This window comes from Sander lucioperca, chromosome 6 (genome assembly GCF_008315115.2).
Source record: "Sander lucioperca isolate FBNREF2018 chromosome 6, SLUC_FBN_1.2, whole genome shotgun sequence".
NCBI lineage: Eukaryota > Metazoa > Chordata > Actinopteri > Perciformes > Percidae > Sander > Sander lucioperca.
In genome coordinates this window covers 15,883,935-16,024,835 of record NC_050178.1, presented here as the reverse complement: position 1 = coordinate 16,024,835, position 140,901 = coordinate 15,883,935, and the positions used below count along the sequence as shown (strand labels likewise).

The 140,901-nt window shown below is 40.1% G+C and overlaps 6 protein-coding genes and 1 long non-coding RNA gene across 13 annotated transcripts; all 7 read left to right on the top strand.

The window, feature by feature from the left end:
* Nucleotides 1-923: 923 nt before the first annotated feature.
* chia.1 (chitinase, acidic.1) lies at nt 924-11,678 on the top strand. Of its 2 annotated transcripts, none has more exons than XM_031277243.2 (12): nt 924-988; nt 1,392-1,445; nt 4,172-4,201; nt 4,339-4,543; nt 6,098-6,154; nt 6,254-6,419; nt 8,670-8,794; nt 8,918-9,041; nt 10,025-10,207; nt 10,660-10,776; nt 10,993-11,119; nt 11,349-11,678. In XM_031277243.2, the coding sequence occupies exons 2-12, from the start codon at nt 1,427-1,429 to the stop codon at nt 11,555-11,557; spliced, it is 1,362 nt and encodes a 453-aa protein (XP_031133103.1). In that variant the 5' UTR covers nt 924-988; nt 1,392-1,426; the 3' UTR covers nt 11,558-11,678. The 2 variants fall into 2 exon arrangements, with proteins under 2 accessions (XP_031133103.1, XP_035858095.1); XM_036002202.1 differs by having other exon boundaries at nt 10,025-10,210; nt 10,663-10,776.
* An 11,288-nt stretch (nt 11,679-22,966) lies between these two features.
* On the top strand, nt 22,967-27,136 carry LOC116034600 (acidic mammalian chitinase-like). 4 transcript variants are annotated; one of them, XM_031277314.1, is made up of 12 exons: nt 22,967-22,991; nt 23,084-23,110; nt 23,255-23,459; nt 23,640-23,696; nt 23,900-24,065; nt 24,155-24,279; nt 24,384-24,507; nt 25,898-26,080; nt 26,171-26,287; nt 26,409-26,541; nt 26,729-26,814; nt 26,887-27,136. In XM_031277314.1, exons 1-12 carry the CDS (start codon nt 22,967-22,969, stop codon nt 27,058-27,060), a joined length of 1,422 nt encoding a protein of 473 aa, XP_031133174.1. In that variant the 3' UTR covers nt 27,061-27,136. The 4 variants fall into 4 exon arrangements, with proteins under 4 accessions (XP_031133174.1, XP_031133171.1, XP_031133170.1 ...); XM_031277311.1 differs by having other exon boundaries at nt 26,729-26,826; XM_031277310.1 differs by having other exon boundaries at nt 26,729-27,136.
* Nucleotides 27,137-32,293: 5,157 nt separating this feature from the next.
* Nucleotides 32,294-37,947, top strand: LOC116034599 (acidic mammalian chitinase-like). The gene is made up of 12 exons (XM_031277308.2): nt 32,294-32,349; nt 32,470-32,527; nt 33,027-33,053; nt 33,145-33,349; nt 33,663-33,719; nt 35,161-35,326; nt 35,420-35,544; nt 35,638-35,761; nt 35,850-36,032; nt 36,507-36,623; nt 36,723-36,855; nt 37,628-37,947. Exons 2-12 carry the CDS (start codon nt 32,503-32,505, stop codon nt 37,876-37,878), a joined length of 1,413 nt encoding a protein of 470 aa, XP_031133168.1. The 5' UTR covers nt 32,294-32,349; nt 32,470-32,502; the 3' UTR covers nt 37,879-37,947.
* Nucleotides 37,948-46,004: 8,057 nt separating this feature from the next.
* On the top strand, nt 46,005-58,949 carry arfrp1 (ADP-ribosylation factor related protein 1). Of its 2 annotated transcripts, XM_031277290.2 has the most exons (8): nt 46,005-46,115; nt 46,393-46,440; nt 46,769-46,856; nt 54,511-54,593; nt 55,971-56,052; nt 56,772-56,842; nt 57,275-57,375; nt 58,405-58,949. In XM_031277290.2, exons 3-8 carry the CDS (start codon nt 46,817-46,819, stop codon nt 58,490-58,492), a joined length of 465 nt encoding a protein of 154 aa, XP_031133150.1. In that variant the 5' UTR covers nt 46,005-46,115; nt 46,393-46,440; nt 46,769-46,816; the 3' UTR covers nt 58,493-58,949. The 2 variants fall into 2 exon arrangements, with proteins under 2 accessions (XP_031133150.1, XP_031133149.1); XM_031277289.2 differs by having other exon boundaries at nt 46,036-46,440.
* A 6,803-nt stretch (nt 58,950-65,752) lies between these two features.
* Nucleotides 65,753-100,720, top strand: stmn3 (stathmin-like 3). The gene is made up of 5 exons (XM_031277291.2): nt 65,753-66,006; nt 92,612-92,707; nt 94,070-94,248; nt 96,866-97,057; nt 100,405-100,720. Exons 1-5 carry the CDS (start codon nt 65,976-65,978, stop codon nt 100,462-100,464), a joined length of 558 nt encoding a protein of 185 aa, XP_031133151.1. The 5' UTR covers nt 65,753-65,975; the 3' UTR covers nt 100,465-100,720.
* Nucleotides 100,721-102,394: 1,674 nt separating this feature from the next.
* On the top strand, nt 102,395-125,715 carry LOC116034580 (helicase with zinc finger domain 2). 2 transcript variants are annotated; one of them, XM_031277286.2, is made up of 20 exons: nt 102,395-102,556; nt 104,833-106,377; nt 109,499-109,682; nt 110,348-110,455; nt 112,024-112,538; nt 112,633-113,271; nt 115,514-116,312; nt 116,452-116,527; nt 116,699-120,071; nt 120,545-120,630; nt 120,791-120,928; nt 121,010-121,165; nt 121,248-121,392; nt 121,472-121,603; nt 122,276-122,468; nt 123,188-123,334; nt 123,552-123,761; nt 123,878-124,034; nt 124,556-124,723; nt 124,812-125,715. In XM_031277286.2, exons 2-20 carry the CDS (start codon nt 105,026-105,028, stop codon nt 124,922-124,924), a joined length of 8,691 nt encoding a protein of 2,896 aa, XP_031133146.1. In that variant the 5' UTR covers nt 102,395-102,556; nt 104,833-105,025; the 3' UTR covers nt 124,925-125,715. The 2 variants fall into 2 exon arrangements, with proteins under 2 accessions (XP_031133146.1, XP_031133147.1); XM_031277287.2 differs by lacking the exon at nt 102,395-102,556 and adding an exon at nt 102,762-102,968.
* LOC116034584 lies at nt 121,610-122,257 on the top strand. Its single transcript, XR_004101141.1, has 2 exons — nt 121,610-122,134; nt 122,199-122,257. It is a non-coding gene; the product is annotated as an uncharacterized LOC116034584 (long non-coding RNA).
* Nucleotides 125,716-140,901: the final 15,186 nt, after the last annotated feature.

The window sequence follows — 140,901 nt, the reverse complement described above, 5'->3', positions numbered from 1 at the left end:
GCCCACAAAGACCCTGGGTCTGTCCGAGGTTTCTGCCTAAAGGAAGTTTTTCCTCGCCATTGTTGCACCAAATGCTTGCTCCTGGAAAAAATTGTTGGGTCTAGACCTACTCTATCTCTAAAGTGTCTTGAGATAACTAGTTATGATTTGATACTATAAATAAAATCTGATTAAATATATTACACATTTCTCCTTTAAATGGAGTAAATATAATTAGGATTTTATTGACATGGCATACTAATGTCACACTTAGACTCACGTCTGAAGGTGTTAACATTTCCTGTCAGTCAGTTTTTGATGGCCCTCCAGCAGTTCAATGGGTTTTGTTTTGGCATGTGTTGCACTGGAGCTAATTGTTAAACTACAACAGCTGCATTGATTGCACACTAGCCAAGAAATCCTGCCAACATAGTGAGGTTACCTTCGTCCAAATAATGAACAAAACACAGATAACCCTTGTTTAGATAGGTGACTAGTTTGATGCAACATAAACAGTAAAAGACAGCTTTGGAATTGGCAGGCAATGTGTTTTGTTTTTTGTTTTTTTTTGGCAGGGCAAGCAGTTTCCCCCTGCTTCCAGTCTGTGTACTAAACTAGGCTGAATACATGTGTTTTTGTGCTAGATACATTGATGAATTATAAGACAATGGGTCCGTGGGGGTCATTTTCAGTTTCTTATATTTCATTATTACTAATCATTATTTCCTATTACTAAGTTTTACAGATGCACACTGATGACATTTATCACTACAGTAGATGTGATGTAAAAAGTGAACTGATACCTCATTTCCCAGCAAGTGTAATTCTTACATGGCTTCGCCTATCTTACCTGGAAGTGGGGTCATTAAGCACGTCAGGCAGACTCCTACCACCCTGACCCCTTATCAGCTGCACTTTGCTTTCAGCTATTAGTCATTAATGAGAAAAATATAAATCTGACCCAACTCCACTAAGCTTTGGACTCTGCTTCTGTTGCTCTTGAAGAAAGGTAATGAAATCATCACCATGTTTGGATTTGTGTCGTATACAGCTAGCATTTAGCTGCAAGGTGCTTCATGTGCAAACTATATATGCTAATTTTAAAGAGGGGAAGAATAGTTACAATTCTTTGCATTATTAAATACCTCTTAAGAATTATTTTTGAATATTCAATAAGTTGTTTAGCATATAAAGAATAGTGCCAAATATCCATCAAAATACATTTGACTAAATTGATGTATTTGCTTATTCTGTCTGAGAAAAAAACCCTTAAACCATGTAATTCATACTCATATGAAATGTAGAAGAAAAAAAAACTACGAGTTAACATACTAATTGTTTCAGCAGCATGATATGTGCTTTGGTTTTTCATGTGTTTTATTATCATGTCGTGAATGTTTTATGATCATCAGGTTCACTACTGCAGCAGATCATTGTTTGGATCACAATGGCAAGACTCCTCACAGGTAAATTCCATTCAAATTCAATTTTTAAAAATTCAATATTCCAGTTATTTACACACAAAGACACACACAGGATGCCAATAACGTCTTATATCATTAGTCAATCATTCACTCAGACATTGACTAGCTGACCCGAGGCATAAGTGAAGTGAGCGGTTTAAATTAAGCATGAAATCACTATTTTAACAATTTTGGACATTTAGCGCCATTGTACTCATTTTTGAAGAAAATATATCAACGTATGCCTACCATACACTAGAAGACTTTGAAAAGACCAAAGTTGACACCATCTCACATCTAAAGACAATCTGTCATAATGTCACGAGTTTTTAGTCTCAGACTTGAAGATTTTACAACCAAGACTTCAAACTTACAATAACATCAAACACGTTTGATTTTGTCTGAACATCAAGACGGGGAAAAAGACTGACTCAAAACAGCTGGAGCTGAGTTTTATGACCACCTTACACCAAATTCTAGCAAGACTGTCATGATTTCATTCCCAGACTGGAAATGTGTCTGCGACAGTGTATCGCCTGAAAAGTCATAGTAGTATTTTATTTTTGAACCATTATGAATATTATTTATCTCATTTCACAAACTTCAAATGTGTCCGTGCCATTGTGTTATAAAATGCTATAATATCCTGCATAAAAATCTTGCAGATATATTACAAAATAAAATAGCTTAAATGGCTAATATAACATCATTAGTGTAGTTTTTAGTAAAGAAATTATCTATTGTTTAAAATTAGCAGGTGAATATATTTATTCTTTCTTGCACTTTAATTGTAGTTGGTTGTTGTTTTGCACACCAGGGCCTGTCTTACACAAACTTGCAGATCGTATCTGAACTAGAGATGGCCCGATACCATTTTTTGCTTCCCAATACCGATTATAATACCTGGAAAAAAAAACCTTACAGATGAACAGTTCCTAAGTCAATGTTCCTATTCTTACTTAAGATAGGAAAAGTTTATCACACGAGTACAGAATAATGCATTCACTTAAAAAAAATTGCCCTTTTTTTCTAAATTAATGAGATAATTATGTCAGAAATCAATCTATCTATCGATCTATCGCACTGTACTCCATGCAGATGAGAGCTTCTCGCAGGATTTTGAGGTATCTCATTAAACTCTCCTGACATTAGGATTACCGTTGAGCTGTCTTAACTCTTGCTTTTCCACCAGGTAGTGTTAGCTAACTGGCCGTTCTTTTATTGCTTTTACACAAATGTCAACAGGCAGAACTTCTACACTTAGAGACTTATGGAAGACCCTAACAATGTGTTGCGGTTTGATGACAAAACGCTCATTAGTAGATACAGGATAGTTAGCCGAGTATCTGCAACCAGCTTAGGATAGACCGACCCAGCGACATGGGGTTCTCCTGTTTGTGGTGGAACTGACAAATGCCCGTTGTTGTTTTTACTCCATTTCTTGTATGTTTCAATGTGTGTTTCAGTATCTTTCAAAGCAAAAAAAACAAGGTGTTTTGCTCTGCAAGATGAGTATATTTCACGGCGTGGTGGGACTCTAGCCAAGCTAGCCATTGTTAGCAATATCGGTTGATATCAATGCATCATGTGGTATTTTGTGTGTACTGTGTGTACGACTAATTTAATTGTAAGACACAAATAATACATAAGTGCTAAAACAGAATATTCATACAGCGTTTACTACTGTAGCACACTGGTTTATTATGTCCAGGGCTGCAAACTTGAATTTCGTCGGATGGCTATAGCGAAGACATAGTGACAGAGCGCATTGCGGTGTACACCCCCCAGAAGAAAAAACAATCTGTGCCACAATATGCAATTTAGGGCTAAAATGCTAACAAAGTGCCTGTAGCTAGCTAAAAACATTAGATTTAGGCATGTCAAAGGATTATTTTAGCACCCTTTGTCTACCAGAGACAAGTTAGCTGTTAGCCAAGTATTAGCAAGCTAAGCCACTTGCAAACATGCATAGATTTCTGATTTATCCACATACCACTATAAACAAGTTGCATACTGTCAAAATGCTTTAGCTTAACTTACAGATAGGAAGCCTAAAATTGACATTTGGATATTTGACTTGGTGACAAAAGGCTTGCTGCACACGTAACGGGCATTACGTTAGCTAAGTGTCTTCCCATTTTCCATGCTGATTCCTCACATCTCTATCCACTTTTTTCTTCATAAAAGCTCAGTTTTTCGGTTTGGCAGCTTATGAAAACTTAGTTTTGGGTTCTTTACCATGTTGTTAGTGCATCCACCACACAGCAGCTTTTAGGCATTTTTCTGTTGTTTGCTAGACAGAATTGGTGATAAGGACCCTTTACACAATACAAAGTTAATGGAGAGGGTTGGGGGTGGGGCTTCAATGTGCTCTGTCTCTATGACCCGCCCACGTCTGATCGGCTAGTACTCGTTGCCTCTGTTGCTTGGATTAGTTAGGTATAGGCATGAGGAGTGAGATTGGTCCATCCTAGGAAAAGAAATATCGCGTCAGAGTTGGTAAGGTTCTTCCGACTTTTTGAGTAGCAAATCTGACTTTAGGGAAACTGGGAAAAATCCTACCTTAGACACTTAATTTAAGACTTAAAATAGGTAATACGGCCTCTCATCCCTGTTCATTCTATTATTTTTTGTCTTTCTTGGACATTTAGATCTACTGTATACATCACATGTCTACAATGCCAAAGTCTCAAATTTTCTCTGTTCCTGTTTTCTCTGTTTTCTTTTAGCTCTGGGCGTTTTGCTCGTTTTGCACATCGGTAAGCATTAGTTTTTTACAATAAAGCATTAAGCATTAGTTTAGGCATTCACTCTTTTTCACACTAAGATCAAATTTTCAGAACAAACACATGTGCACTTAAAGGCTCATTGCTGCTGTCCTACTGTCGTCCCTCAGCCTCATCCAATAAACTGGTGTGCCACATGACCAACTGGGCCCAGTACAGGCCCAGCAGTGCCAAATTTACCGCAGACAACATCGACCCCTTCCTGTGCACACACGTCATTTACGCTCTGGCCACCATCAACAGCTTCAACCAGATCAGCCCCATCGAGTGGAACGATGAGGAGCAATTCATCAAGCTCAGCAACCTCAAGAATGTGTGAGTTAATGTCTTAAATATCCATTTTCAAGTTAAAACAAGATCAACATTCAATGTCTCCTCAAAGGGGTACTCTTTTTTTGGGTGGAATGAAGTATAAGACATTTTAATGTACACTCTATATAGAAAGGTGTTGAGTTGTCAAGTAAAATTTGGCATACATGTATGTTCTATTTTTAAAAGCATAAAAGGATTTTCGATTTGATTATATAGAAATAATGATGCATTTCCAACCTCATAAATGCATTTTCATAACAAAAGTATATCAAAGAAAAACCTAATGTGACCATTTTGCTTAATCGTTTCCTCATCTTCAGAACTGGGAGCCCAAAGTCCTGTCATTTAGACCATCATGAGGCCAAGCCTAACATTAACATTACATTATTTTGGTAGTACATTTTCTGTTAAGTAGAGTAAACTTCATCTATGCAGTTGACAGACATTTGCAAAAGATCTGCATCTAGGAACCTTCAGTCTCAAAGTGTTGCTGATTTGATGTTGCACAGGTCTGACCTGTTTGAAGTTTATGTTCAAATGTATTTATGGTCACATTTCAAAGCTTTGCCCACACGAGCAGGTAGACTGTTTTTCAAGGACAAACACTGAAAGCTGACTGTGTATCCAACAGGAGCTGGATCATAATTTAGCCCTGCACCAAATAATCTGAGTGCTCTAACAGGCTAACAAGTATATCAGATTTAAACCTGCAGCATGGTCATTTTTTAACCTTGTATAGTGTGACAGGCAGCCAGCAGAGACACTTTCCAACTGCAAAACGCAGATCTTTAAGTGTGAGTTTTAACACAGACTGCAGCATTCTTGGTCAGATCAGTTATAACAAAGGTAAATACTTGTAGATGTATACTGCATAACGATGAATGAATTGAATAAACAGTAAACCAATAGGTAGTATGGTAAGAAGGGATGTAACTGTGACATGTACCAAATTAACTGTGAACTAATACCCAAAATGTACAGTACTAAATAATTCAGCTCTAGGTTTTACAGTTGTTACTGTAATTATGATGTGAACAGTAGGGCAGAACTGATAAATAGTTAGGCAAATGAGTGAACATATGTTATGTACAGAATAAACAAGCAGGTATGTAATATATCGTGGCTGTCGGGTGAAACCTGTATGTCCAAAAAAATAGTTTTTTTAGGAAATAAAAAAAGGCTCATTTGAAAACTTAATAGTATTGAGCTATTTACCTCAGACAAAGTCATATAAAATCGCCTAGTACCTGTTTAAATATTTGGCAGACGTAAAGGGTGACCAATAGCATTGATTTCTGAAAGAAAAAAATTACGATCAGAGTAAAATACCATGTGAAGGTAAGGTTTGTCAGAATCACAATGTTTGCAACAGAGAAAAGTCTGAACTAAATCCTATAACTATTAACTAAAAAAAAAAAAAAAATCAGCCAATAACCGTTTTAGCAAGTTAAGTGTTGAAGTACAGAGTTATGTCATCAATATAACTTTGACCAGAAACGTGTTTAATGATGTGATGGTTACATTTAACATCGGGTTTCTCTCTCTCTCTGCTATTAGTAATCCTGCACTGAAGACTCTGCTGTCTGTCGGAGGCACAGTCAATGGAATAAGCCCGTAAATTTAAATATTACACACATTTCCTCAGACACCTTCCTCTGCTGCTGTATCACCAGAATGGAGGTTGCAGGATTTTTCTTTTATACATCCCACCAGATTCATCTCCATGGTAGCCAGGCCTGAGGGTCGTGCTGCCTTCATCAGGTCAGCCATCAGCTACCTGCGCACCCATAACTTTGACGGGCTGAACTTGGCCTGGGAATATCCTGGACACAACGGCAGCCCAGCGCAGGACAAGGAGAGGTTCACTCTGCTGGTCACGGTTAGCATGGACTTTAAATTATAAAAATTAGTAAAATAAATTAGTGGTGTATCCCAGTGTTTCAATAGGTGTGGTGCATTAGTGTTGGACCTGTATGTGATTATAGTATTTATACAATTATTTTCATGGCAAATAAGGCAATGCTGTTGAGAAATTGTGCATTCCATGCAGCTTTCAGACTATTCATCTCAGTGTGTTAGTGCTGGATTCATGGGAGCATATGCATTGCTGTATACCACACAATGGCTTTAAAGACCACCAAATCTCAAAACCTCCAGCTCACTGAGGCTACAGCATTATTTTTAATTTAAAAAATCGACTCTGTTGTATTTTTTTGATACTGTGGGACAAACTAATGAACAAGTTAACAAGACTAAAAGGCTACAACCAGGCGAGCAGCTCTGTGAAGCTGTATTATGCATAGTGGTGCTTAGAGCTAAATACTAATGTCAGGATGTTAGCATGCTCACAATGACAATGCTAACCAGCTGATGCTAAGCGGGTATAATGTGTACCATGTTCACCATCATAGTTTAGCATGTTAGCATTGTAACATTTCCTAATTAGCTCTAAACACAAATCACACTTGACTAAGTACTGGACAAATCGAAATTTTAAACCTGATGGTGGCGCTAGATGAAGAGTGAAGAGCTCACCAAATGATTACAACTGATTTTGAGGAAGACATGAATGTGTTACTAAACCTCATGGTGGCACGAGAGGAAAAGTTGTACAGGATCAGCAAAGTCAGGAGGCTTTATCCTCTGGGGAACATAAATGTCCTCACTCCCATCACGTCAAAAAGCGACACTTGGTCAGGTGCCTTTGGAAGGTCGCTTGGCGTCACTTTTTGACCCTCTGGGTTGGGACCCTTAGCGTCACTATTTGACAAACCCCACAGAAGCGCACTTGACATCATTAGCCTGTTTCAGTATATAGCTAAGGTAAATTACTTTTCTGATTGTCAAAACCACACCAGAGATGTTTGGCTTGAAAATAATGCCAATAATCAAGCTGCAATGACCTCACCAACAATTTCTGAATACCCTAACTTTTGCCTTCTCCAAAGCAAATGTGTCCTATCCACGTCACAGCAGTTTCTGTTACACAAAACATATGCAATGAAAACAATCCTACTTACAGGCATTGCCCTCACAGGGAACGGAATTATCTTTAAAGCAACTTAGTCTTTTTGCAGAATAACCAAAGTTTCAGGAGACACTGAACCAGGTTGTAAACGGCAGTTCTTTTCCACACGTGAACAGGAAGTAAGCTGAACATATTCCCGTATTTCATAATGACCAATTGTGCCCAGTAGATGGCACTCTAACACAACAAATGACACAAGAAACGGCTTATCATTCATTCTCATCTCAGCTGAAAAGACCGTTGAAAAGTTTCTGTCCCGATCCTCCTTCCAGTATAACTGAAGTTGCTTGGCTGACAGGGCTTTTCAAATCCTTCTGTAAAGTTATCATTAGATGCTATGATGGTGCTGCTAACGTTAGCTGAGTTGCTTGCTCGTTATTTCAGACTCTGGCTCTTCAGCAAACAGAGTTTGCCTCGGCGGTGGACGAGGAAACATCAACTGTAACGTCTACAGATGAAATCTTGCTAATTTTAGCCGCATAACTATGCCGGAAGAAAGAATCTTGTATCCTTTTCTGCAACATGTTCTTCTCTACAACTAACGTTCCAGTCAACTAGCCTCAGCGTGCTCGCTTCTCAGCGAGTCACGTCACTTGACTCACTTTCACTTTGACATCTATAGCAGCTATAGCAGTTAATTTTTAGTAGGGTATATTCGAACCTATCCATAACCCTTTTTTGCTATTTGCCTCATTATTTGATATACAAAAATAGAAATAATGTCAGACAGCGAATTAGTAATTATTTAAAAAATATAAAATCCAGCTCCTGCCAGCAGGGGGTGCTGCAGCACCCTCAGCACCCCCCTTCCCACGCCCTTGCTGCCCGGTGCGTTCCATACAAACGTTAAAGGGTGATTTTTGCATCGGTATCTAACGCTGAGAGCCACTGGCCAAGCATCAGTATTTGACGAGTTGGGTTGCTCCTGTACAAAATTTCATGTCAGTTTTTGCGACATTTTAGTGCGGACACAGAAGCCTGACCAACCGACCAACTGCAAGTGCATCACGTCTTCATCACATCTTGTGTTGCTATAGTAGGAGATAGACAGAAACAATCCAAAGCGGAGGATCTGAGGTGTTTTGTTGGCTCTGCCTACAGGAGCTATCCAAGGCCTTTGAGGACGATGCCAAGGACAACAGGAAGACTCAGCTGCTGCTGTCAGCCAACGTTGCTGCTATCCGTCCCAACATCGACAGAGCATACGAGGTCAAAAAGATTGCATCGTAAGTTTCATTTCAATGGACTCAATGGATTTGTTTTTTCAATATCAGCTGAGAAACACGTTATGTACATGGTGAAACTTGTTCTACTGCCAGTCTAAAAAGAAACCCTTTTAAAATAAACAGTCACCTGGACTTCATCAATGTAATGACCTATGACTATCATGGACACTGGGAGGCAGCCACTGGACACAACAGCCCTCTGTACCCCAGCCCTGTGGACTCCGGATCACACGTTCATCACAATATCGTAAGGCGCACACAAAGACAGACAACTGTAAACTATGCACACTCTTTGACATTCTTCTGTGTGTTAGTTTGACTGTATATTTATTGTTAAAGTGTCCAAAATGCAGTTTAGAGGCTGTATCTCACTTTTGAAAACAACATTTAGGGTTAATGCGTTAACTGATTTTTTTACCACTAGGGGGCAGAGTGTGACAATGAGCCTTGATATAATATTGAATATACAAATAGAGATCAAGTATCTAAAAGACACAAAGTGACATAAGCATTCATTTAAAGTCATACTATTTTCCACCATTTGAGTGTGAGCCCAATGTGCACTCCCCTTTTAGCCCCGGTTTGTTCTCCATAAAACTCCTGAGGGAAATATCTGCCTTTTTAGCTGCTTGACCTATAAACCTAAACAATGAGCTGACAGCTGCAGAGCTGGCTGTTGGCAATACTGGCAAACCTTTTACATTACCGGGAGACATCTGATCCAATGTTAGCAAGTCATTCCTGCTTGTGGCCATCAAACTTCATAGACTGGGACTCATTTGACACCTGTCAGCAGCTATAAACCCATATTTATTTATTTATAATACATAGCTTTTAACTGTGCAATGCTGACTAATTACTAATAATTCACCTGGGTAATACTCCGATTACCTATGGCATTAATAATGAACATTTCTACTTCACAATAGATCTCATTTTCAGCACTATTATTACTTACACTGTTATATATTGTAGTATGCATACTTTTAATTATTTCTTCTGTCTATTTTTTCCATATATCAAATTGCTATACATTGTAGTAGATTGTACAGATGTTTACACATTTCTTTGTTCTTATCATTCCTCTGTATATTTCTATAATGGGAGAACAAATCCCGATTTCTCCCCAGAAATCAAAAAAAAGTATCATTGATACTTATTCTGGACAGTATAAAAAATATTTAGCTGATTTAATGCTGTAGTATTTATCTCCTTTGTCCTTTTTCTAAGAACTCTACTGTGTCTCACTGGCTGGCTCTGGAAGCCCCAGCTGAGAAGCTGCTACTGGGTTTCCCCACCTACGGACGAACCTACCGCCTTAGCAGTGCTGCGACCGGCCTGGGAGCACCGGCTAATGGCCCTGCAGACGCCGGACCCTACACTCGCACTGCCGGCTTCTGGGCCTACTATGAGGTACTTACTTTACAAATTAATTTAATGTTTCATTGACTTTATGCTGAAAGTCAGTATTTCCCCCAATAATGCACTACATAAGTGTACACTGATATTCAAATGTAAAATATCACCTATTACTGGTCCACCTAAGCCTTATTTCCACATATCTGTAATCAAAGAAAAACCTAAATTCATAACATAATAAGTGTTGTGGTTACTGTGGTTACCTAAACATATCTAAAGTTTAACTCTACTGTAACAACGTGATCCAACATCAACACGACTTACAGTCTTTTAAATTTGGTCAAGAAGAAAATACACCTGGACAACTAAACAGCTCCAAAATTATAATAGTAAAAATAAGGGTTGACTTTTCCTTTATGTATATTCATTAGTAAAATTGTAAACCTAACTCTAGAGTATCTCCAGGCCTTGTTTGTGTGTGATCTAACTCTGTGTATGTCTACTAGATCTGTGACTTTGCCTCCAGTGCAACTGCTGAATGGATCCCTGAACAGCAGGTTCCATATGCCACCTATGGAAGTGCCTGGGTGGGCTATGATGACATGCGTAGCTATTCTTCCAAGGTAAAAAGGAGTTCCATTATTACCTGCAGTTATAATAATGGCATTAGGTAAATTCCCACTTATGCGCTCTGTGATCAAATGTTCTTGTAAAGTTCCTTACATTATGATCTCAAGTGTTTGTGGAGAATTAATAACAAGGCCTCAGTATTTCTCCAATGATAGGCCTGTAGCTGCTGCTGTTTAATCATCTCTGTTACTGATGTGGTCGTCCTGTAGGTCCAGTGGATGACTGCCAACAACCTGGGAGGGGCTCATGTGTGGACTCTGGACATGGATGACTTTGGTGGATCCCTCTGCTCATCTGGAGCTTATCCTCTTGTCAACCACCTCAGGATGTCAATGGGTAAATACTGTAGCTCAGCTATTTCACAAAGCCTTCTCCGCTCACTGTGATGGCTTTTACTTTTTTATTCAATCAACTGATCGATAAATAGCGATCCCAGAAAACTGAAAACAATTAAAATTGTTGTCCTGTATTTGGAAAGTTACATTAAAAAATAGGTTTGTTTTTCAGTTTTGTTGCCATTTGTATTCATTTATAACCTTACTTACTTGCATGTCTGATTCTGCAGGCTTCCCCCCAAAGCCCACCACCACCCCAGGACCCACCACCACCAGGGACCCCATTGCAGATTTCTGCCGTGGGCGCCCTGATGGCCTGTATGAGAACGTGGCCGATAAGACCACCTACTTCCAGTGCTTCAAGGGAAACACATACCTGCACCGCTGCCAGCCCGGCCTCATCTACTGGGACTCCTGCAAGTGCTGCGACTGGCCCTGAGCCACAGACTGGACTGTGTGCTGGCTTACAACAGGAACCAAATGTAAACCAATGAGAAGATTGCTCTTTGCAGCTAGCTTACTGCTTTCTTCAAAAAAATAAAGAAGAACCTTCATTACATGACCTGATGAATGATATGCCTGATTTACTTTAGAACTATCATTCTTGTGTTTTACAAGAACAGTCAACATTTTGTCTTTATTTCATAAATATTTTGACATTGTAATTGCATTATTAAATGAATGTTATACTCAGCGTCCTAATATTAATTCTTAATTCAATTACTCCAGTTTCAAGTAAAGGTTACAAATCCATTATCTATGTCCACTTCAAAATGATATACTCAACTGTATTATATTCTTCTATTTGTCTCTCCATAGACTTTCTAACAATGGGTCAGCTATGAATAAAGTGAGTGGGCTGGGATGAAAACCACAAATGAAATCCATCATTGTGAAGGGCTGTGTTAAGCCATTCATATGTGGGACCCCTTTGCACGTATCAGCAGGGAATCTTTGTTTCAAGAAAGCAAAACCCAGCATCAATACTCATGGTGCCTTTTTCCGCGAGAAGAGTCTTCTTACATGTTCCATTGATGTGGTTGTCACAACTTTGTAAGTGAAAGGTGTGAGTTCATGACCTGTGACGTATGCGGATTTTTGTTTTAAACATTTTGGGACCTACAGAAGTTACCTTGTTATAATGGCACTAAGAAGAGGAAAACAAATAGCCGCATTTCTCATATGTCCCAGATACAGTTTAAGAAACAGTGCCCCAACCTGACATTCATCTTTCACCCATTTGAATCAATCTCAGACCAAACCCTCTTAAAGATTGTCACTCATGTAAAAACCTTTTTTTTTTATTTCACCTTTTTTTTTACTGGCAAGTCATTAAGAACAGGTTCTTATTTACAATGGCGGCCTGACAAGTGACACAGCTACTTAGGAGAAGGGAAGGAGGGCTATAGAAATACAATACATTAGACATACATAAAGTTTAAAAGGACATAAAATACAATTCAAAATCTAACACAGCATAGCAAGAGGACATGTACATGGGTAAATAAGAAAAAGGATATAGTCCGACCAATACTCACTTATATAATTACAATTTGGCATATCTAAACAAAATCAACAATTACCAGTCACAAGCCTTAAGACTTTACCTAATGTTAGCAATTAATTGCCCTTAAACAAAGAAACTGCAATTATGTAAAAAAAAAAAAAAAAAACTGAACTGAAAAGTGTCCATCTCACAGACGAGGCAGGTGTAGAAGATGATGAATTTGATCCCCTGTCACAGTGTTACTGTCATGAACAGTGAAGAACACACACACACACACACACACACACACACACTATTGTCATTGAAAAACTTTACTGATCATTCCAAAATATTCTAATTAAAATATTATACAACAAGCTATAGGTCATGTCATAATTTCCAAACTCATTATTTTTCAAATAATATCAACGTACAACAGACCATATGCCAAAACCAAAGGCTACACAACACATCTCTATAGCGTCTGCCAGCAACAGCTCCAGTCTCCAGCAAATGTTGATGGTGGACACTTGTTTATGACCTGTGTTTGGCTCTCAAGGATGGTTACTTAATATCAGAATAGGTTCCCAATAGTTACCTCGAAACCTCCAAAACTCCAGACTGTCGTTATAGGTCATACTCCACCCCTTAATATTAGCAAAGGCTAGCCGGTAGTTAAAAGCTTTAAGTCAAAATAAAGCATAGTTCATTTATAAGGACCAGCTAGCACACTTAGCTGCATTTCACTGCATTAGTTGCTCCTATTTGGTAAGACTTGTCCTCTCCCAAAAAACGACTTTTGTACAATCAGCTATTACAACCCATATTTGCATTTTATTGTTAGGCGGTTCCGCCCTCTAGTGGCTGTAGTAATTATGACAGGCGCTAGACAGGAAGCATAAGAGCAAACAAACAGGACATTCACCCAGGAGACTGTGGTCTAGGAATTTCTAATAAGGGAAGAAGTTGCACTCTCTCGTTACTTCTGGCTTCTGAACTGTTTGCAGTTCCAACAGAGTTCCATATAGGGGGCGCTCACAGGCCAGTGCAGAATGAATGGGACTCTATGGAGCTATACCCCTCAAAATCCACTTTTCTCAGGATATTATTTTTTGTCTAGTAATTTGAATGTTGCATTCAAAAGGAGAGGCTAAGAAAATGCACACTGCTGAGTGTTAGATTTTTTTAAAGTGGCTTTTTTGTTCTAAAAAGCCTTGTAAAATGTCAATGACGTCACACACATATATGTCCAGAGATACTGCTTTACGGCAAGCTCTGAGTCACTTCCTTTTTTCTCTCGAGGCATCGACAACACAGCTAACAAGTAAGGCTCTCCCTGTTAATACACATGCTAGAAAGAGGTTTACTAATGTTTTAAAGACCACGCCGAAATATTCACTCTGACATTCTGGTTCTGCTACGGATGCCGTCAAGCGGGATCTCCGATCGTAATCAGTCCTTCACTGACCAATCAACATTCATTAGCAGAATGCTAGCGTGTTATAGGCAACAACGACTCAACCTGTAAGAAATCAAAAGGACATAAGTTCATTCAATTTTCGACCTATAATCCATGTTGAACTTGCAAAAACTACAATGAAATCTGAGATTTCTCAATGACAATCAGGCGAATGAGACAAATTTAGCCATCTAGCTCCATAGAGTCCCATTCATTTTGCACTGGACCGCGATCACCCCCAGTGGAACTTTGGTGGAACTGCAACCAAATTCGGTACAATGGGGCTCAATAGGGAGTGGAACGGCATTCCGTAGACCGGCTTTGCTGGGGTTCAGGTCCTGTTTGAAAATAACAGTAAACAGGGATTTTTTTGTATAACTTTACAAAACAAATCAAACTGTGATAGCTTCTGCGTCACTTGCGTAACCAGAAGTTAAGTAAGGTATCAAATGTACTGATTTTAACCCTAACCACAATCTTCTACTAAATGTAGGTAGTTTTTGAGACCAAACTGCGAATGTTTCACAACCTTAAGATGTGGTTTCAAACTGTGACTGATACATTTAGAAAACACTCCTGTGGCTATTATTCCTGCCACCGCTAGTGGTGCTAATTTATGAAACACTCCTATTAGAGAGTAGTAAAAAACAACCTATATCGTCGTATGGTTTGGAGGACTTTTTGGCGTAGAACTGCGGTAACACAAGCATCGCAGGGGTTACCGAATTTGGGAGAGCACATTTGTTGGTGACATTTAGCAGCAGCCATCTTAATGTGTTGAACAAAAAAACAAATGACATTAATAAAACATTGAACAGATGACATTGTATATAATTAAAATCTATAAAACAGCGCTCTATTTGATACATATTAAAATTATTATCCTAATGCATTAGTCATTTAGGATGGGACTGCAGGATAGCTATGGCCAACACAACTGAGAGATGTCCACCAAGTCATAAAGTCTACAGTAAAGTTGGAAGATATCAGAGAACAACCCTCATTCTACTTATGTAAAAAAAAAAGGTTGCTTGGCGAACCAAAGATTTTGAAAGAAATGCTTAGCCTGAAAACCAGCTGAATCTGCCAGCTCGTGTTTCATTTGCTCTGCTCTTTTTACCATTACAAAAAAGAAAGTGAAATATTTATTAATGACAGAAATTCAAACACATTAATAACAATTACTTTCTCACATAATGATCATTATGAAATAAAATAAAAAAACAACAACCTACTGTCTGTACTGGATGCTGGACAGTTGGAAACAGTGAGTAGCTTACCTGAGCCTCAGATTCAGATTCAGATTCAGATAACTTTATTAATCCCCAAAGGGGCAATTCAGTTTTACAGCCAACCCATCCATTAAGGGTTAACTAACTTAAAAAGTGCATTAAAAAGTGCATTAGCATGCTATCTATATAATGTAATGTTATAAAATAATACATTAAAAAATAAACAACAAACAATAGACAATAAATAAATAGTACTGCAGCAGTCATACATCCCCCTGTATACAGAAGCTTCTCTCTTCCGTAACATCCACACGTTTACACATGACCCAATCATTACACACAACCACCCACCCACCCACACACACACACACACACACACACACACACACACCCACACACACACACACACACACACACACACACACACACACACACACACACACACACACACACACACACACACCTGCCAGTGACGGAACAGAGCAACAGAGTGCAAGAAAAAGTTTTGTTATAGTTATGTGGTTTCATTTAACAGTCTTGTATGTTGTTCATTTAACAGTCTTATAGCAGAGGGAATGAATGAGTTGGCATAGCGGTTAGTTTTCCGTATTGGCACATAGTACCACCGACCTGACTGCACAGGTAGGCTGGCACAGTATTCTGTCTGCTTTCTGGACAACTCATGTTTTCCAGAGAGAACAGAGATCTTTTAACTGGGTACCAGTAATTTTTGAGCATACCATAACAATGTCGTTCAAGCTCTTTTTGTCTTTTACGGTTAGTCCATTAAACCAACATATAAAAGAAAATGTTAATAGGCTCTCAATGAAAGCTTGATAAAATGTGCATAAAATTCTTTTACAGACCCCAAAAGAGTTAAGCTTCCTCAGTAGATATATTCTTTGGTCAGACAATATTAACTGTATTGAACTACAAGAAGCAAGACAGTTGCAACCCTTTAATTAGAGTTATGTAAAGCTTTTGATGGGACAGTTAGGTCCTAGAGATGTGGTGACAACAGCTGCGCAGAGGGGGCCCAATTTGATTTTTTGTCATGGGGCCCAAAATTCCTGGCGGCGCCCCTGTACGCATATGTGAGTTAAAGTTTAACTATGTTATCAATAGAAACATTAATCATTTATTTGTGCTCCAACGTGTTAGCCAATGTGCAATATTAACTAATAACAAGGCTTCTTAATGGTCATGTTCAATGTTCTTCAGCTTTTGACTACGAAAGAGAAATTAAGTAATCTAAATGTTACAGTTCAAGACTTTGCACAGTAATTTGTATGTGTCATGCAAGGACAGCCAGTGACAGTTCAAATGATCTACATGTCCTTGGACAGTTCAGTGTCCATTAATGTCCTGGGGAGAAGGAGAGGAGGAGCCAGTGGAAAGCTGCATCAAAGTAATAGCACACATTTTGGGAAATGTGCTTATTCACTTTATTTTTTTTCTTAATAATTAAGGAAGCAGGGGTTAACAGCTGGCCTAGCTCCATCCTACACAAATGGCGCTTTTCCATTACATGGTACCTGCTCGACACGCCTCGACTCTACTCGCCTTTTTTGGTTTTCCATTACGAAAAAAAGTACCTGGTACCTGCTAACAGGTACTTTTTTTAGTACCTCCTCAGTCGAGGTTCCAAGCGAGCTGAGGCGAGCCGAAAAGGTGACGTGAAAGCAACAGACGGGGGTGTCCTGAACAAACCCACTATTTTTAAACAGTTTAGCCAGCTGTTTTTTTTTTTGCTGCCTCCAGCTTCTTTAGAAAGAAAATGTGTCTTCTGGCAACAACACACACCTTCAACGTTCGTGTCGCGTTAGGTCACGGCAGTTTACTATGGCGCAGCTTGTTTACAGTTCTGCGGAGGAGGCTCCAGGCAGAGCTTTCACCGCATCCTACGTACACACACACATGCTGGCTCGACGCACACACCAGCTGACAAATGTATACATCAGGCCACATATTACATAGGCTACGGTGAAGCTCTGCGTGGAGCCTCCACAGAACTGTAAAACAAGCTCAAGTGGCCTGATGTTATACTTGTGCGCTGGTGTGTGCGTTGAGCCGGCAAGACGACCAGCCATGCTGAGGCAGTACTAAAATATGCAATGGAAAACGGACGCACAGTGTGTTGAGTCGAGGCGAGTAGAGTCGAGGCGAGTCGAGCAGGTACCATGTAATGGAAAAACGCCAATAGACTGTAAAAATAATGGATGAAGCTTCCAGGTCTAAAAAGTGAAGTCTTAAACCTTACTTAAACCTGCATTCTATCTAATTTCCAGAAGGGGGCGACTCTACTAGTTGCAAAAAGAAGACTTTAGAAGTCTGTGGGAAAATGCCGCTACTTCTCACTTGATTTATTACCTAGGGAACATTTTCATAATGAGTTTATGATGTTCATTTTGTAAATTATTGTGAAATAATTGAAGATAAAGCAGAGGATGCTTTAATGGCATGGCTACACACCGACCCTCTATCAGGACAGAGGCTTAGCAATGTGGCAATGCTAAACATGAGCCTGTGTACATTAAAATACACCTGAACTTGTTTTTGGATATTATCCATGTTTCCATCTTAAACTTTGACCCTCTCACTGTGTGTTTTCACTTCATCAAAGTTAACTCGAACATTTGGTGACCAGACTAGCTAGCTACTTCTAGAGTTAGCTGGCAACTTAAGGGAAAGTTTGCAGATTTTCACTGGATCCACTGGATGACTTGCCTCAGATGGGTTGAAAATGGGCTTAGCACATTGCCATATACAACACTGGCTTGGCCGCATCATTCTCCCCAGCTCCAGCCCCTCATCAAAAATTGTCACATTGTTTTGCAAAAAACCCAAGATGGCGACGCCCATTTCGCCAAACTTGAGGCTTCAAATCGGCAGTCCACAAACCAATGGGTGATGTCACAGATGCTACCTCCACTATTTTTACAGTCTATGGTCCTACAGAATGTGAAGAAAATACAATAAGTTACCGAAAAAAGCTCACTAATGAATATGTTGCATCTGGTTTGGTAATCAGTACCTGAACAGACATGTATGTACAGATACCTTTGCAAAACTATTGCACCAACATGTTACTCCATCCAAAATTACAGTTGTTAATATTTTTGGCTAGCTGATGCCTAGCCAAAGCCAGGCTAAACACATCCTGACTCCAATAACAAATGTCTTTGTCAATGCACAAACATGAGGTTGATATCAATCTGCTCATCTCACTCTAGAAGAAGAAGAAAGAGAGCCAGTAAGCACATTACCTTTAAAGCTGCACTATGAACCATGGACCAAATGGTCACACTTCATTTTACAATATATTAAAAAAGAAGTAATAAGCCGTACTTTGTGTCAAATTAGACCAAAATTGTCACGTCTCGTCCAGTGTCAAGTTTCTGTGTTTAGTTGGTTTCATGTTTTCTGTTGGTTTTCCATTTCCTGTTTTATTTTGTAGTCTCTCTGTTCTCTTATGTGTTGTCTTGTTTTACTTCCTGTTGTATATTTTCCCGCCATTGTGATTGTCTGCTCCACCCTGATGTCTTTCACCTATTCCCCAGTCTTGTGTCATCTGTCCCTTGTTACCTCGTTATCCTGTTCATTTAGTCTCTGTGTTTTTCTTTGTTTGTTGTCGGATTATTGTTTCTGTGTGTTAGTTTTTTCAGTCGTGTTCTGTGCTGTATTGTCTTTGGATTTATTCATCTCTGGTTCCCTGTGGTTTGTTTCCTGCCTGGATTACTTTTGTTGTTAGTTTTGCCTGCCTACCTCTGGACACTTTTTGTTATAGTTTTGTTAAATAAATCCTCTACTCTGCATTTTTCGGTCCTAGCCTTGTTTTCTCATGACAGAATAATCCGACCTCAACATGGACCCAGCAGAGATATCCGATGAACTGTGTGATCTGGTGTGTGATCTTAAGGACATGTGGAGGAGGGCTAACGGAGATTGCCAGAAGGAGGCAATTTTGGCAGTAGCTCAGGAGAAGGTTTCAGAAAAACCTTAGTTAAAGGACTCTGTTCCATACTGGGTTATCAGCTTCATTTTCGCTCCAGCTCCTCCACCTGATAATGGATTGTGTTCATCCAAGCCTGTTAGCTCCACAACTGCCTTTTACAGTCAGCTACCAGCTCCTCATCGGACCCCTGGCCTAACTCAATGCAAGCTAGCACCCACCAACCTGCCTGTTTCTTGGCCTGCTAGCATCCTGGCTACAGGTGCTGTGTTCCTTACCCAGCCTGCCTCCTTGCCTGCTTCTCCAGAACTGCCTTTCACAGTCAGCTACCAGCTCCTCATCGGATCCCTGGCCTAACTCAATGCAAGCTAGCACCCATCAACCTGCCTGTTTCTCAGCCTGCTAGCATCCTGGCTACAGGTGCTGTGTTACTTACCCAGCCTGCCTCCTTGCCTGCTTCTTCAGAACTTTTGTCTGCATGCCCTACTGCTACCTGGTCAGTAAACCCTCCCATCCACCAGCAGTCCTTTGAGGGTACTCGCCTGGCTATTTTCCCTGGGAACCGTGGTGGCCGCAAGAGAGGACGTGGTCGATATGGGTTCCGACGCCATTCCTTCAACCTCTCTTCAGCCCAGAGTCCCAGCTGACGTGCAGCTTTCCAGAGTCCCAGCTGACGTGCAGCTTTCCAGAGTCCCAGCTGATGTGCAGCTTTCCAGAGTCCCAGCTGACGTGCAGCGGTCCCGAGCCCCAGCTGACGTGCAGCAGTCCCGAACCCCAGCTGACGCACAGCGGTCCTGAACCCCAGCTGACATGCAGCGGTCTTGAACCCCAGCTGACGTGCAGCGGCCTAGAACCCCAGCTGACGTGCAGCGGTTTAGAACCCCAGCTGACGTGCAGCTTTCCAGAACTCCAGAGCTGTCCAGTGCTGTCCAGTGTTCCAGAGCTTTCCAGTGTTCCAGAGTCTCAGCTGACGTCCAGCTGTCCAGAGTCTCAGCTGACGTCCAGCCGTCCAGAGTCTCAGCTGACGTCCAGCCGAGTCTTCGATGCCCAAGAGACTGTGCCATTCCCCGGTGTCCCAGAGACTTTGCCGGTGCCCGGCTTCCCAGAGACTCCTGTCCCCAGTGTTTTGGCGGCTGTCCGGCCGACTCCTGGCCCCAGTGTTTTGGCGGCGGTCCAGCCGACTCCTGCTCCCCATGTTTTGTCGGTGGTCCGACCGACTCCTGCTCCTGTTGCCTTGTGCGCTCTACTCCCATACCAGGTTGGTATATATATATATATAATCATGACCGAAAGAACAAGATCCAGGGTACAAGCGGCCGAAATGGGTTTCCTCAGAAGGGTGGCTGGCGTCTCCCTTAGAGATAGGGTGAGAAGCTCAGTCATCCGTGAGGAGCTCGGAGTAGAGCCGCTGCTCCTTCGCATCGAAAGGAGCCAGTTGAGGTGGTTCAGGCATCTGGTAAGGATGCCCCCTGGGCGCCTCCCTAGGGAGGTGTTCCAGGCACGTCCAGCTGGGAGGAGGCCTCGGGGAAGACCCAGGACTAGGTGGAGGGATTATATCTCCAACCTGGCCTGGGAACGCCTCGGGATCCCCCAGTCGGAGTTGGTTAATGTGGCTCGGGAAAGGGAAGTTTGGGGTCCCCTGCTGGAGCTGCTACCCCCGCGACCCGATACCGGATAAGCGGACGAAGATGGATGGATGGATGGATATATATATAATACACAAAAAATACAAATACATGAATATCTGTGAGTTGTCACAGCATTAATAAAATCATTTAATGACTGTAAATGGGATCTGCATTCTCCCTGGATTAAATGTTCACAGTTCACAGCAATAATAAAATACAGAGCAAGGTAGTAGGCTACCCAGCGAGGCTAGTTTCCAGCATTTCCTAATATCACAAATGAGTCTTTACCAGCATTTGCCGCGGCACAATAGATTCACTAAACATCGACTAAACATTGCAACGTCACGAAATACAGATAAACTAGTTATTGTGCTACGTGAAGGTTTAGCAGTGGTATAACTTCACTTACTGTGAGTTTCAGTAACATTATGACTTCTCCCGGACAGCATTATGCATAGACAGCTGAAATCCACAATTTAAAAAGAAAAGTCTCTGAACATTAAGTTAATTCTTCATAATTAATAATTACATATGATAGTGTCAATGTATAGTATATTTTGTCATAATATGGAATTACGTGTGGTTTACAATTAGCATAATGTAGGAAAATGCTGTCTAATTATGGTATAACAGTGTTTGTTTACTGTCTAGTTTTGGTCTAATTTAATACAGAGTATGTTTTATTATGTCTTATTTGTGTCTAATACGGCATTATATGCAGTTTCTCATTCCAGCATAATTTAGGAATACTGTATATTGTCTAATTAGGGTATAACTGTGTTTGTTTACTGTTAAATAAAGACTATATTATTAGATTGGTCTTATTTAAATAAATTAATTTTTTTGAATAAAAAAGGTACTCTTATTACGCCTTATTAGTGTACCATGAAATAAAGTGTGACCAATCAAATGACTATTTAAGAGGCGCTCGTCGTGATAATATGCCGTAACAGTTGCCTCAGCTTCAGCTTAATGGTTTGGTGTTACGGTCCTCCAACTTTACTGTTTTTTTAAACGAACTTCTATTTCAACTGAAATCCTCACACAGCATACTGAAATCCTCTCATACAACATACTAAAATGCTTTCATACCAAAAAGCATTTCATAAGAAGGCCTATATGTAAGAACTTTTCAGTTGTGTATGTGAGCCTAAAATGTTCAGTTGTTTGTGGGAGTGTTTCAGTTGTGTATGTAAAAGCATTTCATTTGTAGGTGTTTTCATTTGTAAGGTTTTCAGTATAGTATGTCAATAAATTCGGTTTCATATGTGTATGAGAGGAAAAATACATGGAAATGGATGGTAATTCTGATTAATGTCCCTAACGTCCCCTCATATATATTCTCCAGTTGCAGTCTTTGCTAATAAACAACTCCTTCACTCTTCATGACCAGCATTGAAAAGCAGACATGTTCAACATGACTTACTCCTTGATCAATTGATCAATGTGAGGCGACAATGTCCTTAAACAGCTCAAGGGCATAGTTGAGCTGTGTTCCCCTGGTAACAAACAATTGCACCTGCTGACAGTACTAAAAGAACGCAAGCTTTCATGTCATGACCTAATTTGAGTCATATCTTGTACAGAAATGCTGCTTTTGTACACTGTCTCCATGCCATATACTAAAGCTTATCACCATATGTCAGTTCAAGTCTGATGTTACTTATCTTATCCCTTTTTGTACCTACAGTAGACATATTGCTCAACTCCCTTTCATGGTATGTGAGGAGGACTGATATACTCCACAGTGGTGTAAGCTATAAAAGAAGATTCAACACTCATACACTTTGGTTCCTTCTGAAGATCCCAAGGTAAGCTTATACTTGGTCAATCAAAGGGTAACTAACTTTGATTGATATTTGTTTATTCAATAAATACACAAAAAGTTCTAAAGATTCAAGAGAAATTATGATGGTTCACATGCTTTGAGTTCATACTAGTTAAAGTCAAGTTGTACATAAGAATCATCTTAATAGTTCCAGAATATGCAATCATATTCATTTTGTTTGTCTTTGTTTTGTCCTCGACAAATCTGTTTACTGTATTTATTCTAGAAAAAAAGAAGTTAAAGTGGTGAGCTTTCAAATCAAGATGACCAAGTTCACTCTTCTGGCAGGTAAACAGCTATCAGGCCTCAATGCTTTTATCACCACAATGCCTTATATTATGTATGTATGCAATCATTCTCTTATGTGTACCTCTCTTTAGGCTTGTGCCTGGTGATGTGCCAGCTGGGTAAGTTACTCTTACTCTTAACAATGACATGGTCATACAACTACACTTTATATTGGCACTGACTGAGCAATATGTCTTAAAGTGTCTGAAACTTACATGGTAATGTGCAATGCTGACCAAAGATTTGCTTTCACTGCTCTCCAGCAACTGCCTCCAAGATGGCGTGCTATTTCACCAACTGGTCCCAGTACAGACCTGGGACTGGGAAATACACGCCCCAGAATGTGGATCCCTTCCTGTGCACCCATCTGATTTATGCTTTCTCCATCATTAACAACAAAAACGAGTTGGTTACATATGAATGGAATGACGAGACCCTGTACATGACCTTTAATGGCCTGAAGAGCAAGTAAGAACTGTCTTTCCACGATGTGAAATATTACCTCAGCTTGCGCTTTAATCTGTGTGGATGACCAAAATTCAAACGTGAATTTTGAAAATCACAGTTTAGCAGGCCTTTGTCAACTCAAATATTCTGCATTAAACAAATCATATTTCATATCATATTATACTACATATATTTTTAAAGGAACCCCAGTCTGAAGACCTTACTGGCTGTTGGTGGATGGAACTTTGGCTCAACCCAGTGAGTGTTTCTGCTTTGTTTATCAAAGTTGTCGATCAAAACCATCTCAAACGTTGAACATGGAATGAAAGCTTAATTTACATCAGACAAGGAAGATATGGCATGAATTTAGACAAAACATAGTAGCATCAGATATGTCAAACTCATGATCAATAGTTCTGATGCATTTTAGGATAATGTTGCTATTTACTTTTACTCCTCAGGTTCTCCATCATGGTGTCCACTCCTGCCAACCGTCAGAAGTTCATCCAGTCTTCTATCAAATTCCTGAGGACTCATGGATTTGATGGTCTGGATCTGGACTGGGAGTACCCTGGATCTCGTGGAAGTCCCCCAGTGGACAAACAGCGGTTCAGTCTGCTCTGCAAGGTAGGTCATGAACTCTTGAACCATTGGGAACAAATGTATTGCATTGATGACACTATATTTTTAAAGTCTCTTATTGTCTTTATTTGCAGGAACTTGTTGAAGCCTATGCAGCTGAGGCCAAGGCCACTGGCAATCCTCAGCTCATGCTGACTGCAGCAGTGTCTGCTGGGAAAGGAACCATCGATGCTGGATATGAGATTTCTGAGATTGCCAAGTACTGCAGATTGTTTTGGAATACTGTTATTTTAAACCAATCATTGTTTTTGATAAATAAGGGCTCAGTAGCTCATGTTAATCAGTATTTCATATGCGTTTCAGGCATCTGGACTTTATCAATGTGATGACCTATGACTTCCATGGAGCTTGGGAGAGATCGACTGGACACAACAGCCCACTGTACCGCGGCTCACATGACAGTGGTGACCTCATCTACTTCAACACTGTAAGAGATGTAGTGGTGCTCTTTGGAGCCCCGAACATTCTGAAATTCTTATGGCACGAATGATGCAGGAATACATAAATCACGTTGGTCCAATACCCTTTATTTAACCATTTTCACACTTTAGCTATTTATGGGGAGGACTACTCAGCTACTACTACAACTGAGACTTTGTCAAGTCTGAGATAATAACCCAGATGATGTCATAGTTATGTCATCAGGGTATCTTTGCTTGGGCTTGGAGTCGTTACAAAAGACTTGTAGAGTTTGAAAAATCTGGTAATTTACCGGGCACAATTTGGGAAAAGTAGGGTCCAGCATTTTTTAGGCTTGACACTATATCTAGGCCTCTGCTGTTCTCATTTAACCCTTATTTACACTCGAGAGATCATTAAGGGGTGGCCCTCATTTACATGACATCAGGTCAATTACAAAGATAAAAAAAACAAGAATAAAAAACACAGAAGAAGCAACACCATCATAAAAACAATAGATATCTACAAAACATTATGAACTGAAAAATATATTTTATAAATAAATTGGGATAATTAGGATGTAAAAGAAAATACAAATATGTAAAGCAATTACAAGTAGAAGTTTGGAGAATCTCTAAATTGTCCAAAAGGTACAAGTGAATTGATTTTAAGGATTGTGAGAAGTTCATAATACAGCACTGTTTCATTCACGTACAGGTGGGCATGACAAAAATTAAATAATATTGTAGCTTCCCAATTTAAAAGACTGTTGTCTCTTTGATAGGTAGTTCCTGAACCATTTACATGCATTCATATCAAATACAATATTATGTAGCCTCTGCAAGAGCAGGCAAACAGCAGTTATAGTACTGTGCCCTGCTCTAAAACCGACTCAAAATGGACTCAAAATGGAAGCTCTAGACAGTACCACCTTCAATTGATCATTTATCAGAGATTACAGGATCTTTGACAAGCAAGGCAGATTGGATATTTGTCTAAAGTTGTTAAGATTGTTCTTGTCACCTCCCTTATGTAGGGATATAACATGATCCATTTTCCAAACTACACCAGAGAAAATTGATAGATTGAAAATATGAGATATTGCTGAGACAATATGGGCTGAGAGCCTAAGAAAAAAGAGATCCAAATTGTCCTCTCCAGTACGATTCCTGGGATTGATGTAAGGAGAGCATCTTTAACTACACTTGAGGAGACAGGATCTAGGGTTGTGAGAAACAGATAATACATGCTGCTTCATCTCTCACATGCCCCCTAACTTTATGGAAGTACAATAACAAATACTTAAGTAGAATATCCTTTTTATTCCTGACAAGCACTGTCAGTTGCTACTGTGTCCATAAAGAAATCCAGGCCTTGTGTCTTCGTCAACCATCCCTTCTATTCCATTTCTATTTCAGGAATATGCCATGAAATACTGGAGAGACCAAGGCACCCCAGTTGAGAAGCTGATGATGGGATTTGCTGCTTATGGTCGTACCTTCCGTTTGACATCATCAAACACTGGCGTTGGAGCCCCAGCTAGTGGCGCTGCATCAGCCGGACCATTCACACGTGAAGCTGGATTCTGGTCCTACTATGAGGTAAAGTCTGAATAAAATGAAATGCATACTAACACAAGTAGAATGGATAGACCATGTAACAATCTATTGTCATTTAATGTGGTATTTCAGGTCTGCACCTTCCTGAAGGGCACCACCATTCAGTGGATTGACGACCAGAAAGTTCCCTATGCCGTCAAGAACAACGAGTGGGTAGGATTCGACACCAGGGAGAGCTATGAGATTAAGGTATGTAGAACATCAATAGACAGGGGTTACAGATTTAGGGTTGGTCTGCAGGGTGGAATTCAAGAGATAGATGAATTATTCCTTACTTTGTGGTTGACTCGTCTTGTTGTTCAATCCACAGGTCCAGTACATGAGGGACATGAAGTATGGCGGTGCCTTTGTGTGGGCCTTGGATCTGGATGACTTTAAAGGAGAGTTCTGTGGACAGGGAAGCCATCCTCTGCTGTCCCATCTGCGCAAACTCATTGATGTTGGTAAGTCTTCCGTCTCTTTTTTTATGAGCCAATATGTTTGAGATAAGACAAGAAAAGTTAAGTTATCCCGCAAGAGTTAAGTTCTTGTAATGTTTTTGGAAAACAAAATGGTACCATTTAGTTTATACAAGCCATATTTTTACAAAATGGACCTTTTTGTATAATTTAGTCTTACTTTTTCTCACAGATATGCCTCCCCTTCCATCAACCACAACCAAGAACCCTGCTTTTACTACCACAGCATCACCGACTAGCACAACCAAGAAACCTGCTGTTACTACCACAGCACCAGCCACAAGAACAACCCCTAAACCCAGTGGTACCACCAATGCTCCATCCACCAAGACCACCATCCCTATTCCAGGACGTGGCTTCTGCAAAGACAAGCCCGACGGCACATACCCCAACCCTGCTGACAACAGCAGCTTCTACGTGTGTGCAGGCGGCCGAACCTATCTGAGGCAGTGTGCAGTCGGGACTGTCTATGACGACAGTTGCAAGTGCTGCGTGTGGGCTTAATTCTTAACTAGTGGAGGACTGTTACTGAGTGACATCTCAGAACTGACTCTAACCCCAGGGAAAACATTTGTTTTTATCCTTTTTGAAAATAAAAAGCTGTCATATAGTCATGTTTAGAAAACAGCTTGTTAATTAGAAGTGAAAAGAAGTGGGAATAAAAGAAGATACATTTTAAATGTAGATGTATGTTCCATCAGAATATGAATTATGTCAGAACAAAAATTTGTTTGACAATTAATTAAAAACAAAAGCTACATTCTGACCTTACCCTACATATCCTATCAATAGTAATATTGAAGGTAATTCAGATAAAAACTCAAAATGCAGTTAGGGGGGGTTCAAATTGATAATAAAGAGTTAGACACCCTCTCCTGGTTCAATTCTTCTGTTTTCATGAACCATTCCTACATACAGTTTTGAAGTATTTGTATGTATTCCACGTATTTATTACTGTATACACCACAATGACTACTGCTGTATAAGAGCGTGACAATCCTCGTAGGGAGGAGGTTGGGGTGGATGGGTTGTGCATAAAACACAGGGCTTCAAGCCAGGGAGTGGAGTTTGTGTCCCAGGGAAACATAAGACTTTCACCCAGGAAACGTGTGTCTTGTCCTGTGAGTGTTTTAATCCAAACCACAATCTTTTTATAAGTATATATTAGTCATTTTCATGCCTTAAATCAACTGCCGTCGCCACATGACGTTCATATTTGTCAGCTAAACTCAACTGCAACAGACGCTATAGGACCGTCACCTCGAGGTGCCTTGTATCCGGCTCAAAGACACTTTGTCGCCTAAACACAACTGCCACAGCCTCTGAAAAAAGGCTGACAGTTACTTTTCCCCATTTAGCAACAACTGGCCGTTTACCAGCTGGCGGTCGCCTAATTTCGTAGCATATCATACGAATTGTTGTGTATACATTTTTGTACAATATCATACTAGTGTTAATTTCGTCAGACGAGACCAGACTAAATATGTTTGTCAACAACCTTTTTTTCCATGACTAAGACGAGATGATGACGAGACTGCAGCAATGTCCAAAAACGCTGACTAAGACTAAATTAAAATGCATTATTGTTGACGAAAAAAGACGAGACTGAAATGTTTTCCATAAAATAAAAACTAAGATAAAATCTCTCTTCATTTTCGTCTTCAATCGTCTCTACTTTTTCATCATGAAATAGAATATTCAGCTATTACTAGTGTTGGGTACCGAGACCCGGTGCAAATACGACACCGGTGCCTTAACGACCGTTATCTACCGGACTGAATAGCAACGCGGATTTCGGTGCCACTTAAATGCCTGCGCTGCTCTCTGATGCTCCAAAACGGACGTTAGAGGCAACTAAAAAATCGCCGCATGTCACACTTGTTAACACTACATTTGGCAGCAGGTAACGTTAGCCTACCGTTAGCTAGCAGCTGGAATAAACACGGTTAAAATGCTGACAGCTAAACGTTGTAAACATTTGTCTGTATTTCACTGTGTAGGACTCCAATACTGGGACATACGACAGTCTGTAGCTGCCGTTGTCTGAAAAACAACACAGATGTTGCGTTCACTTGAAACTCGCCTCGCCAGCCTTGTGCTGCATTCAAAGTTATTGTAAAATACCATTTTCCCATCCAGCGGTTGTTTTTGTCGTTTAACAGGAATTTACTGGTGAAATAAGGAAGAGGCTCAATATTTGGTCGCATTTTACGTACAATGATATTGACAAAAAATCTGAATGTCTCATTATAACTATTTGAGTGAAATGGTTATCAGAAATAATCTCAGAAATAATTTGGAGTTTGGAGCATTTGGTAAAAACGTTAAGGTAGTCTGACTTTGGGAATAGAATGTTTACTCCCCACCGATGAAGCCTGTGCAGTTGTGTACTCTCTCTTACATGGTGTGATGAATAAGGTACAATCCGGGACTGTTTTGTCCCAATCAGCTGTTTATTTTGGTAGGAATGCTATTAGGTCCCTCAGAGTCAACTTTGTGGAGACAAAATTCACAGATAATGCGGTGAGCTCAACAAATGACACTACAACCAATGATCAACCAATATCATCACAAAAGCATTTACTGTTCGAACTTCTGATTTTTTCTTTTTAACAATAACAAAAAAAACAAGGTTACTAAAGTAATTTATAAGAGCTTATTACAGATCAACCTAACACAGTGACAGAATACAGCAGACTGGTAACATAGTTTGGGGTGCATCCCTCATCAGTGCCTGGCAGTCGATGGATCCTTCAGGGCCTTGTAAAGTTCATCTCCTGGGCTGGAATTAGCTTTAAACCGACTAAATCCAGGTTCCAAGTTCCACTTCTTTGTGGATGGCGCTGCAATACCATCTATTGCTGAGAAGCCAGTCACCAGCCAGTCGGAATGAAATTATGAGAGTCTTGCTAGAGTTGGAGGAATGCTGAACCCTCTGTGTAGAGCCTTTGCACAAGCATTAATCCACCTTAATGGACTACAGCGTAGATTCAATGCAGAACCATAAATCAAGCTTAACTCAACTACCACAGCCCCTGAAAGGAATGTCACCTCTATTGTTATGAAAGTCAGTCGACTAGTCGCTGATGACATAATTTTTTCGGTCGTCTAGCACTTTCTGCGCTTTATGGCTGGTCCGCGTGGCGTAGATAGAGGCTACAGATGGGATGACATGTCCTATAATTATGAGAGATAATCAGCAAAAATCTGCGTTAATCAACCACCAGAACCGGACCGAGTAGCCTACAGAGACAATCTCACATTTAGCCGGGCTCCAGAATGTGAGTGTGTGTGTGTGTGTGTGTGCAAGCAGAAAGAGATAGGGGGGGGGGGAGAAAAGGTGCAAGGCAATGCAAATAAAGAGTGTTTTTTAGTGTTTTCTTTTTTATCAATGATATTGCATGTTGATATCACAGTCAGCGTTTAATGATGGCGGTGCTGTGTTGTCTCGTCATTATTATCTTTAAAGAATGTAACACTTCAGTAGAGGTGTTCATTTCCAAACAGTTTAGTGGCTTGATGGTTAACGTTGAAGTATGGATTTGATTCGCGGGGGTATTTTGCCGACGGTGATGTTATTATCCACTTGAAGCTCAAAACATTGTCTGTACCTGGCTCAAAGTCCTCTTTTTCCGGCTAAACTCAACTAGCAACAGCCTCTAAAACAACTGACAGCTCACAGGGCCCTGTAGCCCGCTCCCAGTAACCTTTTCTCTGCTAAATTTAACTGTGAAGACCGCTAAACTTCATGATTTTTTCTGATAATGTGTAATAGCAAATGTCAAGCAAGGTTGAAATATGTTCTTTTGGGGCTGTGTCTCCCGGGGCTAGTGTGGTCCATAATTTCTCATTTCTGTTTGCGTCCGGATCTCAGCTTTCTAATAATAGATGGGTCCATCTGACAGGCGTCTAAAAGAAATGGCGTAATGTAGGCTAAACATGAATGCATTACAGTGTAACACCGGCTCGGTTCTGGGTAGCCTACTGTATCGGGTCATTTAGGGTGCAGATATCATGTTGTTATATCTGAAATGGCTTTAAAGAGACTGATGCAATGGATGAAAATGAGGATATGTGTAAGCGTGTGCAGTGGGTGCACATTTAGGCTGCAGCGCCCCCCAGCGAAAGTATGTTCCCGCACACATGGGTGTCATTGTTTCATGTGACCAGTTGTCACGTGACCAGCCACCAGACCAGACCAAATCATACAAATTGGTGTACAAACGTTCTTGTACAATATCAAAGAAACCCGTTCATGAGACTGCGTTAATCCTTCAGCTCTAGCAAATGTTTTAAATACATTTCCTTCCTCATACAACATTTTTAAAGCTGATTATGTAAGTAATTTAACTCCAGCATTTAGATCCATCTTTACTAGCTTGCAGTCTAGTTCTTCCCCGGTCTTTGTTAGTGCATTGCAGCAAATCTCTGCATGTTATCACTACCATAAACTGTTTGAAACAGGACACTACCGGTAGAACTGTGTGTGGTGTCAAAGGTGTGATAAATAATGTGGACCTATTCATAGAAAAACTAATTATTAAATTAATAGGCTAAATAATTAATGGGGTATACTTAAAAGTAATTTGTCAAATTTGTAAATTAGTAAGTAAACAAAATGTCGGTGCCCTTATATTATCAAACACAAAATAACAACATTTCTCATTTGATTATTATTGTTTAATTCATCAAAACATAGTCTAAAACATTTTAATATTGTGGTCAATATTTTATATTTTATTTCACTAGGTTACAATAATTTAAATAGTTACTAGTTTGTCACTGGCTGCTGCTTTTACTCATTGTGCACTAATTGCTTGCTCTTGGGGGAATTGTTGGGTCTTTGTAAATGATAGTGAGTTAGAGTGTGGTCTGAATGTAAAATTTGCTTATGCAGATGTTGTTGTGTCTACTTCCTGTGTTTGTTTTCTTCTTCTTCATTTGTGACTACCACAGCACCCAGAATGCCCTAGCCAGCGCCACACTTATCTCCAAGTCAGCTGCTGATTCCTGTGGAGTGGAAAAATAAGCTGCTGGCTGTGGAACATCTCGCTGGTCAATGATCATGGCCAGTGTTCAATGAATGAAAGAGATAACATAATCAAAGCTGTTAATCTGAAGCTGTACTGACCTCTTTCATAACGCATCTCCGTTTATGCGCATCTTTTTTGGTAAATATTGTGTAGTCAGTCAAAACATATTCACATGGTGAATATTTTTTATTTTAAGTTCATCACGAGTATTTAAAGGAGACTATATGCACTTTACGCTGATTATGAATTTTATACCTTAAAATGATTTATTCAGTGCAAAATGTTGAATTTTAGAGTGAGGGTTTTAAAAACTTAAAATAAATAAAGTACATTTAATTGAACTACAATATAGTCAATTGAAGGATGATTGAGTGATTTATTAATCAATTTTAAGTCATATTTCAACCTATAGTCATGTTAACTTGACAAGAGTAACAAGAAAACGCTTATCCAAAACGAAGGTGAAATATCAGGACTATGCTCCACGGTCATGTTGGCTCAATGATAATGAGTGATCTTTATTGACCTCAATTACAACCCACTCATGCGTTGCGTGCAGAGTGCTGCACAGAGTAAATTATTGTCTACACATCTTATTGTTCAGACTTTGCAGCATCTTATCAAACATCTTCTAATAATCATGACATTTATTGCCTCCATTTATCAAAGGCTGCGCCACCACCTCTTTTCTCTATGCAAAATCCCCTGTATAAAAGGCCAAACTCTGTTGTCGTTTTCTCGTCTCTCATCAAGTCCCAAGGTGAGTTCACAAGGGAACACAATGCCTCTAAGTTATCATTTTTAAATGGGTTTATCTTGAGAATGGTAGCTTACTTTTGTTGTTTCAATCATAGACCCTGGGTCACGTTTTGTCTTGTAGTAATCAAGTGAAGTTGTGAGAAGTGAAGTCAAGATGACGAGACTCACTATTCTAGCAGGTATTTATCTTCAGTTGGTGCTGTATTTACATATTAATCTTCACTAACACACACAACATCAATTGCATGTCTGTCCTTCGAAACAGATCCCTCCGCCTGGTGCTCTTCCTGATGTTTCTTCCATTTTTTCCCATCAAAGAGTTTTTTGGCGCGTTTTTCATTTTCTAGCTAGAGATTCTAAGGACAGAGGGTGTCTTATGCATGACAAACTGTAAAAGCCCTTGAGGCAAATTTGTGACTTGTGAAATTGGGCTATATCAATAAAATTGTATCTACTGAATATATTTTGAACTTAATTCAATACATTTTTTTAAATTGTATTTAGAGTGTCAAATCATAACATAAGTTATCTTGGGACACTTTACAGACATTGTAGGTCTAGACCACACTTACACACAGATATAAGCATATAGAAAAATACAGAAATATAACTCATAATAATAACAAATTTCAAAATGTTCTTTTATTTGTCTAACTGTTTCTTTTCTATATTCCTTAGGCGTATGTCTGATGATATGCCAGCTGGGTAGGTCGTAATACCTGTTGATCATTTAATTTAGATTTTAACTTGTATACAATGACTGAAATTAATGTAATGTTCCTTTACTCCAACACAGGATCTGCCACACAGTTGGTCTGTTACTTCACCAACTGGTCCCAGTACAGACCTGGTGAGGGAAAGTACTTGCCACAAGATGTGGACCCCTTCCTGTGCACCACCCTGATCTACGCCTTTTCCATTATCAACCATAACAATGAGCTGGTTACCTACGAGTGGAATGATGACGTCCTCTACAAGTCTTTTAATGCCCTAAAGAACAAGTAAGTGGCCAGAGTTGAGAGAACCTTGTATCACATACAGGAGAGGTCAGGCTGGGCTGCAGTACCTCTGGAGCTCGCATACATTCAGTGCCTTGCATAAGAAGCCTCCAGCAGGGTAATGCTTGCTGAAATGGATGACTTTGCTGAAACAATGATTTAAGATCCAGAGACGTTCCCTACTGTAAAATGTAAATGCACAACTTGAACCTAAACGATACAATGTTCTAGTAAGCTGTTACAAGCACTTACAAGCTTGAACAAAGTGTGGTGAGAATGTTTTATAGTCTTAACGTATCCTCTGTGTTGTTTACAGAAATCCTCATCTGAAGACCCTGCTGGCTGTTGGTGGATGGAACTTTGGTTCAAGACAGTGAGTAACATTTTAGACCATAATCACATGCTGGCAAGTGCACACATAGACATCAAAGCTGCTTGGACAATATATATATATATATATATATATATATATATATATATATATATATATATATATATATATATTAATATACATCTGAAATTAATTGAATAAAAATCTAAATATCAGAGATTAGACTTTGTCAAGTTCCGATGCCCCCCCCCCCCCCCTCCTTTGTGTGTAATGACTGTTAAATGATGTATGTATACCCATAACTAATTAAAGATACAGAGAGCTGTGTGCATTCCATGTGAATGTTTATTTGAACTTGTGCGTCTCACAAAACAGGTCCGTGTCACACTATAGTCAAACTATAGTTCCCTTTACAGAACAAATACATCACCACAAGCACCAAATTGATATGCAAAATAGGCGTTAACTAATTAAATGCGTTAATTTGCATACATTGGACAAGGCAATGTAGGCGAAAAGTAAAACATATCACCACACAACTACCCCAGTTAATGACTTACATCCTGTAAAAGAGACAAAATAGCAGAAACAGCCTTTTTTTGTTTAGTGTGAAGATTTTAGTTGATTTTAAAGTGTTTATGAGTTAGTGAGTTTATTACAATAACACCAAATGATTTTTTGCCATGTGCAAACAATAAATTAAACCTCTGTCCTTGGTGCAATCAGTTTTTTCTAAATATATACTTGAAACTTGAAACATTGTGACAGTTTCCTTTGCTGTTGCCTGCTCTTGTGATAAACCTAGAGAACCTGTGTGAACTGATAATTTTGTAATCTGTTGAAATTAAATAATTCTGTGAGTGTGTGGGAATTAAAGTCAATTGGTAAGGCAGCCAGAGTTGTGTTAATATCTTTAACGTTTTGTTTAAAAAAAGAATTTAAATAAATAATTATGAAAAGTGCCCTTTTTTTCACTTGAGCCCCTGCCATCTGAAATGTCTGTGTACATCCCTGATCGCATGCTTGTATACAAATACAGAGTGCTTGGAGTTATGTTACCAATGATCTCACCACTCCATTCTTAAAACATGCTGAAAGTCCAATGGAGTCTTAAATGAAGGCAAAATATAGGCTATATAAATGTACATAGTTTTTTTGTAGATAGCTAACTGACCAGTAGGCAGATTTAGTTGATGTGATCTGATCTGATCTTTGACTTACAGCACTACACCACTTAATACTAGTTTATCCTTGCATTACTGAGTGTTTAGAACAAATCAACAATAGATAGCTAACCAGATAGTGTGGTTTGCTAGTTGTAAAGCCCATATGTTAAAATACAAAAGTATTAATGATAAAACATATTTCCAATCAAAATTCAGTCAGTTGTTGCCATAAAGCTAAGGGCTGCTAAAGGCCAAAGGCTGTTAACCTACTTTCTGATCGTACCAAGTAAGATAACAGAACTCAATCTTCCCTGCAGGTTCTCCATCATGGTGTCCTCTCCAGCCAACAGACAACAGTTCATCCAGTCTTCTATCAAATTCCTGAGGACTCATGGATTTGATGGTCTGGATCTGGACTGGGAGTACCCTGGATCTCGTGGAAGTCCCCCAGAGGACAAACAGCGGTTCACTCTGCTCTGCAAGGTGGGTACAGATTTCTCGGTTTCTAGCTGCACTTCACAGCTACTGTTCTACGGTTAACATCACGTTGACTTCTTCTTTGGTCTGTGTTTGCAGGAACTTGTTGAAGCCTACACAGCTGAGGCCAAGGCCACTGGCAATCCTCAGCTCATGGTGACTGCTGCAGTGGCTGCTGGAAAGGGAACCATCGATGCTGGATATGAGATTGCTGAGATTGCCAAGTGAGTGTGCTGTCATGAATACCTCGAGAGAGAAAACTGGGAGTTTAACAAAGGTTTATCAATGACTATTTATTTTTTAACCCCTATTTCTAGGTATCTGGAATTCATAAATGTGATGACCTATGACTTCCATGGGACTTGGGAGCAGTTCACTGGACATAACAGCCCACTGTTCCGTGGTTCCAAGGACTTTGGTGACCTTATCTACTTTAACACTGTAAGTGGACATTGGGAAATGAAGAAAAATAAACTTGAGGGGTACATTTTTAGAAGGTTTTACTTCACCTCTTCCATTTACTTTGTAGGACTATGCCATGAAATACTGGAGAGACCAAGGCACCCCAGTGGAGAAGTTGAGGATGGGATTTGCTTCTTATGGTCGTACCTTCCGTCTGACATCATCAGACACTGGCGTTGGAGCCCCAGCTAGTGGCCCTGCATCAGCCGGACCATTCACACGTGAAGCTGGATTCTGGTCCCACTATGAGGTACAGTTCAGATTAAAGTAAAGCCATTACGATATGATGTTTTGTCTCAATTACACTAGCATTTAATGGCCTGTGTGAAACGTACACATTGCTAATGTTACCGGCACCAGACCTAGGGAGAATCTGGACCGGCAGCAATGGCTACACAGGCTAGGAAGCACTGCGCAGCTTAAGGAAAACTGTGAATCAACAGAGAGCACGTTAGCGTGTTGCTCACGGCAAAACTTGTTTATTTCTGAGCTGCGCATGAGCAGAGCTAAGAGCTACGGTCTCCCTAATGGATCCACAGCAGCGCCATAGCGCCATCTACTGACGTGGAAGCGTAATAGCTTCAATAAGTCTGTAAGGATTAGTTACAATGGTTCAAATATTAAACAAAAATTGGGGGGTTGTCTGTTTAAACAAAAACTAAACATACAGCCTTTTCAACCTACTACACTAAGCTACACAAACCTGATGATGTCTATGGTCTAGATCTGCACCTTCCTGAAGGACACTACCATTCAGTGGATTGATGACCAGAAAGTTCCCTATGCCGTCAAGAACAACGAGTGGGTGGGATTTGACAACAGGGAGAGCTATGAGACCAAGGTAGGTGGCACATCAGCGCTCTTTCATTTATTTTATATAACACATTCACAGCATATGCAAAGTATTTTAACCAATTTGTATTTATTTTCACCCCAATAGGTGCGCTACCTGCAGGAGCAGAAGTTCGGAGGTGCCTTTGTCTGGGCCCTTGATTTGGATGACTTTGCGGGGCGATTCTGTGGACAGGGCAACCACCCTCTAATGGGTCATCTCCGCAAACTTCTTAATATTGGTAAGTCCAAAGCATTTTCATGCAGATGTTTTCCTTTACAGACAAAGACAAGACAAATAGTAATGTCTGCTATCTTTAGTGGTCTGGTGATTGATAATTATTATCCCTACTATTATCCTGTTAGGACTAATTCTTTTTGGCTACCATGTTAAACATTCCTGTTATGTTTAATGGTATATTCTTAAAATTGAAGTCTTATTGAAATGGGCACCAGGTATTTAAGTTATTAAGTTGGACACCAGGTATCTCTGTAGTAAGGGCCTATAAAGTGTAAATGACATGTCATATTTTGAACCCCAATGTAGACACAATTATCGTTTAGATCTTGACATTTTCTACCACACTTGAAGGCAGCTTCATTTCACAAAGAAAGAGAGAAAGAAAAGAGACATGCTCTGCAAGGTTAAGACGTATGGTTCACTATAAGGGGGTCTGAAATCGTTGGGAAAGCTATATTTACCGGTGAGAAGGATATATAAATGGTTTGAGCCCCTTGAACGAAATTTCTACCTCTTTTGGGGAATGGGTTGTCTTTCATATTTTTTAAGGGGAGGGTGAAATCTACCTCTTCTAAATATTGGAGGGGACATATCCCCTGCCCCCCCCCCCCCCCACACCCCCACCCCTCACCCAATATCTACATCTATGGGGTTGAGCAATTGAGTAATGTACTGTGCTGTCTGGATTAAAGTTTTAGTCAAGTTATAGATAAACAATAATTATTATTTATTATTATTAATTCAAACCCCTTTCTTTTCCTTCGACCATTCAGTGCTGCCCCCACTGCCCTCTACAACCACCCCCAAACCTGGTGCTAGCACCACCTCCCCTGCAACCACCACCACCACTACCACCACCCACGCCCCAGGATCCGGCTTCTGCAACGGCAAACCTGACGGCCTCTACCCTCACCCAGATGACAGGAGCAGCTTCTACATGTGCGCTGGTGGCGTCACCCACGTCCGCCAATGCGGAGCTGGATCTGTCTTTGATGACAGCTGCAAGTGCTGTGTCTGGCCCTGAGCCATGAGTGGACACACTATGTATTACACCTGATGCAAAAGTCAACCATTAAACAGAGTGTTTAAGTTCTCTTGTATCCACTGTGTCATTTACCTGAATTAATCAATTGTTAGTGGTGTATAAATACAATGTATTGTCTTTTTTATATATGTAACATAGATTGCAGATTGCATTGCAGTACTTTGGTACAAATTGTTGGCTGCTGGCTTTTCATTTTAATCTGTGTATTCATATAAATCTTCTACTTTCTCCTTAATTTGTTCCACAAACCTACATGTTAATACACATTTTAACTGCAGAGCTGAGTGTCATTGTTTCAGCACTGGTGACAGAGTAAGTATCCTTGTTTTTGTACCAATACCAAAAAATAAATGTTTTTAAACTTTATTTTGCCAAGTGTAAACATATATTTCTATATATAAATATATCTAACAATCAAAGTAAGCTTCTCAAATGCACTGTTGAGTTTGAACTTACAAATAATGACACAAGAGACTGTAGAAGTAAATTTTAAATGTCCGCAGCCCAAGGCCAGATAAAGGCGCGGACTCCAACGCTTGCTGTAACTTCGCGATTGCTCTTCTTTTGGTTTAAAATACAACAAGATAAAAAGTCGTAGAAGGATATACACAGAAGTTGACGGAGTCAGATGAGAAAAAGAGCTTTAATGTGCACGAAAGTAAATCAACACACAGGAAAGCCTGAGCAAGGTCCGGACATATCTTGCTAAAGATTTCTTTGTTCTGCAGCGTCTTATATTATGCCAAGACAGACTATCCCCCAGAAAAACCTTCCAATGACCACCTTCAGGACATGCGGTGTAACAATTCAATTGGCTACCTTTGAGTCTAAGACCCTCCTATTTTGGGGAATTTCCACTTGTTGAAGTCATAGTGCTGATTTAGCTTATTTTTAGCTGAGGTTGATGTCTCTGAAGTTCATGATTAAGGCATGGGCAGGGGCTCCGCACCAGTCTTCCTGTCTGTGGCTGTGTAGCCTCTACTGAGAGGAGCTGCACAAGGGGGGAGAGTCTATGTGTAGCCGGCAGCCGTGGGAAGCACCGGGAGAGAGAAAGTCTGTGACTCCCACCAGGCAGACACATTGACGTCTCCTATCTTTATGACATTGATACATGTTGTATTTGTCCCCATAATTCAATTAAAAACCAGATTTATCATATTTTGCCACAACAAGACCATCTTGCGATTGGAACACTTCAGCCAGATACAGCTGGGGGGATGGCTTAAAGCAAATGTCAGCCAGGGGCTTAAAGTGTGGGGGGGGGGCATCTCTACTTCCTGCCCCCCTACTTCGGACTACGCCCTTCTTCAAACTCAGCCTTTATTTTCATCTGAACTACACATCTGTAAAGTTTCAGGACTGCATCTTACACGGTTGTTACGTTACAGCAGAGACAAAATCTATCCACAGACAGACAGACAGACAGAAATACACCTTGCAAAGTACTCAAATCTGCTGTGGTAGTTCCCACTACAATAGGTGTCTCCAGGACCACGTTTTGCTATAATGGCTGACACACACACACACACACACACACACACACACGCACACACACACACACGCACACACACACACACGCACACACACACACACACACACACGCACACACACACACGCACACACACACACACACACACACACACACACACACACACACACACACACACACACACACACACACACACAGACTCACAAGTTTAAAACTATACCAGCCATTGCAACATTGTAGCGACAGGTAATTAATCAAGAATAAGTAAATATGTGTCCCAAATTTGTGTACCCACAAAGTACAGAGGTTCCATAGCAAAATAAACAATACATGTAGCCTGCATTACAGGTTTTATCACTGACGCCAGGGCCACACCGCCTACCTGAGCAGCGTGTGTGCATTGTGTTGTAGAAAATTCTCCTTCTTGTTCCCTTAAAAAGTGCAGTTGCTCGGTGTGATGAATAAAAACCTTTATTACGTGCTCACGGGAGAAGTAGAGCGTTCTCTCCCGTCCCTCCAGTGTATCTGTCCTATAACAATAGTTCCTGTCCTCAGACAGGAGACGTTTGAGCCATGCATTACAAACATACATTTCCTGAAAATCACCAGTTAATGTTAATGTTAATGTACTTCACACTTTGTTGTGTGGAAAAATATTTCCCCCCTGGTGCTGTCTCCTGACCATTTGTATGGAAAACATGACCCTTTGATGATATGGCAGTTTGATCTTTCAAAATCACTCAGATCAATGTAATAAGCTTTAAATCTACAATCTAAAAAAATATTTCCCACAGTTGCAAAACCTCTTGCTTTTCATCCGGTGCCCATGGTAACAGCTTAAACCAGCCACACAGCCCATCTCGAGATTTGGTGTGTCACCTGTGGTTCTTAGCAAGTTTCTGTTTCAAATTAAACGTGTTCTTATTTCTGTTGACAGAATTAGCAGTTTCTGTATCTTGGGGGATACAGTCATTTGACAGACTGTGGGGGGAAGAGCTATGGGGGGAGGGACATTAAGTGGTTGCAGTTGATGAGAAACACTAGGCTTTTTTCGAGATGAACTGAGCCTCGCCTGTAAAGTGGATGAGAGCAGGCGGCAGCAGCCAGGGGCGGTGACAAAAATCTGCTGTCAAGTCGGACGGTTTCAAGCCGTTTCCTGCAGCCTTCAGGCTGAACAGGACGTCACATAAACACTCACATCCTGTGAAGTCCGATTCCAATTTATTAAAATGTTATCAGACCCAAATATCAGCTTGTACACAGTCTCCAGTTGTTTTTATTATGACAGAGTGCACAAATGCACCACATGCTATCTGTTGCTGATTTTAATTAACAACACACTGTAGATGATCTGTAATCCATCCATCCATCTTCGTCCGCATATCCGGTCTCGGGTCACGGGGGTAGCAGCTCCAGCAGGGGAGGGAACCTTGCATAGTCATTTACAGTATGGAAGCAATTTCACAGACTTTGTTCAGTGAACTTCCCCGAGCGCACAGATAGCAACGACTGTTAGTGATAAGTGTTATCGTTGAAATTAATTATTTGTGTGAAAAGGGTCACTTAATCACTGACCACAAGATGACGAAGCTGTTTGTTCCAGCTAGAGTGTAAGACTTCTATCTGCATGGCAGGCAATGTCAAAACCTAGCTTTTGGGCCATGACAAATATGAAAGATGCACAAGTTTAAAGGATTAAACAAAGGGATTTATTTAACAAAAGTAATTTGTAATTTGCAAAGTATAACTAAAGGAACACATTAGGGGGGATTTGAATGTCAGTATGATCAGTAATGTAAGATGAACATATATGACTATGTGGCCAGTGTGCATGTTGTAGAGTGTACAAAATAAGCAGATGAGAACCAAGCATAAACTAAAGATGTCACATCACCAGGGAGGCTGAGAGAGACACACACACTGTATCAACTGTGATAGTGCTCATTTCCATTAGATTAAATCAGAATTAAATTAAACACATTATTTTTTGGGGTCCCTCTGGAATCCTCTTTGTGACTTGCAGGGTTGGACCCAGACCACATATTAAAAAAAACCCTGACCTAATGTATTTTATTTGAGGTGTTTTGCTCGTGCTTGAGAGGTAGACCAATCACTTACACTACAATGATGTCACCCTGGCAACACCCATTGGGAGCATGACTTGGTTTTATTTCAGGTTTATAAGTAAGGCACACACACACACACACACACACACACACACACACACACACACACACGCACACACGCACGCACGCACGCACGCACGCACGCACGCACGCGCGCGCGCGCGCACACACGCACACACACTCCAAAATCCAAACCCCAAGTTCACTGGGTATCCAGGAAACCAAATGTGAAGTAGATTGGATGAACAGTTCATAAGATATTTCAAAGACAGACGCACAGACATACATACACACACACAGAGGAGTCCCGCTTTATTAGATAGATTGAGAGAGAGAGAGAGAGAGAGAGAGAGAGAGAGAGAGAGAGAAAGAGAGAGAGAGTGAGAGAGGCTGCAGCTAGACCCTCGTAACACTTCCAAGGTCAGGACCTGGCCTACACCATGAAACACCACTGAGGTGAAAGTGTTTTTGGGGTTCTGTTACGTTACTATAGACGTTTTGTTAAGGGCTTTGCTCAACATGCAGCACCCCTGCACCACCTAACATGCAAAGACACACCTTTCCACTGGACGTCTGATTGTGATGCAGCCTTTGAGTACCTGAAAGGGGTGCTCTCATCTGCCCCAGTTGTCACCATGCCTGACTTCAATGTCCCCTTTAAAGTTTATACTGACGCCTCCTTGGATGCAGTGGGGGCTGTGCTGGCTCAAGACAGAGAAGGACTGGAGAGAGTGGTGGTTTATGCCAGTCAGTCTCTCTCAGCTGCATAACAGATCATAAACCTCTTCTTGGCCTTCGTAGTATGTCTATTGACAAAGACCCCACAGGAAAAAGAGCAAGGTGGATACTGGAACTGGATCTGTTTAACTGGGTCATAAAACACAAAGATGGACACTAATGCCGATGCGCTCTCACGGCAGCCTCCAGACCCCAATACAGAGTTTTGTATGACAAACAACACCTTTCCAGCAGCTGCCAGTCAGATGAATGCCATAGGCTCGGACGGAGAGCTAAGTGTGCCGGACACGGACTCCATGTCCTCAACTGTCCTGGTTCCCGCTGATCTCACAGGGGAGCAGTCTGTGGGAATTGACGGTGACGCAGATGACCTGTCTTTCATGCATGCTCTATCACATGATGGGATTGGCATGAGAGAACTGCAGTGTTGGACTGGATTACTGAGGGGTGAGCTCAACCGCATCAGGGGCACCTGAGAGGCAGCTCGCGATGGCTCCGGAAATTATGGACTGAATATCCCTGCCTCTCAGTTGTAAGTGGACTGCTCTGCAGAACTGTAACTTCATCCCTCACAGGGGGTTCTCAGTGTCAAGTGGTTGTGCCTCCCCTACTCAACCCTGAGGTGCTGCAACACCTTCATGGGGGTCCTGCTGCAGCACATTTCTCTGCAGAATGAGTGTGGGAGTGGGTGAGGCAAACCTGTTACTGGCCTTCCATGCTGAAAGACATTCAACAGTGGTGTGAACAGTGCGTTCCATGCCAGACCCGCAGGGCCCCTGTGCCTAAGCACCGAGCACCAATGGGGGGTCTCCAGGTGACTCGATCATTCCAAAGAGTGGCGACTGACATTCTTGAACTACCAGTGACTGCCAAGGGCAACAGGTATTACTTATGGCCGTTTTACGGTTGTTCGCAAACTCCACGCCGTAGCTACGCCGTCGCTCTTACGGCGTTGTGACCCTTTCGGAGTTCTGCGTCGGGGTTGAACGTCTTTCTTTGCATCGCAGGGCATTTCACCGCCAGAACGCTAGGGGCTGTGTGGTTTCCGGTGCCTCGAGCCGGCATGTGAGTGTGTGTGGGGAGTGGGTGATAGAGCGAGGGAGAAAGTGAGAGAGTGACGGCAATTGTCTTCGGAGCAAGTTGTGACTCTAGAGGCATAGTGAGAGAAACAATGTGTCTCCCCTGTGCTTTTTGACCATGGTGGGAAATCTGTAGCAGGAAAAGTTAACCCTCTCCTTGATTTAATGTTGTTTATGGAGAAAAAGAACCATGAAATGAGTCGGGGGAAATGCAATGCTACCAAGCCATGGCCGAGCGACATGCGTGGCTGCGATGTGTAGTAACATTTTTCGAGAGGTGCACGTCAGGCTACGGCGTAGGGTCTGCGGTGGTCCGCCGTCGATTCTACGCAGGACTATAAAACGGCCTTTAGTAGTGGACGACTACTTTACAAAGTTTGTGAACCTGTGCAGCGGTGGCCTTAAAGGTTAAAAAGCGAGCTTTTGACCGGGAGGTCGTCGGTTCAATCCCCAGACCGACAGGATAAAATCTGGGTGGGATTTGTAAGTGTAAGAGCAGCGACTGTGTTTTGCATACTGTTGTTAAAGTTGGGATTTATTTTTATTTTTTATTTTATTTTTCTATTGTTATGGCATTTTGCTGTTGTTTATCTTTGTTCTTCATATTCTGGAGGTTACTATTTAGAAATGGGGACATTTCTTTTTGGAGGAGGGGAGGTATGTAAGGTATTTTATTGCGTAACCTCTCAGTTGAAGGTTACGAGGAAGTTACAGTAAACATAGAGCTTTTATTGTGACGGGAAAAACAGAAGTGGATAAAGTGTTGTATTTTCTGACGGATGACTAAAGTTAACTGGGCTGAGCCCTCGGTTGTGTTTTGACCAAGGTTATTGTAGAGGGTTTCTTATATTGTCTAGACTCAGGTTTGGCTGTAAAATAAAGACACAGGCTTCCTATGCTGGAACCAAGACGGCACTGCACGTCTCACTTCATTCAACCACTACACAAAGTGCTCATATTATGCTTTTTGGTTTTTTCCTTTTCCTTTATTGTGTTATATATCTTTTAGTGAATGGGAGAAGGTCAGGACCTGACCTTCTAAACGCCCTAACAAAACTAATCTCCATGATGCTAAATACGTATTTTAGCTGTGTAAATATCTAACGTTAGCAAAAGAACATATTAATAAATTATTTAAATATAACTTTTCATTCATCCACATGACGTTTACTACACGTTGAAACGAGGCCCTCACACGGTAGCTAAAACAGAGAGCTCAACACACAGGGTGAAAAGAGGAGCTGCAGCAATGTGCAGCACAACAAAAATATGTTTTTTGAAAATTAAACCATATGAACCTATTCTGGTAAATGAGCATAATATGAGCTCTATAAAAGAAACCATGAAAGTTAGATCTATACCTTGGAGTGAACTGTGCCTAATTATATACACAGCATATGCTATATAAATATACTATAAACATAGCATATCGCCTAAAAAGACAAATCAAACAAACAAAACAAAATGACCAAAATAAACAAAACAAAAACACCAGCAACAAAAAAAATTAGCATGTCATTTTTTTATTTTCTTTTGTCCCCTTCCCCCTCCTAACCCCTCCCCATGGGTCTACATTTCACAATGATAAAAACATTTTCAGATGTACTTTATAAGGTAAAAAATAAGAAAACAAAATACACATACAAAATCAAACCATTTTCATTGCTAAATTGAGTGCCTCCTTCCTAGGCCTGCCCCATTCTAGCAACAGCTCCACAGATAGAATTTCTATTAACAAGTAATTCCACTGTTGAATAGGAAGAGTGTGCAACGACTGCCTCCTAACTGCCAACATCTTTTTAGCAACAGTGCATGCTGATAGCCATAGCGGAGGATAATTAAAGTTCTGCCCTGAATCATAGCTAAGCAGCAAACATGCTGGGGAGCAGTTAATCTTTAAACCCAACATTTCTAATAGACTTTTAGTTTTTTTTTTCCCAAAATTGCTTTACTGGTGGACACTCCAACATAACATGTAAGAAAGTCCCCAGTTGATTCAATTCACATACAGTTTGGAGAAGTAGATAGCTTCATCATATAGGCTAACAATAATGAAAGTCAATGGAGGTTTTGATGGCTTTTATTGCTGTGATTCTGGGTCTGCACTGGAATCTATCTGTGGAACGAAAACTGATTAAGAAGGAAACTTGTAAGACCTGCAAATGATGTCCAGACCAATTTTAGAAGGCAGTGACAGATCCTTGGCCCTTAAGCATTACTTTATACTTGGTGGAAGGGGTACTGGGAAGAGTGGAACTCTTGAAAAATCAAACCGTGTATTGAAAAATAGGCTAATTGCAGAGATTATGGGAATGAGACCAAAGGGATACAACATGTTAAAAAAGTCAGGTATTGTTATGAATCCTGAAGAGATTCTGTTCAAATGTGTAGGCTGAATCAGTCCTTATACATTAAAGGAAGTAACTTCATAGGAAATTATAGTGTGGGATTTTCGAAACTGTTAAGCATTTGCCAAAATGTAACAAATAGGCCTATAAAATAGAAACAAACGTTCTATATCTAGAGATTGTCAGACTTAGGAGTTAGGTCATTTTAAATTAAATCTTCATTGGGCTAAAACGAGAACCATCACTTGATGGCAAAAGTAGTTTTACAGAATGACACTGGGTTATTATGAAAAACTGAATGTTAGAGTGATTTCCTGAGGAGGGCAGTAATACGCCTAATGGCGTCTAAACTGCCATAATTTACATGAAGAAGAAGAAGAAAGTCGTACTTCCTGTTAGATTACACGTAGCGTCCGTACTATTATAGAGCTTCAAGGTAGGAAAATAGCAACAAACGACGACTTTTACTGAATTATTATTTGATACATGTACGATTGTCGGTCACTTGCGTTTATAGACGTGTTTATTAATCTGGTGATAATGAAGCCACAGTGGCGCGTGGCGCTGTGTTTGGCCTCGTATGTAGGCTAAGCTATGATATCAAGCTAATATAGACAAGACTAGTTAGCAAATAACATTACTTTTGTTGTTTACATATTTGTTTCAAGATGTATACTTTATTATCTGGATTATATAAGTACATGTTTCAAAAGGACGAGTTCTGTGTTTTGATCCTGGGACTGGACAACGCTGGGAAAACGGTAAGTTACAGTTACATTGTCATTTAAATTATAATTGGGTCAACGTTAACTCGTTCGTATTGTCGATTGTGTTATTTTCTGTGTTGTGCTGCATTCATCCCTATGTGGCTTTGTCGTCTGGCAGTCTGGGCCACAAATGACCACATTATTTTAAGTGAAATTTAATAAATAATAAATATTTGTCACTGATAATATACCTTCATGCAAACTCACATACCTACTATTTGTGTAGCTATATATTCATGGTAGCCTAACGTTATATGTCATGAATCATTGAATATAAATGTGTTTAGCTGTCTGTTGATTTAACTGTTGTCTCCCTTTGCAGACCTTTCTGGAACAAACCAAAACAAAGTTCAGTAAGAACTATAAGGGAATGAATTTATCAAAGATCACAACCACGGTTGGCCTGAACAGTAAGTGGATGTTCCAGTATGTCTTTAGGCTGACTGCCCTGGGTGGATCCCCTTCTGTTACAGCTGTTGTCAGCTGAGATAGGGCTAAACGATATGAGGAAAATACCTAATTGCGATTATTTCTGACTGATATTGCGATATGATTCACGATATTGGAGGGAATGATCATTTTTGTATCATTATTCTCATAACCCCTCTGCGATTTGGAAATTGCACTAGTCCATATTGTGATTTCGATAAAATTGGATTAATCATGCAGCCCAAAGCTGAGTGCACAATGACTACTTGTGGCCAAACTCAATGGAATTGTAATATTTAAACCGGTTTATTTACAATGGCTAACTACAATAATTCTAATTTGCTACGAATCATTTCTAGGGAGCATCATATTACTGTGTAGCTGCTTTCTGAAAGACAAACTCAATCTCAATCTTTTTCATTTCACTTCACTTCTTCAGTCTATAATCACTTAATACTGCTTGTCTTATAATTTACAGTAGGTGTTTGATTCCTCCCTAGGGCTGGGCGATATGGAGAAAATCAAATAACACAATATATGTGGCCAAATACCTCTAACGATATTGCGACGATATGTAGGGTTGACAATTGGTGCTTTAACAAAATATTTACACAATGAGATTTGTGATAAATAATCATCAATAATGTGGATATAATGACTAAGTGGGTTAATGCAAATAGCAGGGCTCCAGACTAACTTTTTGCCTTGGTTGCACTGGTGCGCCTAACTTTTTTATTTAGGTTCACCAGCACAAAATTTAGGAGCACCCAAATTTTTCCTCGTGTCGCCGTTAACGCTGAATGGGGATACACAATATATAGCTCTGTATTTTTTTTACCAAGTGGGCTAAATGTTCAGTTTTAAGTCAAAGCCACTTTTCACAAGCTCTTTTATTAAAACAGATTGTGATTAAAATAAAATGGAGGGGCGCTGTCGAGCACCGCATGGAGTAGACGCTTTTTCGAGTGGCTCCACTACCCTCGCTCAAATTACATTTAAAATCTACACTTGCACGGAAAATATTTAACCATGAGCAGCTCTGCTAGAAATGCTGCAAAGGGGAAATCCGCCATCCAAAAACCAGCCCCAAAGAAAGACGGTAAAGCTGCCTCTACTATGGAAGAAGGTGTCAGTGTTAGCAACTCCGAGCTAACTAGCATTACCGAGCTAACTTCCAACCCCTCCGCCAGCATTAGCTCTGAGGACTACCCAAGCCCACAACCTACACTGACCGTTATCTTGGCGGCCATCCAAAAGCTTGAAGAGGACATGAACTCTAGATTCAACGCACTGGACTCGAAACTAGAACAAGTACAAACTTCCCTGACTGACCATGCAGCTCGCATTGCTGACCTGGAAGGTTGCGCCACTGACCACGAGTCCCGCATTACAGTCCTGGAGAAACAATGCGAGGAACTGACTGATCAACAAGGCCACGAAGCACAAGCTAATTGACCTAGAAAGCAGATCGAGGCGCTCAAACATTAAAATATCAGGCTTACCAGAAAAGGCGGAGAAGGGCAACCCGACGCAGTTCATGGCGGAGTTCCTGCCACAGCTTCTTGGGATAAACAACTTTCCCAGCGGACTCAAAGTGGATCGGGCGCATCGTATAGGAGCGCAACCCTCATCTGCACGCCCGTGCACTATGATCGCCAAAATCCACCATTTCCCGGAAAAAGAGAAAATCTTGAAACTTGCCCGGTTACAAACTCCCCTGTCGTTCAATGGAACCCGCATCAGCATCTACCCTGATTTCTCCCCTGAAATAATGGAGCAACGCCGTGCTTTTGACGGAGTTAAGAAAAAGCTTAGAGATGCTGGGATTAAACATGGTCTCATCTTCCCTGCGCGCCTGATCTTCACGTTTGGATCGGAACAGAAAACATTCCAGGACCCGGCAGACGCTGAAACGTACATAGACAGGTTTATCAATGTTGTGGCTGCCACTGCCTCGCAGCGCACTTGAGCCCGAACACCTCGCAGATGCCATCTGCGCTAGAGGAGCCTGTGGTTCTCCGGCTTTTTGTTAAGAAGTTTGTGCTGCTCAAATTAATCTTAAGAGCAATTGTTACGGACACGAGGGTAGATGGGACAGGACCTCTGATAAGGTATGCTATTTTTATTAGCCTACGCAGTCAGTATGTTTAGGCATGTAGTGCCCAGCTGTCTCTCAATGTCCATGAGGGAATTTGTACTCCACTTCGTTTGGGGAAGTGGGAAAATGAGGGGGGAGGGTTTCCTGTTGTGTGTTTTTTTTTATTTATTGTTGTTTAGTCTGTTTGTGTTTACCTAGGTTACTCCTGCTCTTCCCATTCTGCACCGTCGCCAGTGTAACTGTTCATATATTAAAACAGCTTTGCTTAACTATCCTTAATTATGGCCACTAAAAGTCCTCATCTTTCGCCACAATGTGGCACCCTATCATTAATCAGCTGGAATGTCAGAGGTTTAAGGTCCACTCTGAAAAGAGGCAAGGTCTTCTCTCATTTAAGATCTTTATCTGGGGATATTATTTTTATGCAAGAAACGCACATAAAGCATGGGGAACTATGGAGGTTAAAATGTAGTTGGATATCACAAATATTTCAGTCCACCTTTTCATCCAAAGCCAGAGGTGTAGCCATATTAATTTGTCGAAACATCCCATTTGAACATGTCTCAACCATCTCTGACCCAAATGGACGTTATCTCATTGTAACAGGCCATATATTATCATGACATGTAACTTTCTTAAACTTGTATGCACCAAACTTCGACAATCCTGGTTTTTTTAGGAGAGTTTTTAAATCTCATCCCAGACCTATCTACTACTCACTTAATCGCAGGTGGAGATTACAACGCCATTTTGGACTGCTTCACTGATAGACTCTCCACGCGTCCTGTTTCCCCCTCTAGATCCTCCGTCGCATTAAATAATTTAATTGGAAATATGAATCTCGTTGATATCTGGAGACTACAACACCCAGCTGACAGAGATTATTCTTTTTTTTCACCTGTACATAAATCATACACAAGAATTGACTATTTCCTCACAGACGCTAGACTGACTGCGGACATAACCTTTACTAAATACCACAATATAATAATTTCTGATCACAGTCCTGTCGAATTAAAAATCACGTTTGGCAGTGCAAAGCCCACATTCACTTGGTGATTCAATCCACTGCTTTTAAATGACGCACAATTTCTCCAAAACACATCCAGCTTAATCACAGATTATCTTTCTCACAACGACACCGCTGAAGTGACGGACTCAACTATATGGGAAGCCTTCAAGGCTGTTATGCGCGGAAATATTATTGCCTACGAGGCCAAACTGAATAAAGACAAAAAGAAGAAGCTAACTGAAATTACAGGATTATAGAATCACTCCTTCGCCAACCAAACTAAATGATATTATGAAACTGAAATTTAAATAAAATTCTATCCTTTCCAATCAGGTAAGCCTGATGCTTTTAAAGATAAAACAAAAACATTTTGAGATCGCTGACAAACCAGATAAACTACTGGCTCGCCAGCTCAAAGGTCTACAGGCTAGGAGGATGATTCACAAAATAAAAACTAAAGCGGGAACCGTTTCCACGTGCCCAAAAGAAATAAATGAAACCTTCCGTAAGTTTTATGAAGCCCTTTACACCTCCAAAACCTCAGCTGACACTGCTCAAATATCCGACTTCCTTCAAGCCCTTCACCTACCTAAAATAAGCTCTTCTGCACAGAAAGAGCTGAATGCAAATATAACACTAGAGGAAGTCCATCCATCTTCTTCCGCTTATCCGGTAACGGGTCGCGGGGGTAGCAGCTCCAGCAGGGGACCCCAAACTTCCCTTTCCCGAGCCACATTAACCAGCTCCGACTGGGGGATCCCGAGGCATTCCCAGGCCAGGTTGGAGATATAATCCCTCCACCTAGTCCTGGGTCTTCCCTGAGGCCACTAGAGGAAGTCAAAGAAGCAATACAGTCCTTCCCCAATGGGAAAACCCCTGGCCCAGACGGATTTAGCATTGAGTTTTATAAAGCATACTCAGACAAAGTTGCTCCAATTATGTTAAGGATGTTTAATCACTCTATTGTAACTCGTCATCTACCTGAATCTTTATATTCTGCTAATATCTCCCTGATACTGAAAAAAGATAAAGATGAGACTGATCCCGCCTCATATCGCCCCATCGCCTTACTAGGCTGCGATCTTAAGGTGTTCACTAAAATACTCGCACAGACTCAATAAACATATCGCAAACATAATCCACCATGACCAAACAGGATTTATTCCAGGAAGATTTTCTTTTTTTAATGTCAGACGGCTCATGAATATTATGTACTCCAGATACGACAAAGATTCTAAAATTGCTATTTTAACGCTGGACGCCCAGAAAGCCTTTGACCAGATAGAATGGCGATACGTCCTAACAGTAATAAAGGAGTTTGGTCTAGGTGATGGCTTTGCTTCCTGGGTCGAAATGTTATATGCTGCTCCAACGGCCTCTGTCATCACTAACTATAATAGGTCCCCCATTTTCCCACTACAACGTTCCTGTCGTCAAGGCTGCCCTCTGAGCCCATTATTGTTTGCGATTGCGATAGAACCCCTTGCCATCAGTATAAGAAATCATCTCTCATCACCCCATTAATCTTAGGCAGAGTAGACCACCGCATCTCACTATATGCGGATGATGTGGTTTTGTTCCTGTCCCACCCCGAAAATTCCCTACCCCCGCTGCTAGAACTTAATAAAACATTTGGTGGATTTTCTGGTTACACCATAAACTGGGAGAAAAGTGAACTCATGCCTCTTGTTGGAGACATGGATCCTGATTTTCTTAACAACTTGCCCTTCCATATCACTGAAGACAAGATTAAATATCTAGGAGTCGTCATTCCCAAAAATCCTACTCTTCTTTATAAATTGAATTATTTGAACTTGCTAGAAAAACTTAAGAGCAACATTGAGACCTGGAGACTACTACCTCTGTCAATGATAGGTCGTGTTAATGCAATTAAAATGGTTGCACTCCCCAGGTGCCTTTACCTCTTCCAAAACCTGCCTATATTTTTACCTAAGCATTCTTCAAGCAATTAGATTCAATTATCTTACCATTTGTTTAGGGATTTAAAGCTCACCGTATTTCTAAAAAGCATATAACTAAGTCCAAATCTGCCAGGGGCCTCAGCTTACCTGTTTTAAGACACTACTACTGGGCTGCAAATGCTAGAGCACTAATGTACTGGCAAGACGCATACCCAGGTAACATTACAGCCTCTACTCCACCATGGCTTGCCATTGAGCAGGATATTTCTAAGAGCTCTCTTCCTGCTCTTCTCTTCTCATCAGCCAAACCTCTCTCAACCATATCAGGTAATAACTTCATGGTAAAAAGTTCTTTAAGAATCTGGTATCAAATAAGGAAATCATTTAATTCACCTGAAACTGCCACGCCTGTTTTCTATAATCACGCCTTCCCCCCTTCGCTCACTGATGCTGCTTTTAAGATCTGGAAAAATAGAGGCATCGTCACTGTAGCAGACTTATACGTCAATAACACGTTTGCGACCTTCATTCAGCTAAAGGAGAAGTTCACTCTCCCACCTACACACTTTTTTCGCTACCTCCAGATTAGAAATTACATCCGGACGAATTTACCACATTTTGAATTAATGCCAGCCCCTATTGAACTTTATACTTTAATGAATCAGCCCCCTGACTCCAAAAAATGTCGATTTGTTGACCTGTTTACAGCATTTAACCCAACTCTCACACAGAATTTGAAGGAAGCATGGGAAAGGGACCTGGGTGTGATAATTACTGATGAAAACTGGTTTTCTTATCTTAAAGACATCCACAAATGCTCTATAAATTCCAGACACCAGCTAATCCAATTCAAAGTGCTCCATAGACTTCACTACTCCTGTACTAAACTACATTCTTTCTATCCTTCTGTCTCCCCATACTGTCCGAAATGTAAGTCTGCTGAGGACACCCTGGGTCACCTCTTTTGGTCCTGCCCTAAGCTGAACAAATATTGGTCAGATATCTCTACCTGCCTCTCCATTGTTTATGACTGTGACATTGTACTAGACCCATGTGCTGCGGTTTTCGGCAGGACCAGTCATCTAAAAATGTTGCACCACCTACATCGCAAGACTGTTCAATATGGCATGATTATTGCCAAACGGAACATTTTGACATTGTGGAAAAGCGAGGATGTCCCCTCTTTTAAGACCTGGCTAGCAGAGATGTCCAACTTGCTACATTTGGAGAAAGTATGATACAATGTCTCCCTCAACTCGGTAACCTTTGACGAAATTTGGCAACCATTTTTATCTTATCTATCAAGAGTGTCTTAAAATGCCTGATTTTCACTTGGTGACTGTGTCAACTGGTTTTACTGTTTCTCAGAAGAGCATCATTTCTTTCTCTTACTTTATTTCTTTCATTTGATCCTGTGTTTGTACATGTATAATGTATACTTACTTTGTTACAATATTTTCTTTTTCATTTAGCTACCTAATTGTTAGTTTATTGTTATTGTCTGTTTTTTGCTTGTCTATGGGCGGGTTGCTTTATGTTCTACTCTGCTTTTTCTTGTTTGTTAAACAGAAAAGCTATAAAGAAAATATATTAAAAAAAATAAAAATAAAAATAAAATGCAAATATATATATATATATATATATATATATATATATATCTATCTCTGAGAAAGCTCCTTCACTTGTTTTCAACAACATACATACTGATTAAAAGAGAGCGAGGACGCCCGGATAGCTCAGTTGGTATATAGAGGTTTGACTCCGACCTGCGGCCCTCTCCTGCATGTCATTCCCCCCTCTCTCTCCCCTTTCATGTCTTCAGCTTTCCTATCAAAATAAAGGCCGAAATCTTAAAAAAAAAAAACAATAAAAAAAAAAAACAGAGGGAGAGGGAAGTGCAATGGACTAAAGCGTATGCTACTCACAGAGTGACGGCTGACTGGGTCCAGCACGGGTCGAATTCGCTTTGGCGGGTCAGCGGTGTTACACGTCTTGTGTAGGCTATGAAATGTCTGTATCCTACACGTCTTGTGTAGGCTATGAAATGTCTTTATCCTCACTGCGCTGCATTTTTATGAACTATGATATTCTGGCCATGGGTCACATCTCTCGCCCAGGTCCAGCAGGCTCCATCTCACGCTATTACTCAACGAACTGAAGTTAGTTGCATTTAATAACTTCTAATGTGTTTTTCGCCGTGGCGGCCGCAATAACAGAGAGTTACCAGTGTAATCACTGGCTATTTACCATATCGATATAAACGACATCGCTTCGTTCGTGGAGAGGCAGCGGATGCGAGGACGTTAGGTGTGATCTAGGAAAAATCTTAGTCGCACCCTTACAAATTTTGGTCGCACTCTAGAGCCCTGAAATAGTAGAACTGCGATACAGTAAGTAAGTTTAGAAAATGACATCACTTTACTGTAATGCAGCCTGTAAAACCAGGAAAAGCAACACTTATGTCATTTTACGATATCCAAAATCTAAGATTATATCTAGTTTCCTATCACGATATCGATTTATATTGATATATTGCCCAGCCCTATTCCTTCCACTGCTCTGCAGTTTAACATTTCTCATTAATGTCTCCCTTTCCTTCACAGTTGGTACAATTGATGTGGGCAAGGCTCGTCTAATGTTCTGGGATCTGGGAGGTCAGGAGGAGCTACAGTCACTGTGGGACAAAGTGAGTAAAGAATTCAACACCAGTAATATCCTGAGGGGGAATCTTCACCAGCCTCATACTGACACACACACTTCATGTCTGGGCTGAAGCCTCTCTGTCTTCACCAGAGTGAAAAAATATTCTCAAATATTTATTTTTTTAAATACCCTGTTCTACCTTTTTTTTTTTTGTCCAACTGTCCAAAGTCAAATTAAACCAAAGGCCTTATGTCCAGTAATCGTCAGAATTTTTAAAAAGAACACAATATTTTGAAACTCAAATGAGTTTCATGCAATGTATAAATTATATATTAATGCTAAAAAGCCACAGTTGGGTGAAAATAATAATCAGATATCGAGAATAAATTGGAAGTATTGCGAGAAAAAAGCCCAATATTTTGAGAACAAAGTCCTAATATTCTGAGAATTTAACCAGGTGAGAGCAGGCTGTCAGCTTTCATGTGTCAAACGAGGAATGGGGATGAAGTTTCACCAGTAAGATAGATGGATAGATATTAATTGTCCCGTGGGGGAAATTTGTTTGTACAGTCTGTTTCACGCACATGGCAATATACACGGACAAATACATCAACATATAAGCACCTCATCATTAGGGTTGGGCATCGTTTGGATTTTAACAATTCTGATTCCAATTCCGATTCTTCCTTTCGATTCCGTTTCTTATCGATTCTTGATTCCGATTCTTTGAGGGGTGAAGTTGAAACGGGTCACATACCTATTTTCACAAATAAGAGGAAAGTTTTATTTTGATTCAGTGGTGGTTTGTAGTACCGGGCTTTTTCAATATAAAATAAAGCCACATTAGAATGCTGCTTACTGTGCTTCAAGGCTGCAACACAACAAGCGCCTGGCTGCTATGGAAACCAAAACTTGCGCATTTTAAATTGGGAAGCGATGATCGGATTTGAAACCAAATCCTCCATTCCAAACGATTCCAATAAAGAAACGATTCTACTGGAATCGTAATTTTTGAAACAATTCCAAGTAGGAATCTGTTGTCGATGCCCAATCCTACTCATCATCATAGACTTTTAGGATATTGAATCAGAGAGTTCAGTGAACCTTTTAAGGGGGACGTGAGCGATGCTTTGCTATCGGGATGATTCGCCCTACTACGAGTTTGTTTACTATCGAAATGACTTGACTGTTATATTAAGGTACAAATCTTGGATAGTGTGCCTTTAAAGTGTTTTGGTACATTTCATTTTAACACCCGATAAGAGCCATTTGGGAGTAGCCAACGCATGACTGATGGCTCTAATACTACTGAGTCACTTGTAGTTCCTCTTTCAGCGATCGTACCATGAGGGTATCATTGTTGTGCTGTTGTTATTTCAGCCCCGGAGTCTGCTCTGATATTCTTCATGTTTATATTTAGTACTATGCTGAGTCCCATGGAGTCATCTATGTGATAGATTCAACTGATGAAGAGCGCCTGTCAGAATCAAAGGAGGCCTTCGGTAAGTAACTTTTTTCTACTTAAAGTCCTCATATTATGCTTTTTGTCTTTTTCCCTTTCCTTTATTGTGTTATATATCTTTTTTGTGCATGTTATAGGTTTACAAAGTGAAAAAGCCCAAAGTACACCCCAAAGGGACTTACCATCTTCCAGAGAAAACACTGTTCACAAACTGCTCCAAACAGATGTATTGTAGTCCAGCCTTTACTTCCGTGATGAACGTGCGTCACTTTGTAACACACGTTATAATGCTCGCCCAGCTGTTCGCATGGTATGCCCTCATACTCTGCAACTGACAAGCTAGCAGTGCTTACCTAGGTACTGCGCATGTGCGACTCCCAACAAAGCTGGTACAGAAGTGAGATGTCTCACTCTGTAGCTAAAACAGAGAGCTCAACACACAGGGTGAAAAGAGGAGCTGCAGCAATGTGTAGTACAACAAAAATATGGTGTTTTTTGAAAATTAAACCATGTAAACCTATTCTGGTACAACCTCTAAATACAATTATGAACCTGAAAATGAGCACTTTAAATAATGACATTGTAGTTGACAGGCTACTTTGATAGTTCAACCTTCAGAGAAAACTAGCACCAGTGTTTTAGTGCAGAACACTTGCTCGCCGTATTAAAACCAACACTTGACGTCACAACACGAACCGCTTTATTGTGTGTTATGTTTGCTGAATGATAAATCAATAATGTAACTCTCGTCCCCTCCAGAGAAAATGATCAGCAGTGAGGTGTTAGAAGGTGTCCCACTCCTCGTGCTGGCCAACAAGCAGGACGTACCGGTACTGTATGATCTCTTTGACTCACTGAGACGTGTTCAGGTTAATGCAGATTTATTAAAAACAAAAAACAAAAACTGATTATTCTCTATGTTTTGACCTTCCATCCACACTAAGCCAGTGTGTTATTTAGGGGTGCCCCGATTGATCGCCCGCAGAGCGTCATCGGCCAATACTCAGTAAAATCTCTAGTTTAATTTATAACTTGTTTTAGTTATATATCAGCAAAAATGCCAAACATTAATTCTCTGGTTCCAGCTTGTCCAATGTAAACATATGCTGCTTCTTGCTTTTTTATTTAATTGTAAATCTAAAATCTTTAGGTTTATTAAGATACAAAACTATTATTAGAGATTATGATTAGCATGGTTGTTGTTGAGTTTTGTCTTTGCTGTTGCAGCATTCAGTCATGTCTTGTTTCTGCTCTATCCTCAGGACTGTTTGTCAGTGGCGGACATTAAAACAGCCTTCAGTGACTCTGCCCCAAAGATCGGCAAGAGGGATTGTTTAGTCCAGCCTTGTACGGCCCTAACAGGGTAAGACTGCTACGGTGTTCAACTGTCAGTCCCTCAAGGATTTCTTTTTTTGAGATTGTTGCTTTTGGAATATCTATTTTTATGTACAACAAGAGACATGCATAACTACTTGTGTAGGCATATTTATTTCAACATAAACATGTCTTTTAAATTATCTACATAAATACATATGACAAAATAAAGTCGTATACCGTAAACCTTAATATACTGCACCATGGTTGGTGCTAGACTGACAACTGAGCCCCCTAGCAAGCAAGCAAGCAAACTAGCCAACTGGCCAGTCAGCTACTAAATGAGTAAAATGTAGCAACTTAATTTTTCGTTCACATGCTCTTGTCACATCGTTGAAAAGCAGTTTGCTATCGCCAGATGAGTATCAATTATTATTACTTCGGCTCATTTTTTTGTTTTCTCATTTTTCTGTAGCATAAAGGCATGTTGGGTGGAATTAGCAAGCTAATGTTAGCTAACTAGCCAGCAGCCACAGCAGGCCGTTCAGTCCCTATGCTCCGCTCCCACCGCAGGGAGACTTCTTTGCAGAGAAAACGGATGACAGCCCGGGAGACTGGTTAATCATCTCCCGGTGTCCGCTGTCTTCCCGACAGGAAGTGTGGCAGGGGGACCGTAGACTTGTTTGTATATCCCATTTCCCATTTTTCCATGTTCAAGTGCAAATGTTTGGCCTAATTTTTAGTCTTCGTCGTCACTAGTTCTGTGCTGTCAGCTTGGTGTGTCAGCCCCTTAATATAACACACCTCCTGTTGACTTCCTGAAATATATCCTGCAAAATCAATACCAAAATTATTTTTGGCTTAACTATTGGCCTAACCTCTCAATAGAATATGGCACTAAGGGGACAGTGTAGTGGACACATTTCCTTGTTTTACAGATGAAAATGATTTGTGTTAAATATGAGTTTGTCTGGAGGCTGATGGATCTCAGTGGTGAACTCAAATTTCACCACTGAGCCCCCCCCCACGACAGAAGAAATGAAAAATGCCACTAAATTACATATTTGTTTTGATTCAGGGATGGAGTGAACGAAGGCATTGAGTGGATGGTGAAGTGTGTGGTCCGAAACATTCACAGGCCACCCAGACAGAAGGACATCACGTAAGAAGTCACCAGCAGTCATCACGCTTATGTTGGACTGTGAGTTTCTCCTGGAGGACATTCCATGTAAGCCCTGGAGTTGATGACTCTCCTCTCTCCTCGTGTTTGCTGCGACATTGAACAGTTTGGATATCCGTTTGTAGGAGTTCATTACAGACAGTGTGACAGTATTTTTATCACCAAGCATAATTTCCAATGTGCTTTGAATGGACTCTGTTTCCCGTGTTCCACTTTTTGAAGCGGTGTTATGATTTCTTCTGCTTCATGTGTGAACAGCAGTCTCTGGTGCTGGCTGGGCTCGCTGTGACTGTGTCTGCATGGAGCTTCACTGACTGACAGCCCTGGAGCATCACTTCTCACATGACATACAGTATATATATATATAGGGTGGCTCTCTATTTCTTCACAGTATCAGATTTACTAAACAATGTTTAGCACACATTTTTTAAGTTGAAACTAAAATCTGAACACTTTAAGAGAATTTCTTAACAAGTTAAAAATATAAAGCAACAATGATACTGCAAGCTTTTGGGCATATTTTCAAGAGGATAGAATCTTTTTTGAACATATTTGTGGAAACAGAATACACTTCAGGCCTCTGGTTGGGCAGATTCCTTGACAGATTCCTTGACAGCGGATAGCTGTTTGATAGCGATAGCTATCAAACATTAGCAATTGTCTGCCTGTCCTTTTTTGAAAACATGCCACATTTGGTAGGGCCCATGGTACTGTTAAGTTTGTATTTAACTCTTTAACTGGGAGCTAGTTAGCCTAGTTTGCTAACATTAGCAACGATTCCAACTATAACTTTCTTTCGATCATCTGCTGAGTCACTGTCAAACTCCTGCATCGTCACTGCTGTTTGTTCCACAAAGGATCCAGTGTAGCTAGTATTAGAGCATGTTGAGACCAAAAAACAAGCGACCCAGAGATTCGTCGCAGGGTTGTGCGACAGTGGGAGTGTCACTTAAATGGCCCATTTGTGTGCGTTTCTCCAAAAGTTGAATCTGTCTCAACTTTCCGCTGCAGGCCGCTGCGTTAGCAGCACTTAGCTGTCCCTCTTACTGATGTAGCGATGGCAATGTTTCAGATTTAGTGACATTTCTTATGACGTTTACTTACTTACTTACTTTACTTACTGACTTGACTCCTGTGGCAGCTGTGTAGTGTTGAGAGTTCAAAACATTGGAGTCAAACTTTTAGTGAAAAGGAGAATAACTACTCTAGCAGTTATATACTTTCCGGTGTTTTTTCATTGATTGTTTTGCATCATTTTGCTCCTAGGCCTCCGTGGAGCTCCCTACAGACTGTTGCAGCAGCCCAAACAGCAACAGGCTTTACACACTTGTGTGTGTGGTACACATATGATCCAATGGCCACTAGATAGTTATTTTTTAGGTTTCTTTTATGTTATCTGTATATTCTTTGACTTCTGTAAAACATTTATAGTTTGTTTAAAGCAAACTTTTTTTATTGACTTTGGAAATGTTAATGTTCATAATTGGCAGAGACACTAGAGCTGGGTAATTGGACACGATATCTGTAACAACTACATGCACATAGTTTGCTGAAAACACTGAGAAATCTTGCTGACCTCTGCTGAATCACTTTATACCAGTAGGTCGACTTTGGATGTATGAAGTGGTTAACAAAACGTAGCTGACGTCCTCTTGTCAGTCACATATATGGAAGATGATCAAAATAAATCTCTGATTTCAAAGAAACAAACTGTCATGTTTCAATTTGTTTCTTATGTGTCCTGCTGTCACAACCCGATCAGGACTGTATATATCAGGCTGTGACAGCTGATAATATTATTATTGTTTACATAGACTTTTTTTACCGGTTGAGTTTAAATGTAAGATGTCATTATATTGGACTCCCCATTGGACATTATTTTGTACTTTGTAGAGGTCGACCGATTCATCGGTTTTGCCGAGTAATCGGCACCGATAGTTGATTGGTGGAACTATCGTTATCGGCAAAAATCCATACCGATAGTTTTTCCTGGTTGCGTCCGTTGCTGGAGCGGCTGAGAAGCGCGCGCTGTCATTCATTACACAGTACGCGAGAGCTGAGAAGGGTCTGCTGGCATCATACATTACAATAGCGGCCTCTAGAGGCGAAATAAAATCTATCACTGATGCCTCGTGTTTATTTTCGACACGTGTTACTGCGCGCTGCACGGAGAGCACATTCTGTGCGGAGAAGGCTGACATCAGATGCGCGTTTAAAGCATCGACAGCAAAAAGGTATGTATACAGTACATTGTGTCATATCATTATAAAGTTATTAATTTGTTGAATAGATGCTGCATTAGTAGAGAAAGAACAGCACAACAGTATGTTTGTTTGCTTTCGAGGCTGAGATGACGCTAAACATTAGTAGTAGGCTAACTTACCTCAAGCGGTTAAAACACTGACAAAAATAAACGCAAGTCCGACCCAAATGTCAGAATCAGAACCCTAAAGGATCATCCACGATCCCAAAGGGCACCTCTGATTCATATTTAGATAATTTAATAACAGTTAAACGTAGAGACTTACTGATTGCTGCAGCTAAAAGCTAACGAGTAAGCCGTCACGGGGGTGTCTTTGCTGTCTTTCTAGCCTTTACAGGTGATTTTCTATCCAGCCTGGAACTTGGGCCTTTTTTGGGGTTGTTGAGCATTAAATCCAAACTGTTACATCCAAGATTTATCCACTTGATGTCCATAATTCATCATGTTTTCGGTCATTTCTGCCGCTAACTCCATGCTACCCATAAACAGTAGGTGCTACCGACAAGGGAATCTCCCATGATGCCTTTGTTTATGTTTTCAACCAATGGGAAGGCAGGTCCGTCACACATTACGCCTTATATGGGCATCCAAGCGAGAACAAAGAGTATAGTGGGAAAGATAGATCTCTCCAGGTCAGAGATCGTCTGTTACTGTTCTAAACCGTTCTACAGAGAAGAATGGCGTCACCGTTTGAGATTTGGCATACATTTGGGCCTTTTTTGAAGAAATGTAAATAGTTTGTCCTTTATATGAATTATAATGCTCATTATGTTTATTTTTGCACTGGATGACTCCAAATATGTAGGAGGACTGTTTTAGACAACACACATGCTTGTGTAGCATTGCTGTGGGTGTAATATCAATAAATATGACATTATTTTGATTATTGGCAAAAGCGTCTGGACTTTTTTTGAAACAATGTATGTATTTTGTCAACTGTATAAGTTATAAATACTATCGGTCGATTAATCGGTTATCGGCAAATATGGCCCAACCTAGCTATCGATATCGGTAAAATCCACTATCGGTCGACCTCTAGTACTTTGGTTTTAATGCTTGAATTATTGAAGCTAATTGTCGATTATATAAAGGAACGAATAATTATCTTCAAATCAATTAAGTCGAGGGTACAAAAGACATGGATGGATGAAAAATTAAGAATACAAAAGGACTCTGAAACATTTCTGTGGTATAGATGATCATTTTCTGACATAACTATATAGTTGCTAGACATTGCCTGTAAACCGTATAAACAATATGCAGCTATAGGGCTGGGCGATATGGAGAAAATCAAATATCACAATATTTTTGACCAAATACTTTGATACCGATATTGTGGCGATATTGTATGGTTGACAATTGCTGCTTTCCCAAAATATTTACACAATGAGATTGTGATAAATAATCAACAGAAATGTGGATATAGTGATTAAATGGGTAAAGGTAAATAATAGAACAGCTAGATCTGGTAGGTTCAGAAAATGACCACTTTACTGAAATGCAGCCTTTAAAACCAGGAAAAGACGACACTTATGTCATTTTACGATATTATAATATCCAAAGTTTAAGACGATATCTAGTCACATATCACAATATCGATATAATATAGATATATTGCCCAGCCCTATGCAGATAGTATTTATTGGAAGGCAAGATTTCTGGTAATATATTATCTGTGTGCCTTAGTCACCATTTACACTCTGGCTGGCCTTGGGTCTACAAGTCTTAGCAGAACTTAGACTTAATATGCATTAATAAAGCACTTTATTCATTCACATCCACACTCTAGGGGTGACCGCGAATAGTTGAATATTCGAAGCTTTGATCAAAGGAGTCTGATTCAACTGCCAATCTCTCAGTCGAATGTTCACAGAGGTGTTCTGAAGTAAGGATCATGGATTTTACATACAGTATAACTACCTGTTTTCTCCCAATAAGTTTAAAGGTGCTCTAAGCGATGTTGGGTGACGTTACTTCTTGTTGACGTTCGAAGTATTGTCAAACAAAACTGAGGCTAGCTCGCCCCTCCCTCCTCCTCATCCCATCCCCTCCCCCTCCCTGCCGTGCTTCCACGCACTAACCCCCACCCCAAAATCCTTCTTGTCGGTGGAACGCTGGAACACTGTTTGATATGTTTCGTGGTTCAGGTTGGCGCATGTTTGTTTTTGTTGCCGTTTGTGGAGCCTGGGCTGTCTACAGAGACCGCGTTTTTTACAGTGTGTTCAGGGGACAGGCAGCTAGTGGATAGGGAGATGTTTGCTGTATTTGAACAAAAAATGTTGCCTAAAAAATGCGTGACATCGTCTAGAGCACCTTTTAATATACAGCATATTATGATATATATATATATATATATATATATATATATATATAATGGTGTAAATAAAAATGTGAAAAGAAAGAAGCTTTTAATAAATCTTTTTAAAGTGTGTGAATAAATCCAACGAAAGATTTAAGTTTCACTTTCCATGATCCATGACAGATGGAGGATCAACGATAGGAATCTGATTTGACTATGTAGTGTAAATTCCTAGTCGGGGACACCCCTACCACACACCAATGTGTAGCTACCAAGCCAGGAGCAATTTGGGGTCCCTTCAACATGTGGAAAGGAGCGGCCGGGGATCAAACTCCCAACCCTGTGATTAGTGGATGATCCCCTCTACCTTCACCTGACTTCACATTCCAGCTCCTTTTAGGTCATCTCACAATGAGAGTTTGAATTATGTTTGTCTTCTTAAAAGTATTTAAGAGACACCTCACATATACAAATGATATAGAGCTGCAGGTATGTGCAGTTCGTCAGATGTGACTTGTTTTAATAATTTTAAAACTCAATAACCTGAGTTAATGTCAAACAAGGTGCCATAATTTTTTGAATTCTTTTCTGAGAATAGGAGAATTAAATAGAAATGTGTGTTCAGTCTCCTGTCATAATTTTATTCTATGGTCATGTCAACCCCTAACAGAAATAGATATTGTTACTTTTTACTTACTTATGTTTGGTTTAAGCCAGCAACAAACCAGGTAATTGGCCATTTATCATAAAATGATACTCTCCTAAAGATTTGGCAATTTTAATTGTTTTTAGCAATTGTTAGCATTATGTGAATGATCAAGGTTCATAAATGGGAGCAACAGTTAATGCATGTCTGTGTCAGCGGTGGGAAAATGTTGAAGAGCTAAAGACTTTTGCCATCTTTTCAGCCACTGAACCTGTTTGTTTTATTTAGTCTTAATTTTAGAAGGATGGTCATGTGAGGTGGAAATTGGGCATTATACCGTACTAATGTTACATAGTCCATCACAAAACCAGCACACACACACTTAAAACTCACAAAAGGAGTAAAGACAATTTAAAACAACAAAAGAAAGGCATTACAATAACAGACATAGCTACACATAAAGACAAGTGCACTTTCTCTTACAATCCCCATGACTTTACAGTATGTTAAAGATAATTTGAGTAGTGACTGGTCCAATTAAACAGATGAGAGCAGGGTGAGAGTGCAGGCTGGAATGTGACTTTAGTTAATGTGAAGAAGCATGATGAAAGACACCCATACAAATCTTCAATCAAGACAAATATTTGTGACATCCAGAAATAAGTCATCGGAAAAACCTGTGTTGTAAAAAAACATTCGGAAATAAAAAAAAAAAAAAAAAACCTTCAATGAAATAAAATGACCTGCATTGAATTCTGTGAAAAGAAACAGGAGGACATATTTTATAAAAATGAGCTAACGCCTTATTGATTCACAGTAATATTAAATATATTTTAAGACTTTTTGTTTTAAAATTTTGTCTCCATAGCTACGATCCTTTATCTAGCAAATTTGGCACAAAATGTCCTTTCAACAGTCAGCACAATTGCGATTTTAGACCCTTTTTAGGGGGGCTCAAGTTCAATTTCAGAGCTTCAAGTTAGAGTTTGCGAACTTGTCTGTTAGTGACAGAGGACAAACAATTACAGGTTCAAAGGGTTTGAAACAGGTTAATATCCTGTGTGTCTGTCGCCAATGCTATGCACCTGTAACCCAGTCAAGGAAAGGGTTAACAGAAATGTAGTGTTGGCCAATCGGAGGTGGTTGTGCCAGACTCCCGCCTTTGGCTGAGCAGGAGATGGTAGTAAAGTTTAACATTGGTATTCACCGGAGAAGAAGTTGGTAATTTCATGGTGCAGAAAGAACCCAAATTGAAACGTATGCAACTAAAATTGGTGAATGTTAGAACATTGTGTCAAATTGGTCATTATTACTGTGACTTATAAGGTGTCAGGTTTAGTTCCATCATAGTGTTAATAGTGTCAAAAAAAGTTGACGTTGTTCAATAGCTAGCTCAGAGATTATCGGCTAATGAAAATACTGATTTAGCAGGGCCCCCCCCCCTGCTAAATCAGTTTGCCAGGTCAGGTTAACACTTTTGCAAGGCACTGTATCCGTGTCACATTCTAATTAGGAGCTGAGCCCACCTAAAGGTCTGATCCTAGAATCGCCCTGAGGCAGCTTGTTGTCTTTTGGGTCATTGCATTTGGAAAAACATCACTGTAGCTACTTACTGAGATATACAGTATACATAGTGTGACTAAAACAGTTATGGAATTTAAAATAGGACATGAAAAAACAGCAGATATTATTTATGCTCACATAACAGCCTTTTACTGAAATAAACAATACATTATGTGTATTACTCTTTAGACTCCAATGTTTTCTCAGTTTGTACTACATTATTCATTTTTCACCATTGTCAACATGGTGCATTAAATATAAAAATAAAGATATTGCGTAGAGGAATCTACAAATGTTTTACTCTTCCTCTGTGGTGTCACAAATCACACACTAATACAGTATATTGTAGTGGCTATACTGTATATACACAGCCAAAGTTAGGACAATTTTGAGTATTCATTTGCCTATTAAGTTGCCTTCATAAAAGTTTGACTGTCACAAACACACACACACACACACACACACACACACACATCCCACTGGCTGCCCATTGTTCACATAGACTTGTGCACTGCACCATATAGGTTACAGACACAAGCCCATCTGCGCTCTCTCTCTCTCTCTCTCTCTCTCTCTCTCTCTCTCTCTCTCACCCCCTCCTCCTCCTCCTTCTTGATCCTCCCTCTCTGAATCCTTCACATTCTCTCCTCTCCTCCCTCCAGCAGCATCCTCCGACTCTCTCCTCTTTCTCGACTGTCATGTCAGCAACAATGGCCAGCACAGTATCAGGTAAGAGGACGTGCTCCACATCAGCTCGATGGTTAGTTGAAATTGTGTGGATATTATGTGGGTGTGGCAGGTGGAGGGGACGAGGGGGGAGGGGGATGTTCTGTCTATTTATTTCTGTAAGTCTATTTGATAATGCAGAGAGCCGAGCGGGTCTATGTATCTGTGTAATTGTCATGGCAACTTGGGTTTTCTTTTCTCATTGTACTGGGGCTCTGATGTAGATAATGGACCCTCCCATAGTCTCATACGGACATGTAGGCGCAGTCAGATTCTTCCAGAAACAGCAGGTTATCTATCATTCCTCTCCAGTAGTATGCAACCACAGCTGACTGACCGCCAGCTTGCTGATAAAGATCGAAAACACAAAAAACTAAACACAGATTCACACTGAGACTGGCGATGCACCGAGCATTTTTATCAGTACCATTCTAGTGACTTTATGCAGCACGTTTCAGTGATATTATATCATTTGGTAAAATATTTTAATTTATAAAAGCAGTCTATGGGAGTAATGTTTAAATACTGAAATCTCAACAACTACAAGTGCCACCGTACAAGTATTCATACTTTATGGACAGCTGCCCCATCTGGGAATGTTTAACGTATTAAAACATGGTAGCAATAGCGCTATCATATGGTGAGTTATTACGTGTTTTACCTTTTGGCTACAGCCTTATGAATGGTGAGGCGTATCAAACTCTTTGAACAGTGTGTTCATTGGATGATGCTGATTCCACTGATATAGGCCACGCCCATTACGCTTATACATTTTTTCCGCCATTTTGGATTTTAAACACATCTTTTGCTTCTTTTGGCACATATTCCATCTGATCTTCACCAATACATACCATATTTAGATGATCCTGACAGAACATGAGTTTGTTTTGGGGTATTTCTTTCTGTTTGTCTGTAATGATTACTATACTTTTTAAGGTGTGGCATGATGCATTTACCAGGCCATAACTCTTCAATTATAAATTGGATTGCAACGGACTTTGGGAATGTTGTGCATACAACCACATTCCATCTCCACAGTGCTGACAAATACAATAACAGCAATAAGGCCATGAGGGGGAGGCAGAAACAAGTTGTGAACACAACATTAAAATATCACCCTTTTAAAGATATTCATCTTTCCGCTGGAAAGATGAATATGTATTAAATTGGGTCATTTATGTAATAGAAATGTGTAGGGCTGCCACCTCTTAGTCGATTAGTCGACTAATCGGTCGTTTTGGTCTTAGTCGACTAAGATTTCTTTAGTTGATGAGTCATTTTTTATGCTTATTCATGCTTAATTACTCATTTCCAAGAAACTTATGAGCACATTTCTGGTAAGCACAAGATTTAAATTGTGGAGAAACTCAGTTTTACAGATGGTTCATTAACTACATTTATATTGTGCTTTTCTAGTCTTAATCACCTCTCAAAGAGCACAGCTCTGTCGATTACATCAACTAATCGATTAATCGACAAAATCATATAAGTGTTAGTCGACTAAGAATTTCTTTATTCGAGGACAGCCCTAGAAATGTGAAATTTGTTTAGAAGTTGGTGCCTTCTAGACCGAGAAAAGCCAGAAAATGTATTTTTGGCTCATGTGGATGAAAGACAACAACTCCCAGAATGCACTTGCTTCGCTTCCCTACGAGGCCACTCCCAAGCCACGCCTACCGGATACAGACATAGACAGTGAAATTGGTTACAAAGAGGCAGTCAAGTCAAGTGTGTTTTATTGTCATTTCAACCATATACACGAAACAACGTTTCACCGTGGCTCAAGTGGTGTTACACATTTAAAATATATAAAAACGACATATGAAACAGACTACATTTAGTGCACACACATTATAGGCTCCGTAAAGTTCAGCTAAGGGACCGTTCGGTATTTATGGAATGGACCATCGGAGGAAAATAGGGGAGGGTCATGTCTTTTTATTCTTTGTTGAGGGGAGGGTCATCCATTTTTTTTTTGTCTAGGGGGGAAGGTCACCCAACTTTTGTATGCATGAGAACAGCAACATTTCAAAGTGTCTTGTTTGGTGCATATTTATCCATGTAGCTCTCTCAGTCTCAGCCCCTATCGCTAGCAGATGGTATATATATATATATATATATATATATATATATATATATATATATATATATATATATATATATATATAAACAACAGCCTTTTCAGGGCATTTGAGAAGGAAGGAGTGGTAGCATGCAAGCTCCCAAATTGACGCTCGTCTGAGAAATGGAGTTTTGGATCATGTTCAGCTTTGACAGCTTTACCTATATGCTAAAATATACAATGACTGAGGAAGCTTAGTGACGAGTCCATAGCAACCAGTGTTGAATTACCCAGTGTGCTTTGCTGAATGGTCTCAATGTTTTATGGTTTTATGTCATGTGAATACTAGTTTACTAGATGAGTAAGTTAGTATTTGCAGTAATGCAGGAAGTGTGCATTTAGTGTCCATGCTTATTGTGTTTCCACAACAATGTTAGTGAGTAAATCTACTGAAATGGCCACCACACCATAATAGAGGAGTGTGATGCGTAAGATGAGAATGCAGAGGTTTATGCAGAGGTGTCATGGCTGTAAAAAAACAATGTCTTTGCCAAGCACAAACCAGTACAGAAGGTAGAAATAAATTGTTGGGGAGTATCATCCTTTTTTTCCATATCATTTTTGAGGGTCATCCAAAATGTATTGCTGGGGAAGGTCAGGTCTATTTAGACTAAATGTCCCAAAACTCCTCCGGTGGCCCCTGAAATAAATAATGAACAGTCCCTAACGCATTGGTAGCATTGGCGCTTGGTGGGATGTAAACACGGCGTTTAACAAGCACCCCATTTCTGCACCAGTCCGTATTAACACAGCCCACCTCCACAAGTCTTACCCGACAGAGCATCTATCTGCTCGGAAGGCTAGCAGGCCTGTTAGCTGGATAGCAGAGTCCGGTACACTGTTGTTCAGCCATGTTTCCACAAAAACAAAAACACAGCAGTCTCTGAACTTGCGTTGGGAGTTTCGTTGAAGTTGGATGTAGTCCAGTTTGTTGTCTAATGAGCGCACTCATTAGACAATGGGACACTTGCAAGCAGGATGGATGGGACAGGTGGCCGACTAGCATTAGCTTTCCGGCTAGCTCTTACTCCTGCCCTTGTTCCGCGTTTCCACTTTCTCGCACATCGCTTTCGATGTCCCCTTTCCCGGCTAGAGGCATCAAGCGACACCGCAGGCTGAGGTGCTGGTCTCCGTAGCAGGCGAAGCTCGCATAGTGTGTCGAGTATTCCGTCTGTAATAAAGTTTCCTGCATATTCTGCGATCTGTACCAATGTATCCCGGTGGTAGGCCACACATGTGCAGTAGTTTGAATGCACATAATAGCAAGTTTGCTGCTGTAGTTCGTAAACTACAGAGTGTGGTCTAGACCTACTCTACCTGTAAAGTGTCTTGAGATAACTCTTGTTATGATTTGATACTATAAATAAAATTGAATTGAATTGAATTGAATTGAAAAGAGAGAGCCTGTTGTTAGCTTAGCTTCAAGATGGCTGACACTCGACTCGCATCGAGTAGTAACAGTCCCACCCCCTGATCAAAGCGGTTAGCGCAGCGGTTAAAAGCGGCTCCAAGAACGGACTTCTTCTCTTCTGTAGCCAATCATTGCAATGAGGAGTCCGCAGTGTTGCACGGCTCAGTGCAAGAAACATGAACAAGTTTAACTAAATGTAAAAGACATAGCAAACATTCTCCATCAGAAAGTATCATGGATCCGTAAGTAAAACTAAAAATTATTTTTTGGTTATATTATTTTTTGGTTATATTATTATATATATATTATTATGAACAATAAACAAATTTGAGTTGTTTGATTGTTAGATTGATTTACATGTGCATGCATTTGTATAGGACATTATATATCCATTTATTATATTATCTATATGTACTGTATATCTTCTATTGATGCGCTCAGTAAGGGAGTGTCCAGTATTGTGTATCAACATACTGATTGTTTGCTTGCACTTCTGTGACCATTTTAAAGCCTCCAGATAATAGTGGGCTCACTATTATCTGGAGGCTTTAAAATGGTCACAGAAGTTTTTCCAACTTCTCATTGGCGAGCAGGAAGATCTTAAGTCTGACAAGATGCTTATGATATTTGTTGTTTTTAACTTTGAGGTGTGTTGAACCCATAGACTGTATAATATTAATGGACAGAGCATGTGTGACGTCACCCATTGGTTTGTGGAGATCTGCTATGAGTCATCGAGTTTGCCGTTACAGGCGCAGCCATCCTGGTTGCGGATATGACGATTGTAGACGAGATGGAGGAGTGAGGGAGGAGCCCTTACACTCTATGTTACGTTACACACTTTCACTGGCAATCACATTATAGCCATGCCCTAAAACCCCCCCTGCTTTATCGCCGTTTTTAAAATCAACAACATTAATTAAAAAAATGAACATCATTCTGTATTGCAGAAGACTTAAAACTAGCGATTGAGACTAAACTCATTATGAAAATGCTTACTGAGGTAATAAATCAAGTGAGAAGTGGGTCACTTTCTCATAGATATCTACAGAAACCGACCTCCTTTTTGCAACCGCACGCGTCGCCCCCTGCTGGAATTCAGATAGAATCCAGGTTTAAGGCACTTCCGCATTTGTGGCACTTCACCGAACCGGAGGCTTTGTCCATTAATATTATACAGTCTATAGTCACAGGCCAATTTCTTTATTTCCTTATTTTGTAAACTTCAATCAGGATCAATCATGAAGCAACTTCTACCCCTAGTAATATTACCAATGTCAGCCTTTAAAATGATTGTCCCATATTCACAAGTGAGGTTATTCAGTTATAGTTTGTGTCCTGGTTCATTGCCTAACGTGCTTCGTTGTATTTGATATTTGAGGTCAATGGGGGTCATGCCCAGTCAGAGGAGCCAGTTCAATACTAATTTCCATTACTTCCTCCATGCACCATCCTTCATCATTATATCTCCAGACTCAATCATCTTCTTGATTGCACAACCAATCTCTAATCCTTTTTAGCCTTTTCATGATCTTCATGAGTCCGACGAGATCCTCGTCAGTGCAGAACATCGTCCAGCTCAAAGAAGTTTTCATAATTCCTTTTCATTCCTCATATTGGCCATATTGTGTGCTATAGTGAAGTAGTTTTAAAGATGTTGGTGCACCAGGTACAAGATTGTTTTCGTTGAATTTGGAGTCTAATTTTTTGCACCAAATTCGTGAATAATGTATCAACCACTGCATGCTCTCTGGCTCTGTGAGCGAGTCACCGCCCTGTTCCTTGTCTCACCGATGTCTCCCTTTGTGTACACACCTCTCTGATGCACACACACACACACACACACACACACACACACAGTGGCTGTTCAGCCTCTGCAGAAAAGCACAGCAGGAAGCTAGTTGTTATGAAGAACAAAAAAGGAAGAGACAGGCATGTCGTGTTATGTCTGCAGCTCACAGCGAGGAGTCTGAACATGACTAATGAACACATTTGGTTACTACCATGCTATAATACTACCTTGTGGTGCACAAGTCAGCCATTTTGAGGATTCAGAAGAGAAACAGAGCTGACCGTGGTGTTAAATCTCCAGTGGAGCTTAGCTAACAGTCACTTTGCCCTACTTTAGACTTATGAAATGATCTATAGTGCTTCATAGATCCAAATACTCCTCTGAGCACTCACTGTGCACCATACACTGGGGGAGTGTGAACACTTACCATATTCAAATATTACATAGCTGTCTTTAATATATTTCCTTAAGAAGAATAGGAGATAAGGAGAAGAATAAATGGGTGCATCATGTATGTTTGTCTGGTGCTTTCAGTGCTGCATGGACTTAAAACAGAGATCTGTACACATAGAGGCTGATGTGGCTCACCTTGCTGCCCCTTTGCCCTCTGGCTGAAGTGCCTGTCTGGGCCAAATTAATTAATAATAACAATTCTTATTATATTACCAACATTAGTGTTGTTTTACCACTGTTGTCATTGTTGTAAGGGCCGGGCTATACCAAGTATCGCTTTGCAAGACCTTCCTCCACAGCACTGCGGAGGAAGGTCTGGCTAGTCCACACAGCATTCCGGGATGGGAGAAAAACGTACTCTTCTTTACTGCCATTTCTTTAAACACATCACAATCGTCTTGGGTGGCGCTAAGCACTGGGCAGAGCCACGGTGCCGCTGCAAAATAGCCTCAGGAAGGAACTTGTTTTGGTGGAACGTGTACATTCAAAAGTTGTTTTAGTCGTGTGTGAGAAAACTCAAGATTGGACAGATAGTCTAGCTAGCTGTCTGGATTTACCTTGCAGAGATCTGAGGAGCAGTTAACCATAGTCCTCATAAACCCACCGGAGTTTACAATTCCAACACAAAAAAGCAGAAGGTACCGGACATCTGGCCTAAAAGAGTGAAATCCGGCGGAATTTCCGGCGGCAACGGAGCAATCCTGGAAGTGGAATGTCGTAGATATAGACTAGGCTATACCAGACAATTCAACCACATCGGAAGGCAAAAGTCTTTAGCTGTTCGAAGGCGGGTGCAAAGCTTGTATAAAATAATAATATAACAGTATTTAGTGCTGTGGCTGTTTCACCCAGACAATTACTCTGTGGGCGGAAAGGAATAGGCTGCTGACTGCAGCAGATTTGGAGACATTATTTCATATGGAAGTGTTTCTATGAAGAAGAAAGTCTTCTTCTGTGTCATGATGCTGTGTGGCTGGGACAGAGGGATTGCGTAATGAACCACATGGTTGGGACACTGAGAGAAAACATGTCCATCCTGATGAGCATCTAAATAATAAATAACCTTGTGGTGAATGCTCTTCCTCGTCCTGTCATGTCAGCATGGGACATTAAACTATCGACCTGTTTTTAGAAGGAGACCGAAGAAACAGTGTCACTAACTAGCTCTACAGCACTGCAGAGTAAGGTCTGGCTACACCACACACACATTCTGGGATAGGAGAAAAAAACGCTCTCGGTTGTTTGTATTTCTTCAAACCAATCAGAATCGTCTTGGGCGACGCTAAGCTCGACAGCAGCGACAGTGGCTCTGCAAAATAGTCTCTGGAAGGAACTTGTTTGGGTGGAACATTTGCACCCCGCACAAGAAAACGCCACATACAATATTAAATTAAATCAACTGTTCACACAATAACGTGAGCTATTTAAATTAGCTGGATACATGATTAAACCTCATTTGCTCTAACCAGTGTATCTCCGTGTGTATTTCGTCCACAGTCCTTGTTGCACCATCAAAATCTTCAAAACTTGCCATTTTCAGCGTGTAGCATGCTAGCTCAAAGTTTGTTGTTTCCTGAAGCAAACAGAGCTTGGGAAAAGCAACACACAGAGAGTGGAAGGCGAGAGACATCACGCGCCGGATGTCAGGCAATTATCCTGGAAATGTACTTCCGTTGATCCAGACTACATCATTCATGACTAAATTTGGCCTGCATGTGGAAAACTCACATGTTCTCTCAACAAAAGTATCTCTCAGTTGGAAAGCATCTTAGCAACTCACTTCATTATTTTTTAATTCAATTCAATTTTATTTATAGCGTCAAATCACAACTTAATTCAATTCAATTTTATTTATAGCATCAAATCACAACAGGAGTTATCTCAGGACACTTTACAGATAGAGTAGGTCTAGACCAGGCATGGGCAATCTACAGCCCGCGGGCCATGTACGGCCCTTTTTAATCTTCCCTGCAATTGCCGCGGAACTTGTTTCACCAATGTTTCCAAACGCACATGAATGCTGCATTACCCTCAACTTCACTTTGTCACATTGCACATTGAGCAGAATGAGCGGACCAAAGAAAAGAAAAGTGGACAGTGAGTGCTGAGTGTTTAAGAAGGAGTGGACAGCAAAATATTTTTTCACTGATGTCCCATCAACAGCTGTATGTCTGATATGCCAGGAAACTGTTGCAGTTTTTAAAGAATACATCATCAGCCATCACTTTGCAACGAAGCATGCTAACTATCACGGTTCGAACTATGGGGGAGCTAGGGGGAGCTCAGCTCCCCTTAATAAGACATGGGCTCCCCTGAAAATGTGATTTGTGAAATTTTGGGGGTCTCTAAAAATATTGACAATGTGTCATTTTGATGTGCAATTTCAGTTTGTGCAATGTGATCATCGTGGATTTAATGTGTAAAATTGCAAAAATATCATTCATTCATGCATGATGGCAATTTAAACCTAATTCACTAAAATAAAGATAATTATACATGCTATTCTTGTCATGAGCATCAAAGCTTGGCTGCGCTGTGGTGCAAATTCTTATTATCTTATTAAGTTTAGTACATGTTAACTCAAAGATTCGTAGAAAAAATATAAACGTTGGAGGCCATTAATCGGCGCAGTCCTTGAAATCTATTCTGCTGTTAGCCTCATATAGCCATGGCAAAAAGAAAACAAGGCAGTTTAATTCATTTTGGTTTTATTAAGAAATTGTGTAGCACGACCAATTTACCTGCTGCAAGCCCTGTTAGCACACCTCCCGCCGGGGTGTCAACACAAGAACAAGCTGAAGAAATAATGTCCTCTCTGGCTGAAGATGGTGGTGGTAACAGCGCGTCAGAGGCCGGTCAAGATCCTAACCCCTCTTGCTCCTCTCTCCCGTTAAACTGGAACAGCCTGGAGAGACTGGAAGAGCCAATATACATGGCTGTTTGTTAAGGATGGAAGCTTGGGGTGCATTGCTTGTAGGGACGCAAAAACCCTTCTTCTGTCTGAAAAGGTACCTGGCACGCAATTATCTGAGGAGTGGATCAATGGGGAAGCAGCACTGCTCAGAACAAGTTGCGAAAATATATATATAAACATAGGGACAGCATTGCACACAAGAGGGCCATTGGAGTGGCATTGATTAAGCAAAAGGAGATTCTGCCAAATAAAGTAATTGAGGTGAATTCCAAATTAATGGAGGAGACCGCAACATCATTCAGGTCCGCCTATATGGTTGCTAAGGAAAGGCTGTCTTACAGAAAGCTCACCCCTTTAATGAAGCTTCAGGAGCTTAATGGCACAAAGCTGGTAACTGCATATAAATCAGATCACTCCTGCACTGAGATTATAATTATTGCACAGCAAATGAGGAAGAAGTTTGTTTCCAATATTCGAGAGCTCAATTCAAAGATTAGCATCAGCATTGACGAAAGCACAGTACATGGTCGTGCCTATCTCATTGTTTATGTAAGATGTGATGTGAGTGGCAAAGGAGATATAGAAAATGTTTTTTTAGACATTGTAGAGCTGACGCAGGGCACAGATGCAGAGTCTATTTACAACAGGTTAAGACAGTGCCTTCGTACAGTGGGATTAGATAATGAGTTTTTGGGGAAACACCTCATCAGCATCGCCACAGATGGGGCTTCAATTCTCAGTGGTAAAAACACTGGAGTCATTGCATTGCAAGGCTTAAGCGTGACTCTCCAAACATCCAGTCCATACATTGCTTGGCCGATCGCCTTGAATTGGCTGTCCATGATTCTTTGAAAGTGGTTGCTGGTTGTAATCTTTTCGAGTTTTTCATTGCCAAGCTGTATTCTCTGTACTGTCTGCAAGTCTGCAAATAATATGAGATTGTTTGAGGAAGCAGCTGCAGATCTAAATATGCAGATTTTGAGAATTGGACAGATATTCACCATCAGATGGGTGGTGAGTAGTTTCAATACTGTAAAGGCTGTCTGGAATAACTACCCTGCTTTAGCGCGCCACTTCTCGCAATGACACAGAGAGGAAGAAATTCCTGGCGCTATACAAACACATCACAAACTCAGGGTTTTCACTTGATTTGGCTTGCGTGAAAGACATACTCTGTGAGTTGCAGGGCCTGTCACTGAAAAGTCAGCAAAAAGATATCACTCTAGTTGATGCCAGTTGCCACATTCTGCAGACTATTGATATACTGAAAGCAATGAAAGCGAGTGGAGGGAAATCCACACAGAAGGCCGAACAGCGCACGTCAAACAAATCTTTCGCGCATTTCCCCACTCTAGTCACACAGAAAGAGGCCACCTGAAACACGAAGAAGTACAGCAAATCACTGGACAACCTGCACAGAGAATTCAGCCGTCGGTTCTCTGATTTTGAATAAATTGACAATTGCCACATTCTGCAGACTATTGATATACTGAAAGCAATGAAAGCGAGTGGAGGGAAATCCACACAGAAGGCCGAACAGCGCACGTCCCAGGGGCTGTTTAAAGATGTTCAACTAGTTGAGGACACAGGTAAGATGAACCGAAATCAGCTTTATCAATCTGTGATCGACAATCTCACAAGACAAATGCCAGAATCAGACCTCCTACAAATGCTAAAACCCCTGGACAAGCGCTATTGGCCACAGGATCGGAATGCTTTGATCCTGTATGGAGAAAACTAAGTACTGTACGTGCACTTGCTAAAATGCTTGGAGAACCAGCCAGAGAGGTGGTCGAGGAGTTTTGCGACTGGAAGTTACAAGACAGCAGGCAGAAAGCTGGAAAAGATTTGTACAGCGATTAGAACATACCTTCCTACTTCAGCTGAGTGTGAGAGGGGATTTTCTGCCGTCAAAGACCCACAATAAGTTGCGTGAAAACAGCCTCTCATCGCTCCTTTTTCTGGACATTAATGGACCCCCATTGGAGAGTTTCGACCCAATTTCCTTTATCACATCTTGGATTAAGGCAGGTCATCGCCCATCCACTTTTTGGATTTCTGGACAAACAGCAAAGGAAGCTGAACCCAGGACTCTGTGGCCGATTCTGTGTTAAGGTAAGGCGTGCTATTCCTAATGTGTTGTGGCTGGGTTGTTAAAGGTCTGCGTGACTCTCGATGTTTTAGGCCTAATTGAACAGAGGAATTATGATATTCTTCGGTAGCCTGAGCAACTTGTCTTTAACCATTGTCCATGGCTGGCTGTTTGCTGTTTGACCTATCAATTCCTGTCGATAAAGTATAATAGGGTAAATCCCCCCCAGTCAACGTAAGCAGTCAACGCAAGAACGGGCGGCTACTGCTAAGAGGTTGTTGGCTAATTTACAGACTCAGCAAAAATAATTTTACCGACAAACTGCAATTCAAGAGTCCAGTACCAAGGCAAGTTTTCTGCTAGCATTTAAATTAGCAAAGGCTAGCAAGCCTTTCTCAGAAGGCGAGTTTTTGAAAGACTGCATGATAGAGACAGCAGGTCTATTATGTCCGGAGAGCAAAGGCAAGTTTGAAAAGATCAATTCATCACGAAGGACAGTGACTCGCCGTGTGGAACTAATTGATGAAGATATTGCCAGCGAGTTAAACAAAAAGGCAGAGTCCTTTACGTTATATTCATTAGCACTGGATGAAAGTAATGAGTAAAAGACACTGCTCAGCTCCTAATTTTTATTCAAGGGATTAGCGAAGGTTTTGTGATAATGGAGGAGCTTTTAACCATGGAGTCCCTGAAAGGAAAGATGCGGGGAGAGGACTTATATGACAGGGTGTCTGCTATCATCGAGAGAATGAAGCTACCTTGGAGTAAACTTGCCAATGTCACCACGGATGGATCGCCAAATTTAACTGGAAAACACGTCGGGCTGCTGAAAAGAATTCAGGATAAAGTGAAAGAGGAAAACCCTGACCAGGATGTTATTTTCCTTCATTGGATCATTCATCGGGAATCTCTAGGTAAGTCTGTATTGCAGCTTAATCATGTGGTGAATCCAGTAGTAAAACTTGTGAACTTTATACGAGCAAGGGTACTCCAGCACCGTCAGTTCATTACGTTCCTGCAGGAAACCGATGCGGATCACCAGGGCTTAATTTACCACGCTGGTTAAGTTTGGGCAAATTGTTGCAAAGAGTGTGGGAGCTCAAAGAGGAGATTAGCGCATTTTTGGAGTTAGTGGGGAAATCTGACAAATTTCCTGAGTTGAGTGACAAGAGCTGGGGTGGTGATGGCGCAGGGGATATGATACATTCCTTTGGTGTGGGAGACCTGGCTTCAATTCCCACTGTGATACATCAACCAATGTGTACCTGAGCAAGACACTTAACCCCTAGTTGCTCCAGAGGCGTACGACCTCTGCTATAAATAGCAATTGTAAGTCGCTTGGATAAAAGCATCAGCTAAATGACATATAATGTAACTGGCTTTGCGTTTGCTGTGGACATATTTTTCCACATGAATGAGCTGAACGTGAAGCTACAGGGGAAAGATCAGTTTGTGTACGCAGCCCGGTCTCACGGCAGTTCGTGTAAATGTCATGTTATTTGAATCTATTGATTCGTGTTCACGGGGACGTTTTTCTCGTTTTTTTTTGTTGTGGCCAGCACGAAAATGTGAAGTAATGTATTTTAATGGGAAGCATATTTCGTGTCCACAGCACGAAAATGTTAGGGAGTAATATAAAAAGCCGTAAATCGGCGTAGGGAGGTTGATCAGGGTGGTGGATGGGTCAAACAACACAGGACTTTCACCTGGGCGAGCGGGGATCGCGTCCGGCGTGTGGCGCTTTGTTTCCCGGGGATAATGGCGCATTGTTCCCCGGGGATGGCGTCTTTTGTCCCGCGTGTGGGGCTTTGTTTCCCGGGGATCGCGTGCCGTTTTGTCCCGTGTGTTATTGTGGCGCGTCCCCCGTCCCCCGCGGCCGTCTCCCGGCGTTTATTGTGGCGCGTCCCCAGCGGGCCGCCTCCCGGCTTATGGAGCGTCATTTTCGGCCGTTTCCCAGCCGTCTCCCGGCGTCCTTTCCCCGAGAAAATAACGTGACATTTACACGTAAAAAACGAGAAAAACGTCCCCGTGAACACGAATCAATAGATTCAAATAACGTGACATTTACACGAACTGCCGTGAGACTGGGTTGGTGTACAACATATACACAAATGTGAGAGCCTTCAAATCCAAGCTTACTTTATTCTCCAGACAAATTTCAAACAAATCTTTCGCGCATTTCCCCACTCTAGCCACACAGAAAGAGGCCACCTGAAACAGCAAATCACAGGACAACCTGCACAGAGAATTCAGCCGTCGGTTCTCTGATTTTGAAAAAATTTACAAGTCACTTCAGCTGGTGTCCTGTCTAGAGTGCGGATCGGGCCACATTTTTCTGTCCGAGCCCGGCCCGCGTCCGACAGGCATTAAGATATTTATGTCCGAGCCTGACCCGAGCCCGACACAGGTAAAATCTCATTTTTTTCTCATACTAATGATACATGTACGTTTGTTTGTGTGGAGAGCCCGCTTTTATTAAGCAACTGTAGGAAGGCATTCGGAAATGTCAACAGATGAGCGCATCAGCGCACACGGGGCAACAAGCGCACGTTAACACAGGCGCGCACCCACATAATAAGCTGTTTTAAATTTCAATGCCTTATCGCGCTGATGTGACCGAACCCGAACATCATTTCTAAATATCTGTCCGAACCCGGCCCAGCCCGTCCCGTCGGGTACCGCCGGGTCCCAGCGGGCTTGGTTCGGGTATCCATCCTCTAGTCCTGTCCCCTGTCACATGACCCTGAAACAGCACCACAGGACCTGCAACTGGAACTGATCGATCTTCAGTCTGACTCACGGAGAAGTTTAACTCTCTTACACTGAATAACTTTTATGCTCACTCAACAAAGCCACGTTTCCAAACCTCCGGAGGACGGCACAGAAGATGCTGGCGTTGTTTGGCTCGACCTACTTGTGTGAGCAGACGTTCAGCGTCATGAACATCAACAAAACCCGTCACAGATCCAAGTTAACGGACCAGCACCTCAGATCCATCCTGAGAATTACCACAACAAAACTAACCCCAGACTTTGATGCACTGGCAAAAATGGGAGACCAACAACACTTTTCCCACTGAAATTGAACATGAGTTTCTCTACTGTTATGAAATAAATGCATTTGTAAAATAATTTGTACAATAAGCCTTGCATATTGTACTTTGCCTGTTAAAGGCCAAAACCTTTTATATAATTTTTAGTTATAGTTTTTTTTAAATATTTTTTTTGTTTTATTTAATTTTACTTTTTACTGCTTTTATTTATTAATTGTTAACATTGTATTGTCTTATTCTTGTAGTTCCTTAATTTTATTTATTGTTCATAGTTTTTTTGTCTGAGTTGTTTTTATTTTGCTTTGTGAAGCACTCTAGGCTGCATGTTTGCATGAAAGGTGCTATATAAATTAAGTTGAGTTGAACAATATACAGTAAGTCAATGAACTGTTCCAACCAATCGGCATTTGCCTTTCTAAACAGCAGAGGGCGTGTTTCCACATCAAATGTGGTGCAAATAAACTTTGGGCCTGGGTTGTCAGTTACTGTCTTGCATTATACAGACAGGTGTTTCTGTTATCTAGCCTATACCCTCATTGATGTAGATGAGGTGGACAACATGACAGAAACAGCTGTCGGTACAATGTAATACAGTTCACCAGCACCAACTGCAGCCTCCAAAATGACCCCACAGTTGAATCATCACCTCTCTAAAACAGTTTCAACACAACTGAACATTATAACCTTTATGAAGGTAGAATAAATTGTAGGACTACTATGTGCACCTAATAAACTGGCAACTGACTGTATGTGTAATGTATAATGGATGTTACTATGTCTCTAATTTAAAAATGTAATGTCACAGACCTTCAGACTGACACCCATTGAACCACACAGGAAGCTTTAGTTCTGAGAGTTTATGAGTAAACAGTTTCAACTGTGATAGTGTGTGCGATGAAGATAATAACAGTCATACTTATTTTTGTCATGGAGCTCATTTCCATTTGATTAAATCAGAATTAAATTAAACACATAATTTTTTTGGAGTCCCTCTGGAATCCTCTTTGTGACTTGCAGGGTTGGACCCGGACCACATATTGAAAAAATCCCTGACCGTGTTTTGCTCAGGGTTGAGAGGTAGACCAATCACTTACACTTCAATGATGTCACCCTGGCAACACCCATTGGGAGCATGACTGGCTTTTATTTCAGGTTTATCAGCAAGGCACACACACACACACACACACACACACACACACACACACACACACACACACACACACACACACACACACACACACACACACACACACACACACACACACATATTGTTTTGTAGCCATGGTGCAGAGAGGGACATTTTTTTTACACTTAGGCTACAGTTTAATATGAAGTGTTTATCATTCATAAACTTTGCATGTTTAGTGGACAGGTTGCTTAAATATTCCTAAAATAAGTGCTTATGTAAACCCTTTCATCGTTCATGCACGAGAAGGCTGATGAACTGATTTGCTCAGGCAGTTTCTTACTAAGAGTGATGGGATCCTACTGACGCAGTTTCTTTTTTTCTCTGTGCTCTTCCCACTGGTTTGAAGTGAGCGGGGTCAGTTAGAAAAAAAGGTGTTGTCACATCCTCCCATGCACCCTCAGGATTTGACAATATTTGAATCCAAAATCTGTTGACATTTTGGTGTCTGACTTTGGTCACTGTCAATCAAAATCATCAAACACACAGATTAGCTTAGTTTTTGACTTGTTATAAATAAAACACAATAAGATAACAAATTAGTTGGAACTTTTCTGCTTGGTTTAATTTGTGATGTTTCATTTTTTAAATAAATGTTAAAACATAGTATTTACATATTTTTAGTAGATATGTGTGAGAAGTTGTGAGAAACCTGCTAATGGTAATAATTCGCTTTGTTCTTTAACCGTCCCGTTATTCCCGTGTGTCACGGAAGCGTAAGCACACCCACGACCTTTTCCTAAACCCAACCGTCCCGTTCTTCCCGCGTGTCACGGAAACGTAAGCCCACCCACGACCTTTTCCTTAACATAACTGCGTCAAAAGGGACGCCAATAGTCCCGACCAAGCGCGTTTAGTTAAAGCACATTATATGACGCTAAAGGAGACTTTTAGCGTCAATAAGAACAACAAAGGCACCTAACCAAGTGTTCGTATTTTATGAGATGGGAGTGAGAACCTGTTGGCCATGACGTAGATCCCCTTCAAGGCCAGGCTGATGTTGGAAGTCCCTCTAGTGGACAGAATGTGTAACAACAACCACATGCTTATTGTGGCATTGACAATGTGTAGTACATATTTATAACAGGCTGCATATGAGCATTAAATATTCAAATATTATTTGAATATTAAAAAAAATAACAAATGTTTATGTTTATTTCTTTATTTGATCAGGTACAATGCACAAAAACATTAGTCTAAAAAAGAAGAGATGTCATGTGCCAGGTTATAGCAAAAAATGCTAATTTCCACCCACAGTCCCTGGACAGGGTGATGTTATACTTACAAAAGTTCATAAAATATATACAGAATAATACATGAAAGCATTACTTCACTCACATCATAAAAACACTCTCCACTTCAGGAATCTATCACTCACTCACTCATGGATGGAAATGGAATTTGAATGGTATTATAGAGTAAGACTGACAGTTCTAGCATGCGTCAGTGTTGTGCTTGTCTGCCAGAAGCTGTCATAGATTGACTTTTTATCCAGTTTTAAGCCACATTTAACACTATATTGGACGTTTGGATCTTAACTATCGGGGAAACAAGCTGGGCAAATGTTAGCAGCTGCCCTGCTTGCTGATGAGCCGAACAGCGTTAGACAAACTGATTTTGAACGTGAAGCTGCTTTATTCAGTGCTTCAATGCTTGTCTGTTGGTTCAAATACATTTAACAGAAGCTAAGTTTCCATCCAATTGTCAATCGAATTATCTAAAGTTCGGTAAAAAAACTCATGCGAATAAAGCTGGTGAAAGTGTGTTTCCATCCAACGGCTTTAAAGCGAATAAAAACCTGTGTGTAACGACGTCACATGCTGTTTTGCGATCAAATTGGTATATCGAATTGATTTTAGACATCTTAAGGTGTTTCCATTCATTTTTGCACTGAATCGCACAACATTCAAGCAAACTTTTGCGAACAAAGTTTGCTAGACAAAATGGATTGTGTTGGTATCTACCAACAAATGATCAATATTGCACAAGTTGTAATAGTGCTTATGTGCCAGCTGATAGCGACATATCAAGCTATAATAAGAAAACAACGACACTATTAACACATTGCTATGATGATGCAGATGCAGATTCACGTAAATGCCCGACGACAACGGAGGCGGCCTGTGGTGTGGGAACGACAGCGCTCCAAACTGTTCTGGGAGATCGTGATTCAGAGTAAACCCTTTGGTTGAAGCATTTTCGGATGTTGTGTAATTTATTTGGCCCGTCCCTTTCCCCAGATGTCGCAAGCTATCGCCCTCCGGTTCCAACCGAGAAGCATATCGCCATTGCACTCTACAAACAGGCTACATGCACAGAGTATAGAGTGGTAGGCGAAACGTTTGGAGTCAGCAAAACCACCGTGCACCGGTGTGTTTACGCCGTGTGCAATGCCATACGAACGAGGATGATGCGAAGGTATATATACCTACCTGGAGTGAATGAGGCGCATGATATCTCACTGCGTAACTCCAGAGCGCACCTTGTGCCACAGGTGTCTGGCACAATAGACGGGACTCACTTAGACCCCCTGCTGAAGGCTACAGGGATTTTGTCAATAGAAAGGGCTGGCCATCAATCGTACTACAGGCTGTGGTAGATGATCGTTGCATCATAAGGGACATTTGTGTCGACACTCCTGGTAGTGCGTCTCCTTGTTCGTCCACTTACATCTGTCTTTGTTGACACCCGCCATGTGAGCAAACAGAGCGGAAATACTGGGCGGAAATGAACTAAAACCTCTTCTTCTTTGTTTTGTGGCAGGTTGCAACCATAAAATGACCTAAAACTTAATTTCCATCAGCGTTTATCGCATAAGCCGTATATCGATCAAGATATAATCCGATGAGACCGAACGTATTTCCTTTGAGTCGATATTCATGAAATTCAATCGATGATTCAATCGTTTCCATAAGGCATTTTTCATTCGATATCACTTAATTCAGATAAAAATGTGTGGATGGAAACATAGCTAGTGGCTTGCTGAAGTTAGATGCCTGAGAAGTCTTCTGCTCTGATACCAAGACAGGATAATTTCCTGTTGGTGCTGTATGCAAAAAGCTTTTGAAGCCTTTCTTCCCAAACAGGTCGGACTTGATGCCATAACCGTGGCTGTTGCCTCTGATGATGTCTTCCTGTTGAATGACACACGTCATTCACAGTGAGATTTGTTGCCTGTGCCACAGCCCTTGACTCCACGGGAACATGTTGTACTTTTAATGAGTTAATGCACTGTTCCTTGGAGAGCAAGAATAAACACATGCTTTAAGGTGTTGTGTCAGCTGGCTGTACAGTCTACACCTGATGAACTTTATCTTAGATGCTACACTGATTGCACTTTCTTTTCTAACATTGTTCAGGCTCTTCTCATTAATTTTTTTGATATACTTGTACCTATATAAATGAATGCACTATCTGTCCAATCTGAGTTTTCTATTGCACGACTAAAACAACTTTTGAACATACACGTTCCACCAAAACAAGTTCCTTCCCAGGGATATTTTGCAGCGGCTTCGTGCGGAGCTTAGCGCCGCCCATGACGATTGTGATTGGTTTAAAGAAATGCCAATAAAACAGAGCATGTTTTCCTCCCATCCCAGAATGCTGTAAAAGCAAAACAACATTCATTTATTTGACTGCTGCCGTCAGTCTGGACGTTCTTCCGGGCGTGTTTGTGAGAATTAATTTCATTATTTGCCTGTAGGGTAGACAGCAATCAGTTTTTGACGGATGATCACTTTTTGGCACGACAACTGTCGCACAAATGTACAAACACACACAAAAACATGCACGCACAGAGATTCCTGTATTAAAAGTTAGATTTTGTTTTGGTTGTTATGTTGTAACACAGCTTTTTTCCTGTATTTTTCTGTCTCTTAAATAGATTGTGTCATGATATTTTCAGTCCTGTATCTACATTAACAGTTGTAATGGTAAATAAGATTCAGGTCTGTACTTTGAATATACCACGGATTCATAACCCCATAAAACGCAGAAAAGTTCTACCTTCTGGAAGAAGAAAAAAATAGATATTGCACTGGTGGAAGAAACCTATCTTGATGGCATAGAACTTTTGAAGTTACAACAGAGAATATTTAGAAAGCATTTTTTTCTTCATTTACAATTAGAAGTAGGGGTGTTGCTATACTTATTAGACAGACCCTGCCTTTTAAGGCGGTTAGCTGTGTTAAAGTTGTGCACAACAATTTGTATGATATCCTACAAAATGATGGTGACCGCTGGCTGGTCACGTGACAGTCTCATGACAGTTCGGTTTAGCTGTCACTGGTAGCCAGGCATGGAGCACCATGAGGTTAAGGTTGTTTTAGCGGCCGTTGCAGTTGAGTTTAGCTAACAAAAGTTTACTTTCCTGTCGCTTTTTGTAGCTATACTGTATGTACCAATGGTTCATGAACAACCTGTGTTATGTTATAATTAAGGCAGCTTTCAAGGGCAAGATATTCTAATAATTAATGTTTTTAATCAATTGGATCACCCATCAGATTCTCTTATGTCAAAAGGGGATATGACAAAATGTAAATACAGTATTTGGATGTGAACATAAAATGAGCTCTATGCAAACAGCATCTGAATCTGTGCAGTAATAAGATTATTTATTTCATCAGATGGGTTGTTTGGAGCAGAATGAAATTTGAATGATTCTATACAGGTATTATTCTTTCAAGGGATGTCCCGATCAGGTTTTTTTGCCCTTGAGTCCGAGTCCGAGTCATTTGATTTTGAGTATCTACCGATACCGAGTCCCGATCCGATACTTCTATAATATATAAAAAAAGAATAAAGAAGAGCGAAAAAACAGATCCAGGATGTTCCTTATTTTTTATTTAATTCACCTTATTTTACGACCGCAGACATACTCGCGCTTTCCGCTTCAAGCTGCTTCCGTGTTCTACTTTGCCGGCATTTAACCAATAGCGTCTCTGCAACAAAGTCATGTCATGCCGCACGCGTTGCTATTTCTGTGTGGAGTCAAAAGGGTCTAACTCTGTGCCACCGCATAACTATAGATGTGTTAAAAAATAATGAGAATACGGGAGGTAACGTCCGATTCCGATTGAGTCTGAAACCACGTGATCGGCTCTGGACATCCCTAATTCTTTCCTCATGATCCCATATTGAATACTGGTGCCAGCAGCAAGCACCACAGAATAATCCCAGAAGGTTGTGCAGCCAGAAAGTGATTTTGAAGTACATGTGAATAATTCAGAACTATCCCAAAAATAACAACTTTTCCTGAAATGCCCTGTAATGTGCTGCAGTTTCAGTCACGCTATAAAAGCTTCCAGGCATAAAAAAGGATTGTTCCACTGCTTTGTACTTGGCTGCTGTTACTTTGTAAGTGGCCTCAAATAGCAGGGGAAAGAAGTTGCTATAATTTTACTATTTAAATCCCCAAAGGCATGTGTGATGATGTCAGATGTATGACTACCAGACTTCCCACTTTGAATGGAACAAACACTGACTAAGTTTACATGCACATAATATTCCGGTTTTAGCCCTTATTCCGAAAAAGACTAAGCTGTTTACATGGCTAATGAAACTGAATATTCAACTAATATTCCCGTTTACATGTAGCCGTGAAAAATAAGATTTTTTTTAAAGTTTACCAGCGGTGGAGGACTTGTTGGACCGTGCAAACACAGCCTCCCTCTTTCATTCCTTCAACCAGCTTCTTGAAAAGGTCGGCGTAGACTTGATATCCAAGTCTTTGATAATGTTTAAAAGTAGCTGTGTTTCTCCTTCTTATCGGGTCTACAGCCTTGCAAACTGTTGGCTGGTTGGTTTGTGAACAGTAACCATAGCAACGCACAGAGCTGACCATAAGCCAGAAACAGGCAAGAGAGGCCGTAAACTGGGCATAAACTGCGGTAAAAACCCTGATTGAGACGCATATCCCGAATCCGCTGTATACATGTCCAATATTGAAAGCCAAACTGTTCAAATACACGTGATTTCTCACATGTAAACAACACGTTAACAACATGTAAACAACACGGAAACAACACGTTGATTTTTCACACGTAGACAACATGTAGACAAAACATTAACAACACGTTGACAACACGTTAACAACACATTGACAACACGTAAACAACGCGTAAACGTGTAGACAACGTGTAGACAACGTGTAGACAAAGCATTGTTTACGCGTTCATTTCACGTGATTTTGATTTTGAGATTTTCGATCTGACAGACCTTTATCAGAGCATGCATCTCAACATTGGATAGGCAGGCAGAAATAACCAATCAATCACATTCCAATCACTGGCAGTAACAACACACACAACACATCCACTTCCTGGGAAATGTGGTTTTTAAATACTGAATATACTGTGAGGAATTCCAATAGAAGCTGTACCTGCCCCTTATATGATTGCTAGTCACTTGGAAAATGCAAAATATATCATATGTAAGCCGTTTGAGGAATTTAAGAAGGAACATGTTTCTATTAGTGTTAAAAACTTAACTGTAAAAACAAAAACATATAAATTAGTATATTCCAGCTCAAAAGCACAACCCATCGATGTTCCTTTACATTGTAGGAAGAAATCTCCAATGAAGAAGAAGTAGCAAATAAATGTACTGAGTAGCAGGGCTTCCTTAGTGCGGCCTTTTAGATAATTTTCCAGAGCCTCAAGATACCTACATTATACGTCATCACATTAAGCCACACACAATAAAAAAAACAAAAACGGCTTGACTGAAGTGCAACAGGTGCAAATATGTTGCGGGCAGCTTAATTGCTTGTTAACCCTGGTGTTGTCTTCCCTTTTGTGCATACAACCCTTTCCCTCCTGGTCAAAAATTACCCGCCTTCACTAAACCCCTAAAATAAAGCAGCTTACTGTAATTGAGTTGTGAATCCCAAATATATTTAGGGTGAAGAAACAACCTGTCATTGATCACAAAGTGTGTGAATATCTGAATTTTTCCTCTTCACAGTGCAAAAAGACTACATTTATTCAGTGAAGACACCAGTTGTTTTTATACAAGCTTTGTCATAATGCTTTTCTTTACTAAAGTGGAGATTTATTATAAATATTATAATTTTTTAAGGTGCTGCATATGTGGTTAATAAAGAATATTTTTGTATCAAGAGATAGTACTTGTGGATCTCTGCATCCCAAAGACTAGATTCAGCCTTGCCTCAGGACCTGTGTGTGTGTGTGCTAAGATTTGCAGCCCTATGTAGCAGGTCAATCTCATCCATCCTTTTGCAGCCATCAGGTAGAAAGTTGAGGCAATGTCTTGGGCATGGGAAACAGCATATCATCTTAATTCCAAAAGAAAAGAAAAAAAACAATGTATTCTACGTAATATTTTTGGTTTGGTTACACATTGGATCTGAGGGTTTATACAATAAAGATAATCATAAAAATACAGTTTCATGTATTTGTATTATGTAGGCTATTGTAGGCCTGTATGATTCAGATTGCTCGGCCGGCGGCCGGCAGCAATCTGAAATGGAATGACGCCTATCCACGACTGACGGCGCAAAACCAGGCGGCAAACGAGTCCACTCACCCACCCTGAAAGAGTTCTTATAAAGTATACTAGCATTGTAACATGTTATATGGCGGGTCTCTAATGGGAGTTGTAGTTTGAAAAATACCTTGGTATATTTTATATTATATATATTATAAGTAAAGGTTGGCAGTGTAGAATTCTGGATACACACTGTTTTTCGGGTTGGTGAACACACTGGTGTCATCAAATTTTGAAAATCTAATCGTTAAATAGGTGAAAATAGCTTATGAGGTACTGTCACATATGTGCAATATATAGTTAATATTCATTTTCAACCATTAAACAATTAGATATTTAAAATCGAATTACACAAATGTATTTACCATTATATTAAACTCCATAAATTAGTATTAATTCAGTATTTACAACTTCCCTTTCTATGAAAAACACTATTATATTTTTTAAACTACAGTTCCCTACAGTCGCGTCATGGGCCTGGGTACAAATCATCACCACAGCTGTAGTTTTCCGGTTTGCAAATATCTAGGGTTTTAAAAATATATATCTACTGACTGTACACAATATTTAGTACAGCCAAAATATTAATTACACTGTATCTAAATGATCTACGTTAACAAAAAGTAAAGATGACGCAACCATCCCCCTCAACAATCTGCTGTGATATCCTCACAACCAGCATGCATTGCACCTAGTAGAAGGTAATCAACTTTTACAACAATAACATATAACTATTATGTATAATATATGTGTGACAGGTTATTGTTATTGTTGGTTTGTAAAGTTTGATGGATGGTGTTGAAGCTAGAATGTCCCCAAAAAGGCAGCAGTGGAGCAAAAGGTGGTAATGTTATCTTGATGAAAATAATTTATAATTGAATAGTAAATTTATTGAATTTAAGTTAATAACATCATTTTTTATAAGCTACACAAAAAAGAAGAAATGACAAAGAAAAGAAAATGGAAGAAATTACAGGATCCTTTGCATGTTAAATAGTGGTAGGCAACCCCCCCAGGCTTACAGAAATGGTTTAACTTTACTGCTCAGCAGCCAATGGGAACTTAGGACACTCACCCATTCAAACTGGAGAAGTAGCCAAATGGCTCAAAATCACGTGAAATGAATGCGTAAACAACGCGTTGTCTACGCGTAGTCTACATGTTGTCAATGTGTTGTTAACATGTTGTTAACGTGTTGTCTACGTGTGAAAAATCAACGTGTTGTTTACGTGTTGTTAACGTGCTGTTTACGTGTTGTTTACGTGTGAGAAATCACGTGTATTTGAACAGTTTGGCTTTCCATAGTCCAAAGGATGCCTGTAAAAACCTGAATAATACTGGAATATCCTACATGTCTTAATCGGAAAATGCTATATTCGGAAAAAGGCCCTATTCGGAATATCCAACTATGCTATGAACTATGCTTAAATATGCTGTTTACATGACCTGTATCAAAACTAATAGTGGAATATTGATCAAGTTTAAAAGTAGCTGTGTTTCTGTAATGTAATTTAAATGTAATTTCCCCCCTGGGGATCAATGAATTATGTCTTCTTCTTCTCCTTCTTTTCTTTTGGGCATGCATATTTACTGCAGCCCTGCAAACTGTTGGCTGGGTTTGGGTACAACAACCAGAGCAACGCACAGAGCTGATAATAAGCCGTGAACAGGCAAGAGGCCGTAAACTGTCACAAACTGTGGTAAAAAACCTGATTGAGACGCAGATTCTGAATGTGTTGTATACATGTCCAAGAATGCTTCTAAAGTCAGAATAATACCGGCATATCCCACATCTTAATCGTAAAATGCTATATTCGGAAAAAGGCCTTATTTGGAATATTCAAACAGAATATGCTGTTTACATGACATGTATAAACATATATTAAACCTTTATTTATACTTGAGATATCATTGAGGGGCAAACCTTATTACCATTGACATCAAGTCAATTACAAAGACAAAAAAACTATACAAAGCTACACCATCATAAGAACAAAAAAAAGCTCCTAAAATAAAATTAGGAAAATTAGGATGTAAAAGAAAATACTATTATGTAAGCAATTACAAGTAGAAATTTGAAAGTTTAAAATCAGATTTCAAAAATGTACAAAAGGTACAAGTGAGTGCTGTATTTTGTTCCAGTAGTCCGGTCACTACAAGTAAAAGCAGTTTTTCCAAGCCAGTCAGGTAGTATGGTAGTTTTCCAATAAGAGCCTTATTGATGAAGAGATACCAGTGAGTATCACGTCTCGCTTGTAGAGAAGACCACCCAACCCTGTCATATAAAACACAATGATGGGTACCATAGCCATGAACGGTTATAAATCTCAAGGCAGAGTGATAGACTGAGTCTAGAGATTTAAGAGTTGAAGAGCATGAAGTGTCTATAAATCACATCACCGTAGTCCAAGAATGACATGAAAACTGCCTCAGCAACCCTTTCTCTACAAATAGTGGGAAAGATGTTTTTATTTCTGTAGAAATAGCCAACTTTTTGCCTGAGTCGGCACCCAAGATTATCAACATAACATTTGAATGAGAGCTTTTAGTCAATCCAGATGCCGAGTTATTTATATTCTGTGACTCTTTCATCGTATGTCCGTTCATAGTGGAAATATTAAGGTTAGTGTAATCTATCGCTCTGGTTCTGGAAAATAGCATAAACTTTGTTTTATCAGCTTTTATTACTAAGTCTTTTTAAGAGCCTCTTGCAGAATGTAAAATAAATCATCTGCGTACAGACTGGCATGACAGTTTACCAATGATGATGATATGAGTGATGTACGTTAAATGATTTAAAAAAAAAGATTACCTTTGATCTGCGCCGCAGCCTTTTCAGGTATTACACCAAATTCTGTGACCCATCAGAATGTGTGCTCTGTAGCCCCCTCTACCTGCCGAAAATCATTTTGTGACTTCCTGGGAAAAATCAGACCCGAACTAAAAACTATACAAAAATAGCGTTCTTTTCACTGTTAATCTCGTTTCCTGTTAGAGGTCATTTATGATCATCAGATGAAAAATTACACAGTTTCAGAAACATTTAAAAGTTACATATTGTCACTTTAAATACTTAAATAAATCAACAAATTATGAACTACTGAAACTCAACTCATATGACACGTTATCTCTTCATTTCATGATAACAGAATTAGACTTTTATATCATTTTAATTTTTTAATTTTTTAGACATTTTTATTTTAAAATCTCTTTTTCATAAGTCTTCCCCAACACTTTAATTTCATCCCACTTTTCATGACAATGGTGTTGTCACCACCCTCTCTCCTTTCAGACAATCACATTCCCCCTGCCTCTCTTAAGTTAGCAAGCTCAACAACTGCTACCAAATTTAGCCTGTTACCTCCTGTTAGCTAGAGTAACAACAATGCTAACGTTATTTGGAATCAGCTAACTACAGGCTGCTGCTGTAGGTAAACATAGTATACAAATATTATGTGAATACACCGCGGTCATAACAATAGTTTTCCACCACATTTGGATGACAGCTGCGTATCGGGTGGAGTATCTGTGACATGCCGCACAGCTCTGTTCTCTGTTTAGCTCATATACTGTAAAAATAATAGACATAGCATCAGTGATGTCACCCATTGGTTTGTGGCGTTTTGCCGTCACCATCTTGGTATCATGGAGCCAGAAGTGACCATATTTGGACAAAAGGGTGGAGTTGGCGAGGATGACGCGTCTAAGCCAGTGTTGTTAATGGTTTCAATGGCGCTTCGCTAAACTAAATGATAAAGAGGGAAAGTTGCCGATTTTCAACCCTTGATGCGAGTCATCCAGCGGAGTTTTTACTGTTGGGTAAATGGGGACCTCCGGGTTGGTGTTTTAACATTAAACCATGTTGACATGTTCTAGAAAAAATGAACCTGAAAATGAGCATATTTCTCCTTTAAAGGCACCCAATTCCAATTCTTTCTTGCTGTTTTCTGTAATGTATTAGCCTAAATTGCTAACTAAATTACCCAAAGAGGTAACTCAAGTTTGATTCTGTCACAATAAGTTGACATGGTTTTCAGTAGTTTCAGATGTAACATTTTGTCTTTTGTCTCTCTGTAACAGCCTACACAGACAAGATCAAGGAGATGTCAATGCTGTCTCTGCTCTGCTCCTGCTTCTACACACAGCCACATCCCAACAGCCTCTATCAGTATGGAGGTCAGTCTGTCTGTCTGTCTGTCTGTCTGCCTGCCTGCCTGCCTGCCTACCTGCCTGTCTGCCTGCCTGTCTGCCTGTCTGTCTGACAAACTCTAGATAGACCAAAAGCCGTCTTGGTTTGTCTTCCACTGTTCCAACAATCACTACTCTGGTTTGGTTGAAATAAACCCTTAACTTACCCATTTACATTTATTTAGTAAAAGTATTGTATATTTACATGGAGTCTGGTGAGTTTGGTGATTTATGAGCTGTTTCATATTAAACAAAAAGGTCTCTGTAGGGATTAGGGATATTTCCGTTATGTTGTCAGACACTTTTTTGGCGATACTGCCAGTTACAGCGTTGTTGCTCAATACTGGACCAATTTCAAAAGAAAATGTTGACATTAGTCACTTAGACACTAATGAATGGGAAAAATAGGGTGCAGGTTACAGTATAAGTACAAATAAAGTCCCTGTGACAAATAACACTTTAGAAAAACCACAGGCTTTTGAATGAGCCTGTGGTTGTTGGAACTAGCTAATGAAAAAAAGTCATATTGCTGTATGGGACAAATACTCAACCAGGTTTCTGTGTGAGAGCACTGAACAAAATGCCTTTTTTTGTAATTAAGTGCTTTTTAAATTAAGTGTAAATGTCTTTGCTCTGCTGCACTTTGTACTGGGAGTGTGGCCTTTTGTAATAAACAAATAAATAGCTTGCTCACTGCAGGGCTCGAATGCCCACTTATAACCCTGCAGTTGGATAAAAGCGTCAGCTAAATGACATGTAATGTAATATAATGTAATGATTATTTTATGATCTGCTCACTTTCAGCTCAGCACCTGCCCTCTTTGGTTTGGATGTGTAAGCATACTTGTGTGGCCTTTTGGCCAAGTTAAAGCCACCCTTATCCAATAGATACTGAGTCTTGCAAATTGTTAATCTTAAGGTTATAAGCAGAGGGGCATACATTTTACACTGGTGGGCAGCCATCTGCCGGTGCCAGTTGGGACGCAGAGACACTGATACAGATCTATAGATATGGAGAAATATCAATCATAATGATTATAGCAGTTGGTATGATGAACAGTGGCAATTATAGTAACAAGAAAGATAATGGAACTATGACTGGAAAGAATAGTTGTAGCAGTTCAGGGCATAGCAGGGCATAGGGCATAGCAGGGCGTTGCAGGGCATCCGCAAATACAGTATTTTTGACAACAATGCTGAGACACAGTCAAGAGCTGTATCACCCACCACTCTTATATATATATATATATATATAAAAAAAAATTTTAAAAAGTGACCAAAGGAAAGAAAAAAAAAAACTTGCACCTAATAAACAGCTCACTAACTTGTGTTTTATCGTGGCTGTGTCAGACCTGGAGGTGAAGGGCTTGAACAAGCGAGCATCGGGACAGTCGTTTGAGGTCTTCCTTAAGGATCTGGATCAGTTCGGGGACAAAAGCCAGGCTCAGCCCCTGCCCTCCCCTCCGAGGAGGGAGGTATCCCTGGAGGAACTCCAGAAGAGGCTGGAGGCTGCTGAGGAAAGGAGGAAGGTATGCACATATGTCATCACAGTATGGTCTCATGATGGAGTACCACCGCATATCTTTTTATTTTATTTGACCTAGTTAAAGGTGATTCATCTGCATTGAGCCACATTAAGCTCATCAAGCTCCTTTCATTTTCAGTTGAGAATTTTCAGGTCATTGTTCTCCCACCGTACTGATTCTATAATAGCTCAGATTGTTTTTATTAAACAACATTATGCTCTTAATGTAATATTAACCTATTTTTAAAACCCATAATAGAGTTAACTAAAGTCTTGTCATTCTTAAGATCTTAAAAAGTGAATTATATATATACATATATATATATATATATATATATATATATATATATATATATATATATATATATATATATATATATATATACATATATATAATTAAATAAATAAAAAGTTATCTTATCTTCTAATTTTTCACGCAGTTGAAATCAAAATTTGGCTCAGTCATTGTATCATCCATGTGATGGATGTAAAATTGCAGTTTGTAAGATGATATTACATGCAGATACTATGATTTATGGGAATCCCTTATGTTGCACAGTTTTAGACCATGCCTTAGGCTAACCAGACGTGCCGTGATATAAGCATACATCAATATCATTTTGAGTGAAAAAACGAACAAAAAATCCACAAAAGTCGAAGGTACATGACTGTGTACATATTTTCATTATCGAGCGAAGGAACTACTCATCCCATAAACCACCGCACACCACTGAATAAAGGAAGCTAACGTTAGTTTAGCTAACAGCTAATTGAGCTGAGACAGCATGTAATAACTTTAAAAGACCCTCAAAATAAACCTGAAAATAACCGTTAAAATATATATCAGCTGTCAAGTCAGCTGTAGCCTGCTTTTCCCAGTGTTTAGTGTGAGTTAACATTATTTTAGACTGAATCAAGCTGTCAGCTAGCGGTTAGCCGAATTAGCTGTTAGCTAAACTAACATTAGCTTCCCAGTGGAGGCTAACAGCAGAAGCGTGGAACAGATCGTGATTCGTGCAGTGTCGTAAATCCTCGTGAAACAGAATTATCATCTTGCGCATGCACATGACGGATTGTGCAGGCAGCACAGATCGGGTACTGACAGCTCCCCCTCCTCACCAGCATGAGTTCCACCAATCAGAGGCATCACTGTGGGATTGTGGGATTGTTCAGGATTGTGGGAAATAAAGTACTTATCGAAGACATCGCAAATAAAAGACATTTATCTCAAAACAAGGTTGGTGCCCCATGAACTTTTAGTGTCTATATGAGCATATACAATCGCTTAGTCATGTCAGCATGCTGGTTTTAAGTCTACCATCGATGGTTACGATTTATGGCTTATACTCCAATTGTCAATGTAGAAATTGCATTGCATTTTTACTTCCTGAACCCGCTGTGTGCTGTTGAGCTCTATTACTGGCCTGCACATTCAAATGCTGCCTCCCCACCTCCCCCCCCTACCATCAACTGTCGCTGCCTGTTGCTGATTGGCTGTAACAATGTTGCGTGGCTCTTGCCCTCCTTTCTGTTTGTTTTACATTTACACAGCCAGGCCAGTGTATTAACAGTCATTATTTTAGTTTCCTTTTATAGATATGTGACACTTTCTGATAATTGCTGTATTTGCACCTTTACTACAAAGATCACTTTGCTGGAATAATTTTTTAACAAAACAAAAGAGTATAGAATAGAAATAGTAGAATATTTTGTATAATCAGGTTTCAAAATGTTACTTGTTTAAAATAACTGTTGTTGTTGTTGTTGTTGTGCTATAGTGCTGTATAAAACGTGCAGTCACGACATGCAGTCGTTGGATCTATTTGTTTTTATTTAAAACATCTTCAACAGAGTTCAGATGAATGTAAGCTTTCACATTGTGTGTTTTGCTGGCAGTAGCCTTCAGAACCTGGTGTGTATTTGTCCAACCTTGACACTGTCTGTCACAGACAAAACATTTTCATTGTGAATACCAAGTTGCTTCACAACTTGTTCTCCAAGTATTTGATATATTAAATGTCTGTGTTTGTTGTAAGGCTATATTACCATTTGATATATTTTGACTGCACACTGAGATTACCGAAAGGTACCAAAGGTTACTGTATAATGAAGGACAATTCCAGACACTGTAAAGACTTTTTAATGTCTGCCAGCTCAGCTGCCACTGCCTAACTGGCACAAGGAAGTGTTATGTCATAATTATAGCCACATACATTTGCACAATTAATAGGGTGTGCAAGACGACAATTATGCAACATAGAAACAAAGACAATAGACCTACGGCACAGCAACAGGAACAAACATCACTGAGCAGATAGTGCTGTAATCAAGCAGTACAAGTAAAACCTGTTACAATAGGGTGGGGATTAACTAAGGGACTGTGTTGAAACTTCAGTGATTGGCAAGTTTTTATTTCCAAACAGCATGAGCTATTAAACCACTTTGAAACGTAAAAGCCAACCCCTGCAGATTTATTATGTTTTTTTGTGCACTAATGTCTTATTGACTGTACCTTTAAAGCTGTCAGGAAATTTAGCTACTTGACAGCAGGTCTACTCGACGAACAGGCATCATCACAGTGACTTCATCCTCACTGTCTGTGCCCCCCCTCCCCGCTGTAGTCCCAGGAGGCCCTGGTGCTGAAGCAGCTGGCGGAGAAGAGGGAGCACGAGCAGAAGGTTCTCCACAAGGCGCGCGAGGTGACCCACATCTTCAGCAAGAAGACAGAGGAGAAGCTCATCCAAAAGATGGAGATCAGCAAGGAGAACCGGGAGGCCCACCTCCATGCTCTCAAACAAAGGCTACGTGAAAAAGCAAGTCTTCCCATTCTGTGATCATTTGTTATTGTGGGTATAAAACATATGTGACCCGAATGTTTCTCTCTAACAATTTGGATTATGTCAAACCAGCATAAAGTGGACACAATTGCCATTTTCCCCATATTGATTAGAAGTGTTCACACATACCTTAAAATAAAAAGGAATTCATTGTGGTCGTACAGTTTACCTGTTGCTTACAGGACTGTGCCCTTATGGCTGTGACTGGGGAACTAAGGCTACTTGGTTAAAGTTCTAATTCTTAAAGAAAAAGGTCAACATACGTTTAATGAGAAGATTAAAAGAGAAAATTAATACTAGGGGTGGGGGATATGGCCCTAAAATAATATTACAATATTTCAGGGTATATCTGGGATGATAACATTCTTGAGCATACGAAGAAATACTGATATTAATATTTCAAGAACATACAATTGCAACAAAATAAGTGTATAGTGTTATAAGTCAGCCTAAACGTTAACAGTTTGCCTTCAAATATTCAGTAAAACCAAAAAACTACTCAAAGTGAGATTCAGATTCTGTATAAAATGTAAATAGTACAACACAGTGCACATCTAAAGTTGCCAAATTAACAGGCAATTATGTCAACAAGTCAGAATGTTGCCATTAAACGTGTTTAAAATGATATTTATTATTTTAAAATTTTAATTATTTTGAAAATGATGTTATTGTTGTGAAAGATATAATATGACACACCCCTAGTGGACTCACAAGCATGTATGATTTTCTCATCCAACTATCTGCCAGAAAGCAAATAAGTGTATTTCCGAAAAGGAACTATTCCTTAAGATTTTAGTCCTGGTTAATTTGGCAACACCCCTGGTTACTGGTGGTAACAATGGGTGTGTTTTATTAATAGAAAATGTTTGAAATTACACATTTTGACCATCCTCCCCCTAAAATAATGCTTGCATATGTTGTTTGTTCAAGTAGCAATTACGACCTATATTTAGGTTTCCAGTGGCGGCGCCCTCTACTGGCCGTAGTAATTATGACGGGAGCAAAGCAGGAAGTAAGGTGAGGAGGTTGGTTGCGGTGGTGGATGGGTCAAACAAACAAAGGACTTTCACCCAGGAGACCGGGCTTCATTGACTATAAAAGTAAACAGAGTTGCTGGTGTTGATCAGAGGTTTTTTTTTACTTTGCGGAACAAACGGAGCTACGAAGTAGCTTCTGATTTTAACCCAAACCACAATCTTTTTCTAAACTTAACTAATTAGTATTGGTGCATAAACCTAACCAAACTGAGACTGTTTCACAGCATTAAGGACTCTGGTTTAGATATAAGGTCGTTTTACTGCCACCGCTAGGGCGCTAATTTATGAAACACTCCTGTGGGTCGTATTAGAGGGGAAGAATAAAGGGCCGATACCGTCATATGGTTTGGACTGGTTGCCATTAAGACACTAGAGGTTGCAGAAGTTCACTCAATGCAAATTTATTTGCAAGTAAAAATGTACGGTGTACCTGAACTGCAAACCATGACAGCAATTTGGCGATTTGCTGTCATGTTGTGGTAATTTGCTGTTGTGTTGTGCTGGTGTGTTGTGGCGATTTGCTGTCATGTTTTGCATTTCAGGGCTACCGAAAAAACGAGTTGTCCCGGACACATCAACCGACTACAGGCATAACCAATTAAGTATAGACTATTGATTGTTATTTGCGTACAACTATCACAGAGAGAAGAGTCTCCTCTCGGAGTCCTAATTTTCTTTAAACATGATACTCTAAGGTGCAACATGAACACAATGTGTACATGCGTGTACATGATTGATAGTGTACCTTGCTAAACTTACAGAACATGGTGAGGTTACATTTGTCTGATTTCTTGATTAGAATTGATTACATGCCAGACATCACAAGACTGAACCTAGTAAAACAATATTTGACAGAGATAAGTATTTACAATAAGGTTTTTTTCCCATAACAACCTCCCCAAGTAGTTGTAGTCAAATCATAACGTTAACCGTATGTTTAAAACTGCACCTGTTTTACAACGTGCGCCTGTTGCTGGTACAAGGATGTGTAATCTGAGAGAAAATACATTTCCTTTAAAATGTAATTGAGGATACAGTTTAGTTGTATGGGAACATCATTTTTTTAGGAGACAGGGTTGACAGAAGAGTAACTGTCAATAAAAGCTACGCCTCTAATTTCCCCAATGGCACTGGCTGTTTTTTCTGCATTATGAAATGCGCACCTGCGGAAGCTTTTCTCTTCCATGCATGTGTGAATCTCTTGTGTGGTACTCAGTTTTAATCCAACGCAGGATGAATGAACGTTACTGAATTAATTGAATGGCTATTGCTGAAGAAATAGCAAACATAAAGAGTAACAACAATTAGGTTTGATATAATGAAACTCATAAGGATTAAATGTAACTTTAATGTTACACAAGTGATTTTTAGTTGAGGTTACTGTAAAGTTCTAGTTATTTAAATAAATCTTCCATCCAACCCTCTCACACATGTACCTTTACTATGCATCACACTATCGGATGTCAAACTCAAATCACTTCCAGCCACTGACTGGGACAGCCCTGATGGCAGATTCTAGTTCACTTCTCATGAAATGCAGCAGATCTTGTATTTAAAGACAATGTGTTTGTTCATAAAATTTTAGTAAGCCAGGGAAAAAAAATATCAATTATATGCCATGAATACCCTACAAAATAAATACAAAGATTAGTAAAAACAGTTGAAAGTCATTATTAAATGAGCACTGTTGATGTAACTTAGTGATTCTAAATGTTTCCACTTTGGAAACATGCAGCTTCATCCACAGAGTTTGACATACAGCATGTGATGTAAGTATCCCTGGTGGTTGTAAACTAGAGTGAATTACTACTGTAAAAAGAAACAAAGGTGGTGGCTGAGAGCAGGTACTGCATGTTAAACATTAACTAAAACTAGACATGTTATTCAACCACCAACCCCTCAGGAAGGCTCAACATTAAATAGCTTCCATCCAGAAACATGCATAGCAGGAAAGTGTTGCTGTGGAGAAGAGCTTGAAGCTGACAATACAGAAGCCTCTTTAGTGAGTTTTAATGACAAAAAATCAAGCAGACAAGCAATGGCTGAAAACCAAGTTGAACAGAGCACTGGGCTTCCTGGAACACAAAGTTACTGCATCTTTGCATAATGTTTCTGGAGAGTTTTAGCAGCTCAGTGGTCAGCAGTGTTTCCAGTCTTCAGGGATAAAAAAAAAAAAGTTGTACCTTTAAGTTTCAAGTTCCACAGAAGCCCCACCTTATGTTAGTCATTAAGTTTCATTTTCCATCATGTGAATGACAGTTTACAGTTTATTGCTTTATTTTACAGGAAGTCCACGCTGCTGAGGTACGCAGGAACAAGGAGCTTCAGGCTGGCCTCTCAGGCTGAAGAGGTTTTCTACCCTCTGTCAGTGGATGTTACTTTTGAAACTCTTCTGTGTGTCAACGTTTTCCTATTGTTCAGTATTCACCTATATCACCCTACAGTGCACCTTTCAGGACCCAAACTAGTTGTTAATCAGCACCAAATACTGTTACTCATCTGTTTCATTTTTGGTAAACCACATATTTGAAGAAGTGTGGATACGTGTTCTGATAGCAGAGTCAAGTTCAGCTGAAATAAAGTACAATCCTGAGCCAAACAAGGTCTGTGTTCTAAAAATCATGACTCCTGCCAGGACTATCCAAAGCTTTTAAGGCCTGTGGGCCAATGTGATGTGTGCACATTGAAAGAACCTTCAGCCCAAAGACCTGAAGCCATGGAGCAGCTTAAAGCTCTAAAACAACATTTTAAGTTGTCATGGGTGGCAAAAACTGAACTGTTTTAAGAAGAGAAAGTTAATTAGATACTTTAGCAGAATTAATTTTACTACAACATAACATTTTATACTGGGTTACTCTACCATAGTTTTACACATGAAGTTCAATTCAGTCGACAGCTTGTTAAAGCAGTTGTATAATGTCTTCTGTGGGTCTGACGGAGCGTCTCAAAGTCTGAGGAAATAACACAGATGAACGTATCTGTGACACTGTAGGTAACAACATGCTAATGTTAATGTGCTAACATGCCTACTAACAACAGTTTGAAGTTATCAAGCTGATGTTGCCGCATGTTACCATATTGGCCTTCTAACATCTCGGTTAGCATGTTAATATATGAAATGTATATTTGACCTCTTAGCAGTAAACATTGTGCAGTAATTATCAGTCTCTAGGATTCATTATCTGGCACCATGGATGTCTGTACACAAATTGAGTTCATGTGTTACGAGAATGACGGCTCTCAGCGTGTCTAGGGTAACATTAAGTTCATTCCCTAACATAAAGTGTATTTTGTAAATAGAAGGCTGGCAGTGGGGGGTGTGTGAGCAGAAAGGAGCAGTTTTGTGGCAAAATCTGATTGGTTCAAATAAAAGAGCCAACACCCTCAATCAGCTGGTTGAGATGGAATCAGGAAGGGGAAGAGAGAGAGAGAGAGAGAGAGATGGTTAAACTGTTTGCCAAGCTTCATAAAGTATGGCATGTCTCAGCAAGCAAGTGCGTGCAGAGAGTCAGCATGAACAATATGATGAAATGTACATACAGTACATGATGCAAGTGTCTCTGCTGGTTGTGAAGAACGGTAAATGCCGGTTTGACAAGGTCTACGTGATAGGTGAGAACAGGTACTGCATGTTATTGGGGATATAAAGTGCAGACCTTAAACTTTGATTTACATTTAGTATATTTACTTTCCATAATAGTAGGATATGTACTTGAGGCCATACGTGTTTGGTAAAAAACACTTTTCTTCATCCCTAATTTAAATTGCAAATTTAAAGTATGACAATTTATAGAAGGAAGGTGGACGAGGGAGGACAGGTGGCTCATGGGTACACAGTAAAAACATCATTGATGCTGCTTTAACCTCCTGAGCCATGGTGTATCCGTTAAGTCCCTCCTGATATAAAGAAGAAAATTAATTTCCCACACTGTATGAATCAGGGTCTGTTTGGAGCAACACTTTAGTTATAGATGCACACAGAGGTTACCATTCCAACCCTAGATCATTCTTTTTCCAGGCAGAGCGCCTTTCTGAGGCAGATCACTGGCTAATATTAAGACTGTACTGAAAACAGGTGCAATATTAACCCTATGTCAAACTGTTTTAGTTTCTCTAAATACATATTGTTCATTTAGAAAGGACTCTTTAACAAAATGAGTCAATGGAACATAAAGAACATAATGGGATGCCTCGGGGATCACGTGCGGCTTCACTAGGTTGCTGTTCAAATGAGGAAGAGAAGTGAGGAGACAGCGCATGCTTATCAGTCAGCCTGATGTGATGAGAAACGAAACTTAAATCGGACAGGCTACTGGAGGAGAGCGGGGAGGCTTCAGGGAGAGGTTCACTCCGGGTCCAGACGATGCCAAGCTCCGGTACACGGAGGAGCTGCGTTATTCTCCGCGATATACCTGTATGAACAACAGCCCATCTGACGGTAGGCTAATTATCATATTTATAATTGTTGTTGTTATCACGGTCATTAGGCGATTCATATCAGTAGTAGTAACTAGAAGGCTAGCACGAGTTGAAGCAATAATGTCGAAACAGTTAACTTGACTGGGAGAATTTAAACAGACTGCAATAACTGGTTGCACTTTAAACTTCTTGATTGTTGGTTAATAGACATGTATCTTACTATTAAAAAAAGTCTACAGTTCAAAACCTAGTTTTAATATCACTGCCATGGGTAGGCTATAGTCTCCCATCCACAGCTCTGTCAGCGCTGCAGTATGGTCTGGCTACACTATCTATCTCTCTGGGATTGTTGTTGTTAGTGTTTCTTTAAACCAAATTGCCTTGGACATTCGGCGCGCCGGATGTCATGTCTTACCAGCAATATACATCCGGTGAGCCAGGCTACTCCCTGGGTGATTTGAAAATTTTGAGCCACTGACTTTCATTCTGATTCTGTGTTGTTGCCTGCTTGCTCCTGGTGTTAAGAGAAAGGGCAGCTGCGCCATCTATTGGATTTAAGATGCAACTCCAAACAGCAGGCAGTTACTGACATTCATTAAAAAAAATCTGTAGTCATTTAGGATTTTTAGGATCAATTTAGCTGTGACTTTTATTGATCCTTCTTATCAACAGAGTGTTTTGTTTGCTGTTCTTTGGGGCTTTTCTGTGTAAAACTGACATGCACAGAAAAGCCCCAAAGAACAGCAAACAAAACACTCTGTTGATAAGAAGGATCAATAAAAGTCACAGCTAAATTGATCCTAAAAATCCTAAATGACTACAGATTTTTTTTTAGTCTTCCTTTAATTTTACACTAAGCATTTTCTCATTTAAAAGAGGTCTAAAACTGGTTCAAAAGTTAAGAAAATATTACCCATTATTTGAAGACGTTGATTAAAAGTTCACATTAGGCCTGCAACTAACGATTATTTTCATTGTCATTAATCTGTCGATTATTTTCTCGATTAATTGATTAGTTTGGTCTTTAAAATGTCAGAAAATGGTGAAAAATGTTAATCAGTGTTTCCCAAAGCTCAAGATGCGTCCTCAAATGTCTTGTTTTGTCCACAACTTAAAGATATTCAGTTTACTGTCACAGAGGAGTAAAGAAACTCGAAAATATTCACATTTAAGAAATGTTGTACTTTTCTTTCATAAAAAATTACTCAAACCGATGAGGCGATTGTGAAAATAGTTAGCAAATAATTTAAAAGTTGACAACTAATCGATTGATTGATTATTCTTTGATTAATCTAGTTCACATTTAGACCATTTTTTACCTAGATTTGGAATACTGGCTTTCAACTGAGAAATGTGGTTTCTGAGTTAGGCTTTAAAATGACTATAGGGTATAATTTGCACATTACTTCAAATCTGTTGAAATATGTTGTCATATCTGTCAAAGCAATTTTGAAAGCAGAAACATGGACCCCATTACATCTGGCTTTAACATGAGATATGTAGATATCAGGAGAACAAAAAGGCCTGTTAATGCCGGTGTAAATACACTCAGAATGCATTGGAACTGCTAATGGCTGCTAATTAACATGAGTTGTTTCAACGTGCGTTCAGAAAACCAAACATCCAGTCTTTACCAATACTTTATATCATCATCATCTTATCATTTTCTCATCAGTGGTAATATTTAACCATGTCCGTCACTTCCAATAAGTTTCAGCAGATTAAGAAAACAAATACAGCCATGACGTAACCCAACACATTCAAAACTGTTTATCTCTTATCTTTCGACACTCGTGGTTACTGACAGGATGAAGTTAAATAACCTGTGGCCAGCCTTGGTCTGAACAAAACACCATGTAGTGCTCGGCAGGCGATGGGGGGGGAATTGATACAGCATAGTATCGCAATATTTTCTGTGGCAATACTGTATCGATACACAGACACCAGGTATCAGTCTTTTATTATATGAATTGCACATGAGAACTTAACTTTTTGGTACTAGAATAATAAAATGAATTGTATTTTCAGTCGAATAGATGGTGCAGTTGAGTTTTTTGAACAAAGAAATGTTTCATTGCGTATCTGAACTGGGCTTTAAGCAGCAGGTGACCATAGCAACAAGCACACTTTGTGTCCTTCCTGAATGACCTTAAATGTTAATACCAGAGTCTTTAACAATTATAGATAAACAAACAAAAAGTATACATGCCAAAGATATGAATGAATGACTTTCTGAATTTAACATAGTGAGCACACTTCTTATTATGCTGTCTTCTCTATTGTTTTCTTTTTCAGACACATTCAAACAAAGTTGGACATTTCTCAGACTTTGGCCTTCAGTGAGATAATGACAAGTTGATGGTCTATTGTGACTGGCTGTAACCAGAAAACACAACTCAAAACATATAAACTACTTAAGCTCTGAGCACATTCCTACAATCCATTAAACGTTTAAATTCAGATGCTTTAGCATTATGAATGTATCACAATGTCAGCTAATGAATCCAAACTTGCTCCTCTTTTATCAACACATGACCTCAAACTTGTATGCACTAAATGCTCTGTCAAGGAGAAAGAAATTACGTATAAGTTAAAATCAGACCGGCACCATTGTGCACGCGATCTCCTGCTCTGCAAAGTTAAAGGTGGCAGCAAATGGAGGCCTGTTTCTAGGCGGCCCACGTTTCCAAATCCCAGTCAGTATGTAGTATGTTGCTTCTTTGTGGAAGGCTCTGGTTGCACATACCACAAGAACCGGTGTACCTTTGCCAGAAGTGATGAGGAAGCTGCCGTTTGGAACTTTGGAAAGTGTCACAGATTAGACCATGTGTTTCTTTGTAAACTTATAGTTCAGTCTGAGGGAGGATCTGATCCGCCTGATAACTCTGAATCTATGGGTGACTTCTTGCCAACTCTAGATTTGAAGGCTGTGTGCGAGCTGTGTTCTATCAAGGAGAAGGAAATAACTCACACAGTTCAGTCAGTTACTCACCAGTGCAGTAGAAATCTGCTTTTAGCCAAAGAAAAAGCCTCTAACCAATGGAGGCCTGTCTCTGAGCGGCCTACATGTGGACAGTTTGGTCGAAATGTTCTTTACCAAGTGTGTAAGTTCTTTGTTGAGGGCTCTGGATGTACACAACACGGACAGGAATGCACGTATGCCAGAAGCTATGAAGAGGCCACTGTATGGAACTATGTTAAAGACAAAAACATTAATAAAGAGGAGTTAATCCGACTTGTAATTGAGTCTCAGCCTATTTCGTTAACACCAGAAAGCGCAGCTGAAAGCATACTCCAACAGTTTTCAGGTGAATTCATTGAGTTGTGCAAAGACTGCTTTCATGATCGTCCACAAAAAATAACAGCCAAAAGGTGGAATTCCACTTGCTCATCAGATGCAGCACACACCTGGGACCCAGTCTTAGTTTATCACCTATCAGAGAATAGTAGGAAGCACATCTACAGCCAGGTGCGCCCTCTTCGCCAGGACTGTCAGTTTAAGTATTGCAGTCATGTCAGGCAAGGCAAGCCCTGCTGGCATGAGGCCGGCCACTGCCAGTCTGCCCAGAGCGAGGTGGAGATGGCCGTGTGGAAAGCCGAGCACAGTGGGCTCTCTCTTCGGCCTCATCTCCTTCAGTTGAGCCGGCGGGAGCAGACGGAGCCCAGACTGGTCACCATGTACTGCAAAGTTTGCTTCCTGGCCCTTTCCTCCCCAGAGAGCTTCTACAAGCACTGCTCCTCTTTGGAGCATGCCCAGTTACTCTCTGAGGACACCGTCACCAAGTGGAGAAGACGACAGCCTCCACACAATAACCGATCTGACTTTTGGCTGTGTGAGAGGTAAACAACTCTACTCCTCTTTACATGTTTTGTTATGCAGGTTATGGGTCATGACTATGTCCCACTATGGGTGGCAATTTTAAAACACCCAGAACTTAACCCTTTGGTTTGATAAAAAAAAAAAAAAAGCCTTATATTGCTGTTATATATTTGCTTTATGGAGCTCCTCCACTTTTTTAGTTTTAACCCGTTTAAAGGATAAGTCAAGTCAAACTTTATTTGTATAGCACATTTCAAACAAAGTGCTGAACAGGCACAACATATCAAAACAAATGAATACAAAAGCAAATTAAAGCTGCAAGCAGCATTGGATGGGCCCTCGCACCTCCTTGCACGTCGGGGTGACTGCCGGACGCCGCTCCTTGCGACCGTGCACTTGCGTGGCACTCAGACACTGCAAAACGTCACCAATGAAAAGGGAACTCTCTGCTGAGTTCAATGATACCTCACACAAGACTCTACATCATACAGTTCATTAGCTGTGAAAGGGGGCGTGGCTAAAGCTAGGGGGCGGGCCAAACCATGACCAATAAAAACGGAACTCTCTGCTCAGTTCAATGATACGTCACACAAGACTGTACCTTAAATGGGTCACCAGTTATGAAAGGGCCGTGGTTTAAGCATAGGGGGCGGGCCAAACCATGACCAATGACAAAGGAACTCTCTACTGAGTTCAATGATACCTCACCCAAGACTCTACCTTAAACGCTTCAAAAGTTATGAAGGGGGGCGTGGCCTGAGTAAGTAGGCGTGGTTAAAGTATAGGGGGTGGCTCAGTATCACATGTAGACCACACATTATAAGTTTCGTGTAAATCGGATGATGTTTTTCATAATGCTGATTTCCTTTTGCCAGCAGGGGGCGCTATGACCAAAAGTCAATATTGGCCTGTAGATGTCCTCAGGCCTTGACCCTTGTTGATCATGGGAAATTTCAAGCAGAATGGACAATGTACACTCTAGTTACAGCCACTTTCTCGTTCATCGCTAAACACTCAAAATGGCCGCCATGCCCATACCGTTCAACAAAAAGTCTTGATTTTAATAACTTTTCATCGTTGAGGTCTTGAGATGGCACACACCAAATCTGAAGTCGATCAGATGAAATCTCTAGTAGGAGTTCGTTAAAGTATAGCACCTTGACTTTTAGGTCTACTTCCTGTTGCCACTAGGGGGCGCTATGACTTTGAGTAAATATCTGTCTATAGATGTCCTCAGGGTTGGACTCTTATGAATCCTGAAAAGTTTCGAGCCAACTGGACAATGTGGAGAAAATGGCCGCCCCGCCACGGCCATGCCCTATGACGAAAAGTTTTTCTTTTAATAACTTTTCATCTTTAACGTCTTAAGATGGCACAGACCAAATTTGAAGTTGATTGGATGAAATCTCTAGGAGGAGTTCATTGAAGTACGACATGTGGAAATGGCCAAAATCGCACAATTTCGAACTTCAATTCAAAATGGCGGACTTTCTGTTGCGTTAAGGGTATGGCTCCAATGAGCTTTTTTGTACTTCTTGACATGCTACATACGTGTAGCACGTTTCGTTAGTCTACGTTAAACGTACTGCAGGGGCTAAATTTTTAAAGTTTTGTAGGGGGCACTAGCGAGCCATTTTTGTGCGCCTATTCCCAAAACCCTTAAAATACGTAAATTTTTCACCACTTCGCCACTGTTGGCGCTCAGGCCCTAACAAGGCTAGTCATGTTCTATATTTTTGTTTTTGTTAACAAACCCCATGAAAAGACCAACACCAACAATGTGTTAGAGACCAGCAACGTCTGTCTCTCAATACTCTCGACTTCTGTAGTCTGTCTGTGCTCCAATCCCATTCATACCTACTGATAACTATGTGTACTGTGTGTGTGTGTGTGTGTGTGTGTGTGTGTGTGTGTGTGTGTGTGTGTGTGTGTGTGCGTGTGTGCATGCGTGCGTCGGTGCGTGTCATGAAGATATACTTTCATTTCTAAGAAATTCTTAGTAATTTCCTACAACAGATGGGCCAAATGTGGATTAATCTACATTAATCCACATTTGGTGTTCTAGTGAGTATTTGTGGCAGCAGGACGGTGTGTGTGTGTGGGGGATTGAGTCAAAATAAACACAGTGTTTGTGTTCCTGGTAATGAAGGGAGATGTCAGCCAGTGCAACAGTGTGGCTCACTGATGGCACACAAGGAAGGAAATATATCGGGCTGTGATACACACGATACTTTCATTCATTTAGTGTTGGATTTGGTCTTTTTGTGGGTTTTGTTCGCAATGAGATAAACATAGAACCAGACTTATTATTTAAAGTGCAATGTTCATATTATAAAATAATGAAATTAAATTTAATAACTTACATACACTCAAAGATACCAGCATACATACTAAATTCTTTATATTTTTCAGTGTGGTCCTTTTGTCCAATGCAATACACAACAAACACAAAGGTGCGACTCACACTTTATACACACACAAAATAAATTCAAACTAATAGAGGTATGGAAGATTTAAAATGCATAAATGAAAACAAATCAAACATGAAATAAAGTGAAAAATTCCTTATTTTAGCATGGGCAATGCGTCTCCATCTCAAAAAGAATATGTTCCCTCTAACCCCCTCATCAAAGCTAATAATAGTGTTTGCATTTAGTTTTGGAAGATCTATGCTCCTTTCTGCTGACAACACTAAAATTCAACACACCTTGTCACTTTATTTTCTGTGTTGTGATTAGATTTTAATATGGCATGGACCACTTATGCCACAATGAAAAACAATTCATTCAGTTAAAGCCAAAAAGCCGAATAATTCTCCTTTTCATCATCTGTTTTTCATTTAATTATGACACGGTAAATTCATGCACAAAAAAGAAATTCACCAATATGTATTTCACTTTCTTTGATTTGTTTTAATTTGCCACAGTAGGGGAGCTCCAGAAACACACCCAAAAACCAACCTAGTACAATAGTAGTAAAATAAGTTAAAAATAATACCTAATATATTATTTTTAATAATAATAATAATAAGTACCTAGCATAAATTTGAATGAGTAAAAATCTTCTGAGAAACATTTAGACGTCTTTTTTATTGTGACATATTCTTTGTATTGTACTGTTCAAATTGCCATTTCATCCTAGACCACAAACATGCGAGTATGGCAACAAGTGCCCAAAAGCTCATTCTGAGGAGGAACTGCAGGAGTGGTTGATGCGCGCTGCAGAGGAGAAGGAGATCAGACATAACATTGGAGCCCAGGGTCTCATGTGCTACAATGAAAGTCTCTTGGAGGAATACAAAAACAGCAGTAATGAAGTACACATTGTGAGTACGAGGCTCTAATCTTTTGTCTCATTATCTTATTCTGGTTGTTCATGTTGTGCCATTGGTTCAGTCAACTGAGAAGCACACCATGTTCTCTTTTGAGAACATTGTCTTTGAATCCAGTCTTTATCGCATACACACACTCCCTCTTTCTCAAGGACATTGGAAACTTGAATACTCCCCTAGAGAAAAACAAACTGTAGTGCTGCAAGGCCTGAAAACACACACACACACACACAAAGAAGACACTATGTAAACAGACAAGGAATAAAATGGGAATATAGAAAGGTGTTTCCATCAAGTGCTAAGTGAGAAAACTTCATTGAAGTACACAGGTCAAACGCAGTCTGTCGCTGATGTTGTGATGTTGCTTCATTCGATGAACTACAGTAGAGATAAAGATGCCTTACTGAATTTGAACATCTCTGGGTATTATTTAAGTATAGTAATTCCTGCTTCCCAAAGACTCACAACACTGTAGAATGGTCCCTTTAAATTTCCCTTCATCACATTTAGAAAAAGTAAACTATATAATTTAGGTATAACAAATAATTATAGGACTTTTTAATTTCTAACAAAGGCAGTTGATTTGTTTATTATATTAGCAATTTATTCTTTAGTTCTTCACCATGCTATTTTAATTAATTGTCTCAAATGTTGAACAGATTTCAGAACAAGTTGACGATGTCAGCATCTCCTGTGATGAAGATTTAACTGTAGAGTGTGAACAGACCAATGCAACACTGCAATGGAACTTCCAAGTGGAAACAGAGGTGAGATTTTTACAATAAGGCATGAAGTTGGTTGCTTTTCCTGGGTCAAATGCGAAAAGGTCCAGCTGCTGAATATCTTACTTCAAACTACTTCAATACAGACACAGCAGGCTGTGTTTTTGTTCCTGTGCTCATTTCACATTTTTGCTAGTTCAGGACTAGTGTTGCCAGATTGGACTGACAAAAAGTCTGGGCTTTCACACTGGGGATGAAACGGAAAAAGAAAAAGAAAAAATACAGCTTTCCTGTCCAAACCTTTCACACCAAGGCCGGCATGAATATTCGTGTTCCGTGCATTCTACTGAAAACAAAATTTTGCCCTGACACATAATCGTCAACTCATCGTTGTTTTAACTGTAGTAAACCCACACTCAACTCTGCACAGTGCAGATGGGCTTGTTATTCCAAGTGTGCAATATTATTTAGAGAACTTACAATGTGTTCAATTGCTGGTTATAATGATGATAATAACAACAACAACAACCATAATAATAATAATAGGCCTATATATTGTTATCGCTTATCAGGTTTTGTCAGGTTTTATAGTTTACCTTTCACAAGTATTTGTAACACGTATAATGTCCATACCATAATGTCAGCCAATTTTAATTGTTCTCTATATATTATCTTGAAACAAAGTATGTTTACCCCTCTTTTGCAGTCTACTCACTGTCACAAGCCAGTTCAACTGCTACACTTCCCCAGATATTGTCTCTATTTACGATGTCTTTATACATTTTATTTTGTTTTTAAAAAAATGCATTCGTTTGCGAGACCAAATGGATCAATCAATCAATATCCCTATTGTTGTGTGATGGTATTATCAGCAGAATTATCACAATGACGTCCGAGAAAATCTATCATCCTTTATCAATCGTATGATAATAATCAATTGTATAATGATAATCAATCTTATGATGACAATCAATCGTATCAGCGGACCGCTAACGTTCGGACCAGCTCATTCTCTGTAACCAATGCAGCATGAGAGCACGGCGGAACCAGCCAGCCGGTGAACAACTTATTCATTGGCTAACGTTAGCTTGCCAGCTCCGCCTTAATGTTACCCCATCGCCACATCATTCATAGAAAACGAGCCAAATAAAGCTGTCACTCGTGGCGATAGCATTGTGCTTTGTGTGAATGAAGCATGAAGTTAATTTAACTCATTGGGCGGCAGGCTCGCTGCCTCGTAACGTTACACTGCTCGTTTGTCCGTTGCTGTAAAACCTCAGCTCCGCGACTCGCCGGAGGTTAGCTTATACTGAAGATTATACGTTACCAAGCTCTCTAATAAGTGGGATATTGTAGAGCGAGCCGGTCATTATTGTGAATTGAACCATTTCAATTCAAGTCCTGCATCAGCCTGCGTGGGTTCTAATTGGCCATAATGACCGGCTTAAAATTTGTATTAAAAGTTAAAAGCTGTTAGACCATTAGCCTAGCTACTCAGTTTGTCTTCTTGGTGTCAGTGTTGTGTTCACACAATCTTCATTTTGAATTTTTCTTTAATGTTCCAGAAATGGTGTGTCATAGTATGCTTAATTGCCACTTTTCTGTATGTACAGAGACAGCTTGTGCACGTGGCACTGCTGAAGCAGGAACCAGGAGCTTTGTTCACCCTTGGTGACATCAGTTCTGTGCCCTGCATCTACTCCTCAGGTGAACACTTTCTCAGTGAAGACATGACCTATGACATCACCGTGTCTTTCACATCCATGAACCCAGGCCTGTACGACCAGTGGTTAGTGCTAGATTTTGACATGAGACCAGTGCTACTGAAGAAACTCAGAGTAAGACTAGGCCAGCTGCCATTGGAGGACATTGAAAAACCAACTGTGAACCGTGGAGCCACCTTACAAAGTGCTGAGCGTTGGCATCGAGGGAACAGGGTTTTCATCCCTTGTTCATCCAGGACAGAAGAACAGGAGGAGCTGTTAAAGGAGTACAAACCTCCTCAGATTAACTTTCTGTATAAGTCCTTCTACAACAGCCAAACACCTCTGAATAATGAGAACTACAAAGAAAGAATGCACCACTTCCTGTACAACGAGGAACGGGCAGAGGACCAGATTGTTTCAAGGTAATATGCTTATCTGTAGCGGTTTCCTTTTATATTGTTTAGAATTAGCACATATTTACAAAAACTAAGTTGTTTTCTTATTTTCTTTGTTTAGACTAAATGTTTGTGGAGAAATTACAACAATGGATACGTTGAACAGTACAAGGTTTGGCATGATGATGGCTCCTCGGGGAGAACTGTTCTGTGCGGTCTCGATTCCTTGTAATCTCACACCAGACACCCCTGAGGGACTGGTTCTTAAACGAAGCATCCAGTCTGGCCTGATAGCACCTTTATCTTCAAGAGGTCGAAACTCCAAGGTCTATGAAGCCATCATTCTGAAGGACACCACAAGTGAGAACAAAATGTATTTGCAACTGTCTAAAAAATGTTGCTCTGATCTTACACTCAAAAGCAATGAATCATACCAAATGGAAGTGCAGTTTCAGTTGAATCGCCACAGCTTCTGCAACATGCACAAGGCCGTAGACCTCCTTCCTGATACAATAAGAGTGCTCCCAGACCTTAAAAACTGTGGAGTTCCAGTGAATAGCATCCAATGTGAGAAGCTGAATGCAAAGCAGCAGGCAGCAATTGACTTTATCACCGGTAATTCCAATGTCCAAAACCATGTGGCACCACTCCTTATCTATGGACCATTTGGAACTGGCAAAACATTCACCCTTGCTACAGCAGCCAGAGAGCTGTGTAAGCAGCCTCACAACAAAGTGCTTATTTGCACCCACACCAACAGGTAATACATATTATTGATAATGTGTTTAAAGGTGTACTAAGCATAATTGTCCTAAAAAAACAAAAACAATGTATAGACTAATACAAAAATAATCCCTCTCACTCATCATACATGATCATAGACTGTAAAAATAATGCACAAGGCTTCTGTGCCTGAAAAGTGAAGCCTTAATCCTGCATTTTATCTAATTTCGCTCAACTGGTTGCAAAAAGACCTCAGTTTCTGTAGAAGAGAAAATTACCCAACTTCTCAGTAAACATTTTCATGAGCTTATGGCCATTTTGTGAATTATGGTCCCATTTATTTTAAAATACAGAATAAAGCAGGGGATGCTTTAGGGGTGTGGCTACACAGGGACCTGTCAATCATGACAGAGGCTTAGCAATTCTAACCATGGCACTGTGTACATTAAATAGATGTGAAGTTGTTTTCAGCTTAAATGTTGACCCTCAAACTGTGTGTTTTTACTTCATCAAAGTTAATTGGAACATTTGGTCGCCTAAAATGTCTTGTTCAGCATTCTGCTAACCAAGCTATCTTGCTACTACTAGTGTTAGCGTGACGATTTTCTGTACCGGAGGTCTGCGTAAATCCACTGGATGACTCGCTTCAGAAGGGTTGAAAGTCTGCAACTTACCCCTTTAAGCGTTTAGCTTAGCACAGCACAGCACAATTGCCACCATAAACAACACTGGCTTGGACACATTATCGTTCCCAGCTCCAGCCTATCGTCAAAAATCGTCTTATCCGATTTCAAAAAACCAAGAGGGTGATGCCCGTATTGCTAAACTGGATGCTTCAGCAGTCCACAAACCAATGGGTGAAGTCACAGATGCTATGTCCACTATTTTTACAGTCTATGCTTATGATCCACTAGAAGTGTGTATTGATGTAGACCTGAGGCCTGTACTACGAAGCAAGATTTGGCGTTAACGAGCTAACTTCAGGTTCAACCCAGGGTTTTCTGTACTACAACGGTGGATCACTTGTTACCGGGTTCAGTCGCCGTGGTAACTTATGCCGAACACCTAACCTGGTCGGGTGCAGGTTAAGTTGGAGATTAGAGATCAACTGGTGTAAGAGCACCGCCTACTGACCAATCAATGCTCGATTGATAACGGCGTCACCGTTGTTAGAAGATCAGGCGGAGGTCGGTGCGCGGAGAGAGAGAGAGGGAGAGAGAGAGAGAGAGAGAGAGAGAGAGAGAGAGAGAGGTGTGCTCATAAAAGTTAATTTAACATTTAGAGACTGACAACCCCGTTAACATTCCCTGATGGGTATTGTTATGAAAGATATAGATTTTCAGCGGAGGGAATTACGTATCTTTGTTAGCTTCTTGAGCCGTGCGTTGCCAATGCGCACATCGGTTTAAATTATGTTTTTATATTTTTTATTTGCTCTCACGATCGCTTACCACTGCCAGGGTTGCATAGGCTAAAGCAACGACAGTTTATGGAAAGCACAAGTGTAATTATGGTCAGATCTTGACTGATGGGGAAGTGATATTAATAAGCGTTGTGATTTATGCATTTACAGCGTTGGCTATTGTTTGCCAGCTTTCCTCCTGTTTTAGGAAGCAGCTGTAGCGACTGTATTGCGTTTTGCCTGTTAAACCGTGTCAGTGTTCTTCATATTTATGTAGAATTATCATTTGCTCTTCTTATGTAAAATATGCTGCTCTGGTAGATGTTTGCGATTGGTCGTGCTGTGCAAACACCGCCTCTTTTATGTGAATGCGCCGCTGGATTGGGAAACCCTGGGTTGATTGAACTAGTTGTTAACCACCGTCGTGATACAGCTTATGCAGGATCGCGGTTGTTAGGTTAGGTGAAGCCGGGTAACTGAAAGCAATCCAGGGCATGTTGATCTTGATTCGTAGTACAGGCCTCAGCTCTTTGCCTGTATTTGGAAGAGCCAAATTTGAATGGTATGTTTACAAACACCCACCAGCAATGCTGCTAAGTATGCCTTTAATGAAATACTGATTAATTGATTGATTGAATTGGGAATTACTGGAATTGTTGGGTCTTTGTAAATTATAGAGTGTGGTCTAGACCTACTCTGTAAATCTGTAAAGTGTCTTGAGATAACTCTTGTTATGATTTGATACTATAAACAAAATTGAATTGAATTGAATTGACGTGTGTGATGGACAAAAGTGTAAAGACTAAGCTCTTTGCTCTAAGATGTACTGTTGTAAAGTTTTAATATACATTTGACAATATTGTCATTTTTGTTTAAGTTCTGCAGATTTGTACATCAGAGATCACTTCCATCCATTCATTGACAAGAAAAATGATGGAATGAGGCCAATTCGAATAAAAGCAAACAAACAAGGAAGTGCTTTCTTTGCCACAGATGAGATAACTTTAAAATACTGTTTGCTTTCGGAAGATGGACAGAATTTTTTACCACCCACAAAAGCTGCCCTTGATTGCTACAAAATAATCATAACCACCACAACAATGGCAAGATATTTCCATGACCTAAAGCTCCCAGAGGGATTCTTCACCCACATACTTATTGATGAAGCCTCTCAGATGCTGGAATGTGAGGCCTTGATGGCCCTTGCTCTTGCTGGGCCAAACACCAGAGTTGTTTTGGCTGGAGATCACATGCAAATGGGACCCAAGCTTTTCTCAGTTGATGATCATCACCGTTCAAATCACACACTCCTTAATCGCTTGTTCCACTACTATCAAGGCCAAAAGTGTGATGCTGCCCAGAACAGTAGAATCATTTTCAGTGAAAACTACCGATCAACCAAAGAAATTGTGGAGTTTGTGTCTACCAATTTCTACGTTGGTAAGAATGATGTTATCAAAGCCACTGGAAATATTCCGGCTCCTGCAAATGACCATGCCCTAAAGTTTCACCATGTTAGGGGAGAGTGTCTTTTGGACACCGTATCTATGTCTTGGTTTAACAAAGAAGAGGTTGCCAAAGTGGTTGAAGCAGTGAAAGAGGTTCTCGAACACTGGCCATTGACCTGGGGGACCAAGGACCAAAGCTCAATCTGCGTTCTATCAGAAGGATGTCAGGTAAATTACAACCTTTAACTTGTTACAAGACTGAAACAGTGATGATTTCTGCATTGATGTATTTTAATTGTCATTGTTATATATGGTCAGACTATGGTCAATAGTTTAATTATCTTAATTGTTTTTTTATGATTTGTAGGTTTGGCAAATTAGGACAGCACTTAAAAGAAGAAGCCTTGCTGAAGTTCATGTTGAGAATATTGCAAATGTGCAAGGTAATTTTAATCTAGCTACTATTAAGAACTCCTGCAGGAATTATCTCATTATGTTAGACATGAAGGATGGCTAAACATTACACCTGTCTGACTATTCAAATATATTTGTATTACCTTTCATATATATTATTGTCATTTTATATAATAAACATTGTCTTCATGTGTTAACAGGCAAACAATTCAGGGCAGTCATAATGACCGCTGTGCAAACACGTGATAGCCTACAAACATCTCACCTGCCTGGTCTGGAGCTGTTCAATGATGCCCGTGTGTTAAACACTGCAATGACTAGGGCTCAGTCCCTTGTGGCTGTGGTTGGAGATGCCGCTGCCCTCTGTTGCTTTGGAAAATGCTCAAGAGTCTGGAAGAGCTACATAGATCATTGCATCAGCAACAACAGTGTTGCACCATTGCATTTCACCAAAGATTTCTTCGAAAAAGATGTTATGGAAACTGCAAGGTTTCAAAAGTCTGAACATGTGGATGAAAGCAACACTCTCAGCGATGCAATTCTGCAAGAGTTGAAAGATGAATATGAACAGTTGGAAACACAATGTAGTTCAGATGAAATCAGATTAAAGTCAAGATCATCATACAATACCAGTGATGTTGAAACAGACCTTTTGGAGTTGTGTAAAAAACAACCAGAGATATACATGCGAGGAAAGTTGGTCAGGGAGTCATATAACAGAGGTTATGTCATACCATCTCACAACCCCTCTAGACGTATCAGCATCACAGGAAGGGCAAACCTGGGTAAGGGCTTCACTGGAGACGAAGTGTTGTTGCAGTCAGCAAAGGTGGTCAGCATCACCAAGGAAGCTGCATCAGCCCGTGAACTTGTGTGCCTGCTTGAAGATGAGGATCACAGTAAACCAAGACAGAATTCTGAAGACATATTTGTCAGAAGGACGATGATACCCATTACAAAATCTGCACCCAAAGTATGCATACTGATCATCAAGAAAAGACGTAATTTCCTTCCGATATGGGAGCAAACTAATGGACAGTGGACGATTGCACGAAATGAGCGTCTTGATGAAAAGCTCAAACAAAACAATGTATTTGTAGTGCAAGTGATTGCCTGGAGAGAAAATTGTCATATTCCTTTGGGGAAAGTCATAGATGTTCTTCCAATTGGAAGTTCTTTGGCTGATGGACTAACAATCCTGAATGAAGAATTCAAAGTTGCACCCAATACATGTAAATCAGATGAGGCTCTCTCCAAAGATGAAGATTGGACACACAGAAAGAACATAAAAGACATAATCACTTTCACTGTTGATCCAAAAGAAGCAAAAGACTTGGATGATGCCATCAGTGTCAGGGAAATTGGAGATCAGTATGAGTTGGGAGTCCATGTTGCAGATGTGGCAAGCTTAGTGAGTCCAGGTGGTGAATTAGATGAGGTTGCAAAACAACGTGGTGCTACATATTACTGCAGTAAAGAAAATCCTATGCATATGTTCCCACAAGACTTGAGCACCGGACACTTCAGTCTTCTGTCAGGCAAAGTTCGCAGGGTGGTTTCATTAATGATCAAAGTAAACAAGAAAACACATGAGATCATTGAAAATCCCGAATTCCAGCTGTCATTGATCAGGTCTGATAAGCAGTTGTCCTATGAGGAGGCAGAGGTCATGATCACCAAAAGATATAGAGAGAGACCTACATTTGACACTGTAGAAGACTGTGTCACAGTGGCTTATTGTTTTGCAATGGCACAAAGGAAGATTCGACTTGGAAAAGATTGGGCTTATGCTCAACCTGACGATCAGAGATTGCCTGGAAAGCGCAAAGCCAATCTGATGATTGAAGAGCTGAGTGTGTTATTCAACACACTTGCATCTAAGAGGTTGATTGATTCAGAGAAAACCAAGTATTGCACACCCCTTCGCTGTCAGGAAAGACCCGATCTAGAAAAGATAAAAGAATTCAAGGAGAAATGTGGAGAATTAATACAACTGTCTTTTCATGTACGGAACAAAATTGCCCACAAGGAACAAGCCCCAAACAGTGAAAACTTCCGCATACTCACAGAAGTGTGGGAAGATATCCAGTCAGCTGCCAGAACAGATGATATCGACAAAATGGTGGACCTGATTGCTGCAGATGACATCCACCCTCTGCTCCAGCCAGTCATTGATCAGTTCAGAAGGTGCTCTAGTAAATCTAAAGTCATCTGTTCGAACTCCTCTCGTGAAGCACAGGTTGGCCATTATTCTCTGAATGTAACATCTTACACACAAGCATCCTCACCAATACGGCGGTACATGGACATCATCTTGCAAAGACTTTTGCACTCCGTCATATGTAACCGGGATGTCCAATACACTGTAGACATGATAAAGACTTTGTGCAGTCAATTTGAGGCAAACCTCAAGGATGCCAAGGAGTATGAACAAAAGGCTGAGCAGATCTCCTATGCAGTGAGCATGAGAAAAGAAAGTGCTTCAAAGCTAGCCTTTGTTGTTAATCCCAACAGAGACAGTGTTGCAGTGGCATTTCCTTTTAACAAGAACATATTTGCAGGGAGTTTATCAATTATGTACAAAGATTTACAATTGTGCGACCAACCAACTTATGATGAAGCAAATGACTGCATCACTCTTAAATGGAAAAGGCGAATCTACGCAGTTGACAACATGCAAATACACCAAGAGTTGAACATTCCAGACTGTGGTTCCTGCATTGAGCTTCCACTGAATATGTGGAAAGCCACTGTTAAAGCAATTGATGAAAAAAACTGGGATCATGCAAAGTTTCTTACAATGAACGTGACTACAATGCGACTGGAAAATCAAAATATTCTACCACAGTCATCTAATGTGCCTCAATCGAAGACTAACTCATGTACCTTAAAGGAGCATGAGACACAAATGGAGCATGAGGTTGACATTGAGCTCCAGTTGCAGAGAGGTGACACCCTTCAGATCCAAATGACAACAGAGTTAAAAAGAGGTTATCACATGCCTGCTGTGCAGTTGGTGCACATCAAACCAAAGTTTGAGATTTGTGTGCACCATGTCCACAGCCCTATTACATGCTTCTCCAGATCAGCAGATGATCCATCAAGGATTTTTTATAGCGACCCTAAGGAGTATGTACGCATATGGAAACCATTGTGTGAGATGGAATCTGCTTCCACTGCCGTGGATGAAAGTGACAGCATAGTCATCGAGAACCTGGTGGTAAGCTTCAGTCAAGAGCAAGAAGGCATACTAACAGGAAGCTTCTTCTTACCTCTGACATGGATTAATGAATGGGCCATTGAATGTAACCTTTCAAAGTGCTTACTGTGCATACGTAAAAGAGGTCTGAAGGTGACTCCAACCCTGGAGCTTTCTGCACCAATGGACCCAAAAGAGTTCACATGGGTGGCCCATGGTGTCACAAGAAAAGAGGAAAAGAAAAAAACACCAAATGAAGGAAGTAAAGTGGAGTTCTATGTCAATCACCTGCCAATGGAGACCTTTCCTGAATGTGTCTTTCAGAAAAACACTTGTTTCACAGTTGAAATAATTCCAAAGCTCCTGCCTGACATGTAAGTTCTAGTGTAGTTTACTCTGAGCCTACCAATGTAACTTTGCTTACACTTTGACTTTTCATTAGGGCTGTCAAAGTGAACGTGTTCACGCAAATGCATTTTAATGGTTGAGGATTATAAACTATGATATTCTAGTTGCGGGTTACATCTTTCGCCCGCATGGTGAAAAGGCATATATTAAAAGATCGATTTGGGGATTTTATTAATGGATATCAGATCACTCAAACAATTGGAAAATCATCATAAAGAAAGCATATTAGTTCTCTCCCATGTTGAGTATTATCTATGTTAATTTAATTAACTGTGGACACTGAGGCAATTAATCGTGATTCAATATTTTAATTGATTGACAGCCCTACTTTTCATACTGATTATATCTTATTTTTCTTGCATTGACATATGTTGATGGACTATTTCATTTTCAGCTAGATTAAGCTGTTGACACAAAGTTTTATCTTATCTGTTTGTAGCCGGAAAGAAAATGCTGTGGTCAGTATTATATCTGCATGTGATCTTGTCAAGACTATAGCACTTGGAAAACACATTCCAAAAGAGGGTATGTTCATTCATTGACTTTAAGTATTTGTATCAATGGGAGTCAGGCATAACGTGGAATACACAAAACACACATTGAATATTCATGTAGTATATTTTAAATTTGACTCAACAGGTTTTTCTTTTTTTTGCAAAAACATTTTTTCATTTTGTCTTTGCAGTGTGTAATGAGCACATACCAATGTTGCACATCCTGAGGAAAGAGCTACCAAATGTATTGCCAACATTTAACGCGAGTCAGTATCGTGCTGTGGAGAAAGCTCTAAATAATCCCTTTACACTTATACAGGGACCTCCTGGTAAGAGCTGGAACGTAAATTCACCCTGAAGTTTCATATGTTCTGCAAAGGCTTAAGTAATTTTTCCCATTTGTCTTTTAGGAACTGGAAAGACAGTAGTAGGTGTGTATATAGTGTACCGTTTCTTTGAGCTCAACTCTAAGTACCCAAGGATAGTTGATGACCCAAAGGATGAGAACAAGAAACAAGTCATTCTCTACTGCGGCCCATCCAACAAGTCTGTTGATGTTGTTGCAGGCAAGTTACTTTCTTTCTCTGCGGAAATTTCAGCTGCATTTTTTTCTGTTACTATAACCCATGTTTTACTGTTGTAACACAGAATACTTGTTGAGGTTTGGGGAAAGACTAAAGCCCCTCAGGGTCTACAGCCAACAAGTGGAAATGCTTGATTACCCTTATCCAGACTGCACTCTTCAGTTTTCCCGGAGGTCACTTCGCCAAGAACGTGCCAAATCAGAGCTAAGGTATTATTATCAGACCAGTTGATGACACTCAATTTTGAAAAAAAAAATGTAATTATTCACTAACACTAGCGTGTTTTAGGAGCATCACTATGCATCACCGCATGCGACAGGACCAAAACCCTTCTTCAGGTAGAATTAAAGATTTTGATCGACGCATTAAACTTGCCCTTGAGGAAGAAGGAGAAGTTCTGACTGCTGAAGAGGTGAAAGAGTAAGTTCAGATGCACTATTGGTTTAACAAACTTTAAAGCTGCATGAAAATGTCACCTTTTAGTCAGTAAAAGTAGGGAATTCCTAAATACTCATTTTGAAAGTTGTTACTAAATCTCACCTTTGTGGCAGTTGTCCAAGATTGTTTTCGAGCGTGAAATAAACCTCATGTTTCACTTTTACAAGAGAAAAGACTTCAAGGATGAAGACAAACTAGTTGGTTTGGCAAATAAACGTCTGGTTAACTTCACCAGATCCATTGAAGAGCAGTGTACAGCTACTTCCCTGAGCTTTTCTATGGGACTGTTTCCTACTGCAGTGATGAGACGGTCCTCAATGGGACTAGGTTGGACATTACTTTGTCTTGGGGTAGTTAGTGAATGTACGGTAACAAGCTCATCATTAGGATCCTATCATAACATGTTCCTTATTCTGTCATAAGATAATGATCAAAAGTCACTTTGACTCAGTGTGATAATTAGACAGTCCCAAACAGGGCTATGTCCAACTTTAATGTCTTGTGTTTGTTAGTGTCATTTTAGTTTCCTGCATGTCTGTCATCTGTTTGCACACCAAAATCCTGTCCAAAGAGTTAGAAAGAGTAGAAAAGAGTAAGTAAAGAACTTTAAGACTTTATATCCATCCCTAACTGTATAAAATGTTTCCCATCTAGATACAAAAAACTTCTCAGAGCTGCACGGACATATGAGCTTGAACGCCATGACATCATACTGTGCACATGTACACAGTCTTCCACCCCGAGTTTGACTAAGACAGTCAGCGCACGTCAGATCCTCATTGATGAATGTGGAATGGCCACTGAACCCCAGGCCCTGATTCCATTAGTCTGCAACAAACCAGAAAAGGTGTGCTTTTCATTTAACAATCATTGTCCAGCTTGTGCCTCCCATTAACACTGTCCTGAATGCTTCTGTATGCTGATGCTGATTTGTGCCTTGATTCATGAAAATACTGCCTTGAAATGTTTAAAGCACAATGGGTTTTGATGTCAGAATATCTCTGTTATCATTTGTTTTATCACCCTAATCCTCAAAAATGTAATGATATTATTTCGTAGCATTTTATTTTTCATGGCAGTTGTGACAATGGCATCATGACAACTAGCAAGGTTGTCCTGTGTGACAGTGAAAAACATGATTGTCAAAGGCTGATTCCTAATGATAATGGTACTGCCCCCCGATCATGTATCCGGTCCCACTTTCAGGTCCAACTCTAATGTTGACCATGGCAATGAATCTCAAAAACTACTGGCCAAATATCCATGAAGGTTTGTCCACAGGGAATTAATCCTTATGTTAATGATGACCTTCTATTCTGTTATCTAGTGTCCCCACCAGTTTTTGCACTTATCAAAATATAAAGGGGAGATTTGGGCACACTCATGTCCCCAACAGCATCAAGCCTTTCCATTTTTTTGACACAGGAGGTTCTCCTAGTGCTGGTAAAAGCCACCTGTCTGACTGGCTATTTTAGATCTGACTGATGTCAAATAACAGGAGTTTGGGGCACTGGTTGCATCATTACAATAATTATTCACTCCAATGTCTTACAATATGACTTTCAGGTTGTTTTGATCGGTGACCACAAACAGTTACGACCCATTGTGAAGAATGAGCGTGTGAGGAAGCTGGGGATGGCCAAGTCTCTGTTTGAACGCTACTATACAATGCACAAGAGCAGGGCAGTGATGCTGGACACCCAGTACAGAATGGTGAGAACATTAAATATGCACTATATATACATATCTATTGTGTACTATATATATATATATATATATATATATATATATATATATATATATATATATATTATACAGTATATTGCATATGTATGTATTACATGTACTTAGTGTAGCAATATTGAATTACCACGTCTGAGTTTACTATTTTAAATTGTTATCAACAACTATCAATGATATGCCTTTATAGCACAAGGACATATGCGAGTTCCCGTCAGAAGAATACTATGAGGGAATGCTGAAAACTGGGGTGAATCAGCCAAGCAGCGTCCTGCGTGTTGATGACAAGACGATGCCAATCGTTTTTGGGGATATCAAAGGAGAGACCATCAGTCTGGTTGTCAACACAGCCAAGGGCAACGAGAACTCCAAAGCAAACCAGAAAGAGAGAGACAAAGTGGTACTGTATTGGGCACACTTGGTTTTGATTAAAAGTTACTATAGAGTAGTAAAGTAAAAGTACCGTTTTACATTATTATTGCTTTCAACTACAGTGTTGCTTTGGTTCTTTTGCAGATTGACATTGCTGAAAAGCTGGTGAAGAATGCCAAAATCAAAGAGCAAGATATTGTGATTCTGTCACCCTATAATGCACAAGTGTCTGAAATCAGAGATGAGCTGAAGAAGAAGGACATGACTCAAATCAGCGTTACCACAATCACCAGAAGCCAAGGTGACCTCTCTGCTACTTAACGACAAATCTTTTACTGAAAGTAAAGAAGCTACACCACTATAAATAAATATTCCAGAGACTACTACTCATTGTGAAGAATTGCTCCTCTCAAAGTATTACCAATATACACATGTAGTCAGTACAGTACATAAAACACACAACATATACATGTTGAAGCTTGTCCCATTGGTGCTGGGTAGGCTACTTCAGGTCCTGATGGTTAGTTTAAAGCAGTGTGTCATATTTTATGACTATATATTCCACATTTGAATTTAAAATCATAATCCGTAAAATAGTAACTATAGACAAATGTAGTGAAATAAAAATATTTTTTTCAGTTGAGTGAGTCTTACAAAATGGAAATACTTGAGTAGCATTTCAAGTGTATTTGTTTTCATGATATAGACCATTTTTCTGGACATGTAAATGACAATCCCATGACTCAACAATCTAGTATTTCAGTGCCGGCCCGAAAAAAGCAAAGCACAACATCACGTGACATTCAGTATTTTGTCTTCTAGGAAGTGAATGGCGTTACGTCATCATATCTACGGTGTGCTCTCTGCCAAGTAAAGAAATTAATAGAGAACCAGAAGGATCTTGGCTGTCCAAACATGTGGGCTTTGTGGGTGATCCCAACCAGATAAATGTGGGCATCACCAGAGCCAAAGAGGGACTTTGCATTATCGGTAAGATACTACAGCTCAATGTCTTATTCCGACACTCAAAGCTCAAACCTCCTAGCTTCTTAACTCAAATGTTTCTGTCCTCTGAAAGGAAACCAAGAGTTGCTGAGCTGCAGTAGCCCTTGGAAAAAGCTCCTAGCCCACTACAAGCGTAACAATGCAGTGACAGTTGCAGACAAGATTTCAGTGTGTCGTCCCACATAGCTGATCTCATCTGTCCCTTTGAAGAGACTTGATTTCTACAAGCAGCAGACCACAGCCCTACACCTGCGCAACAGCACGACTTCATGAAATATGTAGGTCTATATATTTTTATGTTTTTTCAATGATGTTGCAGTAACTTTTTATGAATTCTTTTTACAGTTGTATATACCATATTTGGGGGTTTTGTATTGTGTTTGACAGTTTTGGTTGTGCTCTGATTTAAATACACCTTTCTCTTTAATATGTTTGCATCTGTAAATAGGAAATCCTAAAACTCCTATATCAACTGTATCTAGAATTTTATTATTAGATGTGCTAAATCGAATTCTAAACTTCCAGGTTCAAAGAATGAAGTCTGTTTTTTTTTTGTTTTTGTTTATTTATATATTATGTTTACAATTTAAGAAATTGCATTTAAGAAAAGGTGTAGGCTACAATAAATACTTTATCAGACAATGATAATGACAGAAAACAGAGTTCAGCTCTTGTTGTTTGAATCTTTTAATTCATCTTTAGGTTTAGTTTAAATGTATTTCACTGTATTTACCACTGTATGAAATCACCTCCAGTAAGACAACGTTCCTGTTTACTGATGAATGAGTCAGAATTAGTTTTCATCTGGCCTTAAAACTTAAAGAGTGAGTCCAGTTTGTAGTTTTCTTTTTTTAATGTTTGACCTCTCATAGAATTGTTTTTGATACCTTTAGATGTTGTTTGTTCAGGGATAAGGTTTTGCTACAGGAATACATGTATATATGTTAATAAAACATTTTTATCAAATATGACACGTATGATGTTGAGACAAAAGAAATGTTTTTTAGCAGCATTGCTCAAAATGGCTATGAATTTTTGCCTTTATATCTTCTAAAACATTAAATCCTTAACTTTTCAAATGTTAATTTTCAGGAAAGGTTATACATTTAAACTGCTGTTAAAGTTGTTCTTTAAGCTTTTCTGCATTCTGTGATTTTAGTAACTGTGTACAAAAACATTCAACTTGATGTATTGATGGTGTTGAAGCCAAAATTATGACTTTGATGTTAACTTGTATTTTGATGAATTGTCCATAAGTTAATTGCTGTTGGTACGTGGCATATAGTCACAGCCTTTTGACAATCAGCTGATTAAGGCTGTTTATAAGAGCTGAGCTGTCATACAGTCTTTATTCTTTGGTTTGTAGCCTCGTTCTTTTAAGCGCTCAGTGCCATTAAGTGACTGTGAATTTCAATTGTTTTTTATATCTTTTATTTTTCTGCTATGCTGTCAACCCTGTACGCCATCTGGTAAGGGCCGTTCATTATTTGTTTGTGGAAAAGAAAAAAACATTACACCTTGAAATCAAATGATAAAGATAAATAAATGTAACAAAAGAAACAAATCAATAGATTCTGAGTCATGTTTGAGCGTGTCGACCAAGGCGCAATCCAAAGGAGAAGAATGTTAAATGGAATATATTGGATTTTCAGCATTTTGTTTCGGAAAAGGATTTAGTGTAGGTATGATATTAAAGCTACATTTTGTCTTCAAAAGTCAACCAATTTGATCACTCTTAATATGTCTCTTACAATTCCCCCAACTCCATGGAAGTGAAATACTAAATCACTGAAGCCGTTTCATGTGATTTTGAGTATAGCATTCTTTTGTGTTATGTTTCCTTTTTTAGGATATAGACTACTTCAACCCCATCCAAAATAACACATCAGCATTTTAACTTCATTGGATTCCAACAAACTTGTTGTGTAATAACAGAATGAGGCATCCCTTTTAAAAAAAGAGGCATTATCTGTAGTGCTATACATGACACCGAAAGCTGTTGGTACTTCAGTGGAGAAGAGATTCAGCTGGGAATGGACCAATAAACATTACAGACATTCTCTCACCAGGGAAACAGCAGAACGATAAAGTCATCTGTGGCCATCAAACATTTGTTTCCACGATGTTCCACTTCCGGGATTGCTCAGGTGACGCAGGAAATTCCATCTGCAACATGGCATCATGACTTTGCGTAAACATACACGGCACTTTCCTAAAGCTAAATGGCATGTTAGCTGTACGCATTTTGAGCTATCCACGTGTATGTCTACGCTGTAGACATACACGTGGATAGCTCAACGTAGACATACATGGCATCGCCATGTGGTGTGTGTATGTTAGGAAAAGAACATTGGGGAAGGCTTAAAATAAAAGATAAAAAACGGTTAATAAACGCGATCCCGGCTCTCCTGGGTGAAAGTCCTGTGTTTTATCCATCCGTGGACTTCCGTCCTTTCTACTACTCGCTACGGCGATAATTCACATGTAATGTAGGTCAAAGGAGGCCAAACGGCGTTGATAAACACGCTAAAAAGCGATGGCAAATAATGGCATACAGATTGGCGTGTCATACATACGCCAGTCTGGAAATTCCATCTTTTCACCGATGTCCGTTCCTTCCACTTTCTTTGTGTTGGAATTTTAAACTCCGGTGGATTTATGAGGACTATAGTTAACTGCAACTGTTAACTGGTAAATCGAGACAGCTCGACTATCTATCCAATCTAAGTTTTCTGTTGCACTACTGAAATAACTTTTGAACATACACACGTTCCACTCTAACAAGTTCCTTCCCGAGGCTATTTTGCAGCGACTCAGTGCAGAGCTTAGCGTCGCCCATGACAATTGTGATTGGTTTTAAGAAGTAGAAGTACATTTTTTAACACATACAAGGAATTTGTTTTGGTGTTGTTGGTGCACGTCACACATTCTCTAACTTGGAAGTATATGTACACAGTATGTATTAAATTAAAAATAAAGATAGAAAAAAAAAACTGTTCATGTGGCGTGAGGTTTTGGTCCTGATGGATCTCAGCCTCCTGCCAGATGGGAGTGTCTCAAAGAGTTTGTGGACGGGGTGGGAGGGATCGGCCACAATTTTTCCAGCACGCTTCAATGTCCTGGTGGCGTATAGGTCCTGGAGCGGCGGCAGAATGCAGCCAATCACCTTCTCTGCTAACCGAATGACACGCTGCAGTCTGCCCTTGTCCTTGGCAGTGCTAGCAGCGTACCAGATGGTGATGGAGGATGTGAGTGTAGCAGTATGAGTTTAACTCCTAACTACCTGGCACTCTGTTGGCCAATCACTGCCGCAGGGCCCCGTATAAAAACAGCTAGTTGTCCCCCTTCCGCCCTCTCTTGCTCGTTGGTGACGGAAGTGCGTCATACCTCCGCGTCGCCCTCTTCGTGTGTGTTGCTCTGCTACGCTACAGGTAACGTAGCGGCTTTATTGCCTCTGCACTCATTCCATTGTTATCAGCTGCCATTATTTTACTATGCATTGAACGCTCGTAGATCTCCGGTTGGTGGGCCAGTCCCCGATCTCGCCATTTCAATCACCTTCAAATAAAGCGGATATCACAGAGTTTGCCGTGCGGTTTGGCCACTGGGAGCTGCCTCCTTCAGGTTGATGGTTTGGAAGCGTTTAGCTGCTTGATCGGTATGTAGGCTAAATGGGGTAGGATTTATCTTCAGTATTTTGTGTTATTAACTATTATTTTCTATAAATAATAGGAACCAGGCTGGTATAGCCGGAGATCGTCGTAGCCGCATAGCGGTCACCCACTGCCTGCTGTTTTGCCTGAGACTGCTTAAAATTTGAGTTTCTTGGGTTCTAATTATAATTAGTGTTTTGTTTCTTTTGGGTTCATTGCCAAGTGTTAATTTCTTTTGAATTCATATTCTTGTTTTGTACTGCCTCTTGGGACCACTAGTAGTTCTGGCAGTTTATATTGGTCTATATTGTGTTAAAGTTCTTTCAGTTTGTTCTTTTCTTTATAACCTTATACTGAATTTTGATGTTCTTTTTGGTGGAGTGAACCCTGCTAATTGTGTGTGTGTGTGTGTGTGTGTGTGTGTGTGTGTGTGTGTGTGTGTGTGTGTGTGTGTGTGTGTGTGTGTGTGTGTGTGTGTGTGTGTGTGTGTGTGTCCCATTTTTGTCCCCATTTTAGTTGCTGAGAGCCGAAGGTGGTGGTGCTGGTGTCTGGGTGGTGGTATTCCCTTCCTGTGTGCTGTGTCTTCCCATTTTCATTTGCTGTGTCCACTGTTGTGTGTTTTCTTCTCCCCCTTGTGGTAAGAATGTGTTTTAAACTGTTTTGTTTTTAAATTGATTGAAATAAAATGTGCTTCTTTTAAAAATTTAACCTCGTCTCTGGCTGCGTTGTATACTTACCTGTGTGACCTTAAATATATTAATCTTGCAATTGGAAGTAAAATCATTCATTAGTAATTGAAATCATTCTCTGGGTGAAATTCCCAGGGTGGCGTTGTCGGTGTGTTTGAGGTAGGCTTCATCTAGAATACCACCTCAACACCATATTCTGTCTGCTCTCGTGCCGCCACATGAGGATGGACTCAATGATGGCTGTGTAGAAGTGCACCATAATTGTCTTTGGCAGGTTGAATTTCTTCAGCTGCCGCAGAAAGTACATCCTCTGTTGTGCTTTCTTGACGAGGGAGCTGATGTTCAACTACAGATCTTGAGATCTTGGGAGATGATAGTTCCCAGGAAGCGGAAAGACTCCACAATTGTGGAGTCACAGAGGGTGATGGGGGCAGGTGAGGCTGAGTTCTTCCTGAAGTCCACAACCATCACCACTGTCTTTAGAGCATTGAGCTCTAGATTGTTTTGATTGCACCAGGTCACCAGGTGGTCAGCCTCCCACCTGTAGGCGGACTCGACTCCATCGGCAATGAGTCCGATGAGGGAGGTGTCGTCCACGAACTTCAGAAGCTTGACGGACTGGTGACTGGAGGTGCAGCTGTTGGTGTACAGGGAGAAGAGCAGAGGGGAAAGAACACAGCCCTGAGGGGATCCAGTGCTGATGGCCTGTGAGTTGGAGACGTGTTTCCCCAGCTTCACATGCTGCTTCCTGTCAGACAGGAAGTCAGTGATCCATCTGCAGGTGGAGTCAGGCACGCCTAGCTGGGAGAGCTTCCACTGAAGCAGAGCCAGGATGATGGTATTAAAGGCAGAGCTGAAGTCCACAAACAGGATCCTGGCGTAGGTTCCTGCAGAGTCTAGATGCTGGAGGATGTAGTGTTGTTCCAGGTTGACTGCATCATCTACAGACCTATTGGCTATGTAAGCAAACTGCAGGGAGTCCAGGAGGGGTTTGTGATGTCTTTGACGTGTGAAACTAGCCAGACCTTCCTCCACAGCGTGTACATAATCCGTCAGCACCGGACTAATCTGGATCAACGACAGTACATTTCCAGGATAATTGCCTCACAACCGGCGGATCCAGATGTCCATCACATTCTGCTCTCTGTGTGTTGCTGTTCTCAAATTCTGTTCCCTTCAGGAAACAACAACCTACAAACTAGCAAGTTACACGCTGAAAATGTTTTGAAGAAATCTTTGAATGTGCAACATGGCAGCCCTGCTTGGTTCTTTCCGTGAATGATGGTAAAGATTTACAAAGACATGCAACAGGACATTTTGGGACCGATTGGTGGGATTGCTGTGGACGAAGTACACATGCCGATACACAATTTAAATAGCTCATGTTACTGTATTGTGTCAACAGTTAACTTAATTTAATATTGTATGTGGCGTTTTCTTTTGTGGGGTCCAAATGTTCCACCAAAACAAGTTCCTTCCTGAGACTATTTAGCAGAGCCACCGTCGCTGTGTCTTGAGCTTAGCGCCGCCCAAGACGATTGTGATTGGTTTAAAGAAATACAACAACCCAGAGCGATTTTTTTCTCCTGTCCCAGAATGTATGTGTGGTGTAGCCAGACCTTACTCACTCCACAGCGCTGTGGAGATAGGTCTGGCAATGTGAAACTAGCACAGGTCAAAGAGAAGACTTAATCAAAAAGACACAAAAAACAAACAGTAGGCAACTAAGTCCAGCTGACTACTATACCTGCGAGCTCTGAGAGAGAGAAAGGGCTTAGACTTGCCTTGGTTTTATGTAATTGACAAACACAATATAATATAGGATAAATAGATTTTACTAGCCTCATAACACAAAAATACTCAAAGATGACTTAGCACCATCCTGGGACTACTGGCTTTACCCAATTGTAAGCTGTGACAAAGAACTGTCCCTGTTGATGCACTGGGACAGTCCAGTTTTGAGCACTACAATTAATAAAACAACGGCTTTAAAGCTATAGTGCGTAGTTTTTGTCGCCCCCATGAGGAATTCTAAGTAATGACAACAAAACTGTCGGCACGTCCACATGATATAAGCCTACGTTTCCCCACCCCTCCTCCACACAGTTGCTAGTAGCCAAGGAGGACACGGAGGATTAAAAAAAACATGATGGACTCTTCAGAAGAGGTAATTATCTTCACTTGAGTTTCTGGTCGGGAAAGTCACCGGACGACACAATCTTTTGAACATAACAATACTGAGAAATACAGAGAGAGTTTTGTTGAGCTGATCTTAATTAGCTTTGTAACAACTCATTTGGCATTGGCTTGAATGTAACAGACGTTCATTAATATCAAAAAGTTACGCAGTAAAGCTTTAAGACAAGCTTATACTAGTTTAGTTCCTTTTAGATCAAATAAAACATTATATATATGGAACTAGCAGGCCTATCTGTCCCAATAAAGTATACTCCATTCCACTAAATTTTCTCAACACATTTTATTAGTTACTTATCAGACATCATTTTATTTCCTAAAGGTTACGCATGTGACGCTGAATGTGACTTTTGGTTTCATACAGGACCCAAACCCAGCACTCCCAGGTGAATGTTCTGTCCTTTGTTAGTCCCATCCACCACCTAAACCTTCCCTTTTATTGCAGAAATTTAGCGCTCTTATATTTCGTCACCTTACTTTCTGCTTTGCTGCTGTTGTAATTACTACGGCAACTAGAAACCTAAATATAGATTGTATTTTGCTGTTTGAAAAAACGACGTCTGGGAGCGTTTTTCGGGGGAGGATAGTCTCCAACAAACACAATTGATCATATGGAATGCCGTTTTATTCAATATTAAATAAATTAATAAATAAGGGCTGTCAGCATTAACGCGTTAATCGTGATGCGATTAAGGGCCGAGCATAATGCGTTAATTTTTTTTAAATCGTATTAATCGCATGCTGCCATTTATTAATTTATTTTCACTTCACTCGGCTTTGCATTGTGCCTAACAGGCTACTATTTTGCCGTACTTCCTCGTAACACATCCTGCTGCTGCAGGAATAGCAACGCAGATTTCGGTGCCTCATTCTGGTTCCACTGATATGCCTGCACTTCTCTCTGATGTTCTGAAACAGACATTACAGACAACAGAAACATTGCTGCACGTGACGCTAGTTAACACTATACTCGACAGCAGCTAACGTTAGCCTACCGCTAGATAGTAGCTGGATTAAACACGATTACAATGCTGATAGCTAACGCTAAACGGTGTAAAGTTTGACTGTGTTTTACTGTAGAGGATTCAACACTGGGATGTAACAATCTGCAGCTGCTGTTATCGGAAAAACACAGACAGTTTGATGAAACTGGTAATTTACAGCCTCGTGGTGCTCGGTTCAGGCACCGTTAAGGCACCGGTACCATTTTAAAAGTACCGCTTTAGCACCGGTATCCAAACCAAACAATACCCAACCCTAATATTGACTCTAGATTCAAATGTGTGACTAGATTAAATATATAATAAACAAATACAAATCTTAAAATCAAGTTCAAAAAGTCATTTTCTTTGCATTCATTTGATTCCCAATCAAGATACACAGGTAAGAATTGCTTTCCATTGTTAATATGTACATAAAAACAGTTCTGATATGCAAAATAATAGAATTTTAATCATGTGATAAAACATGCGATTAATCGCGATTAACTATAGAAATTCAACGATTAATCGCGATTAAGAAAATGTAATCGTTTGACAGCCCTAGAATAAATACATAAATACATGAATAAATAAATAAATAAATAAGCCTTTGAAATACATTATGAAATAAATAAATGAGGCAATAAATACATAAATAATTCAATATATGTAAATATTCATATAACAATTAATCAATTAGTTAAATAAATATATTAAAAGGTTTTACATTTATTTATTTCAAGAGACTTTTATTTCATAAGTCCACATTTATTTATTTCCGTGGACTTTTATTTCCTAATGCCACATTTATTTATTTCCATTTCTTATATGCAAACTTGGATCCCAGGAAGACTAGCTGGTCGTCAAGGCGTCAGCTAATGGGGATCCTTAATAAACTAAACTAAACTAAACTAAATCGGGGGCGTGGCTATCTGTCACATTCAGAACAGAGCCGTGCTCTGTACCCTGATGGAGCAACACCACAGGCAGTTCGCGGTGCTCTGTACCCAACCCACAGTCACCTATTCTGGGGTAACTAGACCACCAACTACCACTCAACTGATGGAGCAACACCACCGGCAGTTCGCGGTGCTCTGTACCCAGCCCACAGTCACCTATTCTGCGGTAACTGAACCACCAAGACTGCTTCAATTCACATTAAACTGAACATTTCCGTTGATGGTGAAGTATCGGATGGTCCGGTGAATGAATGAACAACACACAGCACAGCAAGCAACACGATCCCTTTTTTCCTTTTGAGTCTGACCATCTCAGTGCCACCTTTCCCTTTTATTTTTTGGCTTTTCATCATTAGACTCTCACTGATCCCCTATATTTCTGAAAATCCTAGACATGGTTGTGACCTGCACTTCCTTAGTGCTTTCTGATTAGCCTGTGTTTGTATTGAAATAAGAGGTTGCTGCGGCCCGCCGCACGGGTTGAGCAGAGGCTGCACAGTTTGACCAGCGGGCAGCGGCCTCACACCAGGCTGCCAGATGGTGTTGCCAAGAACTTGCAAGCCCGCAGGGCACGCTTGTGGAGTTTAACTCCGAAAAGACAGTTAACCACAGGTTCCCGTTAATCTTATGATGGACATGTGTTGTGATATTTAAACAAACGAAACGTCAGTGGTGAAATAAAAGCCTCTCATTTACGAGACCGGTCTGAGAGACCTCCAGCTTACAGCGGGATCTCTGAGCATGACTGGCCGAGCAATGAGCTAGCGGCCCCGGGACGCGCCTGCTGGCTGTCGCCTCACTTCATGGAGCTTTTCAACTCCGAAAACTTTGAAGCAAATTGTCAATTCGGTATCAATTTTCGCAAGACTGCCTATATTCGAAATCTAAACAGTTAATTTATCACCTAAACGTTGTCAGAAGTGAAGTAAAATTGTCCCGTTGTTGGTCTGTCTGTACCAGAAACCCGACCCTCGTTGACCTAGATTCTTATGATGAAAAGGGAACAGCGAAAAGACCCTGCCCTGAAGTAGGAACTGAAAGAGTCCAGGAACTGCGGCTAGAGGAACTTAAAAATCCCCAAATTGGTCAAGTCGGAACACGAGAAAAAAAAGATTCTAGGAATTTTATGTTCTAGGAACTGCAAAAATTCCTCCGGTCAGAAAGCGGCTATTATCAGACCGGCCCTCGCGGCACCAAAACACAACCGGCCCACCAGGAAAAGTCCTGACTCTCCCGGTTGCCACTCCGCTTACTATAGCTGCTTTTCGACCAAGTAGTTACAGGAACGGATATAGGAAAAGTCCACTTCTAAACAGATCTACTAACTACTCTCCCCCAAAACCGTTTTTTCCAATTGCATTCACACAGTGGCCATAGGGACTGGTAGGAGGGGTAAGGGAGTGATGCAAGCACGGCAACGGTCTTTATAGCATTAAAATCAGAAAACAAATACACCAAAAAAGTATGAACTAAATACTAAATCTAATGTATATAGCATATTTGTCCATATAAGTCTCCCGAAGAGAAACAGGTATCTCTCTCTCCCCCGCCTCTGCCTGCTGCAAAAATGGACGTGTGTGTGTGTGTGTGTGTGTGTGTGTTTCTGTGACGGCCGGCCAGCCACAGGACACGCTTGTGGAGTTTAACTCCGAAAGGACAGTTAACCACAGGTTCCCGTTAATCTTATGATGGACATGTGTTGTGATATTTAAACAAACGAACCGTCAACGGCGAAATAAAAGCCTCTTATTTACGAGACCGGTCTGAGAGACTTCCAGCTTACAGCGGGGTCTCTGAGCATGACTGGCCGAGCGATGAGCTAGAGGCCAGGGCAGGCGTCTGCTGGCTGTTGCCTCACTTCATGGAGGTTCTCAACTCCGAAAACTCTGAAGCAAATTATCAATTCGGCATCAATTTTCGCAAGACTGCCTATATTCGAAATCTAAACAGTTAAAACGTTGTCAGAAGTGAAATTAGTGATGAATAAGATGGCGAAAATTGTTAAAATTGTCCCATTGTTGGTCTGTCTGTACCGGAAACCCGACCCTCGTTCACCTAGGTTCATATGCTGAAAAGGGAAAAGAGAAAAGCCCCTGCCCTGAAGTAGGAGCTGAAAGAGTTACAGGAACTTCGGCCAGAGGGACTTAAAAATCCCCAAATTGGTCCAGTCGGAACACAAGAAAAAAAGGGTTCTAGGAATTTTATGTTCTAGGAACTGCAAAAATCCCTCCGGTCGGAAAGCGGCTCTGTCCTCATTCATCTTGTTTCCTTCTTGCACAGCAGTCGTTTAGTTGGTGGTTCAGTTACTCCAGAATAGGTGACTGTGGGCTGGGTACAGAGCACCGCGAACTACCGGTGGTGTTGCTCCATCAGGGTACAGAGCACGGCTCTGTTCTGAATGTAAGAGATAGCCACGCCCCCTGATTTGCATATAAGAAATGGAAATAAATAAATGTGGCATTAGGAAATAAAAGTCCACGGAAATAAATAAATGTGGACTTATGAAATAAAACTACCATGAAATAATTAAAAGTAAAACCTTTTAATATATTTATTTAACTAATTGATTAATTGTTATATGAATATTTACATTTATTTAATTATTTATGTATTTATTGCCTCATTTATTTATTTCATGATGTATTTCAAAGGCATATTTATTTATTTATTTATTCATGTATTCATGTATTCATGTATTCATGTATTCATGTATTTATGTATTTATGTATTTATTCATTTATTTAATATTGAATAAAACGGCATTCCATAGTTTCAGGGTACAATGTTCAAACCATATTAATTATATTATGTATTAACTTCAATGTATTTGCCATGTTAATTTTAAATTTCCACTCATGAGAACTGAAATAATCTTGAAATAAACTTAAAAATCAACCGATAGAATTTGTCCTAACAATAAGAAATCTATTTAAAATATCAAACACTTCAAGCAGCTAATATACACTCACCTTGAAGATTATTAGGAATACCCTACTAATAGCGTGTTTGACCCCCTTACACCTTCAGAACTGCCTTAATTCTTTGTGGTATTGATTCAACAAGGTGCTGGAAGCATTCTGTAGAAATGTTGGCCCATATTGATAGGATAGCATCTTGCAGTTGATGGAGACTTGTGGGATGCACATCCAGGGCACGAAGCTCCCGTTCCACCACATCCCAAAGATGTTCCATTGGGTTGATATCTGGTGACTGTGGGGGCCATTTTAGTACGGTGAACTCATTGTCATGTTCAAGAAACCAATTTGAAATGATTTGAGCTTTGTGACATGGTGCATTATCCTGCTGGAAGTAGCCATCAGAGGATGGGTACATGGTGGTCATAAAGGGATGGACATGGTCAGAAACAATGCTCAGGTAGGCTGTGGCATTTAAACGATGCCCATTTGGTACTAAGGGGCCTAAAGTGTGCCAAGAAAACATCCCCCACACCATTACACCACCACCACCAGCCTGCCCAGTGGTAACAAGGCATGACGGATCCATGTTCTCATTCTGTTTATGCCAAATTCTGACTCTACCATCTGAATGTCACAACAGAAATCGAGACTCATCAGACCAGGCAACATTTTTCCAGTCTTGAAAGGTCCAATTTTCGTGAGCTTGTGCAAATTGTAGCCTCATTTTCCTATTTTTAGTGGAGATGAGTGGTACCTGGTGGGGTCTTCTGCTGGTGTAGCCCATCCGCCTCAAAGTTGTGTGTGTTGTGGCTTCACAAATGTTTGGCTGCATACCTCGGTTGTAACGAGTGGTTATTTCAGTCAAAGTTGATCTTCTATTAGCTGGAATTAGTCGGCCCATTCTCCTCTGACCTCTAGCATCAACAAGGGGTTTTCGCCCACAGGACTGCCGCATACTGGATGTTTTTCCTTTTTCAGACCATTCTTTGTAAACCCTAGAAATGGTTGTGCATGAAAATCCCAGTAACTGAGCAGACTGGAAAATACTCAAACCAGCCCGTCTGGCACCAACAACCATGCCATGCTCAAAGTTGCTTAGATCACCTTTCTTTCCCATTCTGACATTCAGTTTGGAGTTCAGGACATTGTCTAGACCTGGACGACACCCCTAAATGCATTGAAGCAGCTTCCAAGTGATTGGTTGATTAGATAATTGCATTAACGAAAAATTTAACAGGTGTTCCTAATAATCCTCAAGGTGAGTGTATATTGCCTTATTAGTGCGTATGAAGTAAGTATGCAAATAAAGAATGAATAAACATGAATATTTTATCTGCAAATAAATAATATTTTACACTAGAAATATGTTTTGTTATTTTGTTATAAACTTGGAGCGTTTGTGATAAAGTGATGATTAATGCGCCCAACAACGTCGCCTCTGCAGGAAATGTGCTTAAACCTACAGCAAAGAGATTATAAACGACTGGGGATGCTGTTTTGCTTATTGCATTTGAACATTGTCCACTTGAAAGTACTGTAGTTTAAGTCTTTAAAAAATAAATATCAAACAGTATTTTCATTTTTATTTTCAAATTGTTTGAAAATTGCATTTTCAGTTTTACTCAAGATACAGCTGTGGAAAATTTTAATGCTATCGTGGAATTAAATTTCCGTTTAGCATTATTATCTTAATTAAGTCCACTATGGGCTTCCATAAACATGTGCAACATTAATAGCTTGAAGTTCATATTTTTTTATGTCAATCCCATAAAGTGTCCTATGTCAGGTCAGCGATGAAGTTGGGCCAGTCTTTTAACCACGGCAGACGGATGTACAGGTACGGTGGAAACAGGCCTGCATGTCTTCATATGTTTAGTTTGTTTATTTCTTCTAATTCATGACAGAATAAAATGTATTTGTAAAACTGTTTTAGGACTGTATATCTAATAGCAGATGTTATTGTTCCCATTGGTAAGTATGTGTGATACTGTGATTGTATGTCCTTTGTTGGCCCACCAGACTAGATATACATTTACAATCTACTGATAGTATAGATAGATTTTTTTAAATATGTAAAGCGTTTTATTAGGGGCCAAATATGTTACCTTAATATGACAATTTACCTGAAAAGTATAAGGTATATAATTAATATGGGTGGGAATCTCTTGGCACCTCACGATTCAATTTGATTCCGATTCAGAGGCCAATTATTCGATTCTAAGCCGATTATCTCGATGCAACAATTTTTTTATGTACATTTCCATGCGTGATTTTTTAAAAATATACATATAAATCTCAGTTTGCTACTCAGTTTGCTAATCACTTCCTGGACAAAGCAGCTAGACAAACTTGGATTTTGACATATACAGTATTTGTCACACACAAGTTTTAATGAAATGTTTTGTCTACTGAGGTTTTTATGTTGTAGTCATTCCATGCTTAAGCCTTAAACATGCTTGTGAAAGTCACCTTCTCTCACAGTAGTCTTCCATGTCAAAGGCTCAGTCATGTTTAAAGGTGGAGAATTGGCTTCTTAGAACATGAAACATGAGGTGGTCAGATGTAATGTGATAAAGTAGATGAACAGCCTATGTATGTCTTATTAGATCATGTGTGTGTATATATATATATATATATATATATATATATATATATATATATTGGCCGTTTTTGTTTTTGTTTTTTTTTTCTGCACTCTTGCCTAAACTCTAAGTTGTTGTCCATTATCCCATCCTCTTTCTGTCACTCTGTTTTCTGATGTGTACTTGTCTGGAGACAGTAACAATCAACACATTAAAAAAAATGTAATGTAAAGTGTTTTTAATCGCTTATTAACTTATCAGAATCGAGCATCGAATTGTTCTAGAGAGAATCGCGATGCATCTAAGAATCGATTATTTTTTCCACCCCTAACAATTGAGTTTTTCTTAGTAAATTGTCTATAAAATATACTCTGAATAGATAAGTGGAATGACTCACTAGCTAAGGCAGTGGTCAGCCAACAGGCAGAATTCCCAAGAAAATGGACCAATGGTCCCATGGTTGAATGAGGAGTGTAACTTTGCAGTTTGAGCTTCGAGCCACAAATAGCGCATATAAAAAGTTAAAAAGACATCCATTAGAGAATTACATGTATGTTATTAAATACAAGAGTCTTAGAGCCTAAGATAGGTGGGTAGTAATAGAAGCAAAGAAAAACTGTTAAAAATACTTGTGTACTACCTGAAACATCTATAACATCCAATTGTCTTCTGTTATTCATGCACGTTATTTGGTGTTATGTTATGTTAGAAAAATGGCAGGATATATTGCAAATTAATTGGGATAATTCTGGTGTTATTAATGTGTGTGTATTTTATTAGAACAGTCAAAAAGAGCTATTTATCAAGGCATGGATACAACTCCACGCAGAGATGGATTCAAATATCAATTATTTAAACAGGCTGGAGGACAGTTGTCAAATGCTAGCCCTAATCAATTATGTGTGCGGCTTGGGCGTCTTCCTAAAGAGTGGAAACATTCTGTAATAATCCCAATTTTCAAACCTGTGAAGGAACCAGTTAACCCCAGTTCCTAAAGACCTATTGCCCTGACCTCAGTACTTTGCAAATAATGGAACAGATTATTACAGACAGATTAGTGCAGTTGCTGGAAAGCAGAAGTGGGTTTGGGCAGGGACGCTCAACTATGGACTCTGTCTCGAAGTTAACATTGACATCAAAAAAAGCTATAGCAAATAAATAAGCAGTAGTCTTTCTTGACATTGAAAAAAAAAATCTGACATGTTATGGAAGGATTGGTGATGCTGGGATTAGAGGAAAAATGTTTAACTGGATTAAGAACGTTTATGCAATAGGTCAATTCAGGTGAGGGTTGGAAGTGAGTTATCTGAGGAACTTAAGGTGGAGAACAGAACCACATGTGTGACTGTGATTAGCCTTGTCCTTTATTAACATGTTAGTCAATGGAATATTTAGCAGAGTGGGAAAAGAATATGGACTTTCATTTTTTGCAGACGATGGGGCTATCTGGAAGTGAGAATATTGCCCTTCAATTTGGATTGTCAGAGGTTTTCATTAACTGACTTGTTCAATCATTCAGTCAGTTAAAGAAATGTGGCAGAAAACATGGGAGAAAGAAAAGAATAAAATGAGTCCCATTTGAGATACAGGAAACAGTGGATAAAGCAAAAAGCAATTTCCCCTGCAAAAGAATTCTGTTATCATAACCCAGTTGAGGCTTGGGCATTTAGGAGTGGGCTGGCTCTAACTGGGAAACACCCGGATGGAAGCTGTGTGTGTGGAGGTTCAGAGATCTCAGAGACAGTAAAACACATCCTCATTCGATGTAAGAACTATGTTCTACAAAGTAAAAGCTTTTCAGAGACCTGGGAGCAGCTGAAGAAACTGATGGGATATCTGTATATCTGCAGTATTGGACAGTGGTGGAATGTGTGGAAGTGTACAAATTTGAGGTACTTGTACTTTATTTGAGTCTTTTCTTTTCATGCCACTTTCTGCTTCTCCTCTGCTATATTTTAGAGAGAAATATTACTTTTTACTCCACTTCATTAATGTGACAGCTTAAATTACTTTACTTTACTTTACTAATTGCGGTAAGATTTTTGCACACAAAACACATGTAGTTTATAAAATATGATGTTTTATTTTAAATTAAACTACTCAACAATAGTAGCAGATTAAACACTTAGTTTAGGCCTACAGAACTGTTAGGCCTACATTTTCCTGATGATACTTACATACTTTTA

Excerpts from the sequence above, each read along its gene's own strand:
- LOC116034580 (XM_031277286.2), top strand. The coding sequence starts at position 105,026 with ATGTCAGCTAATGAATCCAAACTTGCTCCTCTTTTATCAACACATGAC. Across the intron at positions 116,528-116,698 it reads GAATATTGCAAATGTGCAAG|GCAAACAATTCAGGGCAGTC; the intron begins GTAATTTTAATC and ends ATGTGTTAACAG. Across the intron at positions 121,166-121,247 it reads GTCTGTTGATGTTGTTGCAG|AATACTTGTTGAGGTTTGGG; the intron begins GCAAGTTACTTT and ends GTTGTAACACAG.
- chia.1 (XM_031277243.2), top strand. Across the intron at positions 8,795-8,917 it reads GAGGTCAAAAAGATTGCATC|TCACCTGGACTTCATCAATG; the intron begins GTAAGTTTCATT and ends TAAAATAAACAG. Across the intron at positions 9,042-10,024 it reads CACACGTTCATCACAATATC|AACTCTACTGTGTCTCACTG; the intron begins GTAAGGCGCACA and ends CCTTTTTCTAAG.
- LOC116034599 (XM_031277308.2), top strand. The coding sequence starts at position 32,503 with ATGACGAGACTCACTATTCTAGCAG. Across the intron at positions 33,054-33,144 it reads TCTGATGATATGCCAGCTGG|GATCTGCCACACAGTTGGTC; the intron begins GTAGGTCGTAAT and ends ACTCCAACACAG. Across the intron at positions 35,327-35,419 it reads GGTTCACTCTGCTCTGCAAG|GAACTTGTTGAAGCCTACAC; the intron begins GTGGGTACAGAT and ends CTGTGTTTGCAG.
- arfrp1 (XM_031277289.2), top strand. The coding sequence starts at position 46,348 with ATGTATACTTTATTATCTGGATTATATAAGTACATGTTTCAAAAGGAC. Across the intron at positions 46,441-46,768 it reads TGGACAACGCTGGGAAAACG|ACCTTTCTGGAACAAACCAA; the intron begins GTAAGTTACAGT and ends CTCCCTTTGCAG. Across the intron at positions 54,594-55,970 it reads TACAGTCACTGTGGGACAAA|TACTATGCTGAGTCCCATGG; the intron begins GTGAGTAAAGAA and ends GTTTATATTTAG.
- stmn3 (XM_031277291.2), top strand. The coding sequence starts at position 65,976 with ATGTCAGCAACAATGGCCAGCACAGTATCAG. Across the intron at positions 94,249-96,865 it reads CTGCTGAGGAAAGGAGGAAG|TCCCAGGAGGCCCTGGTGCT; the intron begins GTATGCACATAT and ends TCCCCGCTGTAG. Across the intron at positions 97,058-100,404 it reads AACAAAGGCTACGTGAAAAA|GAAGTCCACGCTGCTGAGGT; the intron begins GCAAGTCTTCCC and ends TTTATTTTACAG.
- LOC116034600 (XM_031277310.1), top strand. The coding sequence starts at position 22,967 with ATGACCAAGTTCACTCTTCTGGCAG. Across the intron at positions 24,066-24,154 it reads GGTTCAGTCTGCTCTGCAAG|GAACTTGTTGAAGCCTATGC; the intron begins GTAGGTCATGAA and ends CTTTATTTGCAG. Across the intron at positions 24,508-25,897 it reads ACCTCATCTACTTCAACACT|GAATATGCCATGAAATACTG; the intron begins GTAAGAGATGTA and ends TTTCTATTTCAG.